Genomic DNA, 123,896 nt, shown 5'->3' with positions numbered 1-123,896 from the left:
CAAGTGTAATTTTTAGATCTGAAATATCGTCCTAATAGTTAAATAGTTAATAGATAAAGGCACGGTGTTGCCGAAACAGCTGTCATTTAAATATATTTATGTGAAAATCTGAACAACGTTTGTTCTTATTTAACTATTCTAATAGTTTCTAAATAGATGAAAATCCAAAAAAGACAACTTTGTTTACTTATACGGTAATGGAATAACTGCTGCCCTCCTTGAAAGACAATGATTTTCTTATTACTTTTGATATTTTTGTCTGTTTGTACAAAACATGCACTTTTTCCAATAACTGAGAATTTATTGCATTTTATTGCCAAGTAAAGACAAAGTTCGACAGGGCAGGTGTTTGTTAGTTTATTACATTACAACGGGCCCGACTCAGGTAGTTTACCTTTTTCTTATATATGGATACATTCATAGAATTTTGTCGGAAAGTGCATCCTGTATGGTTAAGGCAGCACGAAATTTAAAAATATTGTATTCTAACGTAGTTCATCTTACTCGTTTGTCCAAAGTGTCCAAATACTCAACTATCACCAGTAATAACTCGAGAACTTTGAATTAATTAAAGAAGTTATCCAAGATCTAAACCACTTATCTTTTGCCGCTCTAATAAATGCCAAAACTCTTTTTTCTAACCCAACAGTGAAAGAAAATTTAATATTTTTAAAAGCAAATTATTCTTTTGTACCCATGGCGTTCACAAAATTGGATTTTACATCTGTTTCTTTGACAGATTCAATGGTTTTAATAAATCAATTTGAGGTAGATTGGCAAAAAGTGTCAGGCACTACTGGGGATGCGGTTCTAAATTTATATCAGTAATTGAAAATAACACAAGCATCAAAACAATTTTCTTCTGGGAAATATTGAAAAACATTTAGTTACCAATTGTTTTTGTGAGTATCAACGTGTGTCTGTGAATAAAAAACTTTTATTGTGATTTTTTTATTTCATTTCATTTTATATCTATACCACAGATCTATTAAAACAGGCCTGTGGTATAAATAAAAAATTATAGGATTTCTGAAGAGTTCAATTATAACGAAATAGTTCTGGATATTTAAACATAATTTTTCATATAATAAACATGCATATTATTATTAATAGTGAGGAGTTGCATTTGCAATAAGGGAATTCTGCGTTGGTTTCAAACATAGGCTTTTTTTTTTAATTGTTCAAATTTAAAACATTTTGTATCATTTGTGTTCGTTGTTATCAATTCTACAAAATTAATTAACATCTTGGTTAGGCTCTAGAACCGTAAAACAAGGGTTTAAGTTTAACATTATTGCCAAAATTTAAACGTCATATGGTACGACATATTGTCTATTGTACGGCATTGATTTTTGAAATATGCCGTACGTATGTGGCTTAGTTACTAGTTATCAAATAAAAATTAAATGGCGCAGGGTATTCGAATAGCGATTTTCTTTGTCCAACTTGCTTACGAAATTAATTTGCAGTTTCTTTATCGTGGACAATAACCTCGTTGATTATAGCCATTTTTAAAAATTTATTCGGTACTGATATACTTCCACTTGAAATTTGAAATCACTCACTGTCGATACCTCGTTACAAACTCTGCATTAAATAATATAAAAAAAGATATTTCCGTGGTTACACGATGGTTTTTAAATAAATAGAACCAACCCCATGTAAAAATTAGTCGAAATTTATCGACTTAATATAGAAAATATAAAATAACAAAAAAAAACCGTTAAAACGGATATAGGTAAATATAATAATAATAATAATAATAATAACGGTTTATTGTCTAACAGACAGATTCTGTAATATTTTCGAAACACCAATTTTGCATAAAACTACGCATGATTATATTTGATACGAATAAAAACTATTTAACATGGATATGAGACAACACCAGACTAGAAAGAAACAACTAGGTACTTTAAGTATTTTCGCTGGATCCTTTCGAATTTGTGTAAACCGTAAATGTAAGACCAAATTATAGAAGCATAGCTAAATTTAGACTTAACTAGGCAATCATATAACCTTTTTAGACGCTTCAGACTCTTGGGTAGTGCGGAAAATGAAACCGAGGTTGCTGATTGCTGACTTGGCTATGTGCATGTTGAAATTTAGATCCTTATTAACATACACTCCAGGGTTCTTCGCCATCCCACTGTCTAGTAGAGAAGTATCATCAATACGATACAAGCAGGAAATTAGATTTAGTTTTCTAGAAGATCTAATGTTATAAAATTTTTGAATATTAAGTAGAGACCATTCTCCACTCACAATGATGACAGTGTAGTTATGTCATTCTGCAGAGCCTTGCAGTCGTCCAGTGTACAATTTGATTTGAAATATTTGAGCCTGTATCATTAATGAAAGAGAAATGGCGTTACATCACTACCCTGAGAGCACCAATGGTAGCGGTGAATTTAAAAGACTTGAAGCCATTATGCTCGAAGAATAGTGAACGCTCTGATAAGTATGACCTGAAAAACCCAATCAGATTGAGGACATCTTACTCAGCAAAATGTAATTTGTTACTTAGGCCAATTTGGACCAACTAAAAGAAACAGGCAAGATTTGTAACCGTGGATCAATGCGTGTAGACACCATGCCGTTGTGTTCAGATGATACTTTTCACCTGAGGAACTAAGAATTCATACACGGTCATATCAAACACCTTAGCGAAATTACTTAAGATAGGGCCTATAATTAGTTATAAAGGATTTGTCGCCTGATTTAAACACAAGACAAAGTCTGGTAGTTTTCCAGAGCTTTACAAATAATAATATGCTTATTCAGTCGATAGCGATAATTATAAATTAAAAATAATACCTACATCACATTCAAAGTATATCTAAAAAACAAAAAAATGAAAATTCTCCCTAAAACCTATAAGTTGTGTATCATATTTCATAAATCTACCCTGTCACATATAGCAGAAAGTGGCATTAATAAATATTTACAGGAATTTCTAAATAATTTATGTAAAATACAAAGCCTAACCCACATAATATAAAAATTATAAAAGAAAGAAGTATGACTTTGAATTTGATAATGAAAACAAACAAATCCTCCATGGAAATCGTTCTCTATTTTTTTTTGTTATTTACAGATAGAATAAATTTAATAAGATGTTTTTTTACAGATTTTCTTTTCCTCTATTTCTTGTATTGTAAGAATGATTTATATTTTGTAGTTCGGTTTTGTTTTTGAAAGTATTTGAAACCGACGTTCTAAAAAATAATTGCCGTATCGTAAAACATTTCGAATCCCTCGACTAAACAGTTGTATAGAAGAGTAATTTTTAGTCTTTTGAACAAAACGATTTTTAGGAAATATTTTTGTATAATTTCCAATTTTTTAGGATATATCCAAGGCATTAAGGTATATCCAGTACCCTTCCCCATATCAAAATACCACATTGCAATCGTGACTGCACTAATGCAAATTAAAGTGTTAACATATGATGTTTATTCAAAATGTTTGAATTTGTAAATCAGTGGCTTTAGCATATTTTCTACTGTTTGTAAGTGTGTGCTTAATTGTAATTTTCTGTGGTTTTTCGTTGAAAATAATTACTTTTTGTTGCCTGTACAAGTCGGTTTAAGTGATTTTTTTAATTAACTTTATTTTTTGCTGCCTCTTTTGGTGTAAAATTTTTGTCTCTAATATAAGGGTGCACATTTTTTTCTATCTGATTCAATACTAATCGAATTTAATTTATATATTGAATTGGGTAGGTTGATATTAGTGCTAAAAAACAAAAATTTTAATAAATTATCATGTCTTTAAAAAAAATCTATTAATATTGTAAAACTAACTCCAGCTACAATAAAAGACTAAAAAGCAAATATCTTTAACTAGCTAATTTAATAAAAAAAACATTGCAGGCAACGCTTTCATACAAACTCTTATGAAGACATAAAAAATATATATCTTCATCGTTACATACCAATGTAGCGATTTTCGAAAAAAGTATATTCGTTGTCATATATTGACATTTAAAATACCTTAATTTTCGATTGACTATGAATATATACGTACTGGTAGACCCGTAAAAGTTCAGTTTCAAGAAAATCTCTTAATATTTCAGCTAAAAAAAAATTGGATGCTCTATCTCACAGGACATTCAGACACGTACCCGTGTTGCTTATCGTAAAACAAATGACAAAGATCGATAAAATGATATTTCAATTTTGAGAGAATGATAACGGCGATGACTAAATACCACTTATTTTTTATTGATAATTTAAATATTTTTCCGGCATTAGCAAATATGTAGAGCGATAAATAGAATAGATAACATGTTACGAAACAAAACATAAACATAGTCTTTGAGATATACTTCGTAAGTCTTCCAGAATTTGCTTCTGTCAATAGGTGTTTCACGCTGTTCGGCTTTGTCTCTAAAGTGAGAGAACAAGTCGAAGAAATTCAAATTAGAAGATAGGTGTTTGTAATCATTTTCCAAATACAGTATATTAAATTTAAAAAGATTTTTTTTAAGTTTCTTTTCCCATAGAATTGCAAAAAAAATATATTCCCTTCTGCTGGCAATAATGTTGTTTGTTATTATTGCCACAGCTCGAATAGAGATTTTATTGCATTTATTGCATAGCATTGCACCACTCAGAGCAAGATTTATTGCTTAAATTCTTGAAACTGACATTTTTGAACGAGTCAGATAACTCTAATGTTTCGAACTGATTAGGACTCAATTGTTCATTCTGAATACAGAATATTACAGTGAGAGATACAGTATCTCGTAATGTATTGAAACTAATACATGTTTTAATTTTTCATTTCATCCAGGTAACAAGTTTCGTTTCTTTGCTCATTAATTCATTAAACAGGGTGTTTTCTAAGGGAATGTCAATAATTAATAAGAAAACACCACGTATAGGCATTTTTAAATTCTTTTATAGAAAAATTGTTTATATACATGCTGCAACTAATTTTGTTGTTCGGCTAGTTTTCGAAACTAATTTGCAAATTAACTAAATAGGGCGTTATTTTTAAGAAATGGTTTAGCTAATAGATTTTTGTTTGTCTTTAGTTAATATGATTACCGCCATCTTAGTTGCCTAAAATAGCTAGTAATTTGAACACTACCATTACATCACATTACACCTTACCTTATTTTTGATTGGTACTGTAACTACATTACTGTTTATGTGTTCATGTAGTCGCTTCTTATAAAAAAGGTAATAAAAGTGCATGTGTACCAAATATCCGCCTGAGATGAAAATAAGATTGGCATAAACAGCTAGCACTTTAGTCACGTAGTCTCTAGCAACACTGCACAATTTTAACTGCCTTGTGGTGGACGTATTGTACAGGATGTCACCCTGTTGTTTACAATTTGGCGTTTACAGTCGGCCAGGCTACTCTTCACCACGTCCTCGTGAGAAAATTTTTCTTTGTCCTGTAATAAACAAAAAACACACGAAACCATTCGTTTCCCGTGCCTAGAAAACACTGGAATAATTAGTATCTCTATTATCTTTTAATGCATTACTTTCTTTATACTAGAACAGTACCAGTTATTGCCAAGCACAGTAGGATTTTGGTCTAGTTTCAAACCATGATTAATATACAAGAAATCCTATCGATATCTTCTGTATCATCGGGATTCCATTCGAGCCCTAATCGTCGGGAATGAAATCGATTCTAACTTTATATTGCAATCAAATATTATCTTTTTGACTGCATTGGGTTACCAGATTTCCAGTTGAAATAATTTTACTTTGCTTAGAATTTAATTATTTGGGGTTTTGTTAGGAAAGATACTAAACAATATGTATTTATTTATGTGCGCATTTATGTTTAAATCTAAAATAAAATTACAAATTATTTTTATTACCTACTTAAATTACATAAAATTATTCACATAATATATCAGTATCACTTCGCTATCATCGCCTGTTCTATATTATTTGCAATACGGAAATACGATTGTTCTGCTTTTTCTATATGTTTAACAGAATTTGCCCAACTTTGTGGAGGGATGTTTGCCCAACTTTGTGCAACTTCGGCTTCTATAAGTTTGAGGATATTGGAGTTAACACGGGGAAAAACATTGTTGCCACGAATGGCAGATTGCAGTTGGTGCCAAACATGTTCAATGGGATTAAATATACAGTGGTAATTTTGGATTTTTTGCATAATTATCACAGACGTGTTCATTTGTAGGTTCAAGCTTTGTAGAACCTCATTTAATTGCTTTTTGGTATAATCTTCGTGAAGATTGGTATCGTTATTATACATGTAGGTTTGGATTGGGTTATAACTCCCTTAGTCTCAATAGAATAGTGATTTCAACATTTGGGCGGGAGCGTCTCCTGAGATACATTAAACTCGCACATATTTTTCATAATTCGCACACAATTCAACACACCAACGAATATTAAACACAGGTAGGTATAAAACTATTTTCTATTACGGACCACAATTTTACCTGAATTTAAATTCCGAAACCTTAGGTAATAATCTTGTTGCATTGTTTGTTAATGACCACCCTTGGATAATCCCATTCAAAAGCAATTGGTCCCTTTCTTATATCTCTGAACAGACTGGTAGTCCCTTTAATTCCTATTTAACCGTAAGTAGAGTTTTGTCCCATTTTTCATCGTTATCGTTGATAGTGGAGAGCTGACTTAATATTGGCTTGAGGTCTTGCAATTGCAGTGTTCTTCAAATTCTTTGCTAGTGTAGCAGCTTCCTCGGTTCATTATAATCCGTCTTAGTACTCCATAATTTTCACTATGCTGTTCAGAAAATTCAGCTTACAGCTTTCAGCGTCAACAATAACCATAAATATTCTTTCGCCTTGGTCTTTGATGGTCTACATGCAGAGTATCAAACAGCTGGGAGACTGTAGGACGGATATGTACTTTTTAACGTATATCCTCATTCCTGGAAATCAATATGTCCTAAACATCGATAATGTCTTCTCTTGTGATAAATGTCAACTTCCATCATGAAAATTTGAAACGACCTGTCATCTTGAAGCTTTAGGAACAGCTCATTTCTTTTTATTAGAAATATTTTTCTAAAGTTTTCAGTTGATTAAACCGTACTCTGTGTGAATGCTGCATCTGCCTACGTTGGATCTCATTTTAGCCTCTCGATAAGATATCAACATCGCTTATCACATAGTTGAACAGTCAGTAGTCATGTGCTATTGTCTTCGCCAATGGGATTTCGACTCAATGCGTTTGCATGGAGCATTCGCTGACCAGGTCGATATTTTACTTTAAAGGGGTTCTCCTATATGTTTAATTCTTGGGATCAAATCTATTTTTTCTACTCCCGTCTGTAAAATACCTAATTACCCACCGATCTAGCGTGCCCGAAGCGTCACTTTACCACGTCAGTTTCGTTTCCTATGAATCCGAGCCACTTCGGCCATTTCCGGGATTTTAACGCACGGATTTGGGAGCAATCGGATGTTTTCGGAAATATTTCCCACGCTTTGATTTTTGACGTTTATTAATTGTGACGTCAGTCAGTCAATGTATTCGTGTTGTTTTGCGAAAATGTACCCAAAAACTAACGGTCGTATAAAAAGTATACTATGCAACACGCTCGGTAAACTTTTTAACTCACTCGTTTATTAAAAACCCGTTCAGCTGCGCTCCGCTCGTGTCAAATAAACTCGTGAGTCAAATGCCGTGTACCGCACTTGTTAAATAATATACTATTACTCAACGTGGTTCGTATTGCATTACAGTCGGTGACAACCTTGAACTGGATCCCAATCATATATATCCGGAATGTTTTGAGGGAGAATACCACTAACTCATAGGAATGGTACCTCTGTTCTTCCTTTGTAGTCTGCTTGGACGAATACAAAAACTTGGAGGCATCAGTGTGAACCTCGGTTTTCAGTTCTGGATCATAAATTGCCAGTACGGGTCGAGTCACTAGTTTTTCCTTCAGTGTTTCGAAAGCTTTTGCTTGTTCATCATCTTAAACAAACTTGACAACCTTCTTCGTCAAATCGTTGAATGTATTTTCGGAAATAACCTGTGACCCCGAAAAACTGCTCCACTCCTCGTATATCGGTAGGTACCGAGAACTTGCTTACAGCTTGTATTTTTCTGCTGTCTGGTTGGGTGCCATTTTTGCTATCTCATGACCAAATTACTCAACACTATCCATGAAGAACTGACATTTAGACAGCCGTAGGGTAAGGTTTGTCTTAGCAAACGACTCTAATACGTCCATTAAATTATCCAGTCCCTTCTGGATTTCACCAGCTGGCAACAACCCGTCATCCATGTAGGCAAGAGCATTGCCATATCGAAGATTTCCCAAAACATTATTGACCTATCTTTGGAAGGCTGCGGGAGCATTACACAATCCGAATGGAACCCGCAGATATTCCTAATGCCCATCAGGAGTTATAAAAGCTGTTTTAGGTATAGAGGATTCTTTCACTTGAATTTGATGATATCCACTGGCAAGATCTAAACTCTTTGAAAAGTGCGAATATTTCAGTTTTTGCAAAAAGTCGTCAACCATAGGAAGTGGAAACTTGTCCTTCACAGTAAGTCTATTTAAATTGCGATAATCTACGCACATGCCTTGCTCGCCAATTCCGTTCGTCGAAAGAGAGTCGATTGGATCTATAAACTACCTGCGAGTCATCATTTAAATGTATGGACATGCGCAGTACTTCAGTTTTACTCAGTTGGCAAGTATTTTGTGCAAAACAATGACGGAATTCATTGATTAAAGTGAAAACATCTATAGTTTGTTGATTGATAATTATATCTTTCTCTCTAAATGGTGGTTTATTTCGTTTAGTTATGGTAAAAAAAACGTTTATTTTTGGACTTATATCTTGAAAATACATTACAGATCTAGATAAAAGTTTTTATTACTCACCACAACTCTGTTATGAGATAGGTTACTGATTGTCAAGTGTCCGTTGTCTCCCTTAGTGATACACTCATCTACGAAACATTCTTGTATCAACTTGGTTTTAATTATTTTTTTGACTAGGCTCTCTAGTCTATACACCTTATCTATTTCATCATTCATCTTACCTCTTTCTATTGGAGGGGCGAATGAGCTGCTTGTGGAAGCTTGATGAGGTTTTGGATGAGACTTTGACGGATTCAATTTTTTTATTGCATCTATCACCGTCAGAACTCTAGTACTACGACTAGAAGAGCTTGACGATTTAAAACGTTCGATAATTAACACGCAAAAAAGTAAACACATATAGGAGGAGGTAACCAGAACAATAAAATTTGAAGTTGAAAATGTATAATACATATATTTATTTATTTTAATTAATAATTTCTAAGTTTTTTGGGTCTAAACGAGCGGTGATCAGGTCATCAGCGAGGTGACACGGTTTTCATCTGAAACTAAAAAAATATCCTGAGTACCAAAGATTATTAAGATTCATGAAACAAAGTTAATATTACTTAGTACCACCAGAAAAACACAGATAACAGATATATCTTGCTTAAAATCTGGAACTGAGTTTATTTCAATCACTGGTGCTGGTTATTCCGATCGTGCAATGGATACTAAGGGCAGAGACTCACGAAGTATCCTGTCGCAAATAACCAAACCGGCACTGAAGGGCAGAGACACGCGACAGTGCAATAAACAACAGGTCATAATATTCTGAAGAGCAGAGACACTCGGCAGTAGCCCCGACTTTCAACCAACAAAGTAACAACGTTTAAAATAGAGAGAACACACTAATATTTAACCAAATATCCGCCCGAGATGAAAATAAGATTTTGGCATAAACAGACAGCACTTTATTTACGTAGTCTCTAGCAACACGACACGATTCTGATTGCCTGGTGGTGGAAGTATTGTGCAGGATGTCACCCTGTTATTTACAATTTGGCATTTACACACGTATCACAATTTCAAGATCTCGACTTTACCTTGAAAAATCGGACCGAGATAAAAGGTTTTTAATTTTTTTTCCAAGCTTTGGTGTAGGTAGTTACTAAAATTTGACCTTTTTAACTGGAAAAATTATTAAAATGACGAAAACGAGTAGCAAAGATGGGTTCAATAACTAGTGTATGACCAAGTTAGTTAGTGCGTGGATTTGGAAGGATTAAAGAGGTGGGATCTTGTATTATAGAAAAAGCGGACTAAATATTTATTAAGAAATATGAAATTCACATTATGATATTTTTAAGAATTCGGACATGTTACTTGTGTGTGGGAACAGATAACATAAGTGAACCGTATTACTCTTCATATATTAACATGAACCGAAATAAAGTTTGTAAACGAACTATCTAAAGCAACAGCTTATACCTAAATAAAATCTATAATCACTGATTATTGCTATTGTACAGATTTATACATAATAACAGCGTCTTTAGTTATTTGGCAAACTAGTCAAGTAACCAAATTAGCAGTAACCATGTTATATAATATACTGGCCCAACTACATCATTGATGTTTTCCTAGAGAAGAAAGATTTTCTGCGCATGCTTCTACATTTCACCCACTAACCTGGATTGCAAGATTTTCTTACTAAACAGCGATTTTCACACACTGAACAAATAAGGTTATGGGTTAAACACGAAATTTAAAATCTCGCGCATGCGCATGTTGAATGAACTTTTTTTTTGTTGAACAATTTTTTCTATAGTTGCCTCATAGGTTCCTGTATTATGTTTTCTGTGGACAGCTGAAATATAGAAGAAATTCATTTGAAAATTATCCTTATAGAAGGGGTTATTTTATAAATAAATACAAAGAGTAATTAAAAATGTAACTGAAAAAACCGTTAGTTGTTTTATTTTTTAAATAGAAACACCCTATTGTTAAATCTTTGTCGTATTTAGGATTTAAAAAAGGGTAACTTTGTACAAAGTTTTATGCCACCTAACTAACTTTTTATTGTTGATAATGAGTGAGCCTTAAACTTTGCAATCGCGGTTCTAAAATCCATGCACAAATGTTTCAACAACAAAAAAAGAAACATTTAAATGGAAAATACAACATTTTTTGATTTTTTATGCATTTATTCAATATCTGCGTTTATTATTGTGTTTACTTATCATATTGTAATATGTGGTATAAAGAAATATACTTTATTTTACTTAAAGGCTTTAATATATCATTGAATTCACGATCAGAGTATGATATAACTTTCTGGGTAACTTAAATTTATAAGGGTTTATTAGTGCAATTATCAGACATTAGTTACGCATAGTTTCTTGAAGTACTTCTCTTTTTTTTGCGTAGCTGCCAAGAAAATGCCGTCTCATCGCAGTTTTTCCTTGACGCAAAACCACTTTCAAGCGCGATAATATTTTCGTATATACGACGGATGTAAGCAACAACAAAATTCTAAGATATGAATGGATGCCTAAGTGTTTATTCAGCTCTACACTGAGGTGCGAACATATTGTTTCGAAACGTTATCTCAATGAGGAATTAATTAGAGATGCTAATAAAATTCGAAAATAATATAAATCATTTAAAGTGAACCATTAAATTATTATTACCTTTTCATAGCAATGTGTTTTTTTCTCTATTAGGAGTTTGAAATAACATGTTCGTTTAATATTAACAAGTATAACACAAAATTTCTTATAATATGACATTTTATAGTAATGTAGAATTGCGTAGGAAATTTGAATTAAGTCCAAAAAATACAAAAAAGAGAAAAAACACCAGATAAAATCAACGTTTATTGATTAGTATTTAATTTAATTTTAATCGACAATTTTCAATTCGCAGCATATTGGAAATAAATCGCTGATTCTTATTATTTATTTATTTTCTGAGATCGCCGAAGTTACACCCTTTTTCTAGCTTTTTGTGACTCGAGAAAGCAAATTTCTCGTTTGATTCACAATATTTGGTTTGTTTTATTTTTTATTATTTTATTTTTATTATTTTAATTATTCTGAAGTCCCTAGAAAAGGTTAAATTGAAACCCGAAGAGGTAGCTTTAATTCTATTACCCAGCAAATACAGAAAAAAAATCTAATCTTTTGGGAAAATTTAAAAAAATCAAGGAAATGATAACGGGGTTAATATATAAGGATGCCTACTACTTTTTTTATTAAAATTTTGGTGAAGAGAGAATTAATTTGAGTTTTAAAGAATTACTTGCATATTTAGAAATGCGTTTTACTGCTATGAATAGTACCTCAGCAGTGGTTTTGACACCTATTAAGTCGTATTTAAATGTTCATCATTTGTCACAGCTTCTCGGTATATTCAATGAGTCATCGAGCGTTTGCAGTATTTTAGTCACGAGCATAGTATAGTATGCATCAAGTTTTGTGATAGAAGATGCTGATGACTTTACAGGAAATGCTAACTTGCTTTTGACTCATTCTTTCACTTGTATTAACTTAACCAAAAGCTCGGTAGTTTTGTTTGTCAAAAAAAGAGAGTTTGAATACCTTGACTAAGATGTTGATAAACTTCAGTTGCATAAAATACTATATAATAAAAATTATGAAAATAAAATAAAAGACCGGTATGTTTTCAATTTTCGTAATTTATAAAAACACTATGCATATTATCGACAAATCAAACTAATCCAAATTATGGGCTTTGCTTTCCTTCGCATATACACTTTTGGGGTGTGCGCTGGGTTTTTGCCTTTGTCCGTGGCCAAGGCGCACGTGGTAACTACGCTTTAGCATACAATAAAGCAAGGGCACCCTTTTGTCCTCAAGGCGGATAAATCAAATAATCAAGAACGGTAGAGGATCAGGCAAGCAGACCCGACTGGTAATCGGCGTTTGGAAGGACCAGGACCATCTAGTGTGAAATATACTACCGGTCATTTGGCTATGGATGTTCACGCAGCACATGAAAAATCAGATTCGGGAACAATTCCTAAAATCCAGCTAAGGAAATCAATCGACTTGGCTACATCGAACGTACAAGGATTGTTGTACACTCGAAAGACATTCTTTTTGGAACAGAATTTAAACGGAACTAAATACAAATTTGCGGAATATCTGAAACTCACTGAAGCGGCGTAGCATCGGTTGTGCATAGAAACAGCTCCAAATATGTAATAGAGTATAATCCTGTCAACTAAGCTTCACATAATTCAATTATATATGAGCACACTCGAAATACCAGATCAAAAATTAGAGGAGATGTACAGTATTTTGGGATGTGAAATTTCTCCAATTGGTTGTTATGGGCGACATCTGCGCAAAATTCGAGTCTTAAGTTAAAATCTGCTTCTTGTAGTTTTTGTACTGGTGTGAATTTAAATGGCTAATAACTGTTACTTTTTAAACATGTTTGAAGTGTGGTTCGTCTACATCTGAAGCGACAAGGTGGTGGACGTCTATGGAGTATTTTCAAAATACAGAAGAATATTTAGCCGCATATTTTCATCCAAAACCGTTCGGCTCCTCCTTTTTTTCACTAAAACACTGCCATTTGTTCGAAACTGCTGGTATATTTTGTCAAATGCTTCTTTTCCTGGCAACCGCCTATGGGGAAATTTGGTTGTATATTGTCTGAAAGCAAAAGCCGGACTTTTGTTATTGGTGATGCATACATGTCACAAAATAGACTCAACAAAAATGCAACTTAATAAAATAAATAGAAAATAGTTTAAGTCCGAAAAAGTACGCTTATAATATTATAACACAATGATACCTGTAAAAAAATCAGTAATATTACAACAATAGAGAACTACTATTGTTTTCAAAGCTACTGCGATGATTATGTGAAAAAGTAAAAAATAATAATATCAATTTTGGGTTTATGTCTTTGGACATATTATTATTATTAAGAATGTGAGAAGTTTTTTTCTATTTAAGAATCTTATTTATAGGATTCTTAAATTATGAATGTAAAAGAATTTATTTATTATTGGAAAATAATTGCCAATTAAGCCAAAACGGTAAGTCAGAGACCCTTAATATGTTATATATTTGAAATTGCTATTAAAGTGGCTATTATACAGTGTGTCTCATTTAAGAAAATTGAGGAAAGTATCAACGTGTATTAATTAGTATTTAATTTAATTTTAATCGTCAATAATAATAAAATAATAAATAATAATAAATAAAACGTGACAACACCGCGTATTTTAAGAAAATATTTAAAATTTCATCATTGCTTAAAAGCATTATTTTTGTAAAAATAAAAGAAAAAAGGTAAAAAAGTTAATAAGGAACCCAACAATGATGGTTTAAACATAACCCGAATTCTGAATTCTGAAGATATATATATATATATATATATATATATATATATATATATATATATATATATATATATATATATATATATATATATATATATATATATATATATATATTGGAAAAATGTGATGACACTATATTCCGGGATATCATCCGTTCGCTTGTTGAACTCCGGACTGCAATCCTGCAGACGTTTTCGAATAGCGTATTAAAAATTTGAAAATGCGTGACAATAAAACCATTGGTATCGTTTTGATCTGTGATGGGCTATTGTAGGGTTCAAAATAGTACGTGTCAAAGAAACACGTAAACAATCTCAGTGCGATAAACATGAGTGACTTTTCAAATTACACACAGTTTAACTTCAGATTACTCGTTATCAAAGAGCTACCGTTTAAAAAATTTTGGAGGATGGAGCTAGTTTTCTTTTCATTGGCCGTTATGTCATCAACATGCGCAAATGAAAACAATGTATATTCTGAGAGGCACTCCAATTAGGGCAGATAAAAAGACAATAGAATCCAGATTCGAAAAAAAACACATTGCATTTGATATGGAAATACTTTTGCGTATTTGCAAATCGCTGATAAAAACGTATCGCTTCGGGGTGATTTAAAATATTTTTGCTCTCTAGCGTACAGGTCAGTCCTACGCCATCTTGGCTGCAAGTTATTTTCTGTTATTTGGGTGAAGAAGGATACTAAAATGACCTGCGAAACAAAATGTGGTAAGTTGTTAGTGCTTGTGCGCACAATTTAGGCTTTTGGACACTTGAAACTTCATAAACTGTCAACTTCTTTTTTGTTCCATTTATATTCCGTGGTTCTTCTTGTCTTCTAAGTAAGATATACGCGTATATAATTTTGTGAATTTGTGAACACAACAGGTTTTCGATTCTTTGTTGGGTAGTAAAATTTGGTCAGTTTTAACTGTTTTCAGCTTTTTATAGATTTGTATTTTTTATAAGTTTATATATTTATTTAAGCATGTATTGAATGCCTTTCTACGTGCAAAATAAATAGTATTTACTTTTTATTTAATTATTTGTTTCATAATAAGTTGACGTATTTAACCTCAGAATTTACTCTAAGAATAATTACATTTATCTTAATTGAATAGTTTAAGTAAAAATATTTCACAAAAAAAAACAAGAAAGAAATAAGAAATAAATTAAATTTAGTTTGACCGAAAAATACTGATAGTTAACTGTTAACTGCTAGTAACTGTGTTAATTTCTTTTCAAAAGATATATTGGTTAGTTGCTCCCTAACTTTATAATATTTTTGGGAACATTCATTATAGTTCTAGCGTTCTATTCATTACCACCATAGCATTACAACATCATTTTTATTACAGTTTTGGGCAGCCTGCTATGTTATTAACAATATTATGTACAAAAACACCACTCCATACTATTCGCCTAACAGATAGCTTCAACATGATAGAAGTCAAGGCTTACTTCATACGATAGACTAGTCACACTTAAAATAAAACCCAAGTTTTTATACACTTTTTTCACTATGCATTCAACATGAATTTCAAAACTTAGTTTAGTGTCTCGAATTGTTCCAAGATCCCTACACCATTGAAGTTGTAATCAAAAGCTATACCGGGTGATGCAGTGCCGAACGGAACTATAATTGGAGAGTGGAGAAAACCAAAATGTTTAGTACGAGACTACTTGGACAAACCATAGTGTTGCGTACATTAAAAAAACACAAATATTTTTCCTATAAATACGAAAAGCACCCCGACCTCCGGAAAGGCGATGTATAAAGAAGAGTAGCATTCACAGTTGCACTCAACAACGAACCAAATGTTCAAAACTGTCGGTGTTGGAGCCAAGACAATGAATATCGTTTTATTCAAACTCGAAGTCAATATCCTCAAAAAATAAATCTTGTCGTGGGAATTTGGGGACATTCTGTTATTGGGCTATTTTTAATGGACTATAACCTCAAGGCAGAATCTTATTTGAACTTATTATTGAACAAGCCCTAGAAGAAGTTGTTCGCGAAGATCAGGAGATTTGGTACCAGATGGATCGTTGTCCCGCTCATAATTCCCATATGGAGTATGGAGGGAGTATTTGGGAAATATTTTTAACGGGAATATTACTGCAAGGTGCCGAATCCTTTGCCTACGCAAGTCACCTGACCCCTCGTCGGACAACTTCTTTTTGTGGGGTCATTTGAAATGTGCATATAAAAATGTAAAGTAATAAAACACTATTTCCTTAGGATGCGACATGATTTCACAATTTTATGATCGTTTAGGATATTGAATAACTGTTAATGAAGGGTTATTTCAAAATTAACTTAAAAAATAATGTTAATTTTAACTAATGTTTTGTAGTCGTCTCTTTATTATAATTATTAATTACTTTAATAAAAGGCTTGGGGGTCAAATGTATCGTAGTTCCTTGAAGCTTCGTTGTTGCTTAAAGCGTCTTAATCAAATTCCAAGAACACTTTTAAGGTCAAGAAGGTCTTAAGAGCCGCGTATTACATATTTAGTTTATTTTGAATGTGTGAAACCAAATGTGCATACCTTTATTGTAAACTAACCTTTATTTGATGTCATTTTCCAGCTTAGCGTCGTCAAGTTTTGGAAATAGCGCCGCCGGTATTTGTTCTACTGACCTTTTGCAATTTTTTCATCACATTTAATGCAATGCAAACTCCCCACATGAGGTAATCATATCTCATTCAGAAAGATATATTACAACTTCGTTATCAAATGTACAGGGGACCCAAAATTTGGGCACCTAAAATTTTTCATTGGAATTGCTATGTTCCGTTGGGCAATGCATCACCCGGTATACATTTCTGGTTTACTAAACTTAAGACAGTAACATTTGTCAATATTTAAAAAAAATCGATTTCTTACGCAGTAGTCATAAAACCTATCAAGTTCCTCCTGAAATCTGCGACAGTCATCGGTGCTTCTTACAGACGTATGTGCATTTATCCGCTTCCGCTATGAACAAAAAAACCAGCACAGGTCCCAAGTGCGATCCCTGAGATATACCATATCAGTAGATTTAGTTTTAGTCCCATTTGACTTTACATACTGAGTCCTAGAAGTAACGTTTTTGTAAAATGTGTGTACACGGCATCAATTTGCGCTCTATTATCTAACACTTCAGATATATCCTGAACATACAATGATAGATTAGTTAGTAGTAACGTAAAGTAAATAGCTCCTTTGTTATAATTTCCTCAAGCAGTTTGCTTCAAATAGAAAGCTTTGATATGGGCGGATAGTTTATAATATCAATCTTACTGTCATTCTTATAAGCAGGTACTACTACTACTACTACTACTACTACTACTAATAATAATAATAATAATAATAATAATAATAATAATAATAAGTTTATTTATCAATCAATACAAGCCACAATATCACGACTACAATATAACGCAATTCATACAAATTCCCGTAAATACATAACCAACAAAAAAAAAACGTTAAAAATAAAATTAAACCAAAGATTATTTAGTAGAAGTGGGAGTAAAATAATTATGATTATTTGATAAATAGACTAAAATAGCACCAAAGAAATACTTCTTGTGTTTGGTCCATTTTCCAAATAGTCGGGAAGTTCCTTTCTGACATTTATTAAGGATAGCGGTAGCAACAAAGGCTTATGTCTGATACAGCTCCATTATTATGCGACCAAATTAGTTTCGGGCTGAATCATGCCATTATGGCAATCATTTAACCAACCTATAACCATAATACATAAAATTTAATACAACATTCAAATGGCTGAGGTACAATTTAAAGATGCGTGATTTCACTCTAGAATTCCCGAAGAAATCCATTCATTCGACTTTACATGACTTTTAACAGTATGACGTCATTAATCATCAAACAAATAAAAATATATTAATTAGTGTTTTATTTTCATTGTTTATTTATGCAATTCGCTATATTATTACCATTATTATTGTTATTAAGAATTTTTTGTATTTTTATTTTATCATTTTCATAAGCCAATAATTCTTCATCAAACAAATAAAATTATATAAATTAATGATTTCTATTTCTTTCCACTGGCTTCGGATCAGCGTTTTGCAAATATTATTATTATTATACTGCCTTTAATTTATTTCAGACGTTAATTTTGTTTTGCCTGATATTTCATCTAAAAAGGGGGGTTTTTTAATCGAATGTCAATAATTAAGGGGATGATTTTTGGGTCCATTTTGAAAAGAAAACTTCATATGAATATATGTCGTAAACGTCTTAACTTGTGGGAGTGTAAAGTTTTAAAAAAATATATATATATTTTTTTAATATCTGTAATACCACTTTAGATATGTACCATTTTTTTTTAAAATACACCAGTGGCGGGCGTACAGAATTTCACGAGTTTATTTTTTCAGACATTGACGGTTCGCCACCGATTTCTCCAAATCGCCAATCATTTATAAAGTAATTTAATTGCTTCATTTTTTCAATTGGACGAACGGTTTTTGCTTCAAAAAAATAAAAACTTATAACAATTTCGTCAATATGACATTAGGATATCAAATCTGTTCATAAGTGAATGCGAATGTCATTATTTTTTTAAAAGAAATCAGTGGCGTGTCACTGACTGTCTATGAACAAATAATATTTTGGTTAATTAGATCCACACTGCACTGGTTAAATCGAGAACTTATTTCTGAGATATAAAATATCTATCTAGAATAAAACATGTAGTTTTTAGTTACCTTCAAAAAGAAAAATTAGAAGTCTATTCTTTTTATTTTTTATGCTACCCACTAATAATATTTTTCAACAATGAATAAATCAACAATAATCTTTTTGAAAAAAAAGTATAACATAAATCTCAGGAAGCCCTTATATGAAACTGCAGCTCTTCTATAGTGTTGCGATAAACCAGACTTTTAAGATGCCCCAAAAGAAAAAGTCCAAACTATTTAAATATAAACACTAAAGTGAGTAGGCGCGCCGTCATGCATGAACCACATTCTGTTCCTAATTAAATATGGTACTTCCTCTAGCAATATTGGCAAATCCTAAAAAGCGGCGATAATTATTTCCCATAATTTCAGCCCAAACATTTACCGAAAATTGTTCTTCATGTTTAAATTCTACAACTGCATGGGGGTTTTTATCTGCTCAAATATGGTTGTTGTGGAAATTTCTGATTGCATTTCTTGAAAGCCTAGCAATGCGCAATTTTGTCCAAAAACTATTGATAAAAAATAACACGCGATGGGAAATATCTGGGAAGTAATGGTTTTATTAGTTGAATATGATATGGGTACAATACAAATAGTGCAAATTTTTACAAACCAAGAGGTGCAGATATTCAGATTATTTCCAATTTTTCTAGTATAGGTAAATATAAATTAAGGATTTTCATTTATATAATTTAAAACTGCTTCTTCAATTTCTGGAGTTCTTACAGTCCGATGGGCCCCTTTCAAATTATTATTGGCCCTCAATGTAACTGTTGCAGTCAACTTTCTATATACTTTGAAAATGTTCGCCTATCAGATATGACTATTGATATAATCTCCTAGCTTTTGCTGTCAGCCAAACCATAAATAAAATGCATATCAACCATTATTTTTTAAAATATCAATGCTCGGATATTTCAAGCATCAAATTAATAAGACGCGAATTCAAAAACTGATGTCAAACATCCGCCTTGATAACAGAGTTAATAAGTCTTACAGCTTACTACAATAATAAGAAATAATTATAAAGATTTCAAAAATACACCTCAGAGTTTACTTATTTTGTTGAACCATTTTAATAAAAGAGATAGACAATTATTTAAGTAAGAAATAATAATGATAATAATTTATAAGCTGTCATGTTAACGATATGCAGATAAGAGGTTCTTATGTTTTTAAGCGAATACCGTAAACCGGATTAAAAAAAAACAAGAAATTAAATTTCTATAGTAATGATTGGCGACTGTAAGAATAATTTTTATTTTAAAAGTAATTCCGTACGCCCGCCACTGATGTATTTGAAAAAAAATGTGGTACACTAAATAATGCCTCTTTATACATAGTAGCTGTGTGCCAAATTTCATTAAAATATCTAAAGTGGTATTACAGATATTAAAAAATATAATTAAACATATATTAAAAAAATATATTTAATTTTTAAAAACTTTACCACCTTGTATCTCAAAAGTTAAGACGTTTAGGACATATCTTCATATGAGATTTTTTTTAATGGACTCAGAAAACGCCCCCTTAGTTATTGACATTCAATTAGAAAACTCCGTATATATCGATTATTTAATTATAATATTAAAATTATTGCAATACTACAATGTTACAATCTATAAACCTTCTGGGTTCCTCCTGCATCGGCTATTCATAGATCGAACTTAATTAAGTTAAGCTCTGAAGAAGCAAAACGATTATTAATGATAATGAAACGTAAGCAAGTTTCTCAAAAATGGACTCAGAACAAATCAAGAATATTATTGTAAATAGCATTCTATAAATTGTTTATTTATTTTTACACTTACATTGAAAATATTTTTTGTCTTCGCCTGCTTTACAACAGTATACAATTCACTTTTACACAGTTTTCTTATGGCCAAATGATTATTAATAATTTATATAGAAATTATATGTTGCAGTTGTTACGTTTGGAATTAATTTTATTTCAGAGGGTGAACAGAAAACTTGCGACCAAGTGGAAGTCGACATACCCAAGAAGCACGACATCAACGATGACAAATTTGAAAAGTTTCCTTGGGACAAGCCCCCAATCGATAGATTCAATTTCGTCAAGATCGTGCTATTTATGCTGGGTACCATTTGCCTGTTGCCAATGACATTCTTCATCACCGCGAACGAAGTATACATTTAAAAACGAACGTCTTGCTCCAAAACAACTTCACAACGTATTGCTTTCAGTATTGGATGTACAAATTCCGCAACACCAGCCTGGAATACGACGACCCCAACAACCGCACGTATCTACAGATCAACTTTGCGAGTCTGCAGGCGATCGCAGCGGTTTACCCCATGACCATTATGAATTTCATCGCCGCGTTCGTGGGCCATAAGATAAGGTTAAAGACCAGAGTCATTGGATTTTTAGTCTCTATAACTTTGGTCCTCGCGGCCCACACGATGATGGTCAAGGTCAATACTGACGACTGTGAGTACGAATCGCTCTTCAAAAGTCAGTGTTGACGTTTCTCGTTCATAGGGCAGCTCATGTTTTTCCTGTTTACCATGCTCAGTCAGGTTGTTATAAGTGGTAAGCAATCACTTTGAGTAAAGTCTATTTCAGAAAGGTGTAGAGAAGTAAAATCTTGTTAGCTTTGAAAAAGAACCACAGGCTGACTAAAGGAACACCCAAGCGACTTTCATCGTGTTATTGTTCAAAGTGTTCCATGCAAAGATTGGCTAGTGGAATCCCTAAGGCACCTTAATAAGGCCTTCCAATAGACCTTAGTTACTTTCGAAAAATCGTTTGTCAACGAAACACATATCTCGGCAACGATTGTCCGTAGGGGACCCCCATTGGTACAGAAATGATCAGCGTAGGAAAAAAATCTTTTTTTTTTCTGTTCGCCGTTCTCCGTTTTTCTGTAGGCCGGGTATCATTTGGCCCTAACTCTCGAACGTTTCAACCTATGGGGATGAGATTTGACTCATTTTAAGCAGTCCTAGAGACATATAAGCTAATAAACAACACCGATGTCCATCTTTTTTCTACGATTTTCTACCGTGTTTTGGATATTGCTATGCACGATAAGTGTCCGAAATTTTATGGTATAGAATTGAAATTTAACAGATAAATAGGATTTTATCCTTCAACTGAGCCTATTGAAACTGGGGGGCTACGGGGTCGGAAAGTATTTTCTTAAAATGAAAAACCGCATTTGCAGGGGTCCGAGAAAAAAATCAATTCTCGAAAATCGTTGGTGCGATCATGAAAATTATTGAACAAAAAGATTTGGGACATTAAATGCTCTAAATCATTGTTCTTGACAATTTTTAAAAATATACAAATAAATAAAAATAAAAATATGTGGCCGGTATTCGCAAAAAACTGAAAATTGGGATCCGCTTATAATGATAATTGAAGATAACTTGAGGATTGTGGTTCAATTATTTTTTTCTATTATATGGTCCATATGAACAGCTAAAACTTTTGTATTTAAGGTTTTCACCTATTGTACAGTTTGTTCAAGATATTCTTTACTATAATTAGAAATGTAGCAAGGTTGCTTTCGAAAAATTGTCGGTGGGTGGGGCAAGTTTGTAGCGTGTAGCGCGAACCGGATTTTTATTTCAAAAAGAAGCCTATTAGAGTTTTTATCTTTGAGGGATGCATTGTTTTTCTATCATGCTCCTGCGAGCCACTATAGAATTTCCGCAAAATCGATGTAATTTAATTATGCATGCACCCTGTAAAAAGTGTCTCTCCCATCTCGTCGAAATTGCGATTTAAATTTATATTTTTTCAAATATCTCGCGCACGCTTTATTATATTATAGAAGAAAACTGAAACTCTCTCTCGGCACAGTTTACGATACTGCTCAAATCAAATTATCCCATCTCTATCAAGTTTTCGTTTATTGCCATTAATTTAATTAATTAATTTACCCACATGTCTGCTGGTTAAATAATTTTGCCGATCGGAATAATAGTTGGAGAAAATATTTTTTCTCTGAAAACCAAAATAACCCTAAAAAATATTTAAAAATTTTTGAAAAATACCGCTGTACTTGATTGCGCCAAACTTTAATGGTTGAAATGTGGATCTGGACTTCTACTTTTCTGCTAAATCTGAAGTCGCTAGCTGCAAATTTAGGGCATCTATTACGTTTTATAATATTGCACATTATATCGCGAATACCCTGTACAATGGGTAGAAATCTTAAATGCAAAAGTCTTAGCTGTCTACAGGAGTTATATTTTACTGTAAAACAAATTGACTTCTGAATCGCAGTCTTCTAGTTATGGTAAATTTTCATTAAAACATTTATGCGAATACTGGCCACACACTGTAAATTTTTAAAAATTGTCAGGAATAAAAGTTTATAGCATTGGATCTTGCGGATCTACTGGCACACTATTTTTTTCGATCTCGTTAACTGTTTTCGAGAAATGATTTTTTTCTTCGATCCGTGCAAACGCCGTTTTTAAAGTTTTTAAAATACTTCCCGACCCCCCAGCCTCCCCAATTTCAATAGGTTCCGTTAGGGGACTAAACGCTATTTACTCTTGTCAAATATGAAGCCGATACCTTCAAATTTCGGAAGCTTATCATGTTTCATATCGATGTTCAAAAAAGAGCTGAAAATTAAAAAAAAAGAAGATAGCCACTGAGAATTGATCGCCGCCATTTTTACAGATTTTGTGCAAAAGGCGCAAAATTTGAACCGTCTAAAAGTAAAAAAAAATAGGACCTACCGTTACTGAGATCACGAGTTTACTGAGCAGCGGGTATACTTTTGTTTGTCTAAAATTTGCAGCTTTCGACTTCAAATTTAGCACAGAGATAGAAGTCCACACCAGCATTTGAACTTTTGAAACTGGGCGCCATCAATAATCGCGATGTATTTTTTAAAACAATTTGGATAATTTTTTTGGGTTATTTTGTGCATTTTTGACCCAGTGACGATTTTTCGAAAGCAATGTTGTTATTAGTATCGCATTGACAAAAGGAGATTAGTTTTATTGCAAAAAGTTTAGCTACGCGAATGGCCGAAATTTAAATTGGGCCAAACTGGACGCAATTTCCTATTTCATTACTCTACACTTTTCTGAAATAGCCTGTAGTTATATTTATATGCGAAGTTTCGTTAGCAGTTATTCAATTGGTGATGGTGTGGAAGAGTGATATTTAAATTTACATTTGGTAAGTCGTTTGGTACGAATAATATTACAGTCTGTTGTTATTTTAAATCATTTCATACCCGTTATAATGTAAGACTTGGAATTGGACCAATGAAAAATATAAACCCAATGTTGAATTTCTAAACCAATTAATGTTAGTTTGCAAATAAACACAATTAAAGTTCTACCATATACTCTTTTCTACCACCTTCAAGGAAATAATTAATGACTGAAACAAAAACTGCTGTTGTATGGTGTTTGCTACTAATCAATTTGTTCCTAGTTTCGATCAGAATTAAAAAAAAAAAACAAAAAAATGTTTTTTTAAGACCTGGTGCATATTAATTGAACCAACAGTTTTTGAAAACTGAGTTACAGTTAGCAGCTGCCTTTTTGCTTTAAAACGACGAATGCTTTACACTATTCTGTTTCTGCTTTAATTCGAGAATAGTGCGGATTGGAGAGGTTTGAAGTGATTTTTTATGTGGTGCCATTAACTCTCCATTGGAGATAAGTTCGACCTAATTGACGGCCATTTTTTGAGAGTCTGCTGACATTCTGATAATTCTGCTTCGCGAACCACCCAAACAAACTGACCAAAACTAACCAAATCTTCAGACTTCGATTTGTAGCTTCAAATAATTGAATTCCATTGATGTGGAAAAAAATGGCTCTTCCTTTGCGTAAAACAAAAATAGGGCATGCTAATTGTAACCAATTTGACTTATCTTTGTTTTTCACTTTTTTACATCTTCAAACAAGTATCTGTCGAAACTCCTCAAAAGCGGTTCTGCGATCTTAGAGCCAATAGCATTTATTTTTTCCTTAATATTTCTATTTAGTTTAAATAATGAACACTAATAGACAATAGACAAAATTACAACTGCTTTTTTCCATGGCTCGTTTAAAAATAAATATTTTTGCATCACAAAATATTGAATTAGTGTAGTTGACCCTTATATTACTTATTTTAAATAAGTAAAAATAAGTTCAGAAATGCATCTGTATATCCTCTTGGGCCAATTCAATGCGACTGGGCATTCTAGCTATTACCAAGTTTAAAATATTAGCATTTTTATTTCTTTTCTAAAAGCTAAAAAATTATATCAATTATAATACGAGGGTGGGCTGATAAGACCCGGGCCTGACAAAATACTTCATATTTGTACAAAACTAGTATATTTTGGAAAATGTGCACTTATAAAAAATAACTTTCATTTAAATTATTTAACGTCTGTTCAAGATAAAGGAAAGCTGAAGGGCTCGTCGCTCTGAATTAAAAATAGATCGCAGTGATAAGCTAAGCTCCAGAAGTCCTGTTTGACTCAGCAGAGACTGCAAAAATGTAAAAAGAGCTCGTAAGCAATGTTTCAAAGAATATTTTTCACATGAGGAAGCTCTGTGCAAAATAGATTGGCCGTTTGCTAACGTCTGAGCAAAAGTTGAAAATGCAAACTGTTTAAAGTGAAAATTTGGCACTCTGTAACGCTTCTGAAAATTAAAAACAGTCAAAACATAGACTCCAATCGGCGACACAATTCCAAAAAAGGGAAATGCAATATTATTAGCTAAGCAGGTTTTACCCACCGTTTTTTGGACTTATTTTAATTGATTACTTTGAAAAGGGCAAAACCACCAATGGCAAGTATTGCGCAAATATATTGAAAAAAGACGACATTGTGTCCCATGACATTCGTTAATCATTGCAAAACAGTCAAAACAGTAGACAGCAATCGGTGAGACAATTTAAAGGAGGAAAACGCAATATTATTAGCTAAGCAGGTTTTACCTACCATTTTTTGGACTTATTTTAACTGATTACTGAAAAGGGTAAAATCATCAATCATCATCATCATAGTATTGCGCAAATATGTTGAAAAAGATAACGTTGTGTCGCCATGACATTCGTCAATCATTGCAACGCAGTCAAAACAGTAGTCAGCAATTGGTGAGACAATTCCAAAGAACGGAAACGCAATGTTATTAGCTAAGCAGGATTTACCCACAGTTTTTTGGAATTATTTTAATTGATTATTTGGTTTAGAGCAAGGAATAAAACCGAAAAGAAATTCGCTATATTTCAGACAGAATGTGTAAATTTAGAACAAGAAATAAGTACATGAAAATTAGTATAATTAACGTTCACTACAGAGGAAAAGGAGGAAGAGGAGAAAGAGCAATTTTGTGAAGAAATGCTGCGGGTGTATAGCCAAATCCCAAAGTATGACGTCGAAGTGGTTATAGGGGACTTCTATGCAAAGTTGGGAAAAGAAGAAGCGTACAAACCGGTGATTGGTAACTGCAGTAAGCACGAAGAAAGCAATAATAACGGGAAAAAGCTGATTCATGGAGACAATGGAGACAAATGTGTAACCAAGCTACGGGCCTTCTTGTTCCGAAGAGCTGATTTATGTATGAAATGTTGAAAAGTAAAGCAAAAACATATTAAAAAACGCAGTTTTTAGTTTCCGGAACGGGACTTATCAGTCCACCTTCGTAATAACACAAATTGACCGTATGTCGCAATGTTGGTGACTGTCGAACGATCTGTTGTTGGATTTACTTTTTCTAAAACTACATGTATGCTTGAAAATGTTAAATTATAATTTCGTTATCGTAGTGGTAATGGGAATCGGCGGCATCGGATGTATGACTGTAGCTACCTTTTTTCCTCCGGAATATACCAAGATGTACTTGCTCGGTCATGGGTTGGCCGGAATTCTTACAGCCATCATGAGGCTAATTTCTATAGCCGCATCGCCTTCTACAATAGACGCGGGGTTCATATACTTTTGTACCGGCACAGGACTGATCGGTACAGGGTCGCTTCTCTTTTATCTTGCTACGAGGACTCCGTTTTTCAGGTAACACTTATTTTTTGTTCCAATGGTGGAATATTTGGGTTTTTGCGGGTACGTAGTTTGTTCACGGGATATAATTGCAAGCGTTTACTCTTCCATGAAAGAAATGGTTTTGATATATTTTGAATATTTTTGATAGAAAAAGTTTTTTTTTATGCGAAAAGCAAATACTCCTTTTGCATATAACAATGTCTCATTTTCTCTTTATTGTTAAATAATAACTTACTTATGAAACGATTTATTACATAATGCTTGTATACTATTTACTAATCCTCTGGATCCCTCCTCCGTCGGTTGTTTATAAATCAAACTTGCTGACGTTTCGCCAATCATTTACGTTGTAGAGATCATAATCATCATTATCATCATTAATTTTCTTAAAATATTGCATCTGCTGATAAAATTCGTTTAGCCTAATCTAGTTTTGCTTTACTTCGATTAAGAATTCATCGCAAATCAATAAAACTCTTCTGTATCTACACCTTGAAATTGCTTCATCTTGTCCCCATGCGAGTTCGATAAACTTTCAATCATGATTCATGACAAAATTGAAAATCTTAGTTTATCTTCTACCCAGAATCATCCGCTATTCATTCCCACCTTCTAAAGACAGTGAGTCCAAAAGCAACCCCACACTTGCCACTGTTGTCCTTAATATCTTCGAACTGTGAAAGACAAAATTTCGTTTGAGTACTCTTATAGCATTCCATGCATATGCGGCAAAGAATAAATTCGAGAGACCGAACGAAAAATATCAACTAGGCTCAAAGAGACATGAAAGAGGCTCAAGACTACTAGACATTAACTCATCAGTAGTTGCTGAACACAATCATAAAACCAACCATCCAATCTTATTCAATACAACTAAAATTATTGCATTAAATCCCTTCTTCTATGAAAGAAAAATCCGAGTATATATTGAAATCTATAAACAATCAAACAATTTCAACCGCAACTGATTTCTTTACCTTTCACCGATATGGGAATCCGAGACAACGTTCATGTCCCTCCTTGCCACTTGCCTTGCCCTACACATGCCACTGTCGTCCTTCCTTACATTCAAAATCCTACATGTCAAAAGTTCTTAAGAACTTCCTCAACATTTTCGATCTCATTCAATCTTAACGGACTCATGTACCTTTCACCAATATAAGAATTAGTCATCCGAGACAATGTTTATGTCCCTCCTTTAGCTCTGCCCGCCTCAAACAAATAGAAGAGAGAGAAAGAGAGAGTGAGAAAGTTTTTTTGAAAAATGCTAAGTATAATAAGTTTACATTTGAGTTCAAAGTATTTAAATCAAGATTACTTTTTAATGGTTTCCTAATATTCTGAATATCTAAATGGTGCTTGCTAACACACTTGAGATTCCTTCAGCTTTGTTTTATGGGGTCAGTCACACCGGATTTCTCCCTTTCCCCTGGAGTTGTGTGTTTTGGTGTCCCTGGATCCTCACTTCTTAAGATGTCTGGGCAGTTCTTCGTGTGCCTGTGACCGACAGCTCTGGTTTTTGAGGTGTGGTTCCTTAGAGAAATGTTCTAGTTGAGTTTATATTGTAATGTTTACCTATCTTCTTTTATCTTTTCGGTTGAATCTTATCTTTTTCTACAGTTCCTATTGTCTAAAAGCTTTGATACATATTCATTAATATGCAGGTCGTCCTTGATATTTAATTTCTAACTGTAGTGTCCATTCTGCACTCTAGCCCCCTCCACCAGGGTTCGATCTAATCTATGAAACACAGTCGCATGGCTATGCAATTTATAGCACATTTGAATTTTAAAACTTTTACCACCACAAATAGGTCTCAAAAAGGTGGTTGTAGGTGACTGAACTTGATTGATTCATCATCATTGAACTTTCTAACACAAGTTAAGCTTGTGAACTCTTACTTACTTCATAGGCACAATATTACGGACGTTAATTTCTCCATAAACTCCATATTCAGTCACTTTTTTATAGGGCTTCATCTTCGTGATTTAAAAATTCCGCATTTCGTTTTTTTTTTTTGGTATCCGAGACAATAATATCGAGACTGCGATCTTTATCTCACCTTACAAATTTTGCTCTCATTGATTTTATTGTTATTTCGAAAACACAAAAACATTTAATTTGAGTGTTTCTTATCATAAACTTCGTCCGTGTCTAAATCGAATCTAATCTAATAAAAAATTAATGTCAATTATAATTCAAACTGCAGGAATTTTAGTTTTGTTTGCAATATTGTCAACTCCATTAGCAAATATTATCTATAACTTAAAAATTAAATTATTATTATTATTATAAAGTTTCTGGGAGAACAACTAATCTCACCTCTTCCCTTAAGCATTCTCTTGCACATGCAATATTGACATTTATCAATTGCTTTATTACGACAATAACGAGGAAAAACATTTTTGCAGATATTACATACACGCGACGAAGCAAGAAACGAAGAAGAAGATCAACTCCCTCGGAAAAATATTCCAAATTTTAAAAATTATTTGGAAGGTGGTGCTTTTAAATATAATAACGATGGTGTTCCCAGTAATGGCGGTAGCTAATTTGGTTGTTTCCGAATATAAAGGTTCGGGAAACACGTGGGGAGGTAATTTTTTTTTGTTATGATTTAATTTCAACCTTGATACTTAAGATAAAGAGGTCGCTTGTTTCCAGATTTGCTTACGTAATGATGAGTCAGAATGTAGAAATTTACGCTGTTATTAATTATTGTTCGAATTTTTCATGGCTTTCATTATTATTCATGATCTTCTGGTCTATAATGGAGTTCTTTATTTTAAATAAGATTTCAAAGACAATTGCCTATTTTATATTTATAGTGCTTTCATAGATAAACGGTTTTGGTTGACTGCCATAAAACGCGGTGCTACCTGCAGCCGTAAATAGCGTCAATGGCTAAAATATGGAACAAATTCATTTAAAAATCAAGTATTGGATTAAAAACAGAATCCTCGCATTATAATTTTTTAAATCCATTTTAAGATTTTGTGTCAAACTTCACCCATAATTGATGTAACAGACCCTACCTATCTTTAAGTTTTATGAGCAAAAGAATAAAAATTGGAAATTGAAAAGTAGCAATTACATTTCTGTCATTAATCAAAGTGAATATGACGCGTCTAAATAAAAGCCAGAGAATTGAAATTTTAATTTATATTAGATATGGGAAAAAACGCAACATGCATCTAATGAAGTAGCTTCAAATGGTTATATCAAATGATTGGAACGTGCGTCTATAAAATAAAGAAAATTATCATCCGATAGCAGACTACAGTTTTGTGAAACTACGATGTAGATGTGCAATTTAACTCCAGTTTAAATACTGATACTGTTTACCGATGAACCCACGTTTTGTTTAAATGGTTCGGTAAATAAACAAGCAAGTAATTCCAGATAGATGAGAGAACTCATACACAACGTCCACAAAAGATAAATATTTGGACAAGGATTTTGAATGACAAAATTATTGGACCTTATTTCTTTCATCCAAATCTTAGTGAAGCCGGATATTTATAATTTCTTTAAATGACTTAATTTCTCAAAATAAATAGGAACTAAAAGTTCAGATTTTCACGAAATTATATATTTTGACATGACAATTTTTGCGACAACACCGTGTCTTTATCAAATGTAATATTTACAAACTAGCTGCTACTATATATACCGAAAATGGCCATAAATTCTCACAACCATAAATTCTCACAATAACATGAATTAAGGTTTTATGTTCATTTTTTCGTACATATAGTACCAGGTAGTTTGTAAATATTACATTTGATAACGTCACGGGGTAGTCGAAACAATTGTCATGTTAAAATATATAAGTAGGTAGAAATGCGTCCTTATTGTGGAATTTTTACTTTTAAAAATTTTATTTTGCCAAGATGCCTTTCACCTCTGTGAAAAGAATCGTACTAAATCACACCAAACGATCGCTATTCTTTCCAAAGAGCATTACAGATGATTTGGTTGGATCAAGCCGTAACATGCTGAAAATTCAGTTAGTTCTTTTAAATCTCTATTAACTAATTAGTACAAGTACTAGGGACAAACGAATATAGTACATGAGTATCATCAGCATAAAAGTATGCCGTGACATTTTTCATACACGAGACAAAATTGCTGGTATAAGTTGTAAATAAAAGAGGCCTCGGTATAGAACCTTGCGACACACCGCAACTAATAGTTCCTCTAATTTTTCAAAGACACTTCCACAGGCTATTGTAATACTTTTTATAAAACTTCTGGATTCCTCGTGCGTCGGTTTGTGTTGTCGAATTAGCTAACGTTTCGCCAATCATCCTGCTTCTTCAGAACTTGACTGAAACTTACTTTGGCGAAACGTTAGCTAATTTGACTTAACAAAAACCGACGCAGGAGGAATCCAGAAATTTTATAAAAGGTATAACAGTTTCTCTAGCTGATTGACCAAGACTTGTCTCGACATATTGCGTTCGATCTCTAAGATAATTTGTTATTAACATTTTGGCATTATCCGAAAACCCGGCATAGTTTAAAATAGGTAACAGTAGTTCGTGGAATATCGTGTCAAATGCTTTGGAATAGCCCAGAAACACCAAAACAGATAACTGATCTGAATCTAATGATTTTATAATGTCATTTGTAATATTCAAATATATATCCAGACCTATACCTTGATTGGTTAGGAGACAAAATGATATTTGTTTACAAAATAAAGTCGTATTTGATTGTTTATAATATTTTCTAGTAGTTTTGAGAAGCAGGGTAAAATACTAATCGATATCAATTAAATTAAATTAAATTAAAGATCAGTCGAATAACGAAATAATAGCAAGATAAGTTAAGCTGTATTCAAGCACAGAACAATAATATAGGAAACACACAACTAGGGGTGAAAGTGCCCAATTAAGGAAAATATGTCTTTACCAAACCAAGCGTGGAAATACACTGACCCGACTCAATCACGGATCAACATTGTAGTCTAGTCCATAGGCCTCGTATGGTATGTTCATAGATATACGAAAGTAACCAAAAGCTTTTGAACGGATTATCCAAGGGTGGTCATTAACATACAATGCAACAAGATTATTACCTTAATTAATAATTAAATCAATTAATAATTACCTTAATTAATGATAATAATCTTGTTGCATTGTATGTTAATGACCACCCTTGGATAATCCGTTCAAAGGCAATTGGTTACTTTGTTATATTTATGAACAGATCATAGCCTTAGAAATAAATTTAGTCCGCATTTGGTAACGGATAGTTAGATCTCCCCGAAATGTTGTGTAAACAAAATATAAATAATAATAAATAATTATACTATTATCTCCCTCCCCATATATGAAACTAACATTTTTTTATCAATTAGATAATACATTCATAAATATAGGAAATGCACAATAAATTTGAGAAATTTGTGCGTGCATTTGTTCAGTTTAATGTAACTTAATTTTTGTATATTTCCTATTTTGCAAATGAATTGGAATCTGGTTTTTACGAATTTTGTGGAGATTTAATAGTCTGTTGACTGATTTTATGCAGATTTTGTTGATACTTAGTACCTTTGCTTCAGTAACCAATTCTTTAGAAGGATGTAGTTTGTTTTTGAATAATGTTATTTTTAAAATACGTTTCTGTCAAATCTGTGGCCTTGGAAGAGGGTTATCCGTTGCAACACCCCAAACCTTTATACCATAGGATGTAACTGATTCTACTATAGATTTAGGGAACTCTTTGAAAAACTCCGACGTAATATATAAAATTTGTGGAATAACTCGCGAATTTTCACAGCGATGTAATAGATGTGATCATCCCAATTAACTTTTAACTCTTTGGTGGAATTTATGAAAAGATTCGGGTTATAGCTTGAGCAGGCAAAATTATGGATTTTTTTCTTTGCAATTTGGAATAAGTATTGAATTGGGTTTTTGCCTAAATTAAGTAACAGTAGGATCTAGCCATATTTTCACCAGACTTAATAATTCTTCAGCCTTTGCAAATGTTTCTTTCAAAGTATTTTCAACGATAATCAATGCCGCATCATTCGCATCGCAGACCTCGGTAAAATAGAAAATATGCCATTCATGTGTCACCTACTTTAACTTTTTGCAACCTATCTTGTAGGTACCCAAAACTAACCAAAACTATGCTGTCCGTTATCTTGATCAACGCATCTTCCGTAACCCCTTTTTTTCTAAAAAAGATCAAAAAACTTCATATAAACTTATTTCCTACATTGCCCTAAGAGATAGCAGTCTATTAGTTTCATAAAACATTTTTTTTTCTATCATAATTTTAATTTACATTGGGCTTTGATTCTCTGAAATTGTCAATGGAAGAAGAAGATTTCTTATTAACAGTATAATTTTAACATCAATATCAGTGCCACAATTTCTTTATTTCAACACACATTCATCACTATTACAAAAAAAAAACAAATAAAATGATTTAAGAAGCAGTACATCACAAAGCATGTTAGAAAACATTCAAGCAGCAGCAGCAAATCCATTGGCATTATTATCGCTTTCTCGATAGAACCTATTTTAATTTGTATTTAAATTTATTTACATGTAAAATTTTAAAATTTTATTATAGTTTATTGTTATAGCCTCAAACAAATATTAGAATGACGTATAAATTTTGTCCTAAGCGCCGACGGATCACAAATAATTTTATGAGTAAATGATCCCAAGTGTTGCAACATTCTAGACCTCATGAATAAACATTTATCTCCTCTTTTATTTTATAAGTGGTAGGTTAGAATATTCTAATACCATGGATTAAACGATAATAGGTGTTTTGCATTTTTTGAATTCTATTTTTATCGATCTGTGTTAAGCAAGGCCCATATAGAAAGTATTTAAACTGAGAGAGTGCAATAATAATTTTCTAGTTTTTTGATACGAAATTTTCCGCTTGCAATAAATTAGCCTTAAATTGAAGTGTGCCTTATTGACCAAATATTTAAGAAGTTCTCTAAAACGCAAAGAAGTATAGATTGCTACGAATAAATTTGTCGCATAATCAGTAAATATTATTTTAGTATTGTTCACTTTTTTTGTTACTAAAATATAAAACTTTTGACATGTTTATATTTAGTAGCAAATTGTGATCTAAAGAAAGCTGTTTAATAATTTTCGGATCAGCAATAATATGCGCGCATACCTGGTTATACATGTTTACTGAAAATTGTTAGAATATTTGGGTATCATACTTTAGAGACTTTAAGTTATCAGATGTATAGATAAAATTAAACCCTGAAGCATTCTAGACAAAATATCAACACTTGAAGAGAAAACTTTTGGAAGGTATATTTATTAACATGTCACATAAACATGTGTCCTAACTTGCTGCGTTTGGAGTGTCAAAGCTTGTATAAGGCAAACTTTTATTTTTATTAATTGCCCAATAATCTTTCAGCTGATTTTCACAACTTGTCGTCACAGGCGTTTTTATTTTATGTTAATCAAAATACAATTTCTGGTTCCATTGGCGCCTCCGAAGGCAACATCATGGTAGGCCACCGAAGCTAATTTAATAATTAAACATTTTTGTCCTTTTAAACTATTGAAAATCGGAATTTTCCTGGACTAAAACAATTAATTATAAATTATTAAGTAAATTAATAACAGGTTATTTATATTTATTTATAATATTCATAGCACATGAGTACACGGTTCTTCTGGATTCGTTTGAATCATTATAATTTCAGATAGCTACTTTGTCACCATAGCGTCATATCTGACGCCAGCAGTATGCGACATCATCGGTAAAGGGCTATCGAACAGATTTGACAGAGTAAGTATTCCTTCTGCCAAAGGTGCTTAAGTACTGAATATGCGCGTTTGTTGCAGAACTACCCGTCATGGATCTTAGCAATAATCATACTGATAAAAACAGCAGTATTCGGACCGATGATATTTTTTTCGAACGCTCTGCCCAGGGTGCACACTAGCGTAATATTCGGCCGCGATTGGGAATACATCCTAATTATGGCCGTTCATGCATTTGCCGGCTCTTATATTGGTAACAACATCATGCTGAAGCTGATAAGGTAACTCAATAGTCTTTGGAATGTCGGAGAGGACTAATTTAAGCGTCAATATTTCAGATTAGTACCGAAGGACAAAATGGATCTGACCATGTCGGTAAACATGATGTCTATGGGCGTAGTCGCTGCTGCGACGACACCCCTGGGTGTGTTCGTCGTTAGCTTGTTATAGAAGGTTTTGAATGACAACAGCGCATAAAGACTGACGTGTGACGTAACCCACTAGCAATAAAAAACAATTGCCGACCAAATTAACAGGAACCTAGGAAACGTATAGTTTTGTTCAAATTAATACCGTTGACTGGCACACCAAAATATCACCTAGGTACTACACAATTCGTGAATTGGAACAGGAAAAACATTTTTGAGTTCATTATCTCATTGTTTTCAAAAGTTATGAGAAAGTGGTAAAGAGAATAGTTTTAAAGATTGTTAGGATGCACAATTCGAAATATTTTTAAGGTATACACGGCGGAAAAGAGTGACCAATTAAACATACATTTTTTTAACTTGAAAGTCCTTATTTTTAAATTTTGTTGTGAATTGGCTTCGAAATTATTCAACTTTTTCTATTAAATTAAATTAAAATTGAATATTGACCTAAACCTAATAATATTTCCAATATATTTTTTTAAATACTGGTTTTCACACTTCAAAAGAAATTGCCTACGGTCATTAATTTTGAAAATCGATCACTCATATTTGGTATATAATAAGATGAAGTAGAAGATATGTTCAATGTAATTTGAATTAGATCCTACAGGTGGCTCAAAATGAACGAATGAAAAAATGATAAATCTGGATGTTCTTAAATGACGCACTATATACAGGGTGATTTTTAATTGAATATCCATGATTAAGGACGCGATTTTTGGGTCAATTTTAAAAAGAACACTTTATAGGAACACCTGTCCCATTTCTATGGGTAACGGATATTCAAAAATTTTGGAACTTTTATGATAATCAACACCTACATTCAAAAATAAGTGTTTTTTCAGAAAAATTGTTTTTTTATTTTTTTATATATTTAATCGTTATGGGCCACCATACTTTAATTATTAACTTTAAATTGTGCATCCTAACAATCTTTACAATTTTTGTATTTATCATTTTATCATAACTTTTGAAAGCACTGAGGTGATGAATTTTACTTTATCCATGACTTAACTTATACCTTGAGCTAACAAAATCTTATGTATATATGTGTATATAAGATGTGTATATATGCAAATTTGAGGTGAAAATGTCAATTGGCTTAATAACACCCTTTTTTTCGAAAAACTCAGTTTTACGATATGATTGAATAAAGTAGACAGTTGAAAATTATTAATGGAATATGATGTCGGGCAAATGTCCACCTCTAGCACGTTTTCCAACAAAGCGTCGCTTATCACGTCTATCCAGCGCTTCAGGGCCTTCGTTTGGGTTGCTTGTGGTTTGTTTATTCATGTAATCCTGGTCTTTCAGAGAAAATAGTAAAATTGCAAGAATGAGGCGGCCAATTGCCCAGGTCACTGATGTCAATATTGCACAACTACGACATCAAAAAAATCATTTTCAATAAAAAAGGAAGCGATGCTGCCTGACCACAAACACCACTACTGTGAATGTGTTTTCCGGCAACTGTTTGTCCATTTTGCGACAATCTTTGTTGTTTACATGACAGCCTAATTGGTTAAATGATTCAGGATTCCTAGAAAAAGCTGCTCGAATTTTACAAAGTGATATAGTAACATTTTCACTATTTTGATATTAAATTTTCACAATTATAATTGGTTGTTTAAGAGTGTAGAGTGTATAATTTAAAGCCTATTTACTTTCTAACCTCAAGTTTGCCCCTGCGTTACTAGCACCCCTTTCCGAAAGGGGTGTTTATGGAACCCAATATTTTGGAAATTAATTTGAACCAAATTATACGGGCCGATTTCAAACGTGAAACCTATTCGACCACGATGTCTTTCAAATTAATCTCTATTGTTTTTATAAAACAGATACCTAGGAATTTCGGAATATTGGAATTAATGTAAGATTTAAAATGCTCGGCTGATCTGAATATACTTATTTCAATGTTACGTGTATAGCTAATGGATTTTGAATATGTTTGTTATTAAAAAGTAATTTGTTGTTTGAAAATTATAATAAAGATTTTCTTATAATATGTTGTTGCATTGCATTTTCTTTAAATTGTTTGTTCTTTGCATATACATGAATGTGTGCTTGATAACCTCCTAAACCTCTTTTTTTATAGCCAGCACGCAATTCTAAAAGCAGATAAAGGAATCCTAAGGTTTTCATGAACACAGGCGAATATCAAGAAAAAATTCAAGATTCTTACAGACGGATCCTCTCGTCAACATAAAACATTAGGATCTTTTTTAAGTTGACGATGGTCTATCTATGGAACGCAACTTTAAATCTGTTACAAAGGCTTTTTCTTCCAAAGACAATGAGTCCGAAAGCAACCCTACACTGGCCACTGTCGTGCTTCCTTACATTCAAAATCCTACATGTCAAAAGTTCTTAAGAACTCTCTTAACATCTTCGATCTCATTCTATCTTAACCGGGACTCATATACCTTTCACCAATATAAGAATTAGTCATCCGAAACAAAGTTCATGCCCCTCATTTAGCTCCGCCACCTTCAAATAGTACATAAGCGGGTACAAAGTAAAAGGTTTAGTTAAACTCTGAAGAAGGCAACCGCATGATTGACGACACATCAGCAGGTTTGATTTATAAGCAGGCAATGTTCGTTGATTAGTTATTTATTAGTTACTTACAATTTACTTACTTATATTTATTATACAGTGAGGATCTAAAATCCGCTCCTCTCCTTTAGCTTTCGAAACGTTGGGTATATTGCGATGAAATTTGAGACAATTCTCTAAATTTTTCGCAAAAAGACATTTCCATAATTCAAGATGACGGCATGGCATAGTTTTTTTATGGAATAGTGATCCTTTTTTTTTCTCTTTTTATCCCTAATTCAAATCTAAACGATAAAACACGACAAGATCGATTGAAAAGAAAATCAAACATCCTTAGAAATGTTCAAAGTTTAAGTGCCTCCCGTCATTTTCTATGCAGTAATTTATCTTGCGTCGTGTATTAAATTGTGCTTTTTCTGATATGATAAAATATATTTTCAGGAGTAGTAGGGCGAGTTCCATAAACAATATATTCCATATATTCTTCCTTAAAAGTAGAAGTTCAGGACAGTAAAAGTCTGCAAATCCGGCAGGCCACGGAAACAATCTGCCTCTTGTTGTTATATGGATAAGTCTGGTCTATTAAACACTCGCTGCCCTCGTGCCAATTAAACTGGTGACTAAAATGTCGCTTACTGCACTTGTTGCCTAATATACTATTAATAACAACTAGCGGCAAAAAAAATATTTTTATGACAAGCGCGATAATTAATGAATTTTTAATGCTTTTATTGTTCTCTACTTATTGCTTAAAACATCAGTAATGAATAAACTTCGTCTTTAACAATATTAATAAGTGATTAAACTTAATTTTCTATAAAAAGAGATAATACTCAATATTTGTAAAAAAAAATAATATAAACTCATCAAAGAACTTCTATTTCAATTCCATCCCGCAGAGTGAAGATGCTTATCAAAATTGAACTTTTTTTGAGTTTTAAATTCTTTCATTCATATTTTTGGTTAGGATAAAATGATGGAGGCGCGATTTTCACTGGGTTGTTAGGCTATATAATGTGGTAAAAAAGTCATATAATCGCACTTAATTATTTTTCAGAAAATATGTTTTTTGCTATTAGGTGAAAAAGCGTTATCTGGTGGACGGGTACTACACGAAATCATTTCACTCACAGCAAGCGTAGGAAGCGTAACGACTCCACAAAGCCGTTTTGAAGTTTTCGATATATATTTGTTGTTGGAGCACCCCTAGCACTTTCCTTTTAGTTTTTAATTTTTAGTTTGTTTGAGCTTTAAAACAGTGTTCACTCTAAGTATCATTAATATAAAAAAATGCAGAAAACAGGTCTTACAATTCAAGATGGCAATTACGCTCCCTGGTGGTCATTTCAAAGCCTCAAAAATGGTTTCACAAGTTGTTTAACACCAACACAAGCTAAAAGGTATCGTTTATTTTATCAAAATTAAAGAGAAAGAAATCTTAAAAAACACATCACATTGCGTGTACCATCACGGGCTTAACACTCGCCACACTTTAAAAGGAGGTCTTATAAAATGAAACGCCCGCTAAAAATAAACGCGTATATATAAGGTATATCTACTTTATTCTAAGCTTAATATCAAATCTTCAGCTTCCAATTTCATGTTCATTTGGGCATTGATGGTCTTTACTACGCCGGCGACCGGGCTCTGTACCACCGTCTCCATCTTCATCGCAGACAGAATCACCAAAGGAGTACCTTTCTCAATCTTTTCCCCTACCTACGGATCATTTTAATGGGTTGGATCCTGCGCTACACTTCTTCCCTTAGCCATTGACTTACCTTAACTCTAATGTCGATCACTGTGCCGGGCATGGGCGCCCCGATCTGTTTGCTGTCAGTCTTGACTGCCTTAGGATGCAACTGAATCTCTTTGCCTGCCTCTTTGTCTCTGATCAGAACAGAACGCAGAGTACCGTTCAGTTCGAAAAACACTTCTCTTTCGCCGTGTTCGGTAAGATCTTCCGCCACAGCGAGAGTCTTAATACCTAAAATTTAGAATTTTATATAATACGATACAAATACAAATAATAAATACATATATTTAATAATACAAATATTTAGCAAAATTTAGAAAAATTGTTTCAACGTACACGGTGACAATGCTAGAATATATGCTTTAAAATGGAACCCTCTATTTATTTTTGTCGGTTATTCCTCGATGAGAAAAAATAAAAATATTTCATTCTGCAGTGGCCGCGTAAATGATGGACCTTCTCTTTAATTTTTTGTACCCTTATGAAATTTGGCATGCATATAATTTAAATGTTATTAAGTATTTTTTTAAATGGTAAGAAGGGTCATGTGATAAACGTCTCTTCACGCTCTATTTGCAAATCAATTTTGAAAACATTTGACTAGTCAGTTTTTGCAAGACTCAAATGAGTGCTTGCAAATGTTTTATTTCTTTTCTATTACTTAGATGTAGCTTAAATTAAAAACATAAATAGTTTCATCGTTTTATGAAATATTTTACAAAATGCTCGAAATTAGCACCTTGCGAATTTTGACAATAATAACAATAAACGCGTTGCTAACATTATGCAAAGTTTCTGGGGGAATCACATTGGAAACATTTTAGATTTTCAACTGAATTTGGTTTTGTAACATAAATTTTACTTTTTACATATCCCCAAAGAAAAAAGTCCAGTGGTGTTAGGTCTGGCAACAATTCTCAACTATAAATCAGAAACATCACTTTACACTTAAACTCGCACTTGCACGAAAAGTAAGTCGTTAGGAACGAAATAAATTAAAACACAGAATACTAAAATTGGGTCATATATGACCCAGAACAACAAAATACAAATTATTTTTAAACTATAATAATTTTTGTTTTGGTTATTATTGCATATATTTTAACAGAGCATTTTAGGTTAATTCTCAGAAGGAACCAAATCGAAAAAAAAAGTAAATAGTATGTCAATTTTGACCCGGCTTCAGTCAGGTGGAGGTTAATACTCAAAAAAATATTTTTTGGGATGTGAATTTATGGAATTAGAAATGTCCGTGTTAAAAATTAATCGGGAACCCGATGTAGGGTTTGTAGATTAAGTCCGCTAAAACAGTTTCTCATCCGTGCTTATTACACACGTTGTTGCGTGATTTGGCATCCCGGTACCATGGCAAACCTTACTGCCTCTGCATTCTCTCGATAAGCATTTTATACAAAAATTTTGAAGCAATTTTTCCGGAATTCAAAGCAGCAACCATTAAAACGAATATTTTTGCCCGTTGTCAGATCATGTCAGTTCAATAAAACCCTGTATATATTTTTTAATTTTTGTTACCTAAGGTTTTTCCCTTTTCGATGGTGACTTCAAACTCCTCCCCCACTTTGGGTCCGGTCAAAAATATCCTAGTGTCTAGTTTGTCGACAGGGCCGTATTGATCGTTGAACGCGAGGTATTCTTTGGTCACTTGGGGGTAGAGAGCGGCGCTCATGATGTCGCGGTCCGTGGCGGTGGGAAAAGTTTGCCTGATTTCAGTGGCCAACTCGTCCATCTTGAGGGGCGGCAAACTTGCCCCGGGTCTGCCCTCGATACGCGGCATATCTCGTAGCACCTAACACGTTAAAAATTAAAAATGTGACCCCTTGTTTTCTCATGACTTGCCAGCCCTATTCACTTTTTTATTTGAACAGATAACTTTTCGAAATTGTTACGAACAAAAATAAAAAATTATTCAAATTTTTTTTCAAGAGGGGAATCCAATTGCATGCCTATTTTGCAGAAATTTCTCCTGGTCCAGTGAAGATGAACAGCTACCGCTAAAAAAGCCAACCTACTCAACTACAGGTCAACAATTAGAACGGTTTGCTTTATCTACGCCAATTCTACAGTCAACAGTCGTCCTGAACACTTCCCAGTCTAAATGCTAATACTACTCAACTCTTGGGGGAGATTTTAAAACCTTTTGTATACAAACGTGAAATACAACATCAAACAGCAACAAGACTGAAACCCGTTCACAAAGTGTTTCAATATTTCCAGTCAATATCAAAAAAAAATTTGAACAGCTAGAAATTTTCTCTATTCTTATTTCCTTTAAGAGTAAATAGTCAAATAAAGCTCGCCAAACTCATCAATATACATCAATATACTTTAGAAAGTGAAAGATGATATTTTATTAAAGTGCGTTATAATTGTTGATGAGACTGATTAATAAAACATTTTTAAACGCTTCGTATCAAATGTGTTTGAACATGGTTGGTTATACGATATTTCTAAAATTATTTAGGCTTAAGCTAAATTTATTTTGTAATTATTTTAAAACCCTTAAAACAATTTGCGTATTGCGACACTTTTGCGTTCAAGACCAGTTTAACAAAAGTATTTTACAATTATATTTAATGACGCTTGTAATAAAATAATTGAAACCGCTAATAAAATTTAATTAACGCCCATTCAAGGTTACAAAAATAGCTGGAGTTATTACTGGCAAGTATTATTTATTGATAAGTCCTACGGAGGAAATAGAACTTGGACCTTAAAGTGGTTATTACTGATGTTTTGTTATCCATGCAGAAACAAATCCGAATTTTGCTTGAACAAGAAACTACGTTAGGGACCTACACTACACTACATTTTCTTAAAATTTGGCATTGATCCAGTTTATTCTTTAGCAGCAAGCACATAGTAAATTTTGATGCAAATTCACTTAAAACAAACCCCTAGCCATAAGAGACCTCTACCAAGGTATTTCTAGTAACCGGAAGGAATACCCTAAATAATACACGCTGCTTGACACAATCATAAAATATTACATCGGATTCAATTGATTGGGGGTTTACCTCTACATTTTAACAAGTTTGAAGATAAATATTTTAAAAACCTGTTAAAATAAGGTGAAACCCTATATTGTTTAAAACAGGAAAATAGACCTTCTTTCTTTCTGTGATATGAGTCTCTTTTAAAATAATAAAACTTAATAAGAAAAAAATATTTTTATACTATTTTTTGTTTTTGTTCGCGTCAATTTCGAAAATAAAAAGTTAAGCGGGGGGCTTCGTCAGAGCTTAACTGAAATGTGTTTGTATTCTACTCTATGCTTGCTTATATATATTTTTGAGGAATGTGGAACGAAAGGGTGTGAAATGACATTATCTGAGATGAATGTTTTCCTTCTCCTTTTTCTTCCTTCTTTAGTTTAGGAAACTGCCTGTTTTTTCTTCGTCTCCTACTGTTCGTCGGGTCTCAAATTGAACTATTCTCGAGTCATCCGTGCGATTGATGTCGTCATTTCATTCTACTTTTCGTTTTAATATCTAGTGGTTTTCACATTTTTCTGATATTCTTGCTTCGATCTATGTTCCATAACGTTTTCCCAGCAATTTTCTGAAATACCTTCATTGTCGGTGTCTCCATCATCTCCTTAGTTTTCGTTGTGTCAGGTCGTGTCTAATCGTTGTTTTGTATATTTTAGCCTTTGCTTCCATTCTGATATATTTGTTTACCCAAATGGTGTTATTTAATTTTCCCTTCAACTAGAAGCTGACACCAGATCAGAGATTTTGAAGAAGTCATATGTTTTGTTTTAGAGGCAGATATAATCAGGTTAAGTGATTTATGTGTTCGGTTAAATAATTGTAATAATCTTTGTATGTCGTCTTCGTTTTCTGCCACTAGTACAGCGTCGTCTGAATACCGCAGAATTTTATTCTCGCGGTTGTTCATTCTGTATCCTCGCCCTTTGGGTACTCCCCTTATTATCTCAAACGTGATAATGTTAAAGCGAGAACGCGAGCTTAAAGTTGATCTTGGCTTGGATTTGATTAATTGAGTATATATTTTCGATAGTTTTGATAATGTTGTGTGGGATCTGAATGTTTGGTGAAAGACCTGACTCACGGTTAAGATTAGAGATTTCTATGGATTCTCGGATTTTTCTTTCAAGAATTTCAGAAGATTATTAAATGATATTACAGTAGCTTGTGGCAAGTTTCTTTGAAAAATAAAAAGTGACCTTACCTTGGAACGTAGCGGCTCGGGGAAACCGCCGTGAGGTTGTCCGATATGACCTTGAAGAAACTCCACCACCGATTTCGGAAACGATAGTTCTTCGGCCCTGTCCAATACGTCTTGAGGGGAGAGCTTGTTTTGTACCATGAACTGGGCCAAATCGCCGACCACTTTTGACGACGGGGTCACTTTTATGATGTCTCCTAATAATATGTTCGCCTACAATGATGAATCGGATGACGGTACATTCGACCACGAACCCTTGCAATTACCTCGGCGTAAGCCTTTTTGACGTCCTCGAAAAAGTCACCGAGGCCCAGCGAGTACGCTTGAAACTGCAAGTTGGTATACTGACCCCCTGGTATTTCGTTGTTGTAGACATCAGCGTTGCCACTTTTCATCGTCGTAGTACATTCGAACGGTGCGTACAGCGTACGGGTTTGTTCCCAATAGGCGGAGTATTCGGAGACCTATCGGTTTAGTATTAAAAGAAAACGTACCATATCTTCGAAATATAAACACCGAGCAAGGGTCCAGGGGTAAAGTCTTTTCATAGATATAAGAAAGTGACTAACTGATACGAATATGGAAAGACCCGGGCAAGCTGTAAGTATGAAATATGGCCAAACAGGTCCGTGCTTTGCTTAGAATTTAATTATTTGTGGTTTTGTTTGGAAAGATACTAAACAATATTTATTTATGTATGAATGTATTTATGTTTAAATCTAAAATAAAATTACAAATTATTTGTACTATCTATTTAAATTACTTAAAATTATTCACATAATATATCAGTATCACTATCGCTATCATCACCTGTTCTAATTATTATTTGTTATATTATTATTTGCAATATGGATATACGATTGTTCCGCTTTTTCTATAGGTTTAACAGAATTTGCCCAACTTTGTGGAGGGATGTTAAAAACTTCGGTTCCTAAAAGTTTAAGGACATTGCAGTTAACACGGGGAAAAACATTGTTACGATGAATGGCAGATTTCTGTTGATGCCAAACATGTTCAATGGGATTAAACATACAGTGGTATTAATAATATATAATAACTTTCAAATAAACCAGCGGTGGTGTCTTCATGGTAATCCAGAGAAGAATCTTTAATATTTTTCGCAGACAGAGAAAGTCCATTTGGAATCCAACCATCTTTAGAGCCAGCATGCAAAATAGTTATTCTTTGACCTCTTTTTGATGGCGCGTTTGTTTTACACTCAGTTGAGTCAACCTAACCCTTTTTCGGGGTATCATATGTGTCGAAGCAGGTTTCATCCAAGTAAATAATTGGCCTTTGTTGTTCTCTGTAAATCCTATTTTTTTCTAGATATTCCAGTCGCCATTTCCGAATTCTAAAAGATTCCATTAAAACTTGCCTTTTGTCATTTTTTTTAGTCTAAAACCTATGTGTTGAATACACTTCCATAAGGTAGTTCTGCCACATTTAACACCGGTTTCATCTTTTTCAAGCCTCCTAATTAAGATATCTAGTGTAGGCACGCTTTGTTCCTCGTATAACTGGTAAATCTTACGCCTTATTATATCTTGATCACTTTCATCTACACTCGAGAAAATGTCAGCATTGCTTCTTTTTTTCCTCGCTGAAATGGGATTATTCACAATTTTTCATACAGTTGATGTTGGAATTTTCGTCAATGTGGCCGTTTCTTCTAAAGATACTTGCTTGCTGGCACCACGTTCAATGAGAGTCAAATAAACCTTGTTTATAACTTCCTTAGTCTCAATAGAATAGTGTTTTCTACATTTGGGCGGGAGCATCTCCTGAGATACACTACACCCGCACAAATTTTGCATAATTCGCACACGATTCAACACACGCTGTATTAAGAAATAATAATGATTACTAATAAACTTAAACTAAGTAGTATACCAAAACAAAGAATATTAAACAGAGGTAGGTATAACATTATTTTTTATTTCGGACCACAATTTTACCTGAATTTAAATTCCGAAACTTTAGGTAATAATCTTGTTGCATTGTATGTTAATGACCACCCTTGAATAATCCCATTCAAAAGCAATTGGTCACTTTGTTTTATCTATGAGCAGACCATACTTGTAGTGCGCGCAGAGGTGACCCTTAAACAATTTAACCTTGGCTGTTAGTTGCCATAGGTTAAAACGATTATCGCCGTTCTTCAATAGTAATAATAAAAGTCTAAACTTTAGAGTAGAAACTTTTGTAATTCCAACAAATAGAGCTAATTCTTTTTCTCAATACAGGAAGTGGAACTGGATATTTGATTTGCTAACTGCAGAAAGGGGACATCCCAATTTTTTTGATAAATTGAAATTTATATATTTGTATATTGTACATAAAAGGGTACAGGAAACACACTGCTTAACCGGGTTTGCTATTGTAGATCGATTTAATTTCTGTTTACTGCAGAAAGGTGACATATCTGGTAGATATCACCGTTCTGCAGTAAAGAATTGACGTTGAAATCTAATTGACCAGCCTAATAACGTCATTACAATCGACCACTTTGTCGGTTAGTTTTGGTTAGTTTTCTTGAATGGGTTTAGTCTTATTTCTGTTGCGTTACAGTAATGAGTTCAAGTCTCTGAAATGGAACCAGAAATACCGAAAAACATAAAAGAAAGGTGTTGTAAGTAGTGACAATTATAAGATAAATGTAATTTCGAATGCAAAAGTGCAAGGCGTACAAGATGTAAATTATTGTCGAAAAGTTATTCCCTTTCAACAAAAGTTGAGCTGAAAAGATTCAAAGAAAAATTAGAAATATACTTTCCCATGAGAGGACGTTCTTATATGCCCTGCGATCTTGACTTTCTGTTAATTAAAAGTCAATTTAATAATAGATAGATTTTATACTATTCAGGAATACATCGAACTATGTTCGAAGGCATTTTTTTTGTAAAGACTTAGTTGACTATTACAAAAACTGTTGGCCCGGATTTTACAAAAAAAAACTGCCTTGGAAATGAATTTTAGGGAAAAAACGTGCCACGCACTCAGAATAAGTCATTTTTTATTGCCTCCTTCCATCATTTCACGATTTCTTCCGCCCACATGAAATAGTTTGCAGGGAATTTATAAACTCTCCAGTAGTAGGCACTTACCGACTGAGAAATACCGAGAAAGAAATAACAACCAATTAAAAAACAAAATGCAAAATTTCTCGTTGGTTTATAAAACATATTCTGAAGAATAGAAGAAAAAAAAATTGAACTACCTACTCTTTCAAAAGTTATGAAGTTTTACTCGTTTTCTGAAGAATTTTTAAAAAGTTCTGCAGGTAACTATTTAATTATTATAGAGTTAAATCGCATTCCAGCTGAAACAGCAGAAACCGATACAGTATCTGTTTTGTCCGCGCGGAAACGGACTTTGGCCGCAGCTGGCACAGCAAGAAGTCGCAAAAATTACTCAAGACGGGATCAAAAGATTTTTGATTACTTAACTGACCCTACCTCGCTTTTGGTCTTCCTTCCGGAGGGGCCGGCCCGTGCTGCGTCCTCTGTGCCTCGAGTGGTGAGGAAATTTGTTGATCACCACGCGTATGACCTGATGCGTTCAAAGGCACTTTTTGAACCACACGATGAGAGCGACCGATTTAGCGCTTCACCGTGATTTTTAGTGGAGCATGCGCCTAAGGGCGCTGGCGGGTATAGATGGCCAGTTAAGTTCAAGAATTTAATACCGCGAGGAAAGGAAGAAGAATAACTTCTTGGTGCTGTACTCGCGGCCAATCGATAAGCTATAGGTTTATATATATAAATTCATAAGAAGTCGAAAAATAATAAAACGAAAACTGAACAGTATCTCTTACACTGCATGTACATTTGTATACAACGGAGAAATAGGGACAAAATTTTTGAAAGTTCTGAATTATTTCATGGTAAAAGAAATGTTTTCGCGGCATATGGCGAACAAGACATAAGATTAACAGTTATATTTGTAGAAGCTGAAGTTTACGATAAAAACACACAGGTTTCGATTGGGCGGCTGATTTCGGTCCTATTAGCCCCAAGCAAGTTTGAAGACCTTCATTTTTTCCTAAATACTAGAATGTATTCAAAATATAAGATTATATTATAACTATTATGAAATTGAATAGAATGTTTTCTCTTCTTAGAGGAGCACTGGGAATTTCATCCCGAAACATTCAAGTCTGTAAAGAATTCATAATCTTAAATACAAGAATTTCTTGTAAAAATTGACACCGGAATTTGAGTTTTCATTCTCAAGAATTTAATATATGTTTATTTGCATATAGTGTTTTGTGGAATATAAATGGTTTTTCAATTAGGTCAAGTAGATTTTAGCGGCCCAGGGCAGCCATTTTATTTTGATGGCAAAATCTTATGTTTATTATTCAGCAACTTATGCCAAATCACCATTAAAAATTACACCCTTGAACAGTAGGTTAAAGCGATAAAAAATTTATTATTAAAGTGTGTCTTCATAGTGAACTCTTCAACGTTTGGTCAGTTTTCAGACAACTGGTTCAGTAACTAACCAAAGCTAACCAACACCCGTAAATTCAAGTAATTTCCTCATTTGCTTCGAGACTTAGGCCTACACCCCTACAAGATCTAGTTAAGCCGCAGGTGGTCCAAGTTCATGACCACAGACAACGCCACTTGTTCGTTGAATGTCGAAAAATAATCATTAACGACGAGACCATTTTCTGGATGAATGTCTGTGTTAAAAATGAAAATTGCATATATATGAGATAACGGCACACATGCGAGAATCATTAGGTCATACTGTATCCTCAAAACGTTACCGTTTGTTGTGATTTTTGATCCGTCAGCAGTAGTGGTATATTCCATTTCGAAAACGACTTTAGTGATGCGGTCACCGTCAATGGCGTGGGCTACAGAACAATGAAAACCAATTTCTTATGTTCCAAATGGACCTAGACGATATGTGGTTTCAGCAACATGCCGCTAATTATCACACAGCGGACGCAATATTTGACAGTTTGAGTGGAAGATTTGAGGGCGAAGAGAATTGGTCACAAAATTCACGAGATTTGACCCCACTAGACATTTTTCGTTGGGACCGATACTCCGATGAACATAACACAGACTATGAACAGACACACAGACACACAGAAGGGTCTTTGAAAATTGGACCGTAAGAGGCAACACTTAATGGCGCATACAGGCCTTTCAAATAAAAGAAAAATTGCTTGTTTTATTTCAACATCTACCAGTTCTTATTGAAAAACCCTTTATAACTATGTTAACGTCACATAGAGTTGTGGCCACTACATGTCAACTGATCATTCGTTCCCACGCCCAAGTTGTTTGCATCGTTTGCAAATTTATGATCTTCATTTTCAATTTGTAGCTTCCAGAGAGGATACAATAATTTGTGTTTTTTCAGAATTTAGCTCGAGATTGTGTTTTTTACGATATTAAGAAAGGCTTTAGAGATCTAAATGAAAATTGATTTTTATCGTAATATACAATATGAATGGATTTGGGAAAATTCGACATACCCAGATGCGCCAAATTTATTCAAGATATACAACAATCTGCTGTCTATTCTGCTAATATAACTGGCAAGACATAGTGCTTTAGTTTTAACACATGATCATGATCATGGTCCACGCAATTGAATGCTTTTTCCTTTTGAAAAGTAAAGTGAGACCAATATTGTTGAAGCATTGTTGTCCAAATTTATCGTGTTTACATTTAGAAATGTATCTGTTCGGTAATTAGGACGTTCTCAGTCAAACATGAACAACGTAGGCGCATGATGCGGTTTCGTCATTACATCCTGGATCAACTATTTTATTCTATATACCAATGGCTTATTTTGTTTTTGTTCGTTTTGTTTATTAATAAATTTGGTTAGTAATTTATCGAGTGCAACAATGAAAGCCCAGGTCCCTTTACCGAAATCGCAAATAAATACAGGATGGTTTTAATCAGAGATGTAGTAGAAATTATAATAAATTGCATATATTATTATAGAACCTTCATTCGAGTGGCAGGAAAAAGTTTTAAAAACTTCCTTCAAAATAAATCAATCACAATTTTATTTATTTTTTTTGTTTTTATCATCCTTGTGTTATGTGTGTTTTAGTTAGGCAAGGTTTGTAATTACTATAGCCTTTTGATTTATTTTACGTCAAAAAAAAATTATAATAAAATTTAATTGAAAGTAACCAAATGAACCCAAAACTAAATCGCAAATTTGTCTATTATTACATGAAATTAACAGTTTAAATATTTGTAAAAACGGGAAACAAACTTATGTCTTATATTTTCTCTTAAAGTCAATCAATTTAATTACAAAATAGTGAATGCGGTGAGATGGAGAGAAGGCAAACTATTAATTTTACCCTCTTGTCATATCCCTACCTTGGCCAAGTCGATGTCTGTAGCCAAAGGCGAGCCTTGCAAGCTAGCTACGATAGCACCCATGCTAGGTTGCGATGTCATGCCAGACATTGAGTCTACTGCGACGTCGACGACGTCCGCTCCCGCTTCTGCGCATGCCAACATAGAAGCCACGCCTGCGCCGCTAGTGTCGTGAGTGTGGATGTGAATAGGCAAATCTGGGTATTTATCTCTCAATGCCCCAACTAGCATTCTGTAATGTACCGTAAATTATTATAGATTAATATTTCACTCAAGACTCAAACACTTTCACCGAGCATAAACAGGAGCAGAAGGGCCAATTTATCATTACAATACCACTGTATTATTTCACTCACCACTAACGATACTGGTCCATATCCGAATAAATGAGATCGCGATATATTGTTCGAGGGCCGTTCAACACTAATAGTGACTATATGGTGACACCCATAACGACTTTTCATGGTGCTAAAAGGTTATCTTCATTATTCACGATTTTATTCTCCGATTGTGGCGCTATGATAGTAAACGTTTGGAAGTACTTAAGTAAGCATTATTAAATGAAAAACAAATAACTTTTATTTGCTCTATTGCATAACTTAAATTACTTTTTACATTGTGTCTTTAAAACAACACAATTAAAAGTGCTCCCTATAATATTCGCATTGCTTGGGGTTGTAAAGCTGCTTTGTCGGTAAGCTGCAAACATGTTGCTAATGTGCGGTGGGTAAGCTTCTGCTTATTATTGCTCATATATCTCTGCTATCGAAGATTGGTGATAATTACAGCAAATTCTTCTCGTCTATCTGCTGTTCTGACGAGTGTTTGACCTTTCATTCAGGTCCATTCTGGGATATTTTTCATCCAGTAAATCTATCTTTTGCTCGTTTCCCTTCAATTTTACATATAATAATCAGTTGTACGAGGGTCAATGATAAAAGACATATTTTCTCTTTTTATTTTAGCTTTTCTACATAGTCTCTTTGTAATTCTCTACACTTTTCCCAGATGCTCCCATGTCTCTAATCCGTCCAAATACTACCCAGCGTTTTCTGCGCAAAACAATTGTTCACGAAGGTGATTGCCTCCCCATTTGATAAAAATGTTTGTGCTCCGGGCGAAGTTTTTAAAAGACGTTGCTTGAAGCTAGATCTGGTGAGTAAGGCAGTTCAAACCGTAATTCGTGAATTTTTGCCATGGCAACGGCTGAGGCGCGTTGTCGTGGTGAAACAGGATCATTTTTTAGCGAATATGGCTATTTTTCCGCAATTCCTATCATCGGATGATGATTCCCTTTTGGAAAGTAATCGCTATCCCAAAAACAGTCTCCATCATTTTCCCAATAGAAAAAACAGTTTTTGGGTAGTTTTGGTTAGTTTTTGATCTAACGTGAGTAAACGCAGCACCCAACGCGCGGACAGCTTTCTCATGCCTCTTGATTTAAAATGCGACAAACAACAGTCGTTTAACACTATTTGATAATCCCCAGCAATATTATCATCGGTAGTTACAGTTTTTGAACGTCTCGAACGGTCATCATCTCCTAAGCTCTTACGGCTTCGTTTAAATTCAGCTGCCCAAAATTTCACTGTCGTAAATGTGGAGTCCCCATGCACAGATTCCAACTCAACTTTAATTTGCGTAGGCGTATTGCCTCTCAAAAACAAATGTTTTATAACAGCTCTATACTAATTTTTTTCATAACAAGAGGTGCACAGTTACGATGAGTAGGTAAGGTCGAAAACTTTTCAAATGGCCCTTGTAATAGGTAAGAGGCATTCCTAAAGTATGGCGGTTTCCGCCTCTTATTTGTATTTTGTGTTATTTTATGGGCAGTAGTACGGATTTATTCGATACATCCATTCAAAGGCTTCAATTTTCCTCATTGTGGACACTTTCAAGGTCCAGTAAGAATACAGAATAACTGTAGCATGCAATATCGGGTATTTAGTGTTAAGTCTCTGTTACAAAACATTTTTTAACCTCGACAGCCTGATCCAAATCTGCAGCAATATAACACACAAGAGAATTGAATTTAACTACTCGTATCACTTCGATATTTAATCTTATATTCATGGCCGATGTCCCTTTTTGGGAATAAGAATGGTTTTATTATTGGCTGTTGTAACTCCATTCTTATTTTCTACCTTACATTGTTTAAAATACCTTAAAGTCCCTTAAAGCTTAAAATTTTTATATCAAAAACTATTATTAGAAAAATTCTTATTTAATATTTTTAGATTGACATCCATCAACACTGCAATTTATCCGTTTTCTTTAGCTGTCCCTGTCACTGAATGGTGAACGATACTAAAGGAACTATTTTTTAAGGCGATATCCACATAAACTATAAGCTTCACATCATATTTTAACCCAGAGGTCTCCTTGAATTGTATAATCGCTAATTGAGGTTAAAGCATCTTATTTAGGGTGTTGTCAGATGGTATATAATGGTTATATATATATATATATATATATATATTATATATATATATATATATATATATATATATATATATATATATATAATACATATAATATATATAATATATAATATATATATATATCATATATATATTATATATATATATATATATATATATAAATATATATATATATATATATATATATATATATATATATATATATATATATATATATATATATATATATATATATATATATATATATATATATATATATATATATATATATATATATATATATATATATATATATATATATATATATATATATATATATATATATATATATATATATATATATATATATATATATATATATATATATATATTAAATATATATATATATATATAGTGTTCGAAGTGTTTTCGGAGCGCGAGCATTGAAGATGCCAAGTGAGATTTTGGCGAAACGTCTGCTGGATTCCAGTCGGATGCAGGATTCCAGTCGGAGTTCAACGAGCGAACGGATGATATCCCGGAGTATAGTGTCATCATATATATATATATATATATATATATATATATATATATATATATATATATATATATATATATATATATATATATATATATATATATATATATATATATATATATATATATATATATATATATATATATACTAATACACTAATAGATATCTGAACGCTAAATCTCATCACCACCCATCACAGATACAGGCAGTGGCAAATACATTAATTGCTCGGTCCTTCAGGCTCACAAACGAGAGGAACAGAGATAAAGAACTGAAGAAAATTAGTACCTGTCTTCGACAAAACGGATACCAAAGGCGCACCATCAGCAAGGCAATCAGTAAACAACAACAGCCACAGCAGAGAGTGCAGGACGAGACCCAACGAAGATCGATCGCTGTCCTGCCATACATCAAGGGGGTTACTGACAAAATCGGCCGAATATTACGGAAACCCGACATATCAACGGCATACAAACCTGACCATACCATCGGAGCAATACTAAGAAACCCAAAACAAAAAAATACTCTGGAAAACCAAGGAGTATACAGTGTAGCATGCGGATCGTGCAGCCTGACGTATGTGGGACAGACCAACAGAAGGATTTCAGCCAGGCTCGAGGAACATCGTTTAACCATAAGAAACAAACAAAAAACATCTGCTTTGTTTCAGCACCAACATCAGACAGGCCATAAAATTGATTTCGGCACTTGCAAACAAATAGCTAATATTCCTGATTTTAGGACTAGGATTATACGAGAGGCCATCGAAATAGAAAAGTCCGGACACCTCAATACGAGAGACGACGCTTTGCACTTATCCAACACGTGGAGAACGATAATCAAACAGCAGAGCGATGCGCAGCAGCCACCGTGGACATCGCAACTACGATCGGGCGAAATTAACAACGCGACAATTCGGGGGGCGGAGCCACATCCCCCCACGCACAAGCAGCACCGTTACCATCTCCGGCGCAGAGTATAAATACCGCAAGATCGTTTTCTTATTTTTGAATGTCAATTGTTTGTCAAAAAAAACAAACAGTACTTCCTGAATGGTGGGTAGTGTAGTGGATTATGTTTCAATTTTTAGTACGCAGTTAAATCCTTATGTTCTTTTATATTTTCTCTCTTTTTCTATAAATTTTGTTCATTCAAAATATAATGTTAGTATCATAAAACTATGCTTTAATTTCTAGATATATAATTTTGCGGGCATCTTTTTTTTTTTTTTTCGATTATACATAGTTTTGAGACTGAACTTTGACCAGTTCTAAATTATCTACAATCCCTTTTTGCAGATAATTATACAAATATGTTTGTTGTCATTAATTTGCTGCGAATAAACTTCATTTATTATTACTATTATTTGTAGGAGTGTGTTGACCATATCTGTCAAACTGAAACTTACTGTTACTTGTTTTAAGTCTATGTGGACGCCGTATATGGATCGTGCTTATATCAAGAAAATACCAACAGAATTCAGAAAATTCAAAAAGCATACTTTAAATTTGCCTATAATGTTCGGAAATATGAGCTGATTAGTCATAAACTCAATGATTCTAAGGGGCTATCTATGGAAAAAAGGCGCCAGCTTATTACAGTGTGTCTGTACCACAAAATAATCCATAATAAGTGCTCATGTTACCTGAAAGAAATTTCTTTTAAACCCAAGTGCATAAGTTGAATTGAAGGTTCAGAGGTATCATATCCCCTCCTCACCACAAGACGAAAATATTTGACGAGCTTTCAATGTATTATAAATATTACAATTAGGTACCTAATACCTTGAAACGTTTAAGCTCACCAACATTTAAAAAATATATTAAATACTCCCACACAGCGGCTTATACCCGTGTCTGAGGAATGACCTGCTATTTTCAGGCAAAAATTGTTAATGTTTACGTCGTCTTTTGCTCTTGCTCTTTCTCTATTTTTGTTTTTGTTAATTCATTTACTGGGTCAGAACTGATATTTTTTAAATTGTTTTCTGGCGCTTTTTGCAAATATATTAATATGATTTTCTTGTATTTTAAACTCTGTTGTTTGCAAATAAACTATTTATTTATTTATTTATATATCTAAAAATAGGTCTGCATTTTTTTTAAATGTTCATAATTTTTCATCTCATAAAAATGTATATTTGCTTTATTTGTTCATTTCGATGCATATGTCGCAGGCAAATGGTAATTCTAGCCAAGTGGCTTTTGTCTAGCCAAATAGCTTTGGTCTAGGCAAATCCTATCTGCCTGGGCAAATAGTTCCTTCTCTTTTTAAAGTGCTAAATAACTAGGCAAATGCTATTTGGCAAATAGAAATGGAAATATTTGTAATAATGATATACATATTTGTATTACATTAATAATTGTAGAAATTTTTTAGGAAAATGGAAATGTAATTATTTGTAATAACAAAATAAGATCCAGTTTATGTAATGAATATTTTTTATATAAAATGAAAAAAACTAATTCCACAAATAATAAGAAAACGTAAACATGTAACTTAAACAAAATTTGTACATTAATTGTAATGTATTGCTAAATACAAACAAAATAATTCTAAAAAACTACGAGTGAAAAATAAAAAATCTAAACATGTTCATAAAATTTATAAAAATTATTACAACACATCCCTCAAAACACACTCTAAACATATGCCTAAACATCATTAAATCTCACAGTCAGTTATTTAACAACGAGTTAGGCAAATGATATTTTCCTAGGTAAATGACTCTTAAATAAAAATTATTTTCATGAAGCCATTTGTTTAGGCAAAAGACATTTGCCTGAAACTATAATTTGCATACAACAAACATATTATAAAAATTTTTTCGCTCCTTATTTATAACAATTGATGACCGTGGCCAAAATAAGTACTAGATTTTCTAGCTGTCAAGCTAATCCCCGGAGGGCAACATATTAATAAAAGAAATATAACTTCAGAAATAACAGATTTTACTTACGTAGCTGCTCGGGGTTTCAGCAATCCGGCCATGTCTTTGATAGCCAACACATGGGTTCCGGCTTTCACCAACTCGTCAGCAATCTTCAGGTAGTAGTTAAGGTCGTACTTTTTCTTTTCCGGATTACTGACGTCTCCAGAGTACGAGATCGCCGCTTCCACTATACCGCCCGCTTTTCCCGCCGCTTCCATGCCCACGAAAATGTTGGGCAGATAATTTAAAGAGTCAAACACTCGGAACACATCCATACCGGTTTCGACCTGATTGAAATGATTTTAAGTAAATCTTACAATACCAAATTGGTGATACTCACCGCTAGTTCGCAAAATTTGAACACCACATTATCTGGATAGTTGGTGTATCCCACTGCATTAGCGCCTCTCAGCAGCATTTGAAACGGAATGTTTGGAATAAGCTTGCGCATGTCTTCCAACCTTTCCCACGGACACTCGTGCAAAAACCTAAAAGCAACGTCATGGTTTGGTTTTTAGTAAACTCGATTGTAGCGCCAGGGGTATCCACCTGAGAGCTACGTCAAAAGTAGCACCGCCCCAGTTTTCCAAGGCATAAAGGTTGGAGAAATTGTTCGCCACGAAGGGTGATATGTTCAGCAGATCGTGAGAGCGCACCCTAGTAGCCAAAAGCGATTGATGGGCGTCTCTGAAGGTAGTGTCCATCAGCAGAAGCCCCTTATGGGACCGCACGGCCTTCGCGAAAGCTTCCGGCCCTTGTTCCTTGTAAATTTGCCGGAAGCCTTTTGGAACTTGGGCACCTACAAAGATTTTATGCTCATGCTTTTTTAATTTCATGTTGTTATCGGGAAGTCCAGTTAATTTGTCTAATGTCATTGAGGATCAACTCATGTGCAAAAAGGGGGTTTATTTCGTATACCGTCCAACGGGGCTACTTTGTCACAACGGGATAACTTTTTTGTTTTCTTTTCTTTTACTTTATGTTAATATCAGTTTTTAATGTTACAGATACTAAATAATGAAAAATGGTAAACTATTACGAAAAAGTTCCGGAAACGTGGAGTTACCGCAACTATTATAGCGAAGACCTAAGAAAAGCGTTATTACGAAGCGTTATGCCTAATAGGCATAACGCTTCGTAATAAGTCTCTTGGTATACGCATTTTGTCGAAAACTTTATCAAGAAACAAAATCTTTCCACAAAAATAACAACAAATATTAAAAAATCAAGCTTGTCCGTAGATAGAACCGACAGAAACTTTCGTAGTGTAGAATGAGTGCAAAACTATTCTCGGTCCTATCGGCATAATGGTCTGTGTACAAAATTTCCAATTTATATGAAAAATGGTGTACTGGAAGACCCCCTGGAACTGTTTATGGGACAGCCCAAATAAAAGCTGCCAAGGAATCAGAAACACGTGCAGTTGTCCCAGAAAGTTTGATGCAGCCCCTAGATGTGAGTATTTGCATCCTTTATGAGGAAGTGGCGCGAAATATTAAAAAAATGGCGAAAGGAGAGCAGATATTCTAGACCTTTACGCAAGCCTTACTTTCACTTCTGTGGAACAAAGTTTTAGAGACTGTAGAGACAAATTTGTAGTCAGGCTTTAGAACTATCGAATTGTATCCAATGAATGTTGATGAAGTCTTAAGGAAGATTCCTGGAGGATTGATGAAAACTTTGAAGAACCTGAACGACTAATTGATTCAGCATTGGTAGGAATGAGGGGAACAAGCTCAGACCAGAAAAAAAGAAAAATGAGAAATAAGTTTGAACTGGAAAACAAATGACTATTGAAGACTAAGCCATTCCCAGTGAACAGATCCCAGGAGAATTGCCTTGTTTCTCCAAGGCCTAAAGAGCGTCCTCCTATTAGTATAACAAAAGCAAGTTTGCAAAGTAGGGGCGATTTAAAATCAAAATGTACCATATGACATGTGGTTTTTACAAGCTCCAAAAAAACTTTTTTTCTTGACCAAAAAAAAAACAAAAAAATTGAAATGAATGGTTTTTAATTCTGCGTCCATTATTAAAAGGCGTTTTATATCCAAATTAAAATTTGTTTCACAGTATTGTTTTTAGATCAATTTGGAGCCCAGCAATTGATTTGTTATAATCTAATTTATTTCACAAAGTTAGATTAATAAATAACTTCATCGTATTGAAAAATGTCCTAAAAACGTGACAAAATAGCCCCATTTGACGATATTCTCTGGATTAGTAATATGTTGTAAATAAATTTGTCAATCTTGATTTGTTGTAGCATGCTGCTTTTACATGGACATTCCATAAATATTCAGCAGTTGCGTAAAGAAAAAACGCTCCTAATAATTTTTTTCTGTTATCATATTTACAACATAGCCTCGGAGCGTAGTTGACTTTGTCTACGTTGAATTTTGATGGAATTATCCATTGGATAACCGTGGCATGACCAGTAAGCAATGACCAGAACTGAAATGTTTTGATGGTTCATACTTACTAACAGACAAGGGTAAAAAATATGTATACTAACTTGGTTTCTGTTCGGCAGTGTAGGCCAGATACTCTGTTAAAAGAAAAACAAACGAAGCATGCTATTAAACAATAATAAAAATCAAATTAACTAAAAAGACTTTTTACGAAAAAATAAATCAAAACTACAATAAGTACACAGTGTGACAATTTTATAAAGGTGTCATGAAATTAAGCACTCACCTAGAGAGGTTGGAGGGATTTTAGGCTTGACCTCGGCGGGCTTTAACGTCGTCGCCAGGGGAGTTTGAGGGCCGTTAACCAGCAGAGTCGCCAGATAGTTGAGGAGCTTCTGGGCTCTGTTCTTCGTGGGGGCGAATTTAAAAAGTTGCGGATTTTCATCGATGAAGTACGTATCAACCGAACCGTTGAGAAACTTTTCGTTTTCCAATACGTTCAGCAAGAAGGGAATATTCGTTTTCACTCCTCTGACGCGGAACTCACGAAGAGCTCTACCATCGAGAAGAATGAATTGTCAATTGCGTTAAGAGGATTTAATATTGACTTATACCTGTTCATTTTGGCGCACGCCGACGGCAAATCATTCGAATGAGCTATGACCTTAACCAATAGGGAGTCATAATAGGGTGAGATGATAGCTCCAGCGAACGCTGAAGCGCCGTCCAGCCTAATACCCATACCTTCACCCGATCGAAACACTTCGATTCTACCGGTGTCGGGTTGAAAATTTTTGGCGGGATCTTCGGTGGTTACTCTGCATTGGATGGCGAATCCCTGAATACAAAGTCTAGTCTTAGTAGAACGTCTACGACAGCAAAAAACCGAAAGTTTTGAGTTGCGACAAAATAACTTTTTTAACACATTTGGAGTGGGAACTTTTGGCTTCTTTTGGTGTACCTAGTTTCCACCAAAATACAATTCTGGTAGAATCTTTCGATGCAGTCAATTTATCTTTATAACATTTTTGATGGTTGTATATTTTATCAGTGTTCAATAGATCACGTTATTCTCAATCCAGTTATATAAAAAACTGATTTTATATGTTGCATACTATTAGATGAAGTTTTGTAACCATCATATGTACACAAATGATAAAACTAATGTAGTTATAATTTTGGAGTACGTAAATAGCGTTTGCCATAAGGTTGTACTAAGTTTGCTATGCAAAATGCTTATCTCTTAAATATCTTTAAAGCTCTTTTCCAAAACTAGTCACGCTGTTAAAACTATCTATTGATTCTGAAAGACAAAAAATGTAATCTTGTATAATAATGAGAATGAAGCATATCTTTATTTAAAATCTACACATACATTAAATAGTGTAAAAAAAATAACAATATTTAAAATTTCCATTTTTTGATATGAAATTCTTCCATCGTGATATGAAATTCTTCCATATTAAAAATTTCTTTCTAATAATTTTCATGCAATGGTAATAAAACTCGGTGATCTGTATTTGTGAATCACTGAAGGTGAAAAGGGATATATTTTTTAACGCAACGTTTAACTCTTTAAACTTTCCTCTGAAAGGCTGTCAACATTCTAAACTTTGAAGAATTCTTATTACATGCTTTTGTACTATAAAGACTTTCTCACACTCTCTACAGCTTTCTCAGCATTCCATACCTAATGTGACTTTCAAAATTTTCATGATAGAGCGTCATTTAAGTTTTGATGTCTATTTTAGAACCCGAGAAGTATTTAATTTACCCAAAACATAACCAACGTGGGAATATCAAGTTAACAAATAACATATTGTTAGTTCTACCTCGTGGCTATTGAGATTTATAATCTTTGGATCAACTACTTTGCACTTTTTCGTCTTGAATAATGTTATATTTGTTAAATTTATTCTAATTAAATCAATGTTCGACTCTCTTTATAGAGTTCGCGGCAGAATAGTTATATCAGTGATAACTAAGAAAAAACTTTTAACGCCCGCATGGTTATTTATGTGAATTACAAACAAAATTCTATTCCATTTTCCATTTTTGCAAATGTTTTGAAAACCAGTAGAATAAAATATAGTGTGTTGTGATGAGAATAACCTAGTTCTATTGAACACCGATGAAATAAGGAGACTATTTAATTTAAAATATCCAATAGGCCGATATCTCAGAAAATTGTTTGTGGGTTGTTTTGACCTACATTTTCTTTTCTTACCTAAGTTTAATACTTATCTATAAAAATAAAAGAACTACAGCCAGGCCAAATGTTATCAAGACTGATTGTTATTAGATTTATGTTGCTCCCTGTAGACCTAACTTTCAGTTCAAGTTGTTTACTGGATAATTCAAATTGGGAAATTTAAAAGGTTTTCCAGACAACCATCTTGTTTGTATAGCTATTAGACAATATAGTCGCCTTACCACGATAAAACTGGATATGCCTCAGGTGGTTATGATATTTTCGTAGGGATCAGAATAATAAATTTCACCCTCTAATCTACACTTTGCACCATTTGCTTTCTAAACACCGATATCCACTCACTTATTTCCTTTTTGCGTAAAGATTTAATGGGATATGGACTTTTTTTTCATAGTTGTCTCTTAAGTTCCTGTATTATCAGCGTAGACAGGACCACTATTTGTCTAGTAGCTATACGATTTTGGTATAGTCATGGTCAATGGTCATGACTTATTCGGCCTATCAGAAACGGAAGCCCCGAGCAATAAACCAATTTATCAGTACATGGAGCTATTTTTACTTTAGAAATTTTAAAATCATTTGGGCTTTCTCATTAGTGTTGTTGAAGCCATTATTTATGTTTAGACCGTAGGTTGAAGAAAATAAAAAAAAGTAAAATCCGTATAACATTTAGATTTTTATCTGTATTATCGGACAATTAAAAACTCTGAAATATCTTTAACAAAGCAAATAAAAAATTACCTAATGATTTATATTTTTTAATGCAAAATTTGTCTTTAGGTCTTCTAAAGAAGCTGCCATTGGGAATACAGTGGAGATAACTGACGTTCCAAGGCCAACCATTCGCCTATTCCGCTATAAGATTCCCTAAAAAGCTATAATGAAAGTGTTCAGGAGCTCCCCCCCCCTCACACAATATATAACAATATATAAGCAAGTACAGAGTAGAATGCGAGCCACAAGCAATACGTCAGAAAGTTCGATTCAACAACAGACGCAGAAGGAATCCAGTTTTAAGAACAAAATCGTACGATAAAACTTATTTCGTAGACAAGGTGATAAAAAATCTGGTAATATACTTCTTAGATTACCACCTTATCACGGCGATTTAAGCCATAAATTATATCCTTGGATGATAGTGATAGCACTGATTCAAACTGTTCTAGTGATGAATTTTATTTAAGATGTATTTATTATTTACATAATTCCAGCGATAAGGTAAGCAATTTTCTTACTACTACCCTGGACCGGTTTGATTTATTGGTTTCTTGGCCTATGCGTATGAGCAGATAAAGATGTTAATACCATTATTACAGTCATGACCATTTATCGTTACGGGGGTTTTTAAAAAGTTTACATTTTTGGGGTATTGTTTGCAGAGATATCGCGCAAAGACTGTGAACTTACGTTCGGTTTAACAGTATCTTGGGTAATACCCAGCTCCGGCAAGGTCATACCTTCGGCGATCCGGATCTGGCTTTGAACCAGATCGAGACTGGTGATCTCTTCAGTGACCGTGTGTTCGACCTGCAAACGCGCGTTCACCTCAATGAAATAGAAATTTCCGTTGGCATCGCATAGAAACTCCACAGTACCTGCGTTCTCGTAACCCACATGTTTGGCCAGTTTCACGGCCAGCGAGGTCATTTGCTCGCGAATGTGGGGATCTAAATGTGGCGCCGGCGCCATCTCAACCACCTTTTGATGGCGCCTTTGTACGGAACAGTCTCGTTCGTACAAATGCACCACATTACCGGCTTTGTCGCCTGCAACAAAAAATAAAATGAAACCACAGGTAACTTATTTCCTATAGTTTCTCCATTAGTTTATTTATATCAGCAATTATTCTTCTATCTTCATTAATAGGCACAATCCAATCTCTTAACCAAACTAATTTGCGAAAAATTACAGCCTACTAATCCTAATTTTAATTAAAATTTTAATTTTAATTATTGCCAGATTATAATTTTATCAATTTATTTATTCCAATAACTAAATAATTTTAAAATAATTAAACTTATTTTTTCATTAAATTTTTTATCTCTCAGTGGTCTGCCTCCATTTTTACGTTTCTTCCCAAAATTACATTTCTTAATAATTTGATCAATAATATTCTTTATTTATTTATTAGTTTATTAATACTCTTATCAGCTGTAATTATAATTTCTAGTTATATTCGCATCACCCTACCCATAATGATTATTCATATAAAAATAATTTTTACTTCAAAAAAATATTCATATAATTTCAAATTTTATATTCACTTAACTAATATTATTTCATTAATAATTTTCTTATTGCTAATTTTTTAAATTAAAGAATTTAACTTAAAAAAGCTCTTAACGTTAAAACTCTATTTCTAATTCTTAATTTTATAAACAATAAATATAAACTTCCTTTAAGCTTGCAAATTAAAATCCTATTTTCTATAGACTACATAGTTTAAATATTGATATATAGATATTGGTACACTATATTTTATTCTAGGATCATGATAAGAACTTCTCTAAGTTTCATTATTCGAATTGAATTAAGAAGTTCAAAAACTTTAATCGGAGATGATCAAATTTTCAATGTATTTGCATTTATCATAATTTTGTTTATAGCACTGCCAATTATACTTGGGGGATTTGGAAACTGATTAGTGCCTATAATACTTGGAGCCCCAGATACAGCTTCCCGTGGTATAAATAATATTTTTGTTTATGAAGTTTTTGAATCCTACCTCCCTCTCTAACCCTTCTATTAATTAGTAGGTGCGGGAACTGGCTGAACCGTTTATCCAGCTTTAGCATCCAATATCGTTCATCAATTTTTAGTCTACACAGGAATCTGCTCTATTAAAGGAGTTACTAATTTTATTTCAAATATTATCAAAATGCGACCTAATAATATACTTATAGACCAAATTTATTTATTTACCTGGTATTACTGCTCTTTTATTACTTCTCTTCTTGTCAGTCCTTGCAGGAGCTATCGAAATATTAATACCCCCATTTTTGGACTAATCTGAAGTTTACATTCTAATTCTTCCAGGATTTGGGATAATTTCTTATATTGTTTCTGAAGAAAGAAATAAAAAGGAAACTTTTGGAACTTTAGAAATAAATTATGTTGTGATAGCAATTTACGTTTTAGGATGTGTAGTCTGAGCTCATCATATATTTACTATTGATATGAATGTTGATACACGAGCTTATTTTACTTCGGCTACTACAATTATTGCTATTCCAACTGGAATTAAAATGTTTAGACGATTAATTAAACTTTGAACCTACTACTCTTTCATTTCTAGGATTTATTTTTCTATTTACTATTGAAGGATTAACTGGACTAATTCTAACCAATGAAGAAGTTACATTATACGTAACTGCTTGAGATCGATGCTGAATATTGAAATAAAAATTTGGTGATTAAGGCATTTAGAGTAATCTACAAGGGTTAGTAGTGTCAGCCGGTAGCCCTAAATATATCATCGGTTATATGTAGTTGAGCTGTAGTGCAGCTATGCCTCGCTTTATGTTGAGTAACGAGGATAATCCAAGTGAAGCTACATCTGTTCCTCTATAACCCTTTCTATGATTTTTGAAAAATTAAGTGAAATACTGATAGGGCGAATATTAACTAGACTTGTTGGATTTACAATTTTTGGTAAAGGTATGGCTAGTGCCTTTTTCCAGGAAAAAAGAATATTTTAAGCAATAATTTATAACACGCGTGATATGAGGCCGACATTAATTGATTATAGAAATATTGATACCATCGCACCCTACTGCCTTAGTCTTAATAGTTTAAATTTTCCGCAATACATCAGGTTCGGTTAAAGGGGTAAAGGAAAAAATATATTTAGTATTTAGTTTAGTACTGTAGGTATAATATGAAATTAAATCGTTATTATATATCCTTAACATTACATATGCTTGCAGCTAAATCACTCTTTCACCCTTTAGTAGTCCTATAGTCCTCATACCTGCCCATACATTCTTTTGATTGGTCCTATGATAAATAAGCTATTGTAATACACTTTATTTTCGTTTTTTATGGCCGCAGCTACTATATTTCTCAGATTTTCATAGGCCAGCTAGTCAGTCTTTTTAAATGTAGATAATGCCTTGTTTCTAGTAACTACCATGTTAACAATCTTTTTAATTTTAAACCCCAAACTTTTTGAAGCAACCCTGTATGTCCAAGATACAAATATTGTTGTGAAATTTTTTTCTCGCCAAACAAGGCTTTTAATCAACAATAGGAGAAACGCACAAATTTACCCAATCACTTCTTCAGACATTCGATAAAAAGAGAGCTTAAGGCTTAAATGTTCTTTGGGTTACTCTATAGCAAAACATTTTCAGGGTCGCGGTGTTGCCGTTTGCATAAAGGGAATTAGTACTCGGGACTCTCAGCAATTTCGGATTACCAAATCACTAACGCGGCTTTAAAAAATTTAATTGGAGTTTGTTACGGACGAAAAATACGGAATATAATTAATATTTAGAAAACCCATAGACACACGAAAATGATCATAAAGTGACAGTGAAGAGAAAACAATGGAACAATATACAGGGTTTATTTCGAAATCAAATTCAATAAATAAAATGATAGTTCAAATGCCTTAAATTTTCAGCAAATTGCTATGTATAATATACAAGGTGTCCCAATATGTATTACTAAATGGATAACTTTGTTAATGTTGATCTTACGATGAAGTTTAAATTGCAAAAGTTGGAAAATTTTTCTTAAACCTTCTGATTCTGCAATAAAAAATATAAAATAAAATTTGCATTTGCAATTTTGACAGTTCGATTTTTTAAAAAAATTGAATACCCTGTATTTGAAAGTGTCAATCGAATGAATTTTTTCCTTCCGATTTCAAATATAGATGATTTGAAATATGGCACATTTTATCTAATACTGAACATAAAATTTTTAATGAGAGGAAAAAAACCTCTACGCTGAGTGAATATTACATGTCAGATATTGAAGCCAATACAAAAATGGCCAATGCTTATAAAACAATGTATGAACAAAGTCAACATCATGCCAAAGGATTACAAGACGCCCTTGCCGAGGTAGATTTTTGTTTTTATATAAGTCAATATTGTTTCAAAAATCAAATTAGCCTTTAGTTAGCTTTTTTTTTAAATATAGCAAAAGAGTTTAATTGTTGTATGGTTTTACATTGTGTAATATTGGTAATTATTATCACATTTTAAGTTAACTATATTTTCATTTATTAACAACATATTACTTACCTAATACTAACCAAAAAAATAACAATATTACGTAGTTAATTATTATCAAAAATTCTAAGTTTATTTCACAATAAACAAACGAGATGACAACCATTCATCTACACATATACATGAAAAAGTTTGTGAAGGTTTTCGATACAACTTCTAAGAAGTTCTGGTTGGTCATTTGGGGCTTCAACTTCTTCACATATTCTGTTTTGTATTTCCAGAATTAATGCCGGCCGGCCGTCTTCTATATACGCTAGAATTAGGAGTAAGATCTGGTCTGTTAGGAGGCCAGCTTATTGCACCATTTTGTTCTATCCAGACATTGTTATTATTTTGCAAATAGTCTCTTAAGTCTCTTACATTGTGATATGGTCTGCCTTTCTGTTGCCATACTAATTTGGAATCACAGCAGGAGGTAACTCCTAGATATATTCATCTACTCTAATTCAAAGGAAATCGAAATATCGATCGCCTGGCCTTGCACCCCAGAAGTCTAGACGAGTTTAGGATCCGGGTATTGTTAGTGTAGTTCTTTGCAGTGTGATTATACAATTTTTTGTAGTCTGTAATTTTGTTGAATGTCGAAATGTTTTAATATTTTAAAAACAAATCCGCCTGATTTGTGTTATATACGTATCAAGTATGTGCAAAGTAGTAAATAAAAAAAAGAAAAACAAAATAGTTAACTCTACATTAAAATGGTATTTAAACAAGCGTAAAAGTTGGATATTTTGTTGGAATTTTTTTAAATGTAACGAAAATCAGGCTAATCGTTGCAGTGGGCTGCGAGTGACTCCAATAAAAAAATACGTTTTATAACATTTATAGTCGGTTGAAAAATAGCGGCTTAGCCAAAAAAAAAGAAGACAAGTTCCTTGTGGCGCGGGATATGAATTTAAGAAAAAGTAAAATTTATCCGATTTCAAAGACATAAAATGCACGGTTATAAGTTGACAAGAGTTCAACATCTTATAGATGAAGACAAAAAGAGACTTCATGACTCTTGCAGCATTATGTTAGAACGAATTCAATAATCACCTAATTTTATTCACAACATACTGTTTACAGATGAGTCGTCATTTAATAGGGCTTCACTGACTAATTTAAAAAACGGAATTATTTCTTCTGGGACCTTGTTTTTTCCATGGAAGTATGATGGTATGATGGTGATTGATATTTCGATATCCTTTGATTTAGAGTAGAAGAATATATCTGAGAGTTACCTCTTGCTTACTCCAAAAATCGTCGGTATATAGAAGAAGGCCGGCAACAATTTTCGAAATACAATACAGAATACGATAAAAAGTTGAAGCCCTAAATGGGCAACCAGAACTTCTTAGAAGGTGTATCGAAAACTTCCAGAAACGTTTTCGTATATTAGACAATAGAAAATCACACAACAAAGAAACTCTTCTTCTATATTTAAAAAAGCAACTAATTTAGTTTTCATTGTTAATTTCATTTTTGAAACAATAATTATTGACTTCCTTACATCCAATATTGAGTAAAATAAGCGATATTTCAAAATCTGTCAGGAGAAAAAATGCAATCGATTGACACATTCAAATACAGGGCATTCAAACTTTAAAAAATATCGATCCGTCCAAATTTAACAGATAATAACATTTTTATTTTATATTTTTGATTTAATCAGAAGGTTTAAATGCTTCAACTTTGGTAATTTAAACTCCATCGTAAAAACAATATTTCCATCAATATCACATAAAAACCAAAAAAGAAATTAACTGTCAAGAAATAATTAAAATTTTTGTAGTTCCCGTTTCAGGGCTGAAAACACTGAAAGACAAAAATATGGCGTTAAGCAAAAAATGAACAAAGAGATTCTTCAGTGCTTAGAGCTTTAATTTTTTTTTCCGATTATTTCCCTTTTTGTGCGAATGTCATAAGCCAACTACAGGATTGAGAAAATTATTTATTATGGAATGGAATCTTTCTTATGGAACCCCACTAAGATATTATAAAATCATGAATTAAATATTGTAAAGAACTATAGGTAGTTATAGCAACGAATTGATTTACGTTATAGAAAAATAAATTTCTAATTTCGTACCTAATAACTGTACCTCGATGTGGCGGGGCCTCTCTATAAACTTTTCGATAAACATAGCGCCATTTCCAAAGGCGCTAAGAGCCTCCGACGATGCCCTTTGGAAGCTTTCCTCCACGTCTTCAATGTTTCTCACTACCCGCATCCCTCTGCCCCCGCCGCCGTAAGCTGCCTACAAAAATACGGCACGTTTTTATACCGTCAAAGTGAGACAAAAGGGAATGAAAAAATGAACAATGACAGCTGATCGAAAATTCCAAAAAATTGGAGTAATATTTTTGTTACTTCCCAATGTAAGACAAAATGTTTTTTTTCTACTCCCGTCTGTAAAATACTTAATTACGCACCGCGTAATTAGGTATTTTAAGTGCGGGAAGCGTCGCTTTACCACGTCAGTTTCGTTTCCCACGAATCCGAGCCACTTCGGACATTTCCGGGATTTTACCGCACGGGGTTTGGGAGCAATCGGATGTTTTCGGAGATATTTCCCACGATTTGAATTTTGACGTTTGTCAATTCTGACAGTCATGTCAGTGAATGTATTTGTGTTTTGCGAAAATGTACCCAAAAACTAACGGTCGTAGAAAAAGTATAGTATGCAACACGTTCGGTAAACTTTTTGACTCACTTGCTCCGCTCGTGTCAAATAAACTCGTGAGTCAAATGCCATTTACCGCACTTGTTGCATATTATACTATTTCTGGTCCCGTCTGTAAAATGCCTAATTACACATGGACGTAACCAGCGAGAAGCGTCACTTTACCACGTCAGTTTCGTTTCGTTTGGGAGCAATCGGATGTTTCGGACATATTTCTCACGCTTTGAATTTTGGAAATGGGAAATATGGATTTCATGTGCGGGGGCCCAATCAGAAATTCTTTAGAGCCATAATAGTATATTATGCAACAAGTGCGGTAAACGGCATTGAGTGTTTAATAAACGAGTGACTTAAAAAGTTTAGTTACTATACTTTTTCTACGAGCTTTAGTTTTTGGGAACATTTTCCCAAAACAACACGAATATATTCAATGACATGACCGTCAAAATTGACAGACGTCAAAATTCAAAGCGTAGGAACATCAGATTGCTTTCAAACCCGTGCGGCAAAATCCCGGAGATGTCCGAAGTGCCTCGGATCCATGGGAAACGAAACTCATGTGCTAAAGTGTCGCTTCCCGCGCTCTAGATTGGCGTGTAATTAGGTATTTTACAGACGGGAGTAGAAAAAAATTTGTAAGTTACCTTACTTAATTTTACTTCGAAAAACAATTACTCTTGAGGCAGCTGCAGCTATGAATATAATGTAATGTAATAAAACTTTTTCGTATAAAATTTTTTTTTTTTGGATTTTTAGTTAGCTTTATATAAACATCTAAAAAACTATAGGTAATTGTGGTTTTTAAGTATTTTTTTTTACATCGTTTTAACTTAAATGACGGTCAATGGTTTTTGTAGTATAAAAATGAAATTAGTTTTAACCAAGTTTTTGAAATGAATTTTGCTAGAAACATGCTTAGTTTAATACCAAAAGCCCTAAAACTACCAAATTCTGGTGCCTACACTGACTGTTGTTTTTAAAAGCTCTTGCTTATGCGAGGGTGATACCTATAGTTCTAATGGCCGAAATTTACGTGGAAGAGTCTATTAATAATAAATTTCAAATACTTCGGGATTATATACTATCACCTTCAAATTAAAAAAATTGAATTCGGAATTATCTTGTTTGGGAATAAATAAATTGTTTAAAAAACTAAAACAAATATTTTTAATCAAATACTTTATTTCGGGCGTTTTAATGATTACATCAGAGACCCTAATTATTGAATTTTGAAAGTTACTTTCAACAAAAATTTTTAATGTTAATGTTAATAATCGAATAAGGTCCTCAATAACCCAGAAAAATGCATTTCTATATCTTTAACCTAACCTAAAACATGAATAAAAGAATTTATTGCTTAAGAAAAAGATAGATTTTTTCTATTATTAACGACTAATTATCCAGAATTAGAATTAGAAATTACTTAGAATGCCAAATGACATTTAAAATGTAAATAGAATATTGTTATTTTTCTTATGCTTTTCCTTAGAATATTTTATAATTAATAATTATTTTTTCATGAATAATTGGATTTGGTCATCTTATTAAAAGTAATTTGTTGAATATTAACCAATTTCATTAATTATTGAAATATTTAAGAAGTAAAATGTGTATTGAAATAGTCCTAACTCGTCGATTTGTTTTAGGCACTGGATGAAGATACGTTTAAATAAGAAGTACCATAAAAGTGCCATAAAAATTTAGCAAATTTAAACTGATTAAAACGAGAGACATTGACAAGCACCATGACATGAAAGATGATTTGTTCTCATGGGAATCGCGACAATTAGAAATGAATTGCTTATATTAAAATAGATAATAGATAGTCTCCAACAATTGATTGATGTTCGAGCTTTTGGTTAACCCTAATTTTTAATGAAAAATTAGCGATAACACTAAATATTTGAAAAATGGCAAGGGTATCAAAAAATAGCAGAAGGTATTATAAAAATAGTAATAACATTTAATTTTGATTTTAAATATAATTTTCCTTCATAGATAATCAATTAGATTTATATTTGGTGATTTCCGGAAAATTAAAGATTAATAAGAACTTTCCAATTCAACGTTTCTTTATTCGTATTTTAGATTAAAATGAAAATATTTAGATGTGGTTTTCACTGGGTTGTTGATGTATGATCTCTCATATTTTTCAATCTGCTGTCTTTATAACAGCATTGCCAATCTTGCAAATTTTAAGAAAATCTTTCTCGCGGTTACTTAACATGTTTAGCTTCTCCACCCCTTATTAATATTTGTATTTATTCATCATTTACAAAAATATGTTAACGTACCGCTATTGCTCTGTGTTTAAAGTAAAAGTTGCAGTCTCAATTTAAATAGTAAAATAAATGTTTTAATGAATGCAGATTCCTCCGTATTTATAAATAAATAAAAATGCATTAATCATTATTATTTAAGAATAAACAATAAACCAAGTAGTAAAAATTCTTATTATTGTTAACTTCCTCAGTATTCGTAATGTATTTTTATGTAAAAAATCTATTAATTTATATTAAAAATAATACATATTGTTATGGAAAGTAAATTTAAACGAAGAAATGCAGATACAAATTTCTATCCGCTTAGTCCAGTATGGTTAATCTCGTCCACAAACGAACGTCACGTGTTTTTTATTCAGCGATTGTTCAATCAAATCGAAATAACGTGCGAGAAATGATTTCGTCCAGACGAATTAAAACGATAAGTGGCTGGCTGCCTTTTTTATAGATAAAATTGAAAGTTTATTAAAGGTTCGTCGATATTAAAATCGGGTTTTCCACTTCAGAACGCATACCGACGATTTTTTTTTATAATCAAATGATTAAATAAATTGTGTGCGAATGTCTGCGAATGTATCTCAGAAAATTAAGAGTAAATTTACTAAATTAAATTTATTTCATTGTTAAAAAATTGCGCAATTTATTTTCAGTGAGATCTGCTTAGTTCGATAATTAATGAGTTTATTTGAATTTAAATGTACGGTGTGACTTTTTGTTATAGGATGATCTCAAAAGCTCTAAAGAATATCAAAAAAACTAAAATACAAAAGTTGTAGACAAATAACAAGTTCCTTATTTTAAATGGAACCTTCTGTATATCAAGGCATAGTTTATTATAATAATCTATATCAAAGTTCGACCGTTGCTTATATTTCTTTCGGGTTAGCGTCCTTATAGGATATACATATAGAGATCCTGCACAAATACTGACATTAAAGAATTGATGGAAAGCATTTGTCAAACCTAAACATTCTATTTTTGTAATATTACGATATCCGGCATTACATAAGTATTATTAAATATTTGTCGTAATAAATTTTGCGTAAATCGGTCAGTAATTATAAATCAGAAATACTTTTAAAAATACAAAGAAATTTATGTTTATTTACGTGCGTTACGTTGCCGTCGCGTCGTTCTGAGTCGATATTTTTATTGAGATTCCCCGGATCGCCAAGTATCGTATTCAGGTATTCTTTGAAAAGGGTTATAGATAAATTGGGCATTACAAACTCATAATAATTTATTATAAAATACGTTTTATTAATTAATAATGACATATAACACGCTACAATTGAATGATGTTATTTAAAACATGTCGCTCGAATTTGACTAGTCAATTAAGATGTAGTCAATTGATCACTTTCTCCAGGGATGAAAATACTAAACGTGAATTTAGTTTGGGTGGTTCTTTTAATAATGTGGAGCGAACAATTATGTTAAGGCGACTCAATGAAGTTTTTTTATTTTTATTGTTTTAAGATTATGCTAACGATCACTTTTGCAAGACAACAAAACCACAAAAGCAATTAATATTCACCTATCGATCAACGATTGGGTAGATAGGCGTGTTAGTGTTATTCCACAGTGTGTGATACTTAAGAATTGTACACATTTGTCAAATTTTTCATTGCGGTTCGATTTTCATATAGGTATTTTACTGGAATACCAACTAACCAAAACTAACGATTTTTTAAACAGTTATGGTTATTTCTTCTCTGTCTTTTGTTAAATAATCAAAGTTGGCTATAACTTTTGGTTCAAGCATTAAGCAAAATAAGGTTTTACTGCATTTTTGAGAGATCCATTTTACAAGGGGTAGAGTTCTTATGCGGGACACACTGTATATTTTCAAGGGCTATATTTGTTGGAGGAGCGCTACCCATTTAGTCGAAAATCAACCCCCTGGAACACCAGAAATAATTCCCATTACTGAAGTTATTTTCCGATGGTAACTGTATAAAACTTCCTATTTCAACAAATTCATAGATTTCGAAATATTAGCAATAAAACTTTTTTCAATTGTAAAAATGTCGTATAATTTGTTCTAGAGAAAAATGTTAAGCACAAAAGTTATAGACGAAACTAAAAGAAAGAATTTGAAATTATTTTCAAATATACAGGACGATTCATAAATACGTGGGAAACCAAACATATATTTTAAAATGGAACACCAAGTGCTTTCGAATTTATGGCCATTTTTTTGCCCTGTCTTCTGTACTCAGTATTTTTGACGACAGATTTATCCTATTCTTGTCTTGAAATTTGTTCGAATCTTTTACAAAAATTGAGTCACATTAAAAAATATTAATTGTCGTAAAAAAATCAAATTGAACACCTTGTTTATTATACTTCCATTAATTACTCCCATTAATTAAATCCAAGATTTAAACAAGAATAATTAACAAATAATTAATCCGAAAACACTCAGTACAGATCACAATAATACGACATTAACTATTAATGTCATAATATACTGGGTATCATATTAAAAATATCAATTTTTTAATTTCCCGCACATTTATGAATCACCCTGTATATTTGAAAATAATTTAAACTTTATTCTTTTGATCTCATTTAAATCTTTTGTAGTCAACATTTTTCTCTACAACAAACATCGAGATATATTACTGTAACACACTTTTTGGACACTCTGCAGTTCAAATATATTCAAATATTCAAATATATTCAAATATTTTCGGCAGAATTTCTAATTTAATGGAAACAAAGGAAAAAATTTTTTCGCAAAATTAAAAATGTACCTATTTATTTTTATTTTTCTTGGTTTTGTTCGTAAAAATGTGTATCTTAAGAAAATGTAGTCTAGGTATAAGGAATGCTTATTAAAATTAAAGTAGCATTAATAAGAATAATTAATGGGAGTATAATATAATATAACATTTTAGAGGGCTGGTCGGGGGATCGAGGTGTCATGGGCATGCCGAGTGACGTCATGATCCCCGAGATGCCCTTCTTTGACAAATGGACCGTTCTCTTCCCATCAAGGGAATAGTGGAGAGAGGACAGACTTGGCTCTTGGGATGGACTTGTCTGGTACACGGACGGGTTCACAATGGGAGATCTGGCCGGAGCTGGAGCGTACTGCCAGACAACGGGATCAAGCTTGTCGATCCCTCTGGGTCAGTACTGCACTATGTTTAAGGCCCAAATTTTTTGCCATATTGATGGCGGTCAGAGAGGTGCTTCGGCTCAACCACGGAAGCAGGAGAGTATTCTTCTGCTCTGATTGTAGGGCTGCACTTATGGCGCTGAAGTCAGTGCGCACGCGCTCCCTGTTGATAAAGGAGTGCAAAGGGGTACAGAGGAAAGTGGCCGACGGGAGGAATATCACGTTGGTCTGGGTCCCGGGTCACAGTGGGATCTGAGGCAATGAGGCAGCGGACGCCTTAGCCAGGGAGGGACCCTCGCACTGGCATATGGGATCAGAGCCCCGCTTGAGGATCGCCCAGTGCGTGAGGCGGGGAGCTCTCGAAGCCTGGGTCAGAGAACGGGCCGCGGTAGACTGGAGAGTTGCTCCAGGACTGAGGCAAACGAGGCTTATGAGGATGGGCCCGCCCTCTCTTATGGAGCGGCTTAGACGGACCAGTAGGGAGAGTAGAGCACTAACAGGGACCTGTACAGGCCTACAAGGCTTAGGAGACATCTTTGCTTGCTAGGCATTGGAGACGACCCGGAGCGCAGGTGGTGCTTGGAAGGTGAGGAGACCCCGTATCATCTGCTCACCGAGTGCCCTGCTTTGACATGGGCAATATTTGGAGTCTTCGGAACGGCCCTGATCGATCCGGACTCAGTGCACGTTATTGGGCTAAAGGAGTTGCTGACCTTCTATAGGAAAGGCAGCATCCTGGACGCCATCTAGCGCGGTCTGGGGGCAAAACGGGCCCATCTGGTGGCCTAAGTGCTTGGACGCCAGCGGAGGCGCCACCTTTCATACCAATACCAATACCATTATCAATGAACGTTTCGAACTAATTTCAAGACAAGTTTAGGATAATTGACTGTACCACTTTATAAAATTGTTGGCATAATAAAATTACAGCGGTCGGAAACGATGTGGCATTAAACACAGAGGATTTTTGAAGAATTAACGCGCATAAAACCGAAAACACGAAGTATAGACCATAACAGCCTTACATGGGGTGATGGAAAGTAAAAGGCAATGCAATAATATACATAGTTACACAATTGTTATATAATTAAAAAATGTTTGGTTTCCCTCATATTTATGAATTACCCCATATATTAAATAATAATTTGACATTGTTTCTTTTAGTTTTATTTGTACCTTGTGTACTTAACATTTGTTAATATAACAAATTATAAATGAGGTATATTACTTTCGGCACCCTGTATAGACGGCGTATTGTGTGTTGTGTGAAAATCTGAACTTTTTTTGTTTTAATTTAATTGTGTGCTGCTGTACATGGTAGAATAAGTCTCTAAACATTTTAAATTAAGTTTTTGATTTGTTACCTTAAAAATCACAGGCAGGCCGTGTTTGACGCAAAACTCTTTCGCTTCTTCTTTGGTCGTTATAGGACCATCGGTACCGGGCACAATCGGCACTCCGGCCGCTATGGCCGCCTCCCTAGCTGCCACCTTGTCTCCCATTTGGTAAACCACTTGGGGTTTCGGCCCGATAAACCTTATTCCCGCGTCGACCACTGCCTGGGCAAAGTCCGATCTCTCCGATAGGAAACCATAGCCAGGGTGTACCGCATCTATGCCGTTGTCCTTGCAAATTTTTATGATCTCGGGAATGTTTAAATAGGCTTGTACCGGCGGCAAACCCTCTCCTACCTGCAAAACACTCCTTCTGGTGAAAACTAATTTTCGAATAACAATGAAAAAGTTTACCAAGTAACTCTCGTCTGCTTTGAGCCGGTGGATATGAGCCCTATCTTCTTTGGAATAGATGGCCACCGATTTGATTCCAAGCTCGTTGCAAGCTCTGAATACTCTGACCGCAATTTCACCCCTGTTGGCCACCAGGACGCTCCTAATCGGTTTGTATTCCACGGCGGAAGAGTAAAATCGCCATTTTCTGCAGGCCCGAGGTACTGTTCTGCTCGTTGCAACCAATCGCAAAAACATTATTCTGCAACAACATTTACGGTCACTAGTAGCCTGACCCTGTTCAAAGTGACATCCAACCTTTTGAAAGTGTCTAATAAAATCCACCTACTATTAAAATCGATATACTGAAATAATTGTTTGTTTGAATTCCGATAGACTCAATGAATCCACAGAACTCGTAGGATTTCATTCGTCCTCAGGGCTTTTAAAAACGTTCCTTAGTTTAAATCAGCAAGCTTCTCTGGGGAAACCAAGAAGCATTTAGAAGAAACTTCTCAAAATTTGAAAACGCATATTACTACGACGATAAATTTAACTTGCTGGTACTCTTTTAAAGATGATTTAAAGTATAATCGGAAAACTAAAAATAAACTTGATGTGTAAATCTTACCCAATAGTAAGCCTATTTATTGTTTGCTGTGTAATGAATTCGTTTCAGTGAGGATAGAATTCAACATAAACTAAGCATTCCATTATAAACTTATTGACAGCACACATAAGAAAAGACAAAATCCAGAAGCTCACCAACATGAGCAGTATTGTCTTGATTCAAAATAAATAAGAACTAAAAGTTCAGATTTTCACGAAATTATATATTATGACATGACAATTGTTTCGACAACACCGTGTCTTTATCAAATGTATAAAGACACGGTGTTGTCGAAACATTGTCATGTCATAATATATAATTTCGTGAAAATCTGAACTTTTAGTTCTTATTTATTTTGATAAATGGATTTTCATCAAGTAAAAGCCACTTCAGTTCAATTGTCTTGATTCCCATATTGGTATTAAAGATCTGCGTCGCGGTTAAGATTGTTTGGTTACCTACAGATTTCTATGGATTCTTGGACTTTTTTTGGTAGAAGGATTGATTACATGCAGGACTTTTAGTTTTATCGATGTTATTCTCCAAATCTCCAAATAACCGGACAATCTCCGCCTCCTTCAAGTAGTATATAGGTAAGTAGCTCTGGATCGTTGGCGAAATTTCAGCAAGTTTGATTTATAAACACGGTTGCGCCGTTACGCAGGAGCAATCCAGAAGATTTGTAGATAGGAGTGTCCCGAATAGAAAAATGAATTTGGAAAAATTAGTTTCTCCAGACAAAATATTCTCCGACGTATAAAATTGATGCCTAATTATATAAAACATTGAGAGACCATATGGCTGGTTTTGAATAATATTCCACAGCATTAGACGAGAGCACTAAACGAGAGGACATTTCTAATAAAGTTCAATTGCTATTCACATGTTCGGATTTTTGGATGAAAGAGCAACTGAATAAAATGTTCAAAGAGATAATTTGATAGTCCGTCATTGCATTATCCACCAAGAGAACTTACGAATGTGGTAGTAAAACCATCCATTTGATTAGGTCTCGAGGGCTTAACGATCGTTAATGCAATAGTTTGTTGGATAAAATATCAGCCGAATAAGACGACGTGATATCTTATAAAGACTGTTTCAATTTATTTGCTACTCCAGCAAAAAGTAATGTACGAAATGTGCTCTAATATACTTGTAAACGAGTTCCATCGAGATTCAAGAAAACTCACTTCTAAAATCTAAATTTGAAGACAAAAAGTACATCGAAAAAGACCATTTTTTACAGATTAAAAAACTTGCAAGAAGATTGATATGTTCATTTCGCAGTACTTATAAATGCGATAATTTGGAAGATTCTTTAAGTCTTTGTATGAGTTAAATTAGTCCAAACATCGATCGATTTTTCACACATTATTTCATGTTGGATATATATCTTTACAAATTATGGACACTACTCGTAAATGTGGCCGGCAAACGTGATTGCGCTTTACAGTTTGATCAACATCATGATGCCAAAGGTGACCATACCTGCCTTATACCGATACGCTGTCGAGTAGCGATTGTGCAAGGTCCAATGTTGTTCGTCGGCATTTATCTGTGTTGTTTGTTTAAAGTTTATCTTAATAATTCCGATCAAATATTTCCGAACATTTTTTTTGCGTCAATGGAACCAACAAACGTTAACAAAGTTGTTTGTAATCACATTAAAAATCTGTGTTACTCTACATACAGGATGTTGACTGCTTTATAATTTTGTCGATATAACGGTCCTATATTTCTTTAATTTTTATAGTATTTGTTAACACTCTCTTGTAGGTTTTTATGTATCTGGATATTTTATAGAAATGCTAGATTCTTTTTAATAAAAGTTGATCCGTCGTTGGATATTAACAATTTTTTCTACTCCCAACTCCAAAATACAAGGATATTTCCACACGGGTTTGGGAGCAATCGGATGTTTTCAGAGATTTTACCGCGAGGTTTGAATTTTGACGCTTGTCAATTCTGACGGTCATGGTCGTGTTGTATAGTAGGCAACACGTTAGGTAGATTTTTTTAAGTTCATCTGGCACGAACGGAGGGCAGCCGTTTACCACACTTGTTGTATAACATACTATTGAATGGCTTAAACAAACAGTAGTAGGTGAAGTTTGAGTAGTACTTGATTGTTTTTTTTTTGTATACAAATTTACCTTTTTTAAAATGCTGATTATAAGAATATTGTGTGTCCAATTATTTTTTGCCCATTTTGCATTTTTTATTTTAAAAATTTTAACAAACCACTAAAGTAGAACTTCATCGTTCTGCTATGGGAAAACTATAGCTAACTATAATTGAATATTTGCAATTATTACTGCAATCGTGTGTGTAAAGTATTTTCAAGATGGCGGCTCATCCGAATATGCCGGAAGTGTTTGTAATTTTTTTTATTTTAAATGGAACACACTACATATTATTGCTTGAATTGAATTAATATGTATCAGTGAACATCAAATTAAAAAAAAAAGTTTTAAATGGAAATCACCTCTCTTGACAATTCTCAGTTCTGCTAATGCCACTTATCACAATCCACCAATTTATCTAACTCACTCATTTTTAATTATTAATATAATAGAGAAAATAGTACTACTATAACAAATTAAATATGTAGTTTACTAAATGCAACAATCAGAAAATATAAATAATTATATTTTTTGTGAAACGATCTTATGAATTTTGTATCCAAACAGTTTTTGATTATTCCGCTTTTTGTCATTTGGATACTTTACAGCAAATGTCAAATTATTTTCGATAAAATGTATTTAAACTATAAAAATTTAAAATTTTGTGTTAGTATAGCACAGCAAGTGTGGTAAACGGCATTTGATTTAAAAATTTTACTAAACGTGTCGCTATATTTTTTCTTCCAGTTTTTGGGTATATTTTTGCAAACCAACAGGAATACATTCACTGAAATGACCGTTAGAATTGACAAACGTTAAAATTCAAGCAGTGCGGTAATATCTCCGAAAACATTCAAATGCACCCAAATCCGTGCGTAATATCCCGGAAATGTCCAAAGTGACTCAGATCCATGGGAAACGCCGTGTATAATTAAGTATTTTACAGAAGGGAACTTAAGATCTTTGAACTTAAATAACTTCAAAATGGAGACAACTAAAAGCCTAAAATTTTCATAGTTAATGATAAAATGGTATCATAGTAGGTGAAAAAAAAACTTCAAAAACGAATGTTGCAAACAAGCCCGCGTAAATGATGCAGCCACTCTTTTGTTTTTCGTACCCTTGTATATAGCAAAGTGAAATTTGGTATGTATGTATATAATTAAAATGCCTATTTTTGGACATAAAAAGAATATCTGATGTCAAAATGACGGCAGCATGTCATTTTTTAAACGGTAAGAGGGGTCATGTGATACTTATTTTTAAAGGTCTTTTTACTTTCAAATTAAATAAATTCATTTTTAATTACAATTTAATTTAATGCAAATAATAATAATTATTTATGTAAAGTGGAGTGTGAATACAGCATTGGAGAGTGTCAGATCACATCAGCAGTTAGAATTTTTAATGTATGATATCCCGAAAAGTTCATCACGCGGTGATATTTCAGCAAACTGCAAAACATATTTTTTGCAAATGGCACTGTTAACATCAAAAAAGTTATCAACTGTACGCAAGTATCTTAGGAAACAAAAGTTTCACGGCTACAAATTAAAGTTAGTACATCAGCTATCAGAAACAATTATTCAGGTCCCAGACTATGCCCGATACGTATGATTTAGTGACGATTCAACATTTTATTTGAATGTAAAAGTAATGATGTATGTAAGATATTGGTGCTATTAAAATCCACATGTTTTTCGAGATAATCACACACAATATCCACAAAAAATAGTTTGGACGGGTTTACTTCGTCATCATATTGTTTGTTCAGCAGGACGTTGCGCTACCGCATTATTCAAGAAATGTTAGGGAATGGTTAAATGCTACTTTTCTTAAAAGGTGGATTGGAAGACGAGGCCCTATTGAATGGTCAGCTCGGTCGCCAGACCTAACACCCTTGGATTTTTTTATGTGCGGATATCTTATGTTACAACACAAAATTCAGTTGAAGATCTGAAAGACGAGAATTCGAAACGTTTGCAGTGTAATTCCCCCAGACACTTTGCAAAAATGTTAGGAGCCAGTATATTGACAGATTTTATTATTGTCAAAATGCACCAGGTGCTATTTTCGAATAAACCAAAACAGACGAATTAAATGTTCTCAAAATTGGTATGCGAATAGAACGTGACCCCTCGTACCACTAAAAAAAAATAAAATGGTGCCCTGCCGTGCTGACGTTTTGAGATATAGTTTTATGTCGAAAATTAGAGATTTTAACTATATGCGTGCATGTCAAATTTCACCGTGCTATATACAATTGTACAAAAAATAGAAGGGTGGTATTTATGGTGTGTGGGTAGGGTATTTATATATGTACATGGTGTAATGTAAAGGTGCCCTGCCCTGCTGACGTTTTGAGATATTGTTATATGTCAAAAATTAGAGATTTTAACTATATACGTGCATGTCAAATTTCACCGTGCTATATACAAGGGTACAAAAAATAAAAGTGTGGTATTTATAGTGTGTGAGTAGGGTATTTATATATGTATATATTTTTGAAAATAATAAACCTACTGGTCGACGAAAATACAAACATTTTGTATATTTACACCGATGAAATAATTTAAAGTTATTGAAAGTTAAGTGATTACAAACAATTGTCAGTTTTATTGGTTTTGAGGTAATTAAGGTAATTAAGCTGACACACTGTAATCCGCTATAAAATTGTGTTTAATAGAATGTAAACCGTAGGCACTTCGATGCGCAATTAAATAAATATTTCCTTTTTATTAACAAACGCAAAAAACTAGAACGACTGCATTCCATTTGCAATCGCGTTCAACCTTAGCAACCAGTTTTGTTTTATTTAAAGCAGTTCAGTTACCCGACAACTTAGTTTAAGCGGTAGACGTTTGCTGCATTTTTTTAAAAATGTAATTAAATTATGCAAAATTCCATGGCGCGGATGACCCACTATCGCGTGAAAGTCCAATGTTGCGCGGATCCTTTTGGGATTTTCGAAAAAAATGAACTATTGTATTTATATCGTTGCACATTGTAAAGTAATTAGCGTCCTCGATAGTTACCGGTCACATTGTGTACCGGGTGCCTCACATAAGGTGACCCATATGCTTTTCTCAAAACCTACAATAATTACCAAGAAATTTTAAATACAAAACTTGTTTGCACGTAAGTGCATTTTTTAAATTATTCACTTCTGAATTATACAGATTGCCACAGCCAACGGCTGAGACGTGACGTACAGATAAAATTATACGTGATAGTCAAATAAACAAAAGGTTTAGGTTAAAACCTATGATTTTTATAGGGATATCAAATGTAATATTCATTTTAAATCATTTATCTTATTAAGTTATCATTTTATTAATTTATTGAAGAGGAATTCAGTCAATTTTACGTGGAAAATTCATAGGTTCGGTAGATTAAAAGACGGGGCAAGAACAAAACCTCTCAACAAATAGTTTTTCACAATGACTTTATGGATTATACACTCATAAGGTGTAATACAGGTAAATTTCAATTAAAGTAAAAAAAAATGTAATACTTTTTTGTTTAACCCTATAGCAACTCCCGTACGGGAGTGCAAGAGAATATTTTTACTATAAACGAAAGTTAACCTTGGGGACACATTTTCATTAAGAAATGAAAGCGTGTAAATTTCGAATAAAGTAAAAAGACATATTTAATACTTTTTGATTTCATGCAATACAAATCCCGTACGGGAGTGCAACAGAATATTTTTACTGGAAACGAAAGCTAACCTTTGGGGACACATTTTTATTCAAAAATGGAAGTGTGTAAATTTCGATTAAAGTAGAAAAACATGTTTAATACTTGTACTGAAGTGGCTTTTACTTGATGAAAATCCATTTTTTTAATGTATTTTTTATATATTTATGTGAAAATCTGAACAACGTTTGTTCTTATTTAACTATATAATACTTTTTTGTTTCACCCTATTGCAACTCCCGTACGGGAGGCAAAGAAAATATTTTTACATGAAACGAAAGCCAACCTTTGGGGACACATTTTCATTAAGAAATAGTGTGTAAATTTCGATTAAAGTAGAAAATAAATTTAATACTTTTTTGTTTCACCCTATAGCAACCCCTCTACGACGTTGCAATCGAACATCTTCTTTAGCAACGAAAGCGAGAGATCTATTTAATTTAAATCAGTTGCTTCCTAAACTGCTTTAGAAGTCTTCGCCGTCACTGGCAACTTTTAGTTGCCAACTTCATACCGCTTTGGCGCAGTACCTTTCTGGAATGACGTCATTTTTGCTTATTTTTGTTGAATCTATGTCAACTGACAGAGACAAAGAAAATTGAAAAAAAATCATTGTTGTTTTTTTATAACAGTCAAAGCCGGTTTTGATTATGTATGTGTCTTTCAAAAATCAAAATTTAGGAGAAGATGCTTGTACAACCGTATTTATTGATAAGACTTGGGTTTTTAGTAAAAACAGCCAAGATAATACTATGTCTACAAATTCTAAAAAAGGTTATTGATATAATGTGGTTCACGTTGGATCAAAGGAATGAATTACTATGGAAGCCAATTTAATTTTTTAAAGTGGACTAAAAAGCGAAGATTATCATGACAATATGAACAGGCAAAATTTTGAAGATTGGTTTAAAAATCAGCCGATCTTCAAAAAGTTTGATAGGGTTGGAAAACGGAAGCTATCATTGCGACCTTTTAGAGTATGTTCCAAGAAAATCATGGACAAAGCACTGATTAGTTCTGATTTGTTTAGAGTTAGTTTGACATTGTCTGCAATTGAGAATTAAAATAATATGGATAAAAATTGGTAATTGACATCAATTTATTACATTGCAAACAAAAATAAATAATAAAGCAAAGATTAAAGAATCTCTGTTAGTAAAACCTTGTATCCTTATTTGCAAGAAAATTTTAGTTTTTTAACTTATAAAATCCCTTTGGAACAACTCTAGTTCGAGTCCGGAAAATTTTTACTAAACTGTTTGCCAGCTTGCGCCAGCACTGATGGCAACCCCCTTATCTACATCATTGTATATGTTTAGGTTAGAGATCATTGCTAAAATATAAATAATATAAGAAATACCTTATTTAAAACAAACTACAGAATACGACATAATTAATGATTTTAATAAATTGGCAAATTTAAATAACAATAAAAACTATTAAACAAAATTGGATTTATTTTATTAAATGAATCGATTTTAATTTCAAATTTCCAAATATAGCTAAATATATGAGTTGGAATAATTAGTGGCAATATTATAAGGCCTTTCTTTATCAGTGGTATTCTTACCGGTCGAAAGTATCAGGACTTTTTAAGGACGGAAGTTATCGATTCAACAACATATACTCAAAATATAAGAGTACCTGAATCAAATGTTTCCAAATCCGTCTCAATGACGAGATCTAAATCCCCTAGATTTTTTTCTTCGAGGTCATCTCAAAACTAAAGTATACTCAGACTCAGAAGAGCGGATAAGAACCGAAATTTTAGTTGTAACATCAAATGCTTTCCAAAACACTGTACGGGAATTTACTTAAGACAGTGTCAAGTAGCAAAACGACGTCAGTTCGAGCTTTTATTAGCAGCTAGCAGTTTTTAAATAGTTTTTATTATTATTTAAGTTTACCATTTCGTTAATTGTGTCATTCATTCAAATTAAGTTATAGTTTATTGATTAAATAATGAATTATTTTCGTTTTTTTCTCATTCTTGTAAAAACGGTTGAATTTAGATACAGGGAGGTTACACGAAGAATACTTAGAATTTTATGGACACTCCAAAAACTGAATGAAAACATACCATTTGTATTTAAAATAAAAAAGTTTAATGGCTTAGGGAGAAAAACCATAAATATGGCAACGTCGTCCACACCACCATTCAATCCAGCCTATTAGAAATCTCCATATACTATATTTCATAGATTTAAAGTCAAATAATTCCTAGGAAATATGGTCATCGGGCCACTTCTGACCAACCCTCTCTCTATACACACTAGACTTAGGTTTAATGAACTTTGGTTAGTTTCTATTTTAGAATTATAGCTACTGTCATTATCGTATTATATAGAATATTTAATTAAATAAAAAATTTTTACACTCTGCTATGTTCGCCCTCAAATATTCATTGAGTTAAAATAAAATGTCTCCTTAGATTATTCATACAAATAGTACTCGGTTAAGTTAAGATATTATACCTAGTCATTCGTAAACCAATCAATTTTTTTTTTAAACAGAATGCGCAAAAATTTGGAAAAGTCAAATAATCCGACAATAACTACTTCACTTAAAACACACACCTGTGCAAAGTCTTTGTTTGTAGTTTATTATTAGCAATAGATTTTTCGTTGTTATTGATATGGTTATTTTAATACAAAAAAATGGATTTGAATTCTGCAAAGCATCAGTGCTGATCAATAGCCGTTTGGTATTTTTAAAGTTGGAAAACGTTTTATTACTGTCATCGCAAAATAACTTCGGTAATAGAGTGTTGGTGCTTCATGGGGTCGATTTTCGACTAAATGAGTAGCGCTCTTCCAACAAATGCTGGCCTTGAAAATAGACAGTGCGTTACACTTGTAAAATCTTCGTTTATGATTCGATTTTGATTTTCTTTGTTGGTTGTTGTTTGATTGTTTGTTAGATCTCTCAACAATACACTAAAACGTTATTTTGGTTATTGCTTAAACCTAAATTCCAACTGGGATTATTTAACAAAAGAGAGAGAAGTAGTATTAGAAATTTTATATACCACTTTCTATCATGTTTAAATACAGGGGATTTGAAATATCCTATTCGGCCTGTTGTACATCCTTCTAAAATCTTTAATCATGGCTTGATATCGATATATTTTTTGTTGTTGCTTATTACATAAACTGGCTCAATTTTGGGATTTTTTTGTTAGATATATTTTACTGTTTTTTTTTAGAGTTTACTACAGTAAAGCTAGGTATCGTTATTTTTAAACACTCTGTGTCGAAACATGATAGAAATTGGTATAGTTGAGTTCTAAGTACCCCTGAATAAGAATTCGGTGCTAAGTTATTCATTAAAAAATCTCTCCTTCTCTCTTCTCTCACTTTAGTTAAATAGTCCAATAGGCTTAAGCAATAAGCAAAACAAGGTTTTAGTTCAATTTTGGGAAATATATCCATCAACAAAAATTGTCAATATCGAACCGTGAACGAGGATTTTACAAGGGTCTGGAATACCGAAATCGAATAATCCCCAAATGAAAGTAATCTAAAAATTACCTTAAATATAAAGAACTTTTGTATTTTAAAGTTCTCTTGATAATTATTACAAATTTTGACGAAAGTATTTGGGTCACCTTGTGTGGGATCCCTGCGCAATGGAAAAATATTCAATGACCATTTTTCGCGTGATTCAGTTTCTCGGATACAATCTTATAGTTAAGCAATCTTCACTGTTATCGTGACCTCTGCAAAGCAAAGGGAGATAAGACCACATTTTTATTCGACTTTCGACTTCGATACTACCCAAATCACGATCAGTTACATAATTATGGGTTTGTGGCTTTAGTCTTGATATTTTTTAAATGTCTTTCTATCCCTACACATTAACCATCATTAAAGTATTGATTTGTAGAAGACGTATCTAAAGTACCAGAGAGTGGTTTTGACATTTACACCTCTTTCTGTGTTTTTCCAGAGTGAGAACTATTTTAATGCAAATCTTTCTACAATGAAGATAGTTAGGCATTATTTAATATGGCGACAATATCATTAACTTACTAACTTACTCGATGAAGTCAATTTTCCTTTGTATTTAAAGGGTATGGAGAAAATATTAGACCTTAGGAATTTTTACTGCGGCTTGCCTGTAGAATCCATTGCTAAGTTCTTAGGGCCGTTGTTAAAGTTGCTGTTAAATTGGTCAGACAATGTTACCCAAATTCCATCATTATTTATGTTATCAAGGCCCTATCGAGTAGCGTGGTTTCCCATCATGCGTATATTTGAGGTTGTTGTAATAACTTTTCCTTGTGTGAAAGTGGATAATGCCCAATTTTTTGAGCACCATGGCTTACATTTACAGTACACAGTAAGTAAGATCGATAGGATGCGAAGATTGCGAAGATGAGAGTCGCCCTTAGAAAAAGGTTGAAAGATGGTGTAGGGAAAACGTGGAGAAAATAGGAGTGAGACACAAGAGGTTTAAATTATCAAAGGTAATGAATGTGTATATGAATATATGTATATGTAAATGTGTATATGAAAAAATCAGGTGGAAGTAAAATTTTGCGTAGACAATATTCGATTGTTCGGTTGGACTTTAAGCGGCCTAAATAGCATGTTATTTATTATAATGTTACGCATGAAAAGATTATACGGGGTACCTTCTTAAAACTGGACATTTTATTAAAGTATCAAATATAGCGAAATTTCTTATATCGAGGCTTAGGAGCGCCTAAAATAATTTACTAGGAACAGAAAAAATGGATTTCTGTCGCGACTATAAACGAAAACTAACCAAAGCTACGCGTATTTTACTGCCAACCTTCAAGATCATGGTGCATATAGACCCCAAACAACTTCAAGACACAGAAACTTTGACTCCAGCTTGTCTACAGAATCATTTTCAGAACATGTTACCCACTTTCCATCGTAATTTATTTTATTAAAGCCCTATCGAAATGGGTAAGATCTGTGGTGTCTACTAATCATGAGGTTGGTATAATAACTTTTCTATACATTTTTATTCTGAAATGATTTCTATAAAACGGAATATTATCCAATTTGTTGAGCACCATGAGTTACATTTGGTCCACATGTTAGTGATAATATTGGGAAAGATCTAAAAAGTTGGAAAGATGATGTGAGACACTGTATGAGGGAAGAAAATCTACCATAAGAAGTCATTATTAAGCAAAATAATAGCGTATTTCTATATGATGTGGAAATTAAATTAAACGGTTTGCGATTTCTTTATCAAAGCTGGCATTTTCCAAATTCAATCCTATGACATGATTCCAATTGTTTATTCCAATGATTTAGTTAGTTTCCTGGTTCATTTAGTTTTATTTTGACATCTTTACCACTCTGTATCTTAAACGTTAAGGCGTTTACGACATGTGTTCATGTTTATCATTCATTTTGAAATGGACCCAAAAATCGTCCCCCAATTATTGACATTTACTTAGAAAACATCCTGTATATTAGCGAGGAGGTGTCATAATTATGATTTCTAAATTGCTGAGATGACGAATTTCTTTAGCACGAGCAGAGCGCAGCGGAACGAGTGTTTGATAAACGAGAATGACTAACCAACCAAACCAAACTAACCAAAACAACACGAATACATATACCGGGGGAAATACTTCCGAAAACATCCGATTGCTCCTAACCCCGTGCGGTAATATCCTGGAAATGTCTTGCGGCTTGCAACCGTAGGAAACAAAACTGAAGTGGTAAAATGACACTTTCCGCGCGTTAGATCGGTGTATAATTCGGTATTTTAGAGAAGGGAGTAAAAAAATATTTTATTTTTAGAGTTCCTCTCGAACATTCAATAATTATCTATCTTCGCAATCTGGAAAGAGACTACCGTCCTTGAATTAAGGCCACCACCGTTCAGAAATCAATTCGAAGAACAATCTAACCTAGAAATCTTCAGTTATACCCACATAAGAACTGTACACCTCTGTAAAATCTTAATGGTTGGATTTTGGCCAATTTAAGAATAATTTGGCAACTAATTCTTATTCGGGAGTACTGAGAACCCAACTATACCAATGTCTGTCATGTTCCATTGCAAGGTTTTTGAAATATCGTTTGCGCTTCGCTGTAAAACAATATACCAACATTTAAGTGTGGCTAAAATAGTCTAGTAGGAACAGAAGAAATGTGGGTCGGAAAACCATTAAGGTGAGAACGGTGTTTCTTCATCCCATTAAATCTGAAAAGATTGAACCTACAAACCAGCAAGCAGAATAAAAAATATCAAGGAGACGATGACTACTCGGTTTGTAGAATATATATCCGGAAAGCAATTCTGATTGAGCTACAACTTTAGAACTTTAGAACTTTACACAATTTTTTAGTCGCTGGATATTGAGAAATCAAACGATAATATTATTTAGTGATGAAGCCTCATTCACCCGAAACGGTATCAACAACACCAGGAATTTGCACGACCAACTCGGGAATCCTATTTTGAAGATAGATTTTCGGTGACTATTTGGTGTGGTATTATTGATGACCGTCTGATTGGTTCATTTATAATTAAAGAAAGTATTAAGGCCAGTCGTTATTCACGTTTCATTGAAAATGATCTTTCAATATTGCTGGATGATATTCCTATTAATGTAACACAACAAATGTGAATTTAGCACGACGGCGCACCTCCTCACAACCGGCGGATTAGAAGAGGTTCAGCAGTTCTTCGGCCAACAAGGTCAGTTGACCTTAACCCCTCAGATTACTTTTTTTTAGTTAATATTCAATTGTTCATTTGGACTCTACTTGAAATAAATTTATTTATTATTTATCATAATTTATATATTATTTATTTATTTATTAGAATGTTTTGAATAGATGATCATGTTTCGAAAATGATTTCCAGAAAGACTCTCTTTTTTTCCTGCGATCACTTTAATGATTAAGTTGAGATTTAATAACCAACTGAAAACTATGATAGACATGTCTTGGACGACCCTGACGAACTAAAATTACCTTACTTTTTACAAAACTTCTGGATTCCTCCTGCGTCGGTTTTTAATGAGTCGTTTCGCCAATCATCCTGCTGCCTTCTTCAAAGCTCCGCCTCCCTCAAACAATATATAAACAGGTACAGAGTAAAATACGAGCCAGTTTCAGTCAAGCTCTGAAGGAGCCAACATGATGTTTGGCGAAACGTCAGCAAGTTTGACTCAGCAAAAACCGACGCAGGAGGAATCCAGAAGTTTTGTAGAAAGTATTACAGTAGCCTGCGGAAGTTTCTTTGAAAAATTAAAATTACCTTTGAAAATTACTAGATGTATTGGTTTTCCTTTCTTTGAAACCAGAAATCTAATTCATCAAGTTCTTCTGGAATATATTATTGGTTCCGTACATTCGTGACGTACGTTGAGTTTACTGCTTTTTTATTCGGAGCTGCCACAGCTCAGAAATCTTTATTTATATATGAGAAATATTCGATTGTTTCTAATGAAACAAATTTGGTGGATGTATTGTTTATCCTTTTTTGGTATCACACATTTAAGTTATCAAGTTTTTTTAAGAGACTTTATTGGTTCCGTACATTCGTGATATAGTTTATTGTTTTTGATTCGAAGCCACCATAGCGTAAATAATATCCGATTGTTCGGTTGGACTTTAAACGACATTAATAACATGTTTACTAGACTGTTGCGAATGAAAACAATATACCAATATTTAAACGTGGCAAAAATATTCTTGTAGGAATAGAAAAAATGGACTTCTAGAAACATCTTTTTTCTTGTGATCCCTTTAGCGATTATGGTGAGATTTTCAGACGCGGTTCCCCATTACATTAAATTTGGAAAACTTGAAAATACAAACCAGCAAACAACAACAAGAATGTTGAATAGGCGACGGCTCTACAAGATTCAATAAAAAACTTGAAGATATGACGTTGACCTAAATAGTTGTCGAAATGAGAAGCGTAAGTCTGTTAGCCAGGATTTGTTATAGTTTATGTCGATCTATATTTGACGACCAACTCCAATGACTTTTGAAAATTGGGGGATGTATTCTTTTTCCTCTTTTTTGGTATCACGAACGTAATTTATCGAGTTCTTCTGGAACTCTTTATTGGTTGCGTACATTCGTGATGTAGGAAGAGTTTGCCGCTTTTCATTCGAAGCCACCACAGTCCAGAAATCAATTTGATCATTTATATATGAGAAAATCAGAATTAAAAAAATATATGTATAGCGTAGATAATAAATATTCGATTGTTCGGTTGAACTTTGAGCGACATTAATAACATGTTGGCTAGACTATTTAGAATGAGAACAATATACCAACATTTGAGAGTGACTAGAATGTTCTAACAGGAATACCTCCAAACAACTCCAATTACTTTTGACAATCGGGAGATGAATTGTTTTTCCTTTTTTTTTTGGTTCCCTACATTCATGATATAGGAAGAGTTTACCGATTTTGATCCGAAGCTACCACAGCCCAGAAATCAATTCGAAGAACGATCTAACCTAGACCTACATCTAAAAACGAACGTGTTTCAAGTTGCGATCGATGATTCGAAGATGTTAGTGCCTGCGTCGCGATGGCCTAACGAAAAATTTTTGCGCACACTTACATAAAATTGTCGAGCCGGTCGATATACGAGTGCTACGGATATGTCGGCTGCGATCGGTCTGAGCGATCCACGACGCGTATGTGACAACTGAATTCGGATTTTATTTTTACTCGAAAATTTAGAAAATGACGCTTGCGCCGCACGATCGTCCCATCGCGCATCGTGGGTCACGTCTTGGGGCTATCGTTCGTGTGGGGAACTTGGCGATAAGGAGACGCAAGGCAATTAAAAGTAAATTATGTAAAAGTCATTCTGGACGAGTCCGTTTCGCATTTAAATAGGTACTTTTTGACCTGGCCAAGCGAATGTTTATTTTTGACCGCGGACATTGTTTTCTACGTGCCGGGTACGTGCGTCTGGCAGATTACAGTTTATTGCGTTCGTGATTCGTGTGCAGACGGTACAATGAAATATTTCGATTTATTTTGTTGTTGTTGTGCGTCTCAATTTCAATAAATTTTGCAAATAAAATTACCACAACCGTTTAATTTCATAAGACTGTAGGTTTGACCTAGGTGAAAAATGTAAATAAACTCGAAAGTTGATCGACTTTTGAAAGGGTAAATGTGCTGTATCCAGCAAAAGCTTAGGCACATCAACAATTTCTTTAAAAATGTTTTTATGAAATATTATAAAGCATTACTAAAGCGAAGAAAATAAAATACGGAAAAAGTTCAACATTATATCATCATCATCCCTCGCTTCCTGCATCCACTATTGGATATGGACCTCCTCTAAGATTTTTCACCGTCTTTTGTCTTGAGCAGTATTGATACAATTTCCAGCTACTCTCTTTATATCGCCGTTCCATTTAGTTGGTGGTCAACGTCGACTGTTTGTGTCCTCTCTCGGTCGTGATTCTAATATTCTTTTTGACCATCTGTAATCGGTCATGCGTGCTACATGACCAGCACATCTCCACTTGTATATAGTGAGGGGTGTTTTTTTCCGATGCATCGAACATTAAGTTGCAATAAAACAACGATGGATTATTCGATTGACATGAATTTTATTTATTCGAAAGATAATCTTGTGGCATTACATTTTAAATATGATTTCTGGCATATGACCGCCACGGCTTTCGCGGATGTAGTCCAATTTTCGATGACTTTTTCCCACATTTGTGGCCGTATATCGGCAATAACACGGCGAATGTTGTCTTCCAAATGGTCAAGCGTTTGTGGCTTATCCGCATAGACCAATGACTTTACATAGCCCCACAGAAAGTAGTCTAGCAGTGTTAAATCACAACATCTTGGAGGCCAATTCACAGGTCCAAAACGTGAAATTAGGCGATCACCAAACGTGTCTTTCAATAAATCGATTGTGGCACGAGCTGTGTGACATGTTGCGCCGTCTTGTTGAAACCACATTTCCTGGACATCATGGTTATTCAATTCAGGAATGAAAGAGTTAGTAATCATAGCTCTATACCGATCACCATTTACTGCAACTTTCTGGCCATCACCGTTTTTGAAGTACGGACCAATGATTGCACCAGCCCATAAAGCGCACCAAACAGTCAGTTTTTCTGGATGTAACGGTGTTTCGACATACACTTGAGGATTAGCTTCGCTCCAAATGCAGCAGTTTTGTTTGTTGACGTAGCCATTCAACCAGAAGTGCGCTTCGTCGCTAAACAAAATTCGTTTATGAAAATCGGGAACAACGGCAATCTCGTTTTGGGCCCATTCGACGAATCTACGCCTTACTTGATGATCGTTTGGCTTCAATTCTTGCACGAGTTGGATTTTGTAAGCACAGAAACCAAGATCCTTCCTCAAAATCTTCCATAAAGTGGATGAACACAGATCCAATTCCTGTGCTCGATGGCGGATGGACTTATTCGGGTCTTCCTCAATGCTACGCTCTACAGCAGCAATAGCTTCTTCTGTACGCACCGTATGGCGTCTCTGGGGATGCAAGTTATCAATAAGAGTAAACGTGGTGCGAAAAAAATTCATGGTTAATCGAATTAACTGCTCTGATAGACGATTTTGTGGACGTATTCCGCACAGAACCATTATTTTCGAAATAAAATTGCACTATTTGCAAGCGTTGTTCAGGCGTGAGTCTATTCATGATGAATTGCCAAACCAAACGGAGAATAAATCACTTGACAGCTATTAAATCGGTCGCCACCTTGAACAGTAATGCCAATTTAAAGTTCTATACATCGAAAAAAAAAACATCCAATACATTGTGTCTCATTTTGGTCGCAACTGAGGGATATGTTCGTAGTTAATGAAGGGCAATTTCGCAAACCTTTGGTACTTTTTTGTGAAACGAAACGTTAACCAAATTTTCATTACTAGCTTAGTTTTTAAAATACACAGTGATTTTGAAAATTTGATGCTTTGGGACACCCCTCGCATCTCGAGTATCTTATGAAATGTCAATATAGCATTCTTAGAGAAATCCTCATTTACTTTGTTGTCTCATTCAAAATATTAAAGAATAGCTGTTAAAACCATGCATTTTGAAAACTTAGAAACATTCGGCATAATTAAATGCTTATTTATAAACACTTTAAATATGATTTTTTTACTATCATGTTTCCAAGGAGACCACAACCAAATCGTGCTACAACAATTAAGCTAAAGGATCCTACTCAAAACCTTGTCCAAGTAAATAAAGGAAAGGAGATGAAATATGAAAAATAAATTTTTAGCAAGGGTGCAAGCCAAACCACAAAATTCATGTAAAATTAGAGTACAAAAAATATTAAAGGATCATAAATTTAAGCTTTATAAGGAGAACGTAGTGCATCATTTACATCCTGGTGATCCAGATAGGTATATTGTAATTGCTTTTTGGAGCAAATTCGGTGAGACCATCACTTTGCTAGGAAGGTAATTTGGTCGGATAAAACTTTCATAAGGCCTTTTTTAGAGGACAATTTTGGATAGATACTAATGGGCCAAACAGATGGCCTGCGAGATCCCCTGATTTAAGAATTTTAGATTTTTTTGTGGCCACATCTAAAAAGTAAATTAAATGTCAGTTGTCATAATAAGATTGGTGAGCTCCGAGCAACCAGTGAAGCAGCTTTTGAAAATTTGCGAATGCAATCTTTTGTTATTCTGAAAGCTTCGGAGAAGACCGAAACTCTGTGTAGGTTATGCCTTAGAGAAAATGGTCGAATTTTTTTAGCATTATAAATTAAAAGAATTATGATCAGATTTGCGATGAATGTTAATGCTAATAATTAATAATTTTTATGTTCCTCATCATTTTAAATATTTGTTTTGATATCTAGGTTCTCGTTTTGGTTTATTTTAATAATATATAGGTCATATGTGAAATGTAACAAATAAACTGTTCTTATGTAAGTATTATAGACATTTAATAAATTATATTTTCCAGGCCTACCGCAAATACATTAATGAAAATTTTAAAAAATCATTTTTGTGAGGTCATTTATACCCATAATCCCATAGTGTTAAACATTTTTGAGAAGTTCATACCAAGCGGCATTAAATTGGCCTATAAGATATCGGGTGTTTCATTAAAAAAAAAACAAATTTTATTTTTGTTCAAAAAGACCGACTACACCACTGAAAAGTCTATATCGGATGCGATTTTTATCTTTCGCCTCCAATAATGGACCCTCAGTTGCGACCAAAATGGGACACAGTGTACAGTGTGTCTTACTTAAAAAAACTGTACGCCCTTGTAAAATCTTTGTTTGTGGTTCGATTTTGAAATTTTTTTTGTTGGATAGATTTCTGAAAAATGCACTAAAACCTCGTTTTGCTTATTACTTCAACTTGTCAAGTCATCAGCAACTGGGCCTATATAACAAAAGAGTGAAGAGAAAAGTACTATTAGGGATTTTTTAAAAATAAATTGGTAACGAATTTTTACTCAGGAATACGTAGAACCCAACTATACAAAGTTCTATAATGTTTCGATACAGGGTTTTTGAAACATCGTTTATGCCTCGTTGTAAAATCTTTGATTACGGTTTGATTGAGATTTTTCTTCGTTTGATAGATATCTCAAAAACACAATAAAATCTTGTGTTTTTTATTACATCAACCTGAAGTCATGGCAAATATCGAGAAGGCCTATTAGGGATTTCTTTTAGAATAAAGTGTTAACAAATTCTTATTCGCGAGCACCTCACTTAAGCATTACTTCTGTAGAATGTTTGTTTATTTTAATAATTGTTTTTTTTTTGTTTAAAAGGTCCTACTAAAAAGCACTGAAACTGTTTTTTTCATATAGCATCGACTAAAGTCGTGACAACAGATTCGTATTCAGGACTACCCAAAAGCAACCAGACCAATTACCAACGTTTTTAATGTTATAGAAAAATAAATATTGTAAACCTTGTAAATAACGATTATTTTGCATGTAATTTTAAGATCTCACCAATTTTAATTATAAAAATTTCAAAAATAGCGACCAAAAATACTTCAAATATTTTTTAAGGGACATTTATTTTTTAGTATCTCCTTAAAACAACAGCATTAATAAATCTACAGTATTCGAAAGGTATAATGTAGATAATAGCTGTTTCTCTGAGCAATGAAAAATTTAGTTTAATTGATTCATTCAAGCCGATAAAATTTCTTATTTGGAAATTTAAAGTAACATTTAATAAAATGCAATATTGAATGATGTGAAGTTGATAGGCCTATTGAAAACACGAAAATTCGATTTCAGACATTTAAGACTTTTTAGCAATAGTTTTAACATATTCAATATTCAGTTAAATTAATTAAATTAAATTCAGTTGGTATATGGGACAGTATGTACAGGATAGTATAACAAAAACAAGGCACCAATACCAAATGAAATTTTGGAAAAAACTTGTTAAAAACAAAATGGAGATTAAAAATTAGTTATTTCAGTTAGGTCACCATTTTTCTCTATATACTGATCATCAATGCAACTTTAATTGTTGCTAAATACTTTTCTTAGCTCTTGGCTAGTGATGCTATGGCAAGCTTCTCTAATTCACAAGCAAAGGTTTTCTTTTTTTGCGGTCGTGATAAATTAACTTCACGTTTTAATCTCACTCACAGAAAAAAATCTAGGAGCGTGATATCAGATCCATCAGGTTAAAGGACTGTTTCGTCCAATCCACCATTCTAATTATGGATAGGAGCACCATTAAAATTCAAATGCAAATTGTACCGATCCTCGAGGGGTAATTCATCAATTTCACTAATTAGTATATTTTCTAAAAATCGGAGAAAAGTGATCCCGTAGAAATTTTTATGAAAAAAGTATGGCCCAATTATTTTTTTGTTTAAAATTCACCACATGTTCACATTTCAGCTGTCTGTCCTATCCTCCAATGCGGATGTTCTTCACTCTACATTCTAATATTCTGCGATGAAACCGTACCGTTTGTAGTACCTACACTGCAACCATAGGCAAAACTCCTTTCTTCTTTCGCTGTCAACAGATTCAAGAGTGTGCAGGAATTTGGGCTAAAAGACCTGTTTTCCACTTTTTTCAAAGGGACTAAAGATACAGCTTTTCAAAATATTTCAGTTTACTTTTTTAATACTGGATCAGGGATTTTCATTAAAATAATCAAGAATTATTTGACTTGGAGGAACAACACGATTGCCATGTTGGTTGGCGAGTTTATTGACAGTCCCGTTCTGATCAAAATGTCTATTGATATTCGCAACTGTACTGTCATTAATGTTTCGGCCAGGATATCTTCTATTAAATTTCGAAGCAGCTTCACGGAAAGATCGCGCACTATAGGCAATTAGCCATACAATTACCACTTATTCTCCCAAAGATAAATTAAATATAGTTATTTTCTAAAAAAAGTTAAAAACAAATTAGCGAGTGAATTTCCCAGTCGAATATTCGCCTCTCCATTGCAAACTTGGTTTTACAAAGGAAACAGCATGCCGACGTCAATCAATTTTGATATTTCTGTTATTTTCATTACTAGAAGAAAATTAAAAACCCTTGTTAATAAAAAAAAAAAAAAATACAGCATTGAAAAGCCTCTTTAGTTCAAATCTTAATCTTTCTAACATATGTCTATCTATCCAACAATAAAAGCATTATCAAAATTGAGCCATAAACAAAGATTCTACAGCAAGGCGTCTGCGATATTAGTATAGTTAGGTTTTATGTGGTCCTGAATAAGAATTCGTTGACACTTAATTCTTAAAGAAATTCCCTATAGCAAACGTTTTTGAGAGATCTATCCAACAAAAAACAAATTATCACAATGCGACCATAAACAAAAAATTTACAAAGGTGTACCGTTCTTACGTGGGACACATATGAATGTATATTGTATTTATTCATCAAAAGTAGGAAAACGCATAGTAGGCTTTGTCAGTATTAAAACTTATGAAAGAAAATTATGTAAAAAGTACACTATCACGTTACAACATAATTACAAACAACACTTAGAAATTAAATTTACAATATAATAAGGTGATAACAATTTCTTTCCATGATTGCACAGGCGAGAGGTTAAAAATTTATCTAATAATTTTTTTTTAATTATAAATATTGGAGTCGAAAGTTGTACGCGTAACTTCAAAAAAAACTTTATTCTTTAGAGTTTCAATTGAAAAGCAGGTTTTCTTTAATTTCAAACACAGATGAACAATTTGAGCTCTCCATCACAATCTTCGATTTAAAAAGGTACCATTGAATTTTTTACTTAAACATTTGGATTGTTATTCCGTTAAAAGTTAGATTGTACTGTTGGTATTTTACTACTGATTTCACAATAATTCGTAGACGTGCTTATTATATATCTTAACTTAACATTTAAATGTCTATTAATTGACCTGATATCACAGCTGTAATTTTATCTCAGTATAAAAAGTTTAAAGTCTTTTCGAATGTTTATTAAGTCGTTCGTTCACATATAAAATAAATAAGGAAAGTATTCCCCTTTGAAGAGTACCTAACACTACACTAAATATATTGGACAACTCGCTGCCTGCCTTTAGCATACGCTGTATAATGTCGATGACCTTAATTGCTATAATCGTGTTACTTTTTTTCAAAGAAACTGACTGTAATACAATCCTGGGTTCCCCTGCGTCGGTTGTTGATGAATCGAACTTGCTGACATTTCGCCAATCATCCTGTTGACTTCTTCAGGGTTTAACTGAAACTGGCTGCCATTTTACTCTGTACCTGCTTATATACTGTTTGATGGGGCGAATTAATATGCAAGGATTTGATGTCCGGTTTCGTGATTGTATTCGGCAACTGCTGACGTAATTATTTGTCGCAGTGTTAAGGCTATTTCATGTTCTTTGAGCCTAATGAATGAATATTTTTCGCCTGGTATCTGAAACGGAATTTTGAACTGAGGTGGCTTTTACTTGATGAAAATCCATTTATCAAAATAAATAAGAACTAAAAGTTCAGATTTTCACAAAATTATATATTATGACATGACAATTGTTTCGACAACACCGTGTCTTTATCAAATGACATTTGACTTATTTATTTTTTAACGGAATTTTGTCTTTGACGGATCGCAGATGTTGAGAGATTTTTAGACAAGTGTTAAATCTGGTTTCGACATTACATTTCTTAAGAACATTTGATATGTGGTCGGTCATGTTTTGAATGTAAGGAGGAACAGCAGTGGCACGTGTGGGATTGCTTTCGGACTCGTGGTCTTTGGAAGGGTTGTGGTGAAGTGTATTTTGTGATGGAACTCTAATGTGAAAATTGTTAGAGAGAAGAGCACATCTAATTTGTTTTAATTCTGGCTTCAGTGACTCGGGTTGAGATCATTTGACGGCTCTGTAAACAAGATAGTTAATAACCGATGATTTTTGGACAGTATGGTGATGTGACAATGCATTAAGCTATCGGTCTGTATGCGTATTTTCTATTGATAAAAATATCCAAGAATGGGAGATTATTATAAGTTTATAATTCAGTTGTAAAACGAACGTTCAGGTGTATAAAGTTTAAATGGCTAGGCAAACCTCGGAGGGATTCTTGACAATTTGACCAATTAATCAATTAATGAAGTAAATTATGTACTAAACTATCAGTTTTCCCTGTGAAGGGTTTTAATATAGAAGCTAGATAATTTGCTAAAGAATATGCTGGAAAACCAATGGAGCTGACAATAGGTCGAAGGAGTATTCATGGTTTATCAATATTAGGGAGTCCCAAAAATTTTAGAATTATGAGGGGTGGCAGACTTTTTCACGGATTCTGATAGAGAAGCACCCTTAATAACATATTTAAGGTTGCTTTCTATAGATGACGTAAGAACTTTTTTAAGACGACGATTGGATCCGTCTGTAAGAATATCTTGAAATTTTTCCTGATATCTACTTATGTTTATGACTACCATGTTTTTAGAATTACGTTGTCGGGATAGGATGTTAGACATTTTAGAGTAATGTGTTCAGGCTTTGGAATTTTAGATTTTGGAGGTTTGTTTTTTTTAAGTTTTTTGCGGTTTCAAATCGAATTTAATTAGCTGTTTTAAATCTCAACAACTGATTTCTCCGTCTCAGAAAGTGGGTGCGATGATACATTAGCCCCAGTGTTTGAGTGTTTGGTTTGAATATGATTCTGGATATTCGATAACCGAAGATTTTCAGCTTTGTCATGTTTGAAATCAAACTCAGATGGGGACAATATGGGAGCAATTGCCAAATGTAGAAATAGAAGAATTTTATGGATTTGCTCTATTTCTTTGCAGGTATGATGAATTCTTGCCAGAATTAAAGCCAAACTAGATTTAAGAAGAATTTTATAAGCAGATGTTACTTTAACATGATGGGATATTTTAAGAAAATTAGGGATAACGTTATGATCCCTAAAACGTAACAAAAAGGTCAGTCTACAACGTAATCTTACCTGTTTCAATCGGTGATCTTCTAACTTTCTGCTTTTGCGATTAATGTAATTTCCAAGACTTTATGTTGTTTTTTTATGTTCCAAGAAACTTCCACTGTCTACCGTAATACTATTTACAAATCTTTTTTATTTCTCGGCTGTCGGCTGTCTGCTGTTGATGAATCAAGCTTATTGAGGATTCGCTAATCTTCTTATTGGATTCTTCAGAGCTTAACTGAAACTGGCTCGCATTTTACTCTGTACCAGCTTATATATTATTTGAGAGGGGCGAAGCTGAAGGAGTTAAGCTCTGAAGAAGCCAACAGGATGATTATCGAAACGTCAGCAAGTTCGATGCATTAGCAACCGACGCAGGAGGAATATAGTTTAATCCTGCCAGGTCGTAGCTCAAGGATCTTTCAGATATACCAGATTGGTCACGAAGAATAATCAATGCTTTAAATTGTAGATTTAAGTTGTTCACGTCTGTCTTAAAAGTTACTTTTTCTGAGAGATGTTCAGAGTATTTTGTTTTAATAATTTTGATATAGAGACAGCAGCCGTGGATCAAGCACCGTGTCTTCATATTGGTTCAACCCACATCCTTCAAATTGTGGCTGAGTGGTCTTCCACGAGGAGTGTGCTGTCAAGCAAGACCCATACACGATATCGCAATGGTTGAATGCGGAGAGAACAGGAGCATCGAAAACGTTTTTTTAAGATTTTCAATTAGAAAATTCCTTGTGCTATACAAACCTTTTAGACGACCAGTAGCCATTTGTATACAAGCTGAGATGTGTTTTTCAACGCCAAGTTTTGTATCTAAAAATAACCCCAAATTTTTTGCTTCGTTTTATAATCGCTGAATAATATTGCCTATTGTTATGAATGGTCCAGACACAAAACGCTTAACATCCACCGGACCGCCAAGAAGCATTACCGTAGATTTTTTCAGTTTTAAGAATAAACCATGATTGTTGATATATTGGCATTCAAGATGTAATCGAGAAGGGTAAAAAAAAAACGGTAGAGGTAGAATTTTGTTCTGAAAATAATAAACAAAGCAGAAGCTAAAATCGAGCCTTGTGGTACTACACTTCTTATGTCTAGGTAAGCAGACTCGATAGCGTTCAAGACCACTTTTTGCTTTCTCTCCGTTAAGTAGTTTTCTATTGAATTCACAGATACCTCTCCAAAACCCAGATATTTAAGAACGGTATCAAAAGCCCTAGAATAGTCGAGTAGGACTAACACACTGCACTTGCCTTCGTCGATTCTTCTAATGATCATCTGAAAGTTCTTATAGAAATTGTCGAATTTGAGATTGGAATTGGAATTAGGTTTGGTTTATTAAATCTTGAGCTGGTGGTGAGCAATCCTTTTCCCCATGGTTTTTGACTAGTTTTTCTTGTTTAAAAAGTGTTCTACATATGCTTTTTCTCACACTTGATCACTCTGTTCGTAAAGTTTCCAAGCTCTCTATAACGGTAGTAAAGTAAAGTAAAGTAAAGTAATCCCTCCCACACTTGTGCCAACGTTTTTTCAATCCTCGAAGCACTTCTGTTCAGCACTTTCTGGTATAGCCTTGAGTTCTCCAAGCGAAGGAGCCCCCTGCATTAGTTATTTGTTTTTATTATCAACTTATTATCACTTTAAAGTATTTTATAAGCAAGTTAAGTCAGTAAACATTGCCGCATATGCATGGAATGCTGTCAACTCCTGGCATCTCAAATGGAATTTTATCTTTGACGGATAGAAGATGTTGAGAGATTTTTCCACAAGCAGTAAATCTGGTTTTGAAGTTATGTTTCTTTAGAACTTTTGATATGCATTCAGTTATGTTTTGAATGTAAGGAAGGACCGTGGCAAGTGTGGGATTGCTTTCTGCCTCACTGCTATTGGAAGGTTGTGGTGAAGTATATTGTGTGATGGAACGCATAATATCTTTAATGTGGAATTTATTAGAGAGAAGAGCAGAGGTAAGGTGTTTTAATTCTGGCTTCAGTTACTTCGGGTGAGATAGTTTTACGACTCTGTAAACGAGAGACTTGATACCCGATGATTTAACAAAATTTTAACATAATTTAAGAACTAAATCATGGGCACTCTTGTAGCCCAAGATATCCAGATTAAACTCTGTCATCCTCAATATGTATTGCTTATGCTTATGCAAACGTGTAATAACTTTTTCCGGAATATAACTGAGTCGCAGAAATTATTATAAGGTTCGAAATGGCGCCACTCGTTTCTGCAAATCAAATAAAGTTAATAAAGTTAAGAATACTTCTTGAAGCATGTTCCCTACGAATTAAAATCATTCCCAACATAGGCCAAATTTTCAATTGCCAGAGACGTTCTGTAAAATGTACCAGACGTTATTAAAAAGTGTACCGAAGTTCAGTATTTTGCTATGAAATTTGCCATAAAACACAAAATATAGGAACAATAAAAATAATCTTGGTGGCAAACAGTTGCTCGTCACTTTTTTTATTACCATTGGAGGAGAAATTATTCCCAAGGAAACTATTTGCAGTTAATAAGGAATCCGATGTTTCTGATAACAAGCATCGTAAAAAATGCACCAGATTGGTACAACTCTGGCAACGAAGTGCTCATCGGTATCAATTTCAATCAGCTGGGTCTAAATGAGCTGAAAATGAAAAAAAAAGAAGCTAAAACTGAAAACTGCAATGTAATAAACTGAATATTTTATATACCAGGGTATATAGATAGTGCTTTCAAAGATTTGCAGTAAACATACTGTAAATGTGTAATATAAATGCAAGGACGTTCTGTGGAATGGAAAAATAAAACTGCTATAAAATTTTTTTAATTAACTTCATAAAACACAAAAGTTTAACAAAATAAGTTTAAACGTATTACTCATGCCTACTTTCTACTTACTTGTTCTTTTCTGAAGATCGGCCCATACCACAGGCAACGTAAATTTACCAGTGCGGATAGCAATACTTTTAACTCTAATATTTAAGCAAAATCCATTTATTCCTTCCTTTGAATTATATTCTTTTCCTTCTATTATTATATCTAAGAATATTCAATATTGTCTTTTTCTTTGTGTTACTATTATTATTATTATTATTATTATTATTATTATTATTATTATTTTTATTATTATTATTATTAAGAAAACATATGAACAAAAATAGAGATGTTAGATAATGACGCCGGTAAATAAATGTTGCATGTAATCCATTTTTTCTGATGTAGCCTTTTAGAGTTTTTTACTTCAGTTTAAATATGGGACAAATTATGACAGAAAAATAAAATGGATCAGCCAACTCATATAAAACATTTTTTATTTCTCTTTTCGGTTTTGCCATAAAATTGATAATCACAGAAAAAACGTATTTAGTAAATCTCTTAAAATGTATACTTTCAAAAATAATTCCAACTAAAGCTTATATATAAACTACAAGCAATACATAAATACTTAATTGATAAAAAATGTGCTAATAGACCTTATGTTATTATTATATTATATAGCCGGGACAAAACAAACCTTTAATCGTGGCAGACAAAGCTTGTCAGTTTTAAGTGACTATTGATGCTTTCAATAAGCTTTCCTTTATTGACAATTTCGGCTTGTATATGCTGCAAAGCTTTATTAAATTCAAGTTCAATTGGGTCCTGATTATATCTTACAATATAATATACAACGTGTCGTAAATTGCGACAAATCCCAAAAATTTAATTAGTTGAATATTACTCATTCGTCCATGGCCTCATAGCATCGCAACTATTATCAGACCCAGGGGAGCAGTCGCTATGGCAACGAGGCCGGCAAACAAAAGATCTACCGAAATCAGCAGATCGAGTTTATCCTTTGGTATCAGCCTGGAATAACAAAAAAATTATTTGAATTTTAATGAATGAATTAGAGTGTAGTATAATAGTGAGATAGAGATAGTGTTGTCGCTTTGGCATGAACCCGACAACATACTGCTAAACGATGTTGGATTGGTAGATCCAATTGCCCCGATATTTCCAACAGATCGTTGGACTCCATCACATTCAATTATCATTTTCCCCAAAAGACAGCAATTAATAAAGATAGTGTGATATGTTCAAAGAATGTCTCTGGTGTAGCGATTTCATGCCCAATTTCGTAATTAAATGCCATAGCCAAAACTATTTTGGACCTGTGTCTTACATAATCAAAATATAAATAAATAAATGAATAAATAAAAGATAAACTAAAATAAAAAATATAAAAATGCTGAAGATCAGTTGACAATTTATAAGTAAAACAGACCCTGTTTTGATCTTAAGCGGAATAGTCTATATAAATGGAGAAATATAATAATTATAAGTTAAACCGATTGGTTTGAATTATGGACATTTATTAATTTTTGAAGTATTCAACTTTTATTTTTAATACTACATTTTATGTTCATGTTTTTTAAATACTAATTGCTATTGTGCAGTTGATGAACACCGATAAGAGAGTCTTTTTTCCTTTTTGAACGTTGATAAAGTTTTCTGCTTGAGTGAATCGGAATAGTTACTGTACACTCTAATAATGATCTTTTAAAAAGTTGTCTAGGAATTCTGAACCTATGTTATACAGATAGGTTGGCTTTTTATTTAATACGATTTTTTGATACATGAATTGTTCGTACCTCTGACGAATCTAAGCAATTTCCATAAATAACATCCTCGTGACAAATTCGAAGATTCGCAGACAATTTTTTAAATTTTCTGACTTAAATATTTCCGTACCTAATATATTTGCTTCAGATTGATGTATGTAGTTTTAACGCAATTGTTTAATGTGAAATGCGAAACGAGTGTTCGAAGTGTTTTCGGAGCGCGAGCATTGAAGATGCCAAGTGAGATTTTGGCGAAACGTCTGCAGGATTCCAGTCGGATGCAGGATTTGCAGGATTCCAGTCGGATGCAGGATTCCAGTCGGATGCAGGATTCCAGTCGGAGTTCAACGAGCGAACGGATGATATCGAGGAATATAGTGTCATCATATATATATACATATATATATATATATATATATATATATATATATATATATATATATATATATATATATATATATATATATATATATATATATATATATATATATATATATATATATATATATATATATATATATAAATTGTAAAAGGCAGAAAGAATCAGGGATTGAAAACTGGAGTCCGAAACCCTCAGACTTGAGGCTTACGGGCAAAGAAGTTTCTAATGAAAGATAGCTACTTTTTGTTAAAAAATCCTCCTTTACAAAACATTTAAGATTTTTTGGGAATAGTGTTTTTAAACTCCTGAAATAGACGTACCTTATCAATTTCAGCATCAAAACGTTACCTAGATAAGCACCCCACAGCGAATTTAGGATCATGATGATGATATATTGCCAGTCGTGTTTAAAAACAACCGGAGTATGGGACCTTGGCTGAGCATTTGAAAAAAATATCATCGGCCCCAGAAGCAAGCTCTTGATCAATATTCCGATATACAGAAACCACCAGGGGTAGTCCTACGAAATAAATGTTTAAGTAATTGTACATGAATGCCGGTGTAGTTTACCTTGTCGATTAAGGTTGCCAGAAGTTTGCCCGTGATTTCGCAAATGGCCGGTATTAAGAAAGTTGCCACCGTTACAAAGTACCAGTCTTAAAAGACAAAATACAAAACTATTAAAGAATAATTTACTTATCTACTTATCGAGAAAAGGAGACAATTTAAATACCATTGGAAAAACGGATGGTAGGTTGGTGGAAATTTGGATTACGTTTTTTCTTTTACCTCCCCAAGTGTTTCCCGTGCCTTTGTATTCCGAAACGACCAAATTTACGATTGACGCTATCGGAAAAATTATCCCTATAACATTTAGAAGCAGCACTTTCCAAAACTGTTGCACTGCCCTTAAGATTGCGCCGATAGAGTTTACTTTTCTCTTCGTTTCTGCATCGATGTCGCGCAAATGGTATCTGAAACAGCACTATATGTTACTAATTTAATCGTTTTCATAATGGAAACTTTTGTTGTTATTGTTGATTTGACAACTTATTATTCCTAGGTTCCTAGTTTCCCTGTATTTGCGCGGAAAATGCAATAAAAACATGTTGTTTTTTTATTTATCTAAAATAGATTATTTGAAACAGTTTTAACAATTTAGATTATAAAGTATTTGGTGGCGATATTCACATTGAATGCGCTTTTCAATATGTGAAACAAGGTCCATAGAAAGAAGTGCTACTGGGGACCACTATGTAACTTTCCCTGTAGAACGTTTCTTATAACTAAAAACTCAGTCTAGCTTCAAAGTCATATCTCACCTTAATAAACAAAATACCCTTCACTAATAATAACTATTTCCGACTACATTCTTTCAAATGTTGGGCACCTCATTGACAGTGTATAAGAAAATTGTAGCTCTCTACGCGGTCTATTTAAACCAAATTTTCCCGTTTTCCACGGTTCTTAATTTACCTCAAATTATTTACCTGCAGAAAAAGGCAATGTTCAGGAACTTTTTAATTTATTTCTTGCCTATTAACGACACACCCTCTAAATAATCGAAAAAATGATTGAAATAATTTTTTCGTTTCGTTTTCTGATTTAAGTTGTTCGATCGAGCGAGAGTTTTCGAGAAAACTTTAAACACAAACACTTTCAAAATTTACAGTGTGCTTCCTCATAATTCTCCACTCCTCTTAACTTTTCTATTTGAAGAGATAGAAAAAAGTTTCCATATGAAAGTTTTGTAGTTTTTGCTTAACTTTGCAAACTTGATACGAAGAAAAACATAAAATAATAAAAAATTGACTATTTTGAATAAAATTATATATTTTTATACACTTCGAAGGATTTCAGTCGGATGCAGAATTCCAGTCGAAGTTCAACAAGCGAAAAGATGATATTCCGGAATAGATTGTCAACATCTTAGTTTTAAGTTTAGATTTTTGTTTGTAAGAATTTTTTTTAGTTTAAGGAATGTTGCTATTATTGCTCTATTCTACACTTAAACTCTTGTTCTGGGTCCCAATTTTATATCTATTCTTGTCCTTGTTACATTTATCTGATTCAATAGTTTTTGGAGATCGATTGCATTGTCCGCGATTAAAACAGTAATTAGTATATTATGCAACAAATACGGTAAACGTCATTCGACTCACGACTTTATTTGACACGAGTGGAGACTGAGTTGAAAAGTTTACCGAACGTGTTGCATACTATACTTTTTCTACGACCGTTAGTATTTGGTTACATTCTCGCAAAACAACAAGGATACATTCACTGATGTGACCGTCAGAATTGACAAACGTCAGAATTCAAAGCGTGGGAAATATCTCCGAAAACATCCGATTGCTCCCAAATTCGTGCAGTAAGATCTCATAATTGTCCGAAGTGGCTCGGATTCATGGGAAACGAAACTGACTTGGTAAAGTGACGCTTCCCGCACGCTAGATCGGTGGGTAATTAGGTATTTTACGGACGGGAGTAGAAAAACTCTTTCCGAGTGGAGATTAAACAGCATCGGCGATAAAATGCAGCCCAATCGGATATGTCCTTTCTAATTCCATTACAAATTGCTAATTAATCTTTGCCGTCTAGTTCCAAATCATTTAGGTATGATAGAAGATCGTGTTTTACATTATCTTCTTTTCACAACTAACCAAAACTAACCAAAACATATTTTCTCTGGTCCTGACAATTTTGTACCATGGTTTCTATGCTGCATATAGCTTCTCTTGTTGCGAAACCGTGTTTAAACCCGAACCGAGAGTTGCAGCTAGCTTCTGCGCAAAAAGAGCTTCAAGAAATGGCTCATTAGGCTTATGATGTTTGGGTACTACATGATTCTGGTAAAGTAATGAAAGTAAAATAAAGTCAGTCTTCTGGAAGTCTTGCATAATAAATGTTGTTAAAGAATCTAGAGATCATTTTTATATTCTGTGCATTAATCAATTGGTACGTGTCAGAAAACATATTATCTGTTCCTGGGGATTTGCTATTCTTTATAAGCTTTTCGCGTGTCTGATTTCGCTTTCAAATATACTGTGAGCTCTTCCAACTGAACCGTTGATTCCGTTTTTGATATAATTCGATTCGATTTTCATCTCTAATAGTCTGTACTGGATTTTGCTGATAGATGCCAGCAATTTCTTTCACTTTTTTATGCAGGTTGAAAGTATCATTAAGACACTTGAGATATTCAGCTTCTCCGCATAGTTCAGTAAGCCATTTTTCCTTTGCACCTCGAATTTCCTTTCTAAATCTTCTTTGTAGTTCTCTGTATTTCCGATAGTAACAAATTTGGAAAGTTTAATTTTTTACGTTCTTTCATTAGACCTAATATTTATGTGGTCATTTATTCGCTCTTTGTTTTGTGTTTGTCATTTTGAAGAAATTTTTCGACTGACTTTTCAAAAGCTTTTTTTACGTTATACCAACATTCTTCAACATCACTGGCCGAAATTATAGTGTCGAGTGTATCATTTATGTATTGTGTGCATTCATTCTGAATCTCGGAACAGTTTTATGTTGTAAGTTTTCTTTTAGCTTTGGCCAGGTGTAGCGAGATATTGGTCCCGGCTAAGATGTGATTGATTGGTTCGATATCAGCAGCTGGCATTGCAGTAACCCTGGTTATCAGATTCTTGTACCTATGATTAATCATAATGTAATCTATTTAGTTGCCTATAATGCACGTGGGGCGACTTTCAAGTATAAAGGCGACGAAGTGGTAGTTTACTACATCATTCTTAAGATTTCCGATTTTTTAAACATTTTCTTGACATTGAATATTTTTTTAGAAGGCGGCTATATCAATAGACCTATCGTTACCTGAAAAACGGAGTCTTGGAAGCCATGACAAATAGAACGGTCCCGATAGCCATGGTGACTGTTCCGGTTACGAAATATATAAAGGCGGCATCCACGGTAGAAGGCGCAGATGCGATGGAGATTATTCGAATCACGGACGTGAAAATCCCAGCCAAGCCTTGTCCCACCAGGAAGCATTTGGTGTAATTTGATGGAAAAGATGAAGCTAGCGTCAAACATCCGACAGCTCCGATTCCAGTAACGACTGAAAGGCAAAATTGTTTATAAAAAAACCATCGACGTTGGAATTTTGGTATAGTTCTTTCATAGAAAATTGGTTTTGGCTTATTGTGCTTATTATATGTGTGTGTTCCATTGTGAAGAGAAGAGCTTAGCAATAAACATGCTACAAATGGGCAATGTAAAAAGATGGGGCAGAAGATCAGAATGCGAAAAAAAAAATACTCACATAAAAGATTAATATTTTAGTTGATGACAAGAAAAATTTGAAAAACAATTGGATTTTCCACTTGAGCGTGAAAATTAAAATTCTTGTATTTTGTTATTACGAAAGTCACTACCAAAAATCCCCGAAATTTTTAACAATTTTTTACAATGAAAAGTACTTTAAATTAATTGGATGAAACTCTCAACTTTATTGACAGAAAAAAACTCTGATATAATTAAATATAAATTTTACAAAACTGTATAATCTATTTTTATTTTTTCTCTGTGATTTTATAAGTTATGATTTTTCAATTTACCAAGAAGTACTCCATTTTTCGTTAAAACAATACGTAAATGACAAATAAATCTTACTAGTCATATCAATTAACTTATTAAATGAGTTCAATACGCACACAGGTTGAGCAATATTAAATTCAAGAGCTGTGATGTAATAAATTATTCATAATTTTATTAGCGATCTAAAATGGTTCGAGTAAATAAAAAAAATCATAATGTGTTATTTATAACGCATATAATGAGTGAAAAAAATTCTATTTCGAATGGATAATAATAAATAATTTTAAGTTTTCACTGTTTTAAGAAAATTTATAACTCTGAAAATTTTGCTTTCACGGTTGATGTGTTGTCAGTTGTTTAATTACATGTACTCCAAATTTCCATTGTTATAAAAATTTTCACGATTAACTGGAAAATTCGGGACTCACTTGATATGACCTTGATCTTCTTCTTTTTCTTTACTTCTATGGCCCCGATTACCAGGACCATTCGGTCAGATTCTAATCTTATGCCTTTATACGCTTATCTATTATCATATATAGATTTATATTATTCTATATGCAATTCTGTGTCTTGATGTCGATTGTCTTCGCCTAAATTAATTACAATTACATTTTTTTTATATTTGAAGCCTATTGTGAAACTTTCCCTCTTGTTCTTTAGGTCGGTCTTTACGATCTTTTCGCTTTATTGCTTAGTTCTACAGGCGTATCTGTGATGTAGATTGCCAACGGTCTAGTCATTTTTTGAAGGAACGAGCAGGTTCTGCTCCCTTCTTCTCTGTCGTTCATATTATCTTGCGTCTTTATTTTCATCTCATAAGCACCTCGAAATAATCTATAAGCTGTTATGTTGGCTTGTTTGCTTGCTTTCATTTCATGATAACTAAAGTTCTCGCCCAAGGTATTCGAACTTTGACATTCACACTCAATTATTTTTATTTAAAGTTTTTATTGTAAGCTTGCAAAAGGCAAAGTCTATTCTTCCTCACACTTAATCACAACAATGGACTGGCGTGGTTTTACTATTGGTGGATTTTTCTAAGGCGTTCGACACCCTAGACCACGAACTTCCTTCTGCCAAGCTCGGTTACCATAGGTTAGGTTAGACTGCATGACTGTGTTATTTTTCCAATCTTTTTAACCTCATTAAAAAAGTAGTGTGCTATATATAGAAATTAAAAACAAAATAAAACGGGAATTTTAACAATCACGATATAAAGATTAGCGTTAATTTTATTAATTTTTAAATAAAAGGAGAAACCTACTAGAGCAATACGGATAACTGAGTCTTGAGCAAAGAGCGTTTCGACTCTCTACGAAAACATTATTATATATTACAAGAACACTGTAAATAAAGCGAAACAATGTTAATCGATAACAAGGCATAGAAAAACTGTCAAAGTCCTGTTATGGGCAAGCGACGTCTAGATAGTAAGGCGATGAAGAAGTAATTTATAGACAAACACCGACAGAAGGCTGAAAATAAACCTACAACAAGCATTCTGAAGCTTTTGTAACCTGATTCTTAGTACAGACATCGAGGATAGGGTAATACACTATATTGGCATAATTTAATTTAACGACAGGATTTACATATTTTTTTGTGAAATTTGAAACTTAAAATGTTTATGTTTTTATATAGGGATCGTAGAGTAAAATATGCCTTTTGAAATAGAGATGAAACGTTGACTTTGAAGCGTAAGTCATTCTCAAGCATTAAGCCTAGATTTTTTACTTTTTTACAATCGTTGGTTCATATACGGGGCGTCCAAATAGTGTGTCAAGGTAATATTATGTAATTATTTTTATTTTTGAGAGGAATTGGTAGAAACCGGTGAAGTAACTGACTGTCTCTGTACGCACGCTTGATTTTATGCTAGATACATGCCACTCATCCTCTTCCAACACTACTTTTTTAGTGTGGTTGGAAAGATAAGATTGGGACAATTAAAATGAGTGACAGTCAAACCCATAGTAAGCGAGCTTGGGACAAAGAAGTTCGTGATCTAGGGTTTCGCCTTGGAGAATATGTATATCAATATCAGATATTGCTTACCAAGATAACTGAGGCTGAGGCACATTTGGTGGTATATTACAATTTTACATCATTTTTTTTAGTTTGTTGTCTCTCATAATCTCTACTAAACTATTAGGTTCGGAAGGCCTAAAAGCGAATTTAACAAATGCTTCTGGAGGCAGTTCTTTCTGCATTGGGATAGATCTGATGATTGAAACTTGGATCTCAGTCTCAGTGACACGCAACTACTAACGCTAATTGGAATTATGTCAGGAGGCTGGGCAAAGACAGCACATGTAGACTGTGTTTAGAAGAAGAGGAAACACCAATTCATTTACTAACCAGCTGCGCACCACCAGAATACTATGAGCTCAATTCATTACGCCCGAGTAACTTCCAAACTCTCCATTGCAAAGGTACCAGAGCTCTTTAAGTATACAGGGAAAGTAGCGAAGATATGCGGGATGCATCTTAAAGTCTGAATGAGGTGTTAAGAGAAAAAAAAAACCCCAGCAGGTAGAATAGGTACAAGCAAAGAACTATAAACAGTTGTTACATTTTGCTTGCCTTTTGCGTAATAAAACACTGTGTGTAGCAGTAGGGGTATGTCCTTCCATCAATATTTGACAAAACAACAAAGCACTTTCCGTGAGAAATTAAGAAAATATTTTCAAAAATTAAAAATCCTCAATATGGCGACGTATTTATAGCCACTTACTGCAACTGGAACATTTTTTTAAGCCAAAATTATATATTTGAGACTATATACCCTCTAATGGAGCAGTGATATTGACTTACCACTTAAAACGACCAAAGTAATCGAAGTGAAGAAGAAAAATGCCAGCTGAACTGTGGAAGGAAACATAGTTTTTTTTTTCACTTTTTTTTAATATTAGAACTTACCGCCGTCAGTGTTCACATTGACCAACAGCGTGTGCACGAAAAATATTAATATTATCGGGCACAAGAAGATCAAAGCTTTCGTCTTCGGTCTGATTTTGTGGCCTACGAATGCGGCGATAAAATACATCACTATCATAGGCAGAATGATCGCGAACGACTGGAATGTTGCGAAGTTCTTCTGGAGGAACGGGCGGTTATTGGGATCATCGTGGTCCAGGGAAGTGTTGCGAAGTTTATACATCCAATACTGAAACCTTTTTGTGTCAATAGCATTCACTCGAGAACAAAAAACAAATGGTTTGGTTAATGCACAATCAAATTACTAAAATTGAAGTGAATAAAATCATTTTTGTATGGTGTGCGAAATTCAACTTTTTTAGGAAAATATTCAATATTCAATTATCAATTATAAACTATCCTAAGAAATCTCAATTCATAAGGTTCATGGTTAAGGTTAAAAATGTTTTTGAGGTCGATGAAAATAGAACTTTCTATTTTGATATTGGTTCACAACAAAGAAGGTGAAGAAAATCAGACTTTATTTTCAAACTGAGTAAATACCATTTTAATACTCAAAACGAAATATTTTTGTTCTATACTTAGAAATAATTCAAACGTTGACGGAAAACTAAAGTTACACATTATAGCAAAATCTTATGAATATAGCACTAAACCTAAAAAAAAAAATTTAACGAATTTGGTGCCACAAAAACAAAGTTCATGTTTTCCAAGGAAGAAAGCAGCTAGGTCACCTGAAACAAACAAGAAAATATAGCTGGTAGGAGATATTTTTATAAATTAATTTTATATGTTTCAAATTTATACATCAGTGTAAGTACTTCAAACTTGTCCGTAATGTGCCTCGACTACAAAACCGCATTAGGCTCGTCAGGTCTACAAACGTCGGCTTTCCAAGTGGCAAAGCACCTGTAAAGTCACAGAAGTAAAAGTAACAAAAGAACGGATTTCCAATTGAATATAATGTTTGATGTCACACTCACTATTCACTTCTTCATATTCTTCCGGGATCTCAAACACCTACGTTTTTCTCACTCTCCAAATACGAGTGTCATTTTACAGGAAATGTAATTTTAATTTCTCTTAAGGTATGAATTTTGTTGTTAACAATAAAATGGATAAATTGATAAATGACAAATTTTGTATTTTGTCCTCCTGCAGAGTAGCAAAAGAATTCCAGTTCTTCAATGTCGTCTTGATTGACTAGAAGTGAAAATTAGTCATTTCATTTGATCATTTTTTAGCGATTCTGTCGAAATAGGTATAAAATATCGACTGACCAGAAGAAAGAACCTGGATGACTGCCGTTTATAATATTCGTCATTTGTAGGAATTTTGGGGTTGAAATACTTTTTGCAAAATCAATGCAGATGGCTTCCTTTTTGTTAGTTTTTTGCAGCTGTTTTTGCTTCCCTCTTTCGACAATAAAAAGTCTTAGTCTTTCTCTTGTGCAGTTAATTTTCTAATTTCATCGGTAACCTTTTCAGAAGACATGCTTTTAATCTTAATCTCACTCATTTATTAAATACTCGCTCCGCTCGTGCCAATTAAACTCGTGACTCAAACGCCGTTTACCACACTTGTTGCTTAATATACTATAGAGTAATATGTAGGTATCATACACAAAATCAATGTTTGTTTAGATACCTACCGTTTAAAATACCTTAGCACAAATACAAAATTGTATATAAAAGGTAAAATTCATAATTACTGTATATAATGAGTGACCCAAAAATCAATTCAAAGCGGCATTTTAAGAAATAAGCCTCGTTTTACAAACCCCTATTTTTGTCATTTGTCATTATTCATTACGCTTTTGGAAAACTAGTTAAAATTATTTTTATGCAGTTTTAAAATAATAGCAATAGATATTATATTTAGATTAATGACTGTCGACGCTGATGTCAATGTAACCCAAAACCTACTTTCATATTATAGATGCACTCTTTTTTTGCCAGGGAAAACGGTGTGTTTTATCGAAAGACATTTAGTATGACTTTTCTTCCATAATCTTTAGCGAGATTTTAGACAGCGACTACGGACTAGCGACATATATTAACCGAAAGAATAGAATCTAACAAAAAACTAAACGTTGAGACTCTCATTAGTTTCATGTGTTTAATCTAGGATTGCTTTTTACTTTCTGCTTTACACTGTCTTGTTAGGTTGACTTAGATACAATCTAACTCGTGTAGAATAACCGAATCGCTCATTTCAAAAACCGTATCAATGAATATACTAAATATTTATTTGCACCAACAAAACATACTATTTGGTTTTACTGATTTTTCAAATGAGTTATTCAACTATAAATTATAACAAATAAATCTATATAGATGCGCTTTAATAATAATAATAAAATTGTTTAACGAATAGAAAATTACATAATTGTTACAAATACGTTCAAGCTATGGTGGTAAGATATCATGTATCTGCCTTTCGGTACGTGACTGCAATCGACTTACCCAGAAATTTCTTCGTCTTGCCCGGTATTGCAATACTGCTTCTTATGTGCAGTGGTGGCGTAATCATCGAAAAGTCGCGAAGTGAATTTATGGAAATCACTCAATACCAAAAAAGAAAACAAGTGTGTGAACGACTAGCAGCTTCTTCGAGATACAGATATATATATATATATATATATATATATATATATATATATATATATATATATATATATATATATATATATATATATATATATATATATATATATATATATATATATATATATATATATATATATATATATATATATATATATATATATATATATATATATATATATATATATATATATATATATAGTTTGAGAGTGATCGGATATTTGCGCTAGATTTTAGCCATAGCATTTTGTTAGTTTTGACCGTCGTATCACACGTCACTCAGTAAATATCCAATTATGCACTGATCACGCGTGACACACATTATATATATATATATATATATATATATATATATATATATATATATATATATATATATATATATATATATATATATATATATATATATATATATATATATATATATATATATATATATATATATTCTTACGTATTGATTCACGGATGGAAAAATGTGGTGACACTATATTCCGGAATATCATCCGTTCGCTCGTTGAACTCCGACTGGAATCCTGCATCCGACTGGAATCCTGCAGACGTTTCGCCAAAATCTCACTTGGCATCTTCAATGCTCGCGCTCCGAAAACACTTCGAAGTGTGAGAGCAATCGGATGTTTTCGGAGATTTTACCGCACGGCTAAACTTTTGACGTTTTTCAATTTTGACTGTCATGTCAGTGAATGTATTCGTGTTGTTTTGCAAAAATATTCCCGGTCGTATTGTACACGGTTCGTAATTTTTTTAAGTCACTCGTTTATTAAACACTCTCTCCGCTTGTGCCAAATAAACTCGTGTCTCAAATGCCGTTTACAACACTAGACCGTCAGAATTGACCAACGCCCTTACGTCATTCAGTGTCATCTCGACTTCCTGCTTACAACGACATGCTCCGCACATTCCGAAAAGCAAGACGATTGACAATTTGATTAGTAGTTTTTATATATTTTTTTACGTCTCTTCTATGCATTTATCATTAAGTATTTATCTACAATTACCTTTATGTTCAGAAAACCTGGCTTGTAAATTTATTAATATCATCTTTAGTGATTTCTTTGATTGAACTCCTGAAGGTTATCTTTTCAAAAAAAGCTACTTCGTCACTCGTGGCACTTTCGAGACTTGTTAAATACACAACTACTATTTATTCTCTATCTCTATCTGTAAAATGGAAAAGGAGTATAAATTTGGTACAATTTTGAATCAATTATTTATCTAAGACATTAGAATTGTGAGATCCAGCATAGTTTGTTTTTTAAATATATCTTATTTTTAAAAATAGTTTCATCGATACTGATCGATAATATTGTGCTCAATATTCAAGAACTAATATCTACTAAAATGCCAGGATATTTCGTTACATTAAATTTCAACAATTAAAATTTAAATTCATAATTTAAGTTTTTTAACTACCAATTACACAGCTTCTTCGGGGCTTAACTGAAACTGGTTAGCATTCTACTCTGTACCGGCTTATATATTGTTTGAGAGGGCGGAGCTAAAGTGGGGGCATGAACATTGTCTCAGATGACTGATGACTGAGGAGGGATAAAGGCATCAGTCGCGGTGAAGTTTGTTTAGTTGTTTGGAGATTTCTTTTTGTGTGTAGTGTTTCTCCAATGTATTCCTTGCAGCAGATGCATGAAATGCTCTAAACTCTTGGAATCTTAAACAGAATTTTGTTCTTGAATGTTGAGAGATTTTTGGACAAGTATTAAATCGGTTTTGATGTTATGTTTCTTAAGAACATTTGATATGTGATCAGTGGTATTTTAAATGTAAGGAAGGACCACAATAACAAGTGTGGAGTTGCTTTCGGGCTCATTTTCTTGAGAATGTTATGTTGAAGCGTATTTGGTGATGGAACGCTCAATATCTTAATATCCTATATCAGTGGATATAAAGTGGTTTAATTCTGGATTCAGTAGCTCGGGTAGAGAGTTAATAGCCGATGATTTTTATGCCGGTTGGTGATGTAAAAATGAATTAAGGCATCGGCCTGATTTTCTATTAATAACAATATATAAAAATGGAAGATTATTATTGGTTTCCAGTTCAATGGTAAAACGTATGTCGGATTCTTGAATATGAGGCCAAATAACAAAATATTCATTAATGCAGCGTTTCCATAATTTGGTTTTAGATGGACAGTGTCGAAGGCTTTCTTCTCATAAGATTCTATAAATATACTTGCAATGAATGGTAATAAGGGAAATCCTGTTGTTCCTGCCATTTGTTCATAAATTTGACCGTTACCAATTATCTGAAATAATGTTGACAAGTTCAGAAATTGATTTTTCTAGTTCGTTTCAACGTAGAATCCCTATTCCTGAAACATTATTTCAGATATATTAAATAATAATGCTTTTCTGGTACATATTTTTCTGGTAATGATCAAATTTATGAACAAATATCACGAACAGCTATGGCATCTTCATTATCACCAGTCAATGCACATATGTTTATGGAAGGCTTTGAGAAGAAAGTCCTCGACACTTTCCATCTAAAATTGTTGTTTTTTGGTTAGTTTTGGTTTGTTAATAAAACCAAAATTATACTTTTATTTTTTGGTCTTATGGTCCCTCCGATTTCCTCCAAGAAAACCTTAGCCATTTAAAATCCATACACCCAAACATAGGTGTTACCATTGAATTAGAAACCAATGATAATATCTCATTCTTATATATTCTTATTAATTCTATTATTCTATTTTCAGAAAACATACTCACACAGACTTGCCTTAATGCATTGTCACATTACCATCTGACACAAAAATCATCGGTTATCAACACTCTTGTTTACAGAACCGTAGAACTATCTCAAGCCGAGTCACTGCACCTAGAATTAAAACACCTTACATCTGCTCTTATCTTTAGTAATTTCTACCTTAGAGATATTAAGCGTTCCACCATAAAATATACTTCACCACAACCTTGCATGGACAATGAACCAGAAAGCAAGCCCACACTTGCCACCGTGAGTCCATACGTATGCCACAAAGATGAATCGAAAAATATTAACTAGGCTAAAACAACGTGAAAGAGTCTTAACACCACGGTAAATAAATTCAGGCAGTTGCCGTTATTTCTACCAAGAAAAAAAACCGAGAATCTGTATAAATTTCTAAACAACCGTGACTCAGGCATTTACCTTTCACCCATATTGGAAATCAGTCAAACATTACATAAGCAGGTACATTTAAACTCTGAAGAAGCCAAGAGTATGACTATAGAAACGTCAGCGTGTTCGATTTGTTAACAGTTGACGCAGGAAAAGTCCAAAATATGTGTAAATAGTATTACAGTAGCCTGTGGAAATTTCTTAAAAAAATTAATAGTTCCTTAAATTTACTTAAGAATCTTTTACGACTAATTTGAATGTTCCAATCTTCAAAAATACTGAAAGTACTGATTTAACGAACTCCATTGCTTATATTAAATCATTTTGCCTACAATTCAATCCAACCGGCCCAATTTTGTGATCAATAATACGAACGCTATAAACGTCAATGAAATGTATGCCTGACTGTAAAATTTTACCTCGTTCGCATTGGCAAGGAACGATCCCGGTAAAGTATTGACAGTTCCCAGTATAAATAGCACTACGCCGACAAAATAAAATCTATCCTTGGGCTCAGCTTCCCACGGAACTTTCTTCTCTTCCCCAACATCACGCCCGATTTCGAGGGGTTTGAGTAGGAGTCGATCCGCAGCCGTTAAGTCCTCACCTAAAAGAATATAATTTGAATGTAAAATGTCGCAAACCTTGTTTTTCGATATCTTACTGTATTTCGTTTCTGCGTTCATTTTTAATCACAATCCGTCTACGATTTTGAGGATCATTTTAAATAGATTACAATTTTATCTCTTAAGGTTATTAATCGTCATCATCAAATACGCAATTAGTAAAGTATATATGACTCAGAAATTTAAATGTAAATCTTGTCAAAAATGTTGCAGTGTGCACAACTAATTTATCAGTTTAAGAATGTCCTGGAGCAACAAGGAGCTAAAAAAATCAAAATAAATAAGAACTCAAAGTTCACATTTTCACGAAATTATATATTTTGACATGACAATTTTTTCGACAACGCCGAGTCTTTATCAAATGTAATATTTACAAACTATCTGCTAGGACAAGATCCGCATTTCAACATGTAGACACCTGATTTTTGAGATTTTGGACATTTAGTTTTATTGTTTTTTAAATATTTTCCTATTGTGTTGTTAGTTCTGAAAGCTATTTTTAAATCACTTTTTGACAAATGTTTTGAAACTTTTTCTCCAGGTTCTCCTATGTATGTAATTGTTTTAAATTGTTCGTGTTCTGTATTAGGTTTCGGAGAAATAGAGTTTACTGTTGTCTGAATTTGTTTTTTATTTATAATTTTATCTATAATGGACGGATTGTAGCCGTTGTTCAGTGCAACTTCTTTAATGATATTAAGTTCTTTATTGTAATTTTCTGTTGAGAGTGGCGTATTAAAAAGTCTGTGTATAAAAGAGTGAAATGCAGCCATTTTGTGTGTATAAGGTTGATTTCAGTTATGCATGACTGTGTCCGTGTGTGAAGGTTTATGATAAAGGGAAAAATCTAATTTGTTTTCGTAATAGTTAAGTCTAAAGAATTAATAGAGTTATCCTGTTCAATCTCGATAGTGAATTTTATACTAATATGTAATGAGTTAATGTAATTTAAAAAATAATTCAATTGTTTGTCCGTTCCAACAAAGCAAAGAAAGGCATCATCCACATATTTATACCCCCATAGAAAACTTTTACTTAAAGGATGTTCTAGTATGATAATTTCCAAATTATCCATAAATATCTCGGCTAACAAAGGACTAAGTGGGTTTCCCATAATCAAACCTTCCTTAGAGATGTAAATCTGTCCATTAAATTCAAAATAATTTTGGTCTAAACATACTATTAAGTAATCTAATAAATTTAGTTTCATCAATGAGTTAACCTGTTTCCGAGTTAGGGTGAAATCTAAATCTATCACATCCATAGGTGGAATACTGGGAAATAAATTTTGTACAACAAAATTGTTAAAAATTATTTATCTTTGTCACTGAATAGTGTGGAGTTAGTAATTACTTCCTTGACTTGTCTTTGATGTAACTTGGTAGGAATGTGTTTGATACATTGGAAAAGCTCTGGTTTAAGAAAATTGTTGGTTTTTGAACTATATTCTGGGAGATCGATAGCTATGACTGTCTTCCCATTATCTGCACGTGTAAATATTATGTTATTTTCAGAAGCTTTGTTTTTGATAGTTTTTACTAGTGACATTTGAGAAATTTCTTTGTGTTTGTTGTTATCTATTAATTGAGAGTTTATTATATTCGCTAATACATGTTTGTTTAAATTAGAATCTTTAATGTCCTTAATTGCTAATTCACAATCGATCTCTAAACAGTTTAATTCCCTATTAATGTAAGAGTGCTGTAAGTTAAAGGTGAAACTTTTTTCCAGAAATTCGACTTCATTTTTAGAAAATGTTGTGTCTGTTAAGTTTATGAACCTGTTGTAAAATTGCTGGTCGGTATACTTTGTAATAATTGGCTGGCTGTTAAATATTTTTGTATTAGAAATTAATTTGTCTAACTTTAGTTTTTGTCTAAGAAACTTTTTATGAATGATAGATGAAATGTATGTTCGAACTCTATAATCAAATGTGTCAAATTCTAGGGGATTAATTCTACGAGACAATTCAGACAATTCAGAGCAACATAAACAAATATCTGCAAAATAAGGTTTTTCCCAAGTTTATGAAATTAAAAACCAACAACAGAAGTCCCGCTGCAAGGAAAGCCCAGATCCAAGGCCAGACGAAATGGATGAAGGAACAACGAAGACACGAGTACAGAAAACGGGATACAAACAACGTTTATGTAAAGGTAATAAATTCTGAATTGCTAGAATCACCAAATATTCCAGTCTCAATTCACATTAAAATAGGAACTGATAAGCTACCCGCAATCATAGATTTACCGTGGGGCCCCCCCTGCAGATGGCGGTGATGCAGGGACGTGGTAACGCGGTGATGGGGGGATCGGGAGGATAATTAAATAAACTTGAATTTTAATATGTTATATTTTTTTTATAAAATTGGTCTGGCGAGGAGTGTCTTCTTTTTCTTTTTGAGTCGATTCCGTCGGCCATCCCGGTGTTCCTGTTGCTGACGTTCTTGGTTCCGTTCCCTTAAGAAATCTAAATGGGAAGTACAGTAGGAGCCGTCCTACTCCGTCGACTACCCACCCTGCTGCTGATGTTCCATTCCATTCTGTTGTATACGAGGGACTTACCTCGAACTCCCAGTCAGTCGACCACCACTCTCCTAACTACCGGGAATTCAAACGCCCCGTACTATTTGTACTATTTTAACTATGTGGCGCCCAAAAGAAACAAAGTATGTATATGTCGCGTTTCGTATAAAATACTTTCTTTAAACATAACTTTCAGTCAGTGGGGTCATCAGATAACATTTTTAAAACTCATCTTTTATTTGTTAAAAGTTTCACACGTATACCAGAATTCCCTATCATTTAAAAGATATTAAAACACTATATACTTCAATTTAACTCGGACATACCGTGTATACCTGATTATTGCGACATTGTGTATGTCACTCGACTTGTTTACCTTCGACTCGTCACCGCCATCTGCAGGAGGGGCCTCGCGGTGACGCGGCCGCCGGTTGCAATACTGACGAGAGCACGCGAGCGACATCTAGCAACGGGTAGAACCGGGGGAACGGACGCGGAGCACCCCGGACATGCACCGAGGCCAACAGGGCGTTACACAAGGCGGATTTTTAATTGGCGAATTACACTCTGCTAGCAAGAAGGTACACTAGGACGGGCGCGGAGCACATCGCGATTTTCTTGGCGGCCCACTGCGAGGGGTTTTTGGGATTGAGGTTATGTGCGGTTTTTTGCTTCTAAACAGGCCTATCATTAAATTGAATGTAAAAATTCGCGGACAAATTTACAGTGTACGGGGAAAAGCAATTTCCAGTCCTCACATATAACTACGGCATTTTAGACTGGAAAGAGAAAGAAATAACAAGTATAGATTGAAAAACCCGGAGCCACTGATTGTCTATAGTCTACATCATCCAGATGGACTATATACAGTCAGAGCAGCAATGAGATTACTTACTATTTGACAATTATAGGAATTATGCACTACTTAAGCGAAAAAAAAGATAATAGGTTTGTGGAGATAATAAATCTCAACGAAATGGAGAGAAAACAAGAACATAAACTGATGAATAATGGCGAAAAACTAACAAAATAATACACGATGAAATCTATAATTGCAATGAACGGAAGCACGACAACCTGAAAAGCGAGAAAACTCAAACAGTGATGCAAGAAGAAAATTAACGAGGAAATAAAGCAAAGATGAAAAGGCAAAGAAATGCACGGGCAGTACGCCAGAGAAATCGATAAGGACAAAAAACAGACATTCGGATGACTGATAACTGGAATATTAAAGGGAGAAACAGAACCTTTAATAGTCGCTGCTCAAGACCAGGCCATTTCAACCAACTATATCAGCAAAAAGATATTCAAAGAAAAAGTAGACGCAATATGACGCATATCAACACAGGTTGCTCGGTTCTAGCATGGAAAGAATATCTTTAACGTCATAATCAAGTATGCTTAATATTACATTACAATATCTGTAAATAGAGATAAAGGACGCTTTATATAAACACAAGCCAAAAACGTTGAAGTTAAAGGAAAAATCACAGTAATATGGGACACGCAAGTACAAACAGATAGGACTGTGATGACAAATAAACCAGATATGATAATTAAAGATTTTAAAAATAAGATACGCCTGTCAGTAGTTTTTAGGTACACTATAGGTCTCCCCCACTCCTCTCCCTTTTTGTGGGCGTGTCCTCCTTCCCCACGACCCTCTAGCTCCTCCGCCTTTACCCATAATCCCTTGAAACTGGCCCCCATTGGATAAGCAACCAGAAATGTGGGGTTTAATCAATCCCCCTCCTCTAGTTTGCGATGGCGGCGAAGCCAATCAGAGCCCAGTTATTTTCCCACCCGTAAGAAAAGCAATGGCGTCAATGAGACTTGATCATATTGTTCGCGTGACCAGATGGTCACGCGAACAATATGCAGATGCAGATGCACCCTCTAGCGGTTCCAATGTAAACTAGTGTCACCTCTTGGAAGAAGATTTTCTTTAATAAGGTAACCCCACCTAGTGAATATTGATCAAAACATTTATTTTAAAAACATATAGTTCTGCGAATGTTACCCTCGCGGGTACAAACTGTACTTTTTACTATTGCGCACAAAGGACAGGGGAAAAAAAGACGAAAAGTGTTGGATTTCTTTTTTCGGGACTGGAAGCTGGCAGGCACCACCAATAATATCTGCAAAAACAAAAACATGGTTAAAATTTTTATTAATAAAGTAGGATATTAGAAACCATATACTTTTTTAATTTACTTAGCCATCTACCGTGCGTTAACTTCATACATATTTCCGCATGCTTCTGTTTTAAGGTATCATGAAATATTTGATTATTTATCTGGGAAAAGTTCATATGTCGAAAATATTTTGTGTATGTGGCCGTGGTAGGCTTTCTTTGCTATTATAATTTTATTTTTATTATTTAATATTTACAAAATTAATTTATCTATCTTATTGATGATTTTGATTTTCTTTGCTATTTTATTATTTGTTTTTATTATTTAATATTTTCAAAATTAATTTATCTATCTTATTGATGATTTTAAGATATCGCAGTCAACTTTACTATTTCATCAATTTCTTTTATTTATTGCTGATCTTTGAGGATAGTGTACATACTTTTTTCGTAACTTATCTGTATCTACCCTTTAATTTCCTATCAACCCATGAAGCAAACTCGAAAGGCATCTTAACTAAAAAGTCATATACTTTAAAGCTGCTGCTACTACTACATGAAAGTGTGTTTCTATGGCAATCTCAACAACAATGAAATCTGGACGCTTATACTAAATACTGTAATACTCTTCTTTGCTAACGTTCAAAAAAAAACTTCTACAGCCCAAATAACCTCTCTGAACCACACTTAAGCGCATCAGTCTTTCACTGTCTTGCAGCCTTCAGATTAATATTCCGTACAAACTACGTATGCCATACACGAAGCGTTCTCTTTTCTAATTTTTTTCTATGCGCTACATTAACGAGCAGTATCTGAACTTTTCTGTCTGTGTATTTTGTTAGCCACCTTAAAAAAAAATAAAAAAAGGTATGCGAACCTAGAGGATATTTTCCATATTTTTCACAAATGGTGACAACAATTAATGCAAGTATTATTTTTAATAATAATTCATCTTTCGCTATGACACGAAAACATCGATTTTTTTAATTCTAACTTTTCTCATAGAGCTTCCCTTTAGTCTCTATCTGTTCTTTAAC

At 33.5% G+C, this 123,896-nt stretch overlaps 3 protein-coding genes and 1 long non-coding RNA gene across 10 annotated transcripts; 2 read left to right on the top strand and 2 right to left on the bottom strand.

Moving 5' to 3' along the window:
• The first annotated feature begins 14,790 nt into the window (after window positions 1–14,790).
• LOC132704291 (equilibrative nucleoside transporter 1-like) lies at window positions 14,791–41,597 on the top strand. 2 transcript variants are annotated; one of them, XR_009619265.1, is made up of 10 exons: window positions 14,791–14,901; window positions 20,830–21,020; window positions 21,080–21,326; window positions 21,378–21,428; window positions 26,640–26,883; window positions 29,283–29,467; window positions 34,580–34,665; window positions 34,722–34,921; window positions 34,979–35,243; window positions 41,359–41,597. XR_009619265.1 is itself a non-coding variant. In XM_060674189.1 (9 exons), exons 1-9 carry the CDS (start codon window positions 14,880–14,882, stop codon window positions 35,088–35,090), a joined length of 1,338 nt encoding a protein of 445 aa, XP_060530172.1. In that variant the 5' UTR covers window positions 14,791–14,879; the 3' UTR covers window positions 35,091–36,995. The 2 variants fall into 2 exon arrangements, 1 of the variants encoding a protein (XP_060530172.1); XM_060674189.1 differs by lacking the exon at window positions 41,359–41,597 and having other exon boundaries at window positions 34,979–36,995.
• LOC132704289 (pyruvate carboxylase, mitochondrial) lies at window positions 39,026–90,607 on the bottom strand. Of its 2 annotated transcripts, XM_060674182.1 has the most exons (17): window positions 90,525–90,607; window positions 75,534–75,774; window positions 75,150–75,476; window positions 67,782–67,950; window positions 61,878–62,236; window positions 58,873–59,096; window positions 58,545–58,813; window positions 58,363–58,395; window positions 56,400–56,649; window positions 56,191–56,338; window positions 55,878–56,137; window positions 49,958–50,189; window positions 43,859–44,056; window positions 43,596–43,805; window positions 40,917–41,190; window positions 39,409–39,614; window positions 39,027–39,346 (listed from the first exon to the last, which is right to left on the bottom strand). In XM_060674182.1, the coding sequence occupies exons 2-17, from the start codon at window positions 75,768–75,770 to the stop codon at window positions 39,188–39,190; spliced, it is 3,555 nt and encodes a 1,184-aa protein (XP_060530165.1). In that variant the 5' UTR covers window positions 75,771–75,774; window positions 90,525–90,607; the 3' UTR covers window positions 39,027–39,187. The 2 variants fall into 2 exon arrangements, with proteins under 2 accessions (XP_060530166.1, XP_060530165.1); XM_060674183.1 differs by lacking the exon at window positions 58,363–58,395 and having other exon boundaries at window positions 39,026–39,346.
• Window positions 90,608–102,725: 12,118 nt separating this feature from the next.
• On the bottom strand, window positions 102,726–118,545 carry LOC132704290 (equilibrative nucleoside transporter 3-like). Of its 5 annotated transcripts, none has more exons than XR_009619264.1 (9): window positions 117,994–118,545; window positions 111,813–112,059; window positions 111,708–111,758; window positions 108,168–108,411; window positions 105,123–105,307; window positions 104,904–104,989; window positions 104,654–104,853; window positions 103,005–103,196; window positions 102,726–102,953 (listed from the first exon to the last, which is right to left on the bottom strand). XR_009619264.1 is itself a non-coding variant. In XM_060674186.1 (9 exons), the coding sequence occupies exons 1-9, from the start codon at window positions 118,258–118,260 to the stop codon at window positions 103,085–103,087; spliced, it is 1,335 nt and encodes a 444-aa protein (XP_060530169.1). In that variant the 5' UTR covers window positions 118,261–118,545; the 3' UTR covers window positions 102,726–103,084. The 5 variants fall into 5 exon arrangements, 4 of the variants coding, with proteins under 4 accessions (XP_060530169.1, XP_060530167.1, XP_060530170.1 ...); XM_060674186.1 differs by having other exon boundaries at window positions 102,726–103,196; window positions 117,994–118,181; window positions 118,239–118,545; XM_060674184.1 differs by having other exon boundaries at window positions 102,726–103,196.
• Window positions 107,038–121,310, top strand: LOC132704295 (uncharacterized). Its single transcript, XR_009619266.1, has 4 exons — window positions 107,038–108,066; window positions 108,137–111,325; window positions 120,148–120,356; window positions 120,418–121,310. It is a non-coding gene; the product is annotated as an uncharacterized LOC132704295 (long non-coding RNA).
• Window positions 121,311–123,896: the final 2,586 nt, after the last annotated feature.

Source organism: Cylas formicarius, unplaced genomic scaffold, assembly GCF_029955315.1.
Source record: "Cylas formicarius isolate icCylForm1 unplaced genomic scaffold, icCylForm1.1 PGA_scaffold_7__23_contigs__length_41026272, whole genome shotgun sequence".
Classification (NCBI taxonomy): domain Eukaryota; kingdom Metazoa; phylum Arthropoda; class Insecta; order Coleoptera; family Brentidae; genus Cylas; species Cylas formicarius.
This window is presented reverse-complemented; position numbering and strand designations above follow the sequence as displayed.

Excerpts from the sequence above, each read along its gene's own strand:
- LOC132704291 (XM_060674189.1), top strand. The coding sequence starts at position 14,880 with ATGACCTGCGAAACAAAATGTG. Across the intron at positions 29,468-34,579 it reads TTCGGGAAACACGTGGGGAG|ATAGCTACTTTGTCACCATA; the intron begins GTAATTTTTTTT and ends TTATAATTTCAG. Across the intron at positions 34,666-34,721 it reads TATCGAACAGATTTGACAGA|AACTACCCGTCATGGATCTT; the intron begins GTAAGTATTCCT and ends CGTTTGTTGCAG.
- LOC132704289 (XM_060674182.1), bottom strand. The coding sequence starts at position 75,770 with ATGTTTTTGCGATTGGTTGCAACGAGCAGAACAGTACCTCGGGCCTGC. Across the intron at positions 56,138-56,190 it reads TCAAATTTTGCGAACTAGCG|GTCGAAACCGGTATGGATGT; the intron begins GTGAGTATCACC and ends CATTTCAATCAG. Across the intron at positions 39,615-40,916 it reads CGAAAAGGGAAAAACCTTAG|GTATTAAGACTCTCGCTGTG; the intron begins GTAACAAAAATT and ends TCTAAATTTTAG.
- LOC132704290 (XM_060674184.1), bottom strand. The coding sequence starts at position 118,260 with ATGAACGCAGAAACGAAATACAGTAAGATATCGAAAAACAAGGTTTGC. Across the intron at positions 104,854-104,903 it reads TGGCAACCTTAATCGACAAG|GACTACCCCTGGTGGTTTCT; the intron begins GTAAACTACACC and ends TTTATTTCGTAG. Across the intron at positions 103,197-104,653 it reads TTGATGCTGAAATTGATAAG|GCTGATACCAAAGGATAAAC; the intron begins GTACGTCTATTT and ends TTGTTATTCCAG.